This window comes from Electrona antarctica (genome assembly GCF_951216825.1).
Source record: "Electrona antarctica genome assembly, chromosome: 9".
NCBI lineage: Eukaryota > Metazoa > Chordata > Actinopteri > Myctophiformes > Myctophidae > Electrona > Electrona antarctica.
In genome coordinates, this window is record NC_136790.1 from 23,718,148 (window position 1) to 23,862,326 (window position 144,179).

Consider the following 144,179-nt stretch of genomic DNA (forward strand, 5'->3'; position numbering starts at 1 on the left):
CAAAAAATAAAATAACAGGAGATTTGTCTATTGTTTCTTTTGCTGTTGTTTATCTCTAGACGTTTGAATGTTTATGAACCACAATGGAAACAAGTCTCTGGCTCTTCTGTCATTATCTATTCGGCCTTTTAAGAACAGCATGCACAGTGGCTTACTGGGTACAGAGCCTGCCTGGGAATCAGGAGGCTGCAGGTTCAAGTCCTGCCTCTGACACAGTGTCCCAAAATCATGAAAATATGACAAACCATGGACTATAGTATGTGGTTTTTTCATGATTTTCATTTTTTTTTCAAATCCTCCAAAATCATGAAAAACGACATGCTATAGTATGCCGTCCGAAAAAAATTATAACTTTGGCATGCTACTAGTCCTACATACTTACACCTAGAATCCCCATTCAAACCTATTTAGGTTCATCTTACGGTGGACATGTTTGCCTGAAAAGGAATCTTTGAAATGTTTCATGGTTTTAGAAATATAGTGCTTTAAATGTGAGAAATTTATAATGGCAGATAGTGGCACGTCAAAATCACTTTCACCTAGAAACTCCATTCACACGTTTTATAATTCAGCTTACTGTGGAGACACATGCTGGAACTTTTTACTTTGAAATGTTTTGTAGTTTCTGAGTTATTTATGTTAAACGCCCAATGCATTCCCAATGGCAATAGCCCAAACTTTGGCATGCTACTAGTCCTACATACTTACACCTAGAAACCCCATTCAAACCTATTTAGGTTCATCTTACGGTGGACATGTTTGCCTGAAAAGGAATCTTTGAAATGTTTCATCGTTTTAGAAATATAGTGCTTTCAAATTTGAGACATTTACAATGGGGCTCAATGGCAGATATTGGCACGTCAAAAAAGCACTTTCACCTAGAAACTCCATTCACACTTTTTATAATTCAGCTTTCTGTGGAGACACATGCTGGAACTTTTTACTTTAAAATGTTTTGTAGTTTCTGAGTTATTTAACTTAAACGCCCAATGCATTCTCAATGGTAATAGCACAAACTTTGGCATGCTACTAGTCCTACATACTTACACCTAGAAACCCCATTCAAACCTATTTAGGTTCATCTTACGGTGGACATGTTTGCCTGAAAAGGAATCTTTGAAATGTTGAATAGTTTTTGAAATATAGTGCTTTCAAATTTGAGAATTATATAATGGGGCTCAATGGCAGCTCTATGGCACGTCAAAAAATCACTTTCTCCTAGAAACTCCATTCACGTGTTTTATAATTCAGCTTACTGTGGCGACACATGCTGGAACTTTTTACTTTGAAATGTTTTGTAGTTTCTGAGTTATTTAACTTAAACGCCCAATGCATTCTCAATGGTAATAGCACAAACTTTGGCATGTTACTAGTCCTACATACTTACACCTAGAAACCCCATTCAAACCTATTTAGGTTCATCTTACGGTGGACATGTTTGCCTGAAAAGGAATCTTTGAAATGTTGAATAGTTTTAGAAATATAGTGCTTTCAAATTTGAGAATTATATAATGGGGCTCAATGGCAGCTCTATGGCACGTCAAAAAATCACTTTCTCCTAGAAACTCCATTCACGTGTCTTATAATTCAGCTTACTGTGGAGACACATGCTGGAACTTTTTACTTTGAAATGTTTTGTAGTTTCTGAGTTATTTACCTTAAACGCCCAATGCATTCTCAATGGCAATAGCACAAACTTTGGCATGCTACTAGTCCTACATACTTACACCTAGAAACCCCATTCAAACCTATTTAGGTTCATCTTACGGTGGACATGTTTGCCTGAAAAGGAATCTTTGAAATGTTGAATAGTTTTAGAAATATAGTGCTTTCAAATTTGAGAATTTTATAATGGGGCTCAATGGCAGCTCTATGGCACGTCAAAAAATCACTTTCTCCTAGAAACTCCATTCACGTGTTTTATAATTCAGCTTACTGTGGAGACACATGCTGGAACTTTTTACTTTGAAATGTTTTGTAGTTTCTGAGTTATTTATGTTAAACGCCCAATGCATTCCCAATGGCAATAGCCCAAACTTTGGCATGCTACTAGTCCTACATACTTACACCTAGAAACCCCATTCAAACCTATTTAGGTTCATCTTACGGTGGACATGTTTGCCTGAAAAGGAATCTTTGAAATGTTTCATCGTTTTAGAAATATAGTGCTTTCAAATTTGAGACATTTACAATGGGGCTCAATGGCAGATATTGGCACGTCAAAAAAGCACTTTCACCTAGAAACTCCATTCACACTTTTTATAATTCAGCTTTCTGTGGAGACACATGCTGGAACTTTTTACTTTAAAATGTTTTGTAGTTTCTGAGTTATTTAAGTTAAACGCCCAATGCATTCCCAATGGCAATAGCACAAACTTTGGCATGCTACTAGTCCTACTTACTTACACCTAGAAACCCCATTCAAACCTATTTAGGTTCATCTTATGGTGGACATGTTTGCCTGAAAAGGAATCTTTGAAATGTTTCATCGTTTTAGAAATATAGTGCTTTCAAATTTGAGACATTTACAATGGGGCTCAATGGCAGATATTGGCACGTCAAAAAAGCACTTTCACCTAGAAACTCCATTCACACTTTTTATAATTCAGCTTTCTGTGGAGACACATGCTGGAACTTTTTACTTTGAAATGTTTTGTAGTTTCTGAGTTATTTAAGTTAAACGCCCAATGCATTCCCAATGGCAATAGCACAAACTTTGGCATGTTACTAGTCCTACATACTTACACCTAGAAACCCCATTCAAACCTATTTAGGTTCATCTTACGGTGGACATGTTTGCCTGAAAAGGAATCTTTGAAATGTTTCATCGTTTTAGAAATATAGTGCTTTAAAATTTGAGACATTTACAATGGGGCTCAATGACAGATATTGGCACGTCAAAAAAGCACTTTCACCTAGAAACTCCATTCACACGTTTTATAATTCAGCTTACTGTGGAGACACATGCTGGAACTTTTTACTTTGAAATGTTTTGTAGTTTCTGAGTTATTTAAGTTAAACGCCCAATGCATTCCCAATGGCAATAGCACAAACTTTGGCATGCTACTAGTCCTACATACTTACACCTAGAAAACCCATTCAAACCTATTTAGGTTCATCTTACAGTGGACATGTTTGCCTGAAAAGGAATCTTTGAAATGTTTCATCGTTTTAGAAATATAGTGCTTTCAAATTTGAGAATCTTATAATGGGGCTCAATGGCAGCTCTATGGCACGTCAAAAAATCACATTCTCCTAGAAACTCCATTCACGTGTTTTATAATTCAGCTTACTGTGGAGACACATGCTGGAACTTTTTACTTTGAAATGTTTTGTAGTTTCTGAGTTATTTAAGTTAAACGCCCAATGCATTCCCAATGGCAATAGCACAAACCTTGGCATGTTACTAGTCCTACATACTTACACCTAGAAACCCCATTCAAACCTATTTAGGTTCATCTTACAGTGGACATGTTTGCCTGAAAAGGAATCTTTGAAATGTTTCATCGTTTTAGAAATATAGTGCTTTCAAATTTGAGAATCTTATAATGGGGCTCAATGGCAGATATTGGCACGTCAAAAAAGCACTTTCACCTAGAAACTCCATTCACACTTTTTATAATTCAGCTTTCTGTGGAGACACATGCTGGAACTTTTTACTTTGAAATCTTTTGTAGTTTCTGAGTTATTTAAGTTAAAGGCCCAATGCATTCTTAATGGCAATAGCACAAACTTTGGCATGCTACTTCAGAATGGGGGTCAATGGCAGATTTTGGCAGGTAAAGATTTGAGTGGGGTTTGAACCCACAATCTCCAGGTCATGCAGCCAGTGTGCTAGGTCACTGATCTACCTGCTACCTGCCACAACACAGTCTGCTGTTCCCTTTGAGTACAACATTGATACAAAAATAAAATACAAAAAATTAAATAACAGGAGATTTGTCTATTGTTTCTTTTGCTGTTGTTTATCTCTAGACGTTTGAATGTTTATGAACCACAATGGAAACAAGTCTCTGGCTCTTCTGTCATTATCTTTTCGGCCTTTTAAGAACAGCATGCACAGTGGCTTACTGGGTACAGAGCCTGCCTGGGAATCAGGAGGCTGCAGGTTCAAGTCCTGCCTCTGACACAGTGTCCCAAAATCATGAAAAAATGACAAACCATGGACTATAGTATGTGGTTTTTTCATGATTTTCATTTTTTTTTTAAATCCTCCAAAATCATGAAAAACGACATGCTATAGTATGCCGTCCGAAAAAAATTATAATTTTGGCATGCTACTAGTCCTACATACTTACACCTAGAATCCCCATTCAAACCTATTTAGGTTCATCTTACGGTGGACATGTTTGCCTGAAAAGGAATCTTTGAAATGTTTCATGGTTTTAGAAATATAGTGCTTTAAATGTGAGAAATTTATAATGGCAGATAGTGGCACGTCAAAATCACTTTCACCTAGAAACTCCATTCACACGTTTTATAATTCAGCTTACTGTGGAGACACATGCTGGAACTTTTTACTTTGAAATGTTTTGTAGTTTCTGAGTTATTTATGTTAAACGCCCAATGCATTCCCAATGGCAATAGCCCAAACTTTGGCATGCTACTAGTCCTACATACTTACACCTAGAAACCCCATTCAAACCTATTTAGGTTCATCTTACGGTGGACATGTTTGCCTGAAAAGGAATCTTTGAAATGTTTCATCGTTTTAGAAATATAGTGCTTTCAAATTTGAGACATTTACAATGGGGCTCAATGGCAGATTTGGCACGTCAAAAAAGCACTTTCACCTAGAAACTCCATTCACACTTTTTATAATTCAGCTTTCTGTGGAGACACATTCTGGAACTTTTTACTTTAAAATGTTTTGTAGTTTCTGAGTTATTTAAGTTAAACGCCCAATGCATTCCCAATGGCAATAGCACAAACTTTGGCATGCTACTAGTCCTACATACTTACACCTAGAAACCCCATTCAAACCTATTTAGGTTCATCTTATGGTGGACATGTTTGCCTGAAAAGGAATCTTTGAAATGTTTCATCGTTTTAGAAATATAGTGCTTTCAAATTTGAGACATTTACAATGGGGCTCAATGGCAGATATTGGCACGTCAAAAAAGCACTTTCACCGAGAAACTCCATTGACACTTTTTATAATTCAGCTTTCTGTGGAGACACATGCTGGAACTTTTTACTTTGAAATGTTTTGTAGTTTCTGAGTTATTTAAGTTAAACGCCCAATGCATTCCCAATGGCAATAGCACAAACTTTGGCATGTTACTAGTCCTACATACTTACACCTAGAAACCCCATTCAAACCTATTTAGGTTCATCTTACGGTGGACATGTTTGCCTGAAAAGGAATCTTTGAAATGTTTCATCGTTTTAGAAATATAGTGCTTTCAAATTTGAGAATCTTATAATGGGGCTCAATGGCAGCTCTATGGCACGTCAAAAAATCACTTTCTCCTAGAAACTCCATTCACGTGTTTTATAATTCAGCTTACTGTGGAGACACATGCTGGAACTTTTTACTTTGAAATGTTTTGTAGTTTCTGAGTTATTTAACTTAAACGCCCAATGCATTCTCAATGGTAATAGCACAAACTTTGGCATGCTACTAGTCCTACATACTTACACCTAGAAACCCCATTCAAACCTATTTAGGTTCATCTTACGGTGGACATGTTTGCCTGAAAAGGAATCTTTGAAATGTTGAATAGTTTTAGAAATATAGTGCTTTCAAATTTGAGAATTATATAATGGGGCTCAATGGCAGCTCTATGGCACGTCAAAAAATCACTTTCTCCTAGAAACTCCATTCACGTGTTTTATAATTCAGCTTACTGTGGCGACACATGCTGGAACTTTTTACTTTGAAATGTTTTGTAGTTTCTGAGTTATTTAACTTAAACGCCCAATGCATTCTCAATGGTAATAGCACAAACTTTGGCATGCTACTAGTCCTACATACTTACACCTAGAAACCCCATTCAAACCTATTTAGGTTCATCTTACGGTGGACATGTTTGCCTGAAAAGGAATCTTTGAAATGTTGAATAGTTTTAGAAATATAGTGCTTTCAAATTTGAGAATTATATAATGGGGCTCAATGGCAGCTCTATGGCACGTCAAAAAATCACTTTCTCCTAGAAACTCCATTCACGTGTCTTATAATTCAGCTTACTGTGGAGACACATGCTGGAACTTTTTACTTTGAAATGTTTTGTAGTTTCTGAGTCATTTACCTTAAACGCCCAATGCATTCTCAATGGCAATAGCACAAACTTTGGCATGCTACTAGTCCTACATACTTACACCTAGAAACCCCATTCAAACCTATTTAGGTTCATCTTACGGTGGACATGTTTGCCTGAAAAGGAATCTTTGAAATGTTGAATAGTTTTAGAAATATAGTGCTTTCAAATTTGAGAATTTTATAATGGGGCTCAATGGCAGCTCTATGGCACGTCAAAAAATCACTTTCTCCTAGAAACTCCATTCACGTGTTTTATAATTCAGCTTACTGTGGAGACACATGCTGGAACTTTTTACTTTGAAATGTTTTGTAGTTTCTGAGTTATTTATGTTAAACGCCCAATGCATTCCCAATGGCAATAGCCCAAACTTTGGCATGCTACTAGTCCTACATACTTACACCTAGAAACCCCATTCAAACCTATTTAGGTTCATCTTACGGTGGACATGTTTGCCTGAAAAGGAATCTTTGAAATGTTTCATCGTTTTAGAAATATAGTGCTTTCAAATTTGAGACATTTACAATGGGGCTCAATGGCAGATATTGGCACGTCAAAAAAGCACTTTCACCTAGAAACTCCATTCACACTTTTTATAATTCAGCTTTCTGTGGAGACACATGCTGGAACTTTTTACTTTAAAATGTTTTGTAGTTTCTGAGTTATCTAAGTTAAACGCCCAATGCATTCCCAATGGCAATAGCACAAACTTTGGCATGCTACTAGTCCTACATACTTACACCTAGAAACCCCATTCAAACCTATTTAGGTTCATCTTATGGTGGACATGTTTGCCTGAAAAGGAATCTTTGAAATGTTTCATCGTTTTAGAAATATAGTGCTTTCAAATTTGAGACATTTACAATGGGGCTCAATGGCAGATATTGGCACGTCAAAAAAGCACTTTCACCTAGAAACTCCATTCACACTTTTTATAATTCAGCTTTCTGTGGAGACACATGCTGGAACTTTTTACTTTGAAATGTTTTGTAGTTTCTGAGTTATTTAAGTTAAACGCCCAATGCATTCCCAATGGCGATAGCACAAACTTTGGCATGTTACTAGTCCTACATACTTACACCTAGAAACCCCATTCAAACCTATTTAGGTTCATCTTACGGTGGACATGTTTGCCTGAAAAGGAATCTTTTTTTTTTTTTTATGATTTGTACTTTATTAGATTTCTTTTGTATATGAAACTGACAGACATAGACAGAACACAACAAAATAAATGCATAACAAATCAAACACATAACAAAACAAAACAAAACAATATAACAGAGATGCACAGAAATATCCCGCAGTCCACCCCAGCCCCAATTCCAGACATATTTCTTCAGTGTATTTTCTAAAGTTGCAGCCCGTTCAGAGCTCACTCAGAGCCAGAAACTAATCAGAGTCCTGATACGTGCATATGGTAAAAGCCCCATTTTGAGTCATAGTCGTCCATCCTATTGAGCAGCCTGTATGACAGTCGCTCGTAAGCGGCCAATAGTCCCATCGATGCATCCCAGAGGGATGGAGCAGGTGCAGATGGAGCCTTCCAGTCCTTGACCAACAGCCTCCTACCTGACATAATGGCCGTTTGTATCCATTCAGCTAAAGGAGGAGCAACATGCCTCAATGTGGCAGGATCCCCCAGAATGAACAGACTGGGTGAAAAAGGAATGTGTATGCCCGTTATTCTCTCCAGTCTTTCATGTATAGCAGTCCAATATTCCTGAATTTTGGGACAGCCCCAAAGCATGTGTAAAAGTGTCTGAAAAGGAATCTTTGAAATGTTTCATCGTTTTAGAAATATAGTGCTTTAAAATTTGAGACATTTACAATGGGGCTCAATGGCAGATATTGGCATGTCAAAAAAGCACTTTCACCTAGAAACTCCATTCACACGTTTTATAATTCAGCTTACTGTGGAGACACATGCTGGAACTTTTTACTTTGAAATGTTTTGTAGTTTCTGAGTTATTTAAGTTAAACGCCCAATGCATTCCCAATGGCAATAGCACAAACTTTGGCATGCTACTAGTCCTACATACTTACACCTAGAAAACCCATTCAAACCTATTTAGGTTCATCTTACAGTGGACATGTTTGCCTGAAAAGGAATCTTTGAAATGTTTCATCGTTTTAGAAATATAGTGCTTTCAAATTTGAGAATCTTATAATGGGGCTCAATGGCAGCTCTATGGCACGTCAAAAAATCACTTTCTCCTAGAAACTCCATTCACGTGTTTTATAATTCAGCTTACTGTGGAGACACATGCTGGAACTTTTTACTTTGAAATGTTTTGTAGTTTCTGAGTTATTTAAGTTAAACGCCCAATGCATTCCCAATGGCAATAGCACAAACCTTGGCATGTTACTAGTCCTACATACTTACACCTAGAAACCCCATTCAAACCTATTTAGGTTCATCTTACGGTGGACATGTTTGCCTGAAAAGGAATCTTTGAAATGTTTCATCGTTTTAGAAATATAGTGCTTTAAAATTTGAGACATTTACAATGGGGCTCAATGGCAGATATTGGCACGTCAAAAAAGCACTTTCACCTAGAAACTCCATTCACACGTTTTATAATTCAGCTTACTGTGGAGACACATGCTGGAACTTTTTACTTTGAAATGTTTTGTAGTTTCTGAGTTATTTAAGTTAAACGCCCAATGCATTCCCAATGGCAATAGCACAAACTTTGGCATGCTACTAGTCCTACATACTTACACCTAGAAAACCCATTCAAACCTATTTAGGTTCATCTTACAGTGGACATGTTTGCCTGAAAAGGAATCTTTGAAATGTTTCATCGTTTTAGAAATATAGTGCTTTCAAATTTGAGAATCTTATAATGGGGCTCAATGGCAGATATTGGCACGTCAAAAAAGCACTTTCACCTAGAAACTCCATTCACACGTTTTATAATTCAGCTTACTGTGGAGACACATGCTGGAACTTTTTACTTTGAAATGTTTTGTAGTTTCTGAGTTATTTAAGTTAAACGCCCAATGCATTCCCAATGGCAATAGCACAAACTTTGGCATGCTACTAGTCCTACATACTTACACCTAGAAACCCCATTCAAACCTATTTAGGTTCATCTTACGGTGGACATGTTTGCCTGAAAAGGAATCTTTGAAATGTTGAATAGTTTTAGAAATATAGTGCTTTCAAATTTGAGAATTATATAATGGGGCTCAATGGCAGCTCTATGGCACGTCAAAAAATCACTTTCTCCTAGAAACTCCATTCACGTGTCTTAAAATTCAGCTTACTGTGGAGACACATGCTGGAACTTTTTACTTTGAAATGTTTTGTAGTTTCTGAGTTATTTACCTTAAACGCCCAATGCATTCTCAATGGCAATAGCACAAACTTTGGCATGCTACTAGTCCTACATACTTACACCTAGAAACCCCATTCAAACCTATTTAGGTTCATCTTACGGTGGACATGTTTGCCTGAAAAGGAATCTTTAAAAATGTTGAATAGTTTTAGAAATATAGTGCTTTCAAATTTGAGAATTTTATAATGGGGCTCAATGGCAGCTCTATGGCACGTCAAAAAATCACTTTCTCCTAGAAACTCCATTCACGTGTTTTATAATTCAGCTTACTGTGGAGACACATGCTGGAACTTTTTACTTTGAAATGTTTTGTAGTTTCTGAGTTATTTATGTTAAACGCCCAATGCATTCCCAATGGCAATAGCCCAAACTTTGGCATGCTACTAGTCCTACATACTTACACCTAGAAACGCCATTCAAACCTATTTAGGTTCATCTTACGGTGGACATGTTTGCCTGAAAAGGAATCTTTGAAATGTTTCATCGTTTTAGAAATATAGTGCTTTCAAATTTGAGACATTTACAATGGGGCTCAATGGCAGATATTGGCACGTCAAAAAAGCACTTTCACCTAGAAACTCCATTGACACTTTTTATAATTCAGCTTTCTATGGAGACACATGCTGGAACTTTTTACTTTGAAATGTTTTGTAGTTTCTGAGTTATTTAAGTTAAACGCCCAATGCATTCCCAATGGCAATAGCACAAACTTTGGCATGTTACTAGTCCTACATACTTACACCTAAAAACCCCATTCAAACCTATTTAGGTTCATCTTACGGTGGACATGTTTGCCTGAAAAGGAATCTTTGAAATGTTTCATCGTTTTAGAAATATAGTGCTTTCAAATTTGAGACATTTACAATGGGGCTCAATGGCAGATATTGGCACGTCAAAAAAGCACTTTCACCTAGAAACTCCATTCACACGTTTTATAATTCAGCTTACTGTGGAGACACATGCTGGAACTTTTTACTTTGAAATGTTTTGTAGTTTCTGAGTTATTTAAGTTAAACGCCCAATGCATTCCCAATGGCAATAGCACAAACTTTGGCATGCTACTAGTCCTACATACTTACACCTAGAAACCCCATTCAAACCTATTTAGGTTCATCTTACGGTGGACATGTTTGCCTGAAAAGGAATCTTTGAAATGTTTCATCGTTTTAGAAATATAGTGCTTTAAAATTTGAGACATTTACAATGGGGCTCAATGGCAGATATTGGCACGTCAAAAAAGCACTTTCACCTAGAAACTCCATTCACACGATTTATAATTCAGCTTACTGTGGAGACACATGCTGGAACTTCTTACTTTGAAATGTTTTGTAGTTTCTGAGTTATTTAACTTAAACCCCCAATGCATTCTCAATGGTAATAGCACAAACTTTGGCATGCTACTAGTCCTACATACTTACACCTAGAAACCCCATTCAAACCTATTTAGGTTCATCTTACGGTGGACATGTTTGCCTGAAAAGGAATCTTTGAAATGTTGACTAGTTTTAGAAATATAGTGCTTTCAAATTTGAGAATTATATAATGGGGCTCAATGGCAGCTCTATGGCACGTCAAAAAATCACTTTCTCCTAGAAACTCCATTCACGTGTTTTATAATTCAGCTTACTGTGGAGACACATGCTGGAACTTTTTACTTTGAAATGTTTTGTAGTTTCTGAGTTATTTAACTTAAACGCCCAATGCATTCTCAATGGTAATAGCACAAACTTTGGCATGCTACTAGTCCTACATACTTACACCTAGAAACCCCATTCAAACCTATTTAGGTTCATCTTACGGTGGACATGTTTGCCTGAAAAGGAATCTTTGAAATGTTGAATAGTATTAGAAATATAGTGCTTTCAAATTTGAGAATTATATAATGGGGCTCAATGGCAGCTCTATGGCACGTCAAAAAATCACTTTCTCCTAGAAACTCCATTCACGTGTTTTATAATTCAGCTTACTGTGGAGACACATGCTGGAACTTTTTACTTTGAAATGTTTTGTAGTTTCTGAGTTATTTAACTTAAACGCCCAATGCATTCTCAATAGTAATAGCACAAACTTTGGCATGCTACTAGTCCTACATACTTACACCTAGAAACCCCATTCAAACCTATTTAGGTTCATCTTACGGTGGACATGTTTGCCTGAAAAGGAATCTTTGAAATGTTGAATAGTTTTAGAAATATAGTGCTTTCAAATTTGAGAATTATATAATGGGGCTCAATGGCAGCTCTATGGCACGTCAAAAAATCGCTTTCTCCTAGAAACTCCATTCACGTGTCTTATAATTCAGCTTACTGTGGAGACACATGCTGGAACTTTTTACTTTGAAATGTTTTGTAGTTTCTGAGTTATTTACCTTAAACGCCCAATGCATTCTCATTGGCAATAGCACAAACTTTGGCATGCTACTAGTCCTACATACTTACACCTAGAAACCCCATTCAAACCTATTTAGGTTCATCTTACGGTGGACATGTTTGCCTGAAAAGGAATCTTTGAAATGTTGAATAGTTTTAGAAATATAGTGCTTTCAAATTTGAGAATGTTATAATGGGGCTCAATGGCAGCTCTATGGCACGTCAAAAAATCACTTTCTCCTAGAAACTCCATTCACGTGTTTTATAATTCAGCTTACTGTGGAGACACATGCTGGAACTTTTTACTTTGAAATGTTTTGTAGTTTCTGAGTTATTTACCTTAAACGCCCAATGCATTCTCAATGGCAATAGCACAAACTTTGGCATGCTACTAGTCCTACATACTTACACCTAGAAACCCCATTCAAACCTATTTAGGTTCATCTTACGGTGGACATGTTTGCCTGAAAAGGAATCTTTGAAATGTTTCATCGTTTTAGAAATATAGTGCTTTAAAATTTGAGACATTTACAATGGGGCTCAATGGCAGATATTGGCACGTCAAAAAAGCACTTTCACCTAGAAACTCCATTCACACGTTTTATAATTCAGCTTACTGTGGAGACACATGCTGGAACTTTTTACTTTGAAATGTTTTGTAGTTTCTGAGTTATTTAAGTTAAACGCCCAATGCATTCCCAATGGCAATAGCACAAACTTTGGCATGCTACTAGTCCTACATACTTACACCTAGAAAACCCATTCAAACCTATTTAGGTTCATCTTACAGTGGACATGTTTGCCTGAAAAGGAATCTTTGAAATGTTTCATCGTTTTAGAAATATAGTGCTTTCAAATTTGAGAATCTTATAATGGGGCTCAATGGCAGATATTGGCACGTCAAAAAAGCACTTTCACCTAGAAACTCCATTCACACTTTTTATAATTCAGCTTTCTGTGGAGACACATGCTGGAACTTTTTACTTTGAAATGTTTTGTAGTTTCTGAGTTATTTAAGTTAAACGCCCAATGCATTCCCAATGGCAATAGCACAAACTTTGGCATGCTACTTCAGAATGGGGGTCAATGGCAGATTTTGGCAAGTAAAGATTTGAGTGGGGTTTGAACCCACAATCTCCAGGTCATTCAGCCAGTGTGCTAAGTCACTGATCTACTTGCTACCTGCCACAACACAGTCTGCTGTTCCCTTTGAGTACAACATTGTTACAAAAATAAAATACAAAAAATAAAATAACAGGAGATTTGTCTATTGTTTCTTTTGCTGTTGTTTATCTCTAGACGTTTGAATGTTTATGAACCACAATGGAAACAAGTCTCTGGCTCTTCTGTCATTATCTATTCGGCCTTTTAAGAACAGCATGCACAGTGGCTTACTGGGTACAGAGCCTGCCTGGGAATCAGGAGGCTGCAGGTTCAAGTCCTGCCTCTGACACAGTGTCCCAAAATCATGAAAAAATGACAAACCATGGACTATAGTATGTGGTTTTTTCATGATTTTCATTTTTTTTTTCAAATCCTCCAAAATCATGAAAAACGACATGCTATAGTATGCCGTCCGAAAAAAATTATAATTTTGGCATGCTACTAGTCCTACATACTTACACCTAGAATCCCCATTCAAACCTATTTAGGTTCATCTTACGGTGGACATGTTTGCCTGAAAAGGAATCTTTGAAATGTTTCATGGTTTTAGAAATATAGTGCTTTAAATGTGAGAAATTTATAATGGCAGATAGTGGCACGTCAAAATCACTTTCACCTAGAAACTCCATTCACACGTTTTATAATTCAGCTTACTGTGGAGACACATGCTGGAACTTTTTACTTTGAAATGTTTTGTAGTTTCTGAGTTATTTACCTTAAACGCCCAATGCATTCCCAATGGCAATAGCCCAAACTTTGGCATGCTACTAGTCCTACATACTTACACCTAGAAACCCCATTCAAACCTATTTAGGTTCATCTTACGGTGGACATGTTTGCCTGAAAAGGAATCTTTGAAATGTTTCATCGTTTTAGAAATATAGTGCTTTCAAATTTGAGACATTTACAATGGGGCTCAATGGCAGATATTGGCACGTCAAAAAAGCACTTTCACCTAGAAACTCCATTCACACTTTTTATAATTCAGCTTTCTGTGGAGACACATGCTGGAACTTTTTACTTTAAAATGTTTTGTAGTTTCTGAGTTATTTAAGTTAAACGCCCAATGCATTCCCAATGGCAATAGCACAAACTTTGGCATGCTACTAGTCCTACATACTTACACCTAGAAACCCCATTCAAACCTATTTAGGTTCATCTTATGGTGGACATGTTTGCCTGAAAAGGAATCTTTGAAATGTTTCATCGTTTTAGAAATATAGTGCTTTCAAATTTGAGACATTTACAATGGGGCTCAATGGCAGATATTGGCACGTCAAAAAAGCACTTTCACCTAGAAACTCCATTGACACTTTTTATAATTCAGCTTTCTGTGGAGACACATGCTGGAACTTTTTACTTTGAAATGTTTTGTAGTTTCTGAGTTATTTAAGTTAAACGCCCAATGCATTCCCAATGGCAATAGCACAAACTTTGGCATGCTACTAGTCCTACATACTTACACCTAGAAACCCCATTCAAACCTATTTAGGTTCATCTTATGGTGGACATGTTTGCCTGAAAAGGAATCTTTGAAATGTTTCATCGTTTTAGAAATATAGTGCTTTCAAATTTGAGACATTTACAATGGGGCTCAATGGCAGATATTGGCACATCAAAAAAGCACTTTCACCTAGAAACTCCATTGACACTTTTTATAATTCAGCTTTCTGTGGAGACACATGCTGGAACTTTTTACTTTGAAATGTTTTGTAGTTTCTGAGTTATTTAAGTTAAACGCCCAATGCATTCCCAATGGCAATAGCACAAACTTTGGCATGTTACTAGTCCTACATACTTACACCTAGAAACCCCATTCAAACCTATTTAGGTTCATCTTACGCTGGACATGTTTGCCTGAAAAGGAATCTTTGAAATGTTTCATCGTTTTAGAAATATAGTGCTTTCAAATTTGAGACATTTACAATGGGGCTCAATGGCAGATATTGGCACGTCAAAAAAGCACTTTCACCTAGAAACTCCATTCACACGTTTTATAATTCAGCTTACTGTGGAGACACATGCTGGAACTTTTTACTTTGAAATGTTTTGTAGTTTCTGAGTTATTTAAGTTAAACGCCCAATGCATTCCCAATGGCAATAGCACAAACTTTGGCATGCTACTAGTCCTACATACTTACACCTAGAAAACCCATTCAAACCTATTTAGGTTCATCTTACAGTGGACATGTTTGCCTGAAAAGGAATCTTTGAAATGTTGAATAGTTTTAGAAATATAGTGCTTTCAAATTTGAGAATTATATAATGGGGCTCAATGGCAGCTCTATGGCACGTCAAAAAATCACTTTCTCCTAGAAACTCCATTCACGTGTTTTATAATTCAGCTTACTGTGGAGACACATGCTGGAACTTTTTACTTTGAAATGTTTTGTAGTTTCTGAGTTATTTACCTTAAACGCCCAATGCATTCTCAATGGCAATAGCACAAACTTTGGCATGCTACTAGTCCTACATACTTACACCTAGAAACCCCATTGAAACCTATTTAGGTTCATCTTACGGTGGACATGTTTGCCTGAAAAGGAATCTTTGAAATGTTGAATAGTTTTAGAAATATAGTGCTTTCAAATTTGAGAATTTTATAATGGGGCTCAATGGCAGCTCTATGGCACGTCAAAAAATCACTTTCTCCTAGAAACTCCATTCACGTGTTTTATAATTCAGCTTACTGTGGAGACACATGCTGGAACTTTTTACTTTGAAATGTTTTGTAGTTTCTGAGTTATTTATGTTAAACGCCCAATGCATTCCCAATGGCAATAGCCCAAACTTTGGCATGCTACTAGTCCTACATACTTACACCTAGAAACGCCATTCAAACCTATTTAGGTTCATCTTACGGTGGACATGTTTGCCTGAAAAGGAATCTTTGAAATGTTTCATCGTTTTAGAAATATAGTGCTTTCAAATTTGAGAATTATATAATGGGGCTCAATGGCAGCTCTATGGCACGTCAAAAAATCACTTTCTCCTAGAAACTCCATTCACGTGTTTTATAATTCAGCTTACTGTGGAGACACATGCTGGAACTTTTTACTTTGAAATGTTTTGTAGTTTCTGAGTTATTTAAGTTAAACGCCCAATGCATTCCCAATGGCAATAGCACAAACTTTGGCATGCTACTAGTCCTACATACTTACACCTAGAAACCCCATTCAAACCTATTTAGGTTCATCTTACGGTGGACATGTTTGCCTGAAAAGGAATCTTTGAAATGTTTCATCGTTTTAGAAATATAGTGCTTTAAAATTTGAGACATTTACAATGGGGCTCAATGGCAGATATTGGCACGTCAAAAAAGCACTTTCACCTAGAAACTCCATTCACACGTTTTATAATTCAGCTTACTGTGGAGACACATGCTGGAACTTTTTACTTTGAAATGTTTTGTAGTTTCTGAGTTATTTAAGTTAAACGCCCAATGCATTCCCAATGGCAATAGCACAAACTTTGGCATGCTACTAGTCCTACATACTTACACCTAGAAAACCCATTCAAACCTATTTAGGTTCATCTTACAGTGGACATGTTTGCCTGAAAAGGAATCTTTGAAATGTTTCATCGTTTTAGAAATATAGTGCTTTCAAATTTGAGAATCTTATAATGGGGCTCAATGGCAGCTCTATGGCACGTCAAAAAATCACTTTCTCCTAGAAACTCCATTCACGTGTTTTATAATTCAGCTTACTGTGGAGACACATGCTGGAACTTTTTACTTTGAAATGTTTTGTAGTTTCTGAGTTATTTAACTTAAACGCCCAATGCATTCTCAATGGTAATAGCACAAACTTTGGCATGCTACTAGTCCTACATACTTACACCTAGAAACCCCATTCAAACCTATTTAGGTTCATCTTACGGTGGACATGTTTGCCTGAAAAGGAATCTTTGAAATGTTGAATAGTTTTAGAAATATAGTGCTTTCAAATTTGAGAATTATATAATGGGGCTCAATGGCAGCTCTATGGCACGTCAAAAAATCACTTTCTCCTAGAAACTCCATTCACGTGTTTTATAATTCAGCTTACTGTGGAGACACATGCTGGAACTTTTTACTTTGAAATGTTTTGTAGTTTCTGAGTTATTTAACTTAAACGCCCAATGCATTCTCAATAGTAATAGCACAAACTTTGGCATGCTACTAGTCCTACATACTTACACCTAGAAACCCCATTCAAACCTATTTAGGTTCATCTTACGGTGGACATGTTTGCCTGAAAAGGAATCTTTGAAATGTTGAATAGTTTTAGAAATATAGTGCTTTTAAATTTGAGAATTATATAATGGGGCTCAATGGCAGCTCTATGGCACGTCAAAAAATCACTTTCTCCTAGAAACTCCATTCACGTGTCTTATAATTCAGCTTACTGTGGAGACACATGCTGGAACTTTTTACTTTGAAATGTTTTGTAGTTTCTGAGTTATTTACCTTAAACGCCCAATGCATTCTCATTGGCAATAGCACAAACTTTGGCATGCTACTAGTCCTACATACTTACACCTAGAAACCCCATTCAAACCTATTTAGGTTCATCTTACGGTGGACATGTTTGCCTGAAAAGGAATCTTTGAAATGTTGAATAGTTTTAGAAATATAGTGCTTTCAAATTTGAGAATGTTATAATGGGGCTCAATGGCAGCTCTTTGGCACGTCAAAAAATCACTTTCTCCTAGAAACTCCATTCACGTGTTTTATAATTCAGCTTACTGTGGAGACACATGCTGGAACTTTTTACTTTGAAATGTTTTGTAGTTTCTGAGTTATTTACCTTAAACGCCCAATGCATTCTCAATGGCAATAGCACAAACTTTGGCATGCTACTAGTCCTACATACTTACACCTAGAAACCCCATTCAAACCTATTTAGGTTCATCTTACGGTGGACATGTTTGCCTGAAAAGGAATCTTTGAAATGTTTCATCGTTTTAGAAATATAGTGCTTTCAAATTTGAGACATTTACAATGGGGCTCAATGGCAGATATTGGCACGTCAAAAAAGCACTTTCACCTAGAAACTCCATTCACACGTTTTATAATTCAGCTTACTGTGGAGACACATGCTGGAACTTTTTACTTTGAAATGTTTTGTAGTTTCTGAGTTATTTAAGTTAAACGCCCAATGCATTCCCAATGGCAATAGCACAAACTTTGGCATGCTACTAGTCCTACATACTTACACCTAGAAAACCCATTCAAACCTATTTAGGTTCATCTTACGGTGGACATGTTTGCCTGAAAAGGAATCTTTGAAATGTTGAATAGTTTTAGAAATATAGTGCTTTCAAATTTGAGAATTATATAATGGGGCTCAATGGCAGCTCTATGGCACGTCAAAAAATCACTTTCACCTAGAAACTCCATTCACGTGTCTTATAATTCAGCTTACTGTGGAGACACATGCTGGAACTTTTTACTTTGAAATGTTTTGTAGTTTCTGAGTTATTTACCTTAAACGCCCAATGCATTCTCATTGGCAATAGCACAAACTTTGGCATGCTACTAGTCCTACATACTTACACCTAGAAACCCCATTCAAACCTATTTAGGTTCATCTTACGGTGGACATGTTTGCCTGAAAAGGAATCTTTGAAATGTTGAATAGTTTTAGAAATATAGTGCTTTCAAATTTGAGAATGTTATAATGGGGCTCAATGGCAGCTCTATGGCACGTCAAAAAATCACTTTCTCCTAGAAACTCCATTCACGTGTTTTATAATTCAGCTTACTGTGGAGACACATGCTGGAACTTTTTACTTTGAAATGTTTTGTAGTTTCTGAGTTATTTACCTTAAACGCCCAATGCATTCTCAATGGCAATAGCACAAACTTTGGCATGCTACTAGTCCTACATACTTACACCTAGAAACCCCATTCAAACCTATTTAGGTTCATCTTACGGTGGACATGTTTGCCTGAAAAGGAATCTTTGAAATGTTTCATCGTTTTAGAAATATAGTGCTTTCAAATTTGAGACATTTACAATGGGGCTCAATGGCAGATATTGGCACGTCAAAAAAGCACTTTCACCTAGAAACTCCATTCACACGTTTTATAATTCAGCTTACTGTGGAGACACATGCTGGAACTTTTTACTTTGAAATGTTTTGTAGTTTCTGAGTTATTTAAGTTAAACGCCCAATGCATTCCCAATGGCAATAGCACAAACTTTGGCATGCTACTAGTCCTACATACTTACACCTAGAAAACCCATTCAAACCTATTTAGGTTCATCTTACGGTGGACATGTTTGCCTGAAAAGGAATCTTTGAAATGTTGAATAGTTTTAGAAATATAGTGCTTTCAAATTTGAGAATTATATAATGGGGCTCAATGGCAGCTCTATGGCACGTCAAAAAATCACTTTCTCCTAGAAACTCCATTCACGTGTCTTATAATTCAGCTTACTGTGGAGACACATGCTGGAACTTTTTACTTTGAAATGTTTTGTAGTTTCTGAGTTATTTACCTTAAACGCCCAATGCATTCTCATCGGCAATAGCACAAACTTTGGCATGCTACTAGTCCTACATACTTACACCTAGAAACCCCATTCAAACCTATTTAGGTTCATCTTACGGTGGACATGTTTGCCTGAAAAGGAATCTTTGAAATGTTGAATAGTTTTAGAAATATAGTGCTTTCAAATTTGAGAATGTTATAATGGGGCTCAATGGCAGCTCAATGGCACGTCAAAAAATCACTTTCTCCTAGAAACTCCATTCACGTGTTTTATAATTCAGCTTACTGTGGAGACACATGCTGGAACTTTTTACTTTGAAATGTTTTGTAGTTTCTGAGTTATTTACCTTAAACGCCCAATGCATTCTCAATGGCAATAGCACAAATTTTGGCATGCTACTAGTCCTACATACTTACACCTAGAAACCCCATTCAAACCTATTTAGGTTCATCTTACGGTGGACATGTTTGCCTGAAAAGGAATCTTTGAAATGTTTCATCGTTTTAGAAATATAGTGCTTTAAAATTTGAGACATTTACAATGGGGCTCAATGGCAGATATTGGCACGTCAAAAAAGCACTTTCACCTAGAAACTCCATTCACACGTTTTATAATTCAGCTTACTGTGGAGACACATGCTGGAACTTTTTACTTTGAAATGTTTTGTAGTTTCTGAGTTATTTAAGTTAAACGCCCAATGCATTCCCAATGGCAATAGCACAAACTTTGGCATGCTACTAGTCCTACATACTTACACCTAGAAAACCCATTCAAACCTATTTAGGTTCATCTTACAGTGGACATGTTTGCCTGAAAAGGAATCTTTGAAATGTTTCATCGTTTTAGAAATATAGTGCTTTCAAATTTGAGAATCTTATAATGGGGCTCAATGGCAGATATTGGCACGTCAAAAAAGCACTTTCACCTAGAAACTCCATTCACACTTTTTATAATTCAGCTTTCTGTGGAGACACATGCTGGAACTTTTTACTTTGAAATGTTTTGTAGTTTCTGAGTTATTTACCTTAAACGCCCAATGCATTCTCAATGGCAATAGCACAAACTTTGGCATGCTACTAGTCCTACATACTTACACCTAGAAACCCCATTCAAACCTATTTAGGTTCATCTTACGGTGGACATGTTTGCCTGAAAAGGAATCTTTGAAATGTTTCATCGTTTTAGAAATATAGTGCTTTAAAATTTGAGACATTTACAATGGGGCTCAATGGCAGATATTGGCACGTCAAAAAAGCACTTTCACCTAGAAACTCCATTCACACGTTTTATAATTCAGCTTACTGTGGAGACACATGCTGGAACTTTTTACTTTGAAATGTTTTGTAGTTTCTGAGTTATTTAAGTTAAACGCCCAATGCATTCCCAATGGCAATAGCACAAACTTTGGCATGCTACTAGTCCTACATACTTACACCTAGAAAACCCATTCAAACCTATTTAGGTTCATCTTACAGTGGACATGTTTGCCTGAAAAGGAATCTTTGAAATGTTTCATCGTTTTAGAAATATAGTGCTTTCAAATTTGAGAATCTTATAATGGGGCTCAATGGCAGATATTGGCACGTCAAAAAAGCACTTTCACCTAGAAACTCCATTCACACTTTTTATAATTCAGCTTTCTGTGGAGACACATGCTGGAACTTTTTACTTTGAAATCTTTTGTAGTTTCTGAGTTATTTAAGTTAAACGCCCAATGCATTCCCAATGGCAATAGCACAAACTTTGGCATGCTACTTCAGAATGGGGGTCAATGGCAGATTTTGGCAGGTAAAGATTTGAGTGGGGTTTGAACCCACAATCTCCAGGTCATGCAGCCAGTGTGCTAGGTCACTGATCTACCTGCTACCTGCCACAACACAGTCTGCTGTTCCCTTTGAGTACAACATTGATACAAAAATAAAATACAAAAAATAAAATAACAGGAGATTTGTCTATTGTTTCTTTTGCTGTTGTTTATCTCTAGACGTTTGAATGTTTATGAACCACAATGGAAACAAGTCTCTGGCTCTTCTGTCATTATCTATTCGGCCTTTTAAGAACAGCATGCACAGTGGCTTACTGGGTACAGAGCCTGCCTGGGAATCAGGAGGCTGCAGGTTCAAGTCCTGCCTCTGACACAGTGTCCCAAAATCATGAAAATATGACAAACCAAGGACTATAGTATGTGGTTTTTTCATGATTTTCATTTTTTTTTTCAAATCCTCCAAAATCATGAAAAACGACATGCTATAGTATGCCGTCCGAAAAAAATTATAACTTTGGCATGCTACTAGTCCTACATACTTACACCTAGAATCCCCATTCAAACCTATTTAGGTTCATCTTACGGTGGACATGTTTGCCTGAAAAGGAATCTTTGAAATGTTTCGTGGTTTTAGAAATATAGTGCTTTAAATGTGAGAAATTTATAATGGCAGATAGTGGCACGTCAAAATCACTTTCACCTAGAAACTCCATTCACACGTTTTATAATTCAGCTTACTGTGGAGACACATGCTGGAACTTTTTACTTTGAAATGTTTTGTAGTTTCTGAGTTATTTAAGTTAAACGCCCAATGCATTCCCAATGGCAATAGCCCAAACTTTGGCATGCTACTAGTCCTACATACTTACACCTAGAAACCCCATTCAAACCTATTTAGGTTCATCTTACGGTGGACATGTTTGCCTGAAAAGGAATCTTTGAAATGTTTCATCGTTTTAGAAATATAGTGCTTTCAAATTTGAGACATTTACAATGGGGCTCAATGGCAGATATTGGCACGTCAAAAAAGCACTTTCACCTAGAAACTCCATTCACACTTTTTATAATTCAGCTTTCTGTGGAGACACATGCTGGAACTTTTTACTTTGAAATGTTTTGTAGTTTCTGAGTTATTTAAGTTAAACGCCCAATGCATTCCCAATGGCAATAGCACAAACTTTGGCATGCTACTTCAGAATGGGGGTCAATGGCAGATTTTGGCAAGTAAAGATTTGAGTGGGGTTTGAACCCACAATCTCCAGGTCATTCAGCCAGTGTGCTAAGTCACTGATCTACTTGCTACCTGCCACAACACAGTCTGCTGTTCCCTTTGAGTACAACATTGTTACAAAAATAAAATACAAAAAATAAAATAACAGGAGATTTGTCTATTGTTTCTTTTGCTGTTGTTTATCTCTAGACGTTTGAATGTTTATGAACCACAATGGAAACAAGTCTCTGGCTCTTCTGTCATTATCTATTCGGCCTTTTAAGAACAGCATGCACAGTGGCTTACTGGGTACAGAGCCTGCCTGGGAATCAGGAGGCTGCAGGTTCAAGTCCTGCCTCTGACACAGTGTCCCAAAATCATGAAAAAATGACAAACCATGGACTATAGTATGTGGTTTTTTCATGATTTTCATTTTTTTTTCAAATCCTCCAAAATCATGAAAAACGACATGCTATAGTATGCCGTCCGAAAAAAATTATAATTTTGGCATGCTACTAGTCCTACATACTTACACCTAGAATCCCCATTCAAACCTATTTAGGTTCATCTTACGGTGGACATGTTTGCCTGAAAAGGAATCTTTGAAATGTTTCATGGTTTTAGAAATATAGTGCTTTAAATGTGAGAAATTTATAATGGCAGATAGTGGCACGTCAAAATCACTTTCACCTAGAAACTCCATTCACACGTTTTATAATTCAGCTTACTGTGGAGACACATGCTGGAACTTTTTACTTTGAAATGTTTTGTAGTTTCTGAGTTATTTATGTTAAACGCCCAATGCATTCCCAATGGCAATAGCCCAAACTTTGGCATGCTACTAGTCCTACATACTTACACCTAGAAACCCCATTCAAACCTATTTAGGTTCATCTTACGGTGGACATGTTTGCCTGAAAAGGAATCTTTGAAATGTTTCATCGTTTTAGAAATATAGTGCTTTCAAATTTGAGACATTTACAATGGGGCTCAATGGCAGATATTGGCACGTCAAAAAAGCACTTTCACCTAGAAACTCCATTCACACTTTTTATAATTCAGCTTTCTGTGGAGACACATGCTGGAACTTTTTACTTTTAAATGTTTTGTAGTTTCTGAGTTATTTAAGTTAAACGCCCAATGCATTCCCAATGGCAATAGCACAAACTTTGGCATGCTACTAGTCCTACATACTTACACCTAGAAACCCCATTCAAACCTATTTAGGTTCATCTTATGGTGGACATGTTTGCCTGAAAAGGAATCTTTGAAATGTTTCATCGTTTTAGAAATATAGTGCTTTCAAATTTGAGACATTTACAATGGGGCTCAATGGCAGATATTGGCACGTCAAAAAAGCACTTTCACCTAGAAACTCCATTGACACTTTTTATAATTCAGCTTTCTGTGGAGACACATGCTGGAACTTTTTACTTTGAAATGTTTTGTAGTTTCTGAGTTATTTAAGTTAAACGCCAAATGCATTCCCAATGGCAATAGCACAAACTTTGGCATGTTACTAGTCCTACATACTTACACCTAGAAACCCCATTCAAACCTATTTAGGTTCATCTTACGCTGGACATGTTTGCCTGAAAAGGAATCTTTGAAATGTTTCATCGTTTTAGAAATATAGTGCTTTCAAATTTGAGACATTTACAATGGGGCTCAATGGCAGATATTGGCACGTCAAAAAAGCACTTTCACCTAGAAACTCCATTCACACGTTTTATAATTCAGCTTACTGTGGAGACACATGCTGGAACTTTTTACTTTGAAATGTTTTGTAGTTTCTGAGTTATTTAAGTTAAACGCCCAATGCATTCCCAATGGCAATAGCACAAACTTTGGCATGCTACTAGTCCTACATACTTACACCTAGAAACCCCATTCAAACCTATTTAGGTTCATCTTACGGTGGACATGTTTGCCTGAAAAGGAATCTTTTAAATGTTTCATCGTTTTAGAAATATAGTGCTTTAAAATTTGAGACATTTACAATGGCGCTCAATGGCAGATATTGGCACGTCAAAAAAGCACTTTCACCTAGAAACTCCATTCACACGTTTTATAATTCAGCTTACTGTGGAGACACATGCTGGAACTTTTTACTTTGAAATGTTTTGTAGTTTCTGAGTTATTTAAGTTAAACGCCCAATGCATTCCCAATGGCAATAGCACAAACTTTGGCATGCTACTAGTCCTACATACTTACACCTAGAAAACCCATTCAAACCTATTTAGGTTCATCTTACAGTGGACATGTTTGCCTGAAAAGGAATCTTTGAAATGTTTCATCGTTTTAGAAATATAGTGCTTTCAAATTTGAGAATCTTATAATGGGGCTCAATGGCAGCTCTATGGCACTTCAAAAAATCACTTTCTCCTAGAAACTCCATTCACGTGTCTTATAATTCAGCTTACTGTGGAGACACATGCTGGAACTTTTTACTTTGAAATGTTTTGTAGTTTCTGAGTTATTTAACTTAAACGCCCAATGCATTCTCAATGGTAATAGCACAAACTTTGGCATGCTACTAGTCCTACATACTTACACCTAGAAACCCCATTCAAACCTATTTAGGTTCATCTTACGGTGGACATGTTTGCCTGAAAAGGAATCTTTGAAATGTTGAATAGTTTTAGAAATATAGTGCTTTCAAATTTGAGAATTATATAATGGGGCTCAATGGCAGCTCTATGGCACGTCAAAAAATCACTTTCTCCTAGAAACTCCATTCACGTGTTTTATAATTCAGCTTACTGTGGAGACACATGCTGGAACTTTTTACTTTGAAATGTTTTGTAGTTTCTGAGTTATTTAACTTAAACGCCCAATGCATTCTCAATGGTAATAGCACAAACTTTGGCATGCTACTAGTCCTACATACTTACACCTAGAAACCCCATTCAAACCTATTTAGGTTCATCTTACGGTGGACATGTTTGCCTGAAAAGGAATCTTTGAAATGTTGAATAGTTTTAGAAATATAGTGCTTTCAAATTTGAGAATTATATAATGGGGCTCAATGGCAGCTCTATGGCACGTCAAAAAATCACTTTCTCCTAGAAACTCCATTCACGTGTCTTTCAGCTTACTGTGGAGACACATGCTGGAACTTTTTACTTTGAAATGTTTTGTAGTTTCTGAGTTATTTACCTTAAACGCCCAATGCATTCTCAATGGCAATAGCACAAACTTTGGCATGCTACTAGTCCTACATACTTACACCTAGAAACCCCATTCAAACCTATTTAGGTTCATCTTACGGTGGACATGTTTGCCTGAAAAGGAATCTTTGAAATGTTGAATAGTTTTAGAAATATAGTGCTTTCAAATTTGAGAATTTTATAATGGGGCTCAATGGCAGCTCTATGGCACGTCAAAAAATCACTTTCTCCTAGAAACTCCATTCACGTGTTTTATAATTCAGCTTACTGTGGAGACACATGCTGGAACTTTTTACTTTGAAATGTTTTGTAGTTTCTGAGTTATTTACCTTAAACGCCCAATGCATTCTCAATGGCAATAGCACAAACTTTGGCATGCTACTAGTCCTACATACTTACACCTAGAAACCCCATTCAAACCTATTTAGGTTCATCTTACGGTGGACATGTTTGCCTGAAAAGGAATCTTTGAAATGTTGAATAGGTTTAGAAATATAGTGCTTTCAAATTTGAGAATTTTATAATGGGGCTCAATGGCAGATAGTGGCACTTCAAAAAGTAATTTCTCCTAGAAACTCCATTCATACTTTTTATAATTCAGCTGACTATGGAGACACATGCTGGAACTTTTTACTTTGAATTGTTTTGTAGTTTCAGAGTTATTTCCGTCTTTCTCAAAAATGATAAAAAACGGCGTGCTATAGTATGCCGTCCGAGACCATGGGCTATCGCCCATGGTCAGAAATTATGAAAAACGAGGATTTGAAAAAAAGTCGAGAATCACTCTGAGACCATGGGCTATAGTCCATGGTCTTGGAGTGATTTTTGCCTTTTTTTACAATCCTCAAAAAAGATGAAAAACGGCATGCTATAGTATGCCGTCCTATAGCCCATGGTCTCGGAGTGATTTTCGTCTTTTTTTCAAATCCTCACAAATGCTACCATCTGAGACCATGGGCTGTAGCCCATGGCCCATTTGAACCCATGACCCTCTGCTCCAAAGGCGAGAGCTCTACCAACTGAGCTATGCAGACAAAGTCAGTTGACTCATTCTAAACAGTAACATCATGCAGTATTTTCGGTAACAACTGTGTGTCCTGGTTTTGGGGATGTCTTTATCCATTACTACAGTGTGTTTTCACGTACAAACTTCTCTTTGTACGCTTTCAGTGCTATTTGGCATGACCCTCTACTATACTGTAAAGTGACATAAGCATATGACGCTGCAGGAGATACATTTGAACTGTTTTTCATATAATTCCAAATGGCGGGTGATCTAAAGGTCAGAGGTCAAAAATCAGAACACAAAAGTTGTTCGGCATGAGGAGACACATATGCGTATCAAAGTGTCATTGCCAATGGTCAAACGGTTCCTGAGCTATGCATGTTCAAAGTTTGCATTTTCAATTGAGTGCTATAGCGCCACCATTTGGCCAATCGTCACCGTTTGACATGGCCCTCTACCAGATTACCGCGTTTCGTGAAAACCGACTGCACGGCTCAGTCAGAACAGCTATTTGTGGCGGAAGGAGAAGAAGAAGAAAAAAACCCACAAAAACAATAAGTGACCAAATTCACTTCGTGACTTCTTGGTCCCTTAATAAAAAATCTGTGCCCCCCCTGCTGGGAGAGCCAAAAATCGCCTCCCGGCATCCCACTGTCCCAGTCCCACAGATGTAAGCAGTCTGCGTACAGTATAGGCTACAAGGGAGGTATGTTCTACTTGTGCTGAAAAGAGACCTCTGCTGGCTGTTCAGAAAGAATGAAAGAAAGAATGAAAGAAAGAAAGAAAGAAAGAAAGAAAGAAAGAAAGAAAGAAAGAAAGAAAGAAAGAAAGAAAGAAAGAAAGAAAGAAAAGGGAAGCTGGTTGACATGCTATTGAGTTACTGTAAGTTAAAGTCATGTTCAAATAAAATAAAGTAATTTACGGTACATTTATCAGGGCATTTTCAATTTGATTATGCTTTGAAGAGATACACAAATTGTCAATAAATCATTTTCTATTGTCTCAGATGGCGATCATAATTCTCTTTCTCTGAAATAATGGTTAATGGGAAGACAGGGGGAAGTCAAATGAGAAGGGTTGGGGACGGCTGTCGTGAAAGAGAGAGTGCGACTGATAGAGCTGTGCTTTGATGTACTGTTTCCATTGAATAACTGTGGTCCATGTAGGTCTCTGGTGAACAACAACAGTACTGTCAAATCCTTGTGTCCACATGCACTCCACGGCCCGCCCACTCCCTCCTCCCTTACCACTCCCTCCACACTCACACACATTCTCATCACACTATGAACTATCTCACCATCAAATGAAGACCACACGCTGGTCCATTGCTCTTCAATCAAGAACTCTTTACTATAGACTATAAGAAGTATTTTTTCTCAAAGTTTTGGTTATCTGTCAAATGTTTGTAAACACAAAACAACTGTAAGTACCTTAGCACTGTAAACTGTGACAATTTGGAAATATTCCACAAGTCCATGCAGTGGCCAGCAGCTTGCAGCGATGTCATCTCTACTTTCTCGCAACAAGGATCAGTCAAATACCAGGAAGTCCCTCTCTGACTCCTCCACAGTTTCACCCTCTGCAACCACCAGAAGCCCAAGGGTAAGAGAGCTAATTATGTTTAATCTTTTTCCTTCTATTCATGTGTATAGTTACAGGAAATACCAGGGCTGACATAAGCAAACACTGACTCTGAAGTTCAGTGGCTGTCAAACAAACTGCTCTGTTCTGAGCTACAGGTGTGTTTGTGTGTTTGTGTGCCAGATAACAATAAGCCACAATGGCAATGCATGATCTTGTAGTTTGTGTAGGCTAATTCAATTTAAAGCACTGATTGAAGCAATGAAATGTTCCCATAGTCTCTCTGCTCACACAAACTCTGCTTCCTTTGGTAAACATGTTGACTTGTATAGCTCAAGTCTACTGCTTCCAAAGTTATACGGGTAGCTTCTTGTTGGTACCAGTAGCTTATGAGTTATTTTAACAGTTATTTTTCCTTTTCTTTTCTATTTATTCATTCTCGAATTTTCCTCCATTCAGAATGTTTACAAATACTGTTTCTATAACACCATCTCAGATATGTCTACCACACCATTTGCATACAGATTTAAACTAGGTGTGCCTCTAGTCTCTGTAAGCAAGGATTCCGGAACTTCACAAGTAATGTCTCTCAATGTCAACAGATTACATTGTCTATAGTGATGTATCTCATGCAACTTCAAAACATATACTCCTCTTTTTCAATATCACAATGTGACACAAAATGCACATGCATGAGCCAGGGTAACATCAATACAGGATAATAAAGTTGGAAAGAGCTGCTATATCTGTTTATTAGATAGAGAGAGAGGGGGGGAGAGAGAGAGAGAGAGAGAGAGAGAGAGACAGAGAGAGAGAGAGAGAGAGAGAGAGAGGGGGGGGGGGGGGGGGAGAGAGAGAGAGAGAGAGAGAGAGAACACTGTGGTAGAAAGGCAGAATAGCATGCAAGAGAGATGAAGTGAAAGGAGGGATGTACTGTAGATCTTAGGACTGGTTTGTGGGAACTCCAGTCACAGTATTTATGGATGTTTATTCCTCTGATAGTCCTGAGGGAGAAGCTCACATTTTCCACTTGGAAGAGCTGGTCAGGAGGCAGGAAGTTCCCCCATGAGTTCTAGCAAGGCCAGGGTATAGCTTAGCTTAGTGATGGAGAGACGAATAGACCTGGTCTAGAAGTCACCACAGCCCACTTTTCCATCCTCCTCTCTGTATATACGTATATGTCACGTCCCCTGAGCCAAACCAGAGCTTTGTTGAGTCCACACACGTTATTAATGATCGTTTACCAAGCGGGTTCCATGTGTCCAGTGAGAATGTTGAAGCTGTTGGCACAGACTCTGGTGAAGATCCCATGGTCTTGTAAATGTCTAACGAGAGACACTGCAGTGTGTTTACGCATGGTATCTTCAACTTGAGGCACTGTCTGTTCCACTTTGTACAGTTCTCCTTGCCACAGTATTCAAGCATGATTTATAACTGTTAGCTTTATGTACTGGACATCAGTCTGGTATAGTGCCTTACTTGGTATTGCCGTGCTTACTTTATGTGATTGTTTCTGGGAAAGGTTCCAGCAGGTGGCTGGGTCTGAAAAATAAAATGGCTGCACGTTGTCTCTGAAAAGTTGCTTGACAATGGGAGTAGAAAAAGCTCAAAATTAATATTATGTATTTGATGTTGCATGATTGGTGTGGTGAAAATGGACAAGGAAGGAAATACACTAAATACAGCCATCCAAATCTTTAGCAAATCCTCTTTAACCACTTAAATGTACTTCTGGTCCCCCAGAGATCTTTCTTTTGCCCGCTCCTTTTTCATCTCTATACCATTTTGTGAGCTTGTAAATTGGCTGTATTCGCTGAAAAGAAAGAGTTTGCCTATTATGACATGCAGAGAATAGGGATGCTAGGGATGCAAGTGGTTAACCGTGATGGCGTTAACCTGAGTCATCTTGAATAACACAATGTTTTATTCCATGACGTAGAAAGATAAATATTTGGCAGTTTGGGGGCCAGGTCCTAATTGCCTGACAAAGTGGTTGTCCGTCATGCTTCCCTAGCCACATGGAAAGCCGGCTGGGGTTTGAAAGAGCAATCAGCTGTCCAGCAGTGTGTGAGAGTGTAGGTCAGGGACAGACAATACTGGCCGAGATAGATAGCAAGGTCACACAGAGGATAAATAGAAGCAATAAGAATTGTGTCCACACTTCAACAACTGCCTCTTAGCATGTCAGTAAATCCTCCCTCAAATTATCAAGTCTACTGTATGTTTTCCTTAACACATGCCACACACATGTACAGTATACTTCCTGTAAAGATTATGAAACGTGTTTTAATAAAATACTATACAGTAATAACATACTGTATCACTCAATACAATTCCAAAGACAAGCTGACTTGACTTTGGTCCCACAAGTAAAATGATCCCAGGCATTTGGAAGTTTCTTTTCATTCCCCCCAGTTGTTCACAAACATTAGATGTTGGGATCTAGTGCCAGATTAAATCATTTTTTAGATGAATATTTTAGTCCTGGGGGAGATAGGCATTATTGCTACTAACAATAAGCAAGCTGCACCCCTGCAGCCTTCACAGTCAAATTAGCATTGCTGCATTGTTTGAATTTTACAGATGTTTTATTAGAGGGTCAAATATTGTTATTGTTTGGCTATTGTTGACCCTGAGAACTGATTCACCAATAATAGTCTCCCCCTCTGCTCCCTGTCTCTCACTCCAAAATCTTTCAGCGTACTCATAACCCCTTCCAACTTTAGCAGGCAATAACCGTCAAACTCCCCAGCCGCTGCCAGAGCTATTACCTTTTTTGGATGTGTTTGGTTATCTCTCCTTCTCAGTTTATTCAGGGGACTATTTCCTCTGTCCGTCTTGAAGCTGTCATGATACTCAGTGCTGATATCAACATTCTTTTTTTTCTGAAGACTATTTAAAGACAGGGCCATGGTAACACTGACAATGGCTGCTTTTCCACAATTATTCCACTTTGCACTAAAAAGTATGATTATTTTAACATTTTGTGCATATGTTCCAGTTTATTTTCATGTCTTTTTAGAAGACAGAAAATGCCTTCATATTTATGTTAGACAGACTGTCAGTTCATTTGACAGTATACAGATTTATACGCAGCTTTAATTAGCCTACTGTACAGTACTATGATGAATGAATCTAATGGTGTGAGATCTATCTGATTTTGCACAGCATGTGACCATTAGACTACAACATCCACGCACCCAATGGTCCTACAAATGACACAAGTGTTTCTAATAAGGCATAGAACATGACCGAGCCATCTGTCAAACAATGGATGGAGACAAGCAATATGATTTGCTTTAAGTTCTTGATGTCATCACCCACTCAGCAGTAAACATCCATTGAAATAGAACACCAGGTCAGGATTGTCTTGACCTGCTCATGCCATGTCAGGCTTATGCTTTGGTAAACTATACAAGAAAATCATAATATATTGATATAGACAACCCACTCCTATGGGACATTGAAATTCTGGGAATAGTTAACGTCATAGGAAATAACATTTATCCACCAAAACACCATTACAAATACAAAGTAGACGGTATCAATACTTAATTTGATGTTGACACAAACATATCTGTGTCATCCTTGATGATGTTGAATCTGCTATTCCTTTTACGTGTTATTACTTTAATATGTTTATTATTTAAAACACAGATGTAATGCCAATATAATGTCAACCTTGTCAGTCTATATTTGGCTTGGTCAAAGTGGGGTCTTTGAGGTGCTTAGAAAAACATTTTAGGCTATAGCATCAAAATCAGTTTAACCACTTTCGCCCTATATACATCAGCTATTTGAAAATAACTGATCTACAAGCTCAGAACATGTCACGATGCTATTTTCAAAAAACATTGGAACATTTTACAAACAAAATCTTCTGGGTCCCCCTGGCACAAAATAGTTCCATGGGATGGGGGTCCGCGGCCAAGTAGACGATATCAATTCGTGGGAACCACTGATGGTCTATTGACTCTTCGATAGGTCCATTGCTCACCACCAGCAATTATTTTCCAAGCCACGCCCTCTTCCTGTTTCCCACCAACACACCTGTAACTCATTGAATGTGATAATATTTCAGTTTACATTATCTTTTAACGTACACTGCAAGTTGAGTAAAAGGGTAGGTACTGTATGAGCCATGATCTTAAAGGCATTTTATCATTTGTTGTACCAGAACTCTGAATATACTCTGGTCTCTTCTTATCTGCAGCATGTAAACCTTGACCTTACATTTGTGTGCTCTTTATTTCAGCACGAGAGAGTGTCCAGGTAAGTTGCCTCCAACTCAATTCAGCTGTCATTGTTATCTACAAGCAATTAGAAATACAATTGTAATCTGCTAATTCTAGTGTGTGACTGTGTGTGTGTGTGTGTGTGTGTGTGTGTGTGCGCGCGCGTGTGCGTGTACGTTCTGTTACACAACCAACTCATTTTTCCTCAGGCAGCATTTATTGTATAAATGTGTCTGTGAAAGCGGTGTAATACAGTGTTGAACAGACTCCCCCTCGTTTCAGACTGAGCTCCTCTGGATCTTCTGAGCCTTCCAAAGAGAGAACACCAAGCACTGAGGCTTACTTCGCTCGGAGGGAGAACCGACTCGCGGCACGGAAGAAGGCTGAGGAGGAGGCAGCAGGCAATGACTACAAGAAGGTATTAACTGTCCTTTTCACTCACTTGTTGATGTCATTTCCCCACCAGCCTTTTATTTATTTGGTGTACTGTATACTGTATAGATAAAATATATCAAAAGCTAACTCCCTATACACACCATGGGAGACTAGTGCTTTATGTATGCACAAACATTCAAGGAATTATGGTTTTAAAGTATAGTTGATGTTGAGACGGCAGTGGCTCAGGAGGTAGAGTGGCCGTTGGGAACCGGTTGGATCCCCTGGCTCCCCCAGAGTTACTGTTGAAGTGTCCTTGAGCAAGACACTGAACCCCTAATTGCTCCCGATGAGCAGGTTGGTCCCTTGCATGGTTTCCTCCAGCCATCGGTGTATGAATGTGTGTGTGAATGTAATGCACAATCATTGTAAAGTGCCATGTATAAAGGTGCTATATAAATGCACCTTTTGAGCATTTGCTTGCTGAATTTCAATCACCCTCACATTTGCACAATGTTTTGCAGATGTATGAAGAGGCACTGGCAACAAATGAAAAGCTCAAATCCAGGCTGGAAATAAGTAAACAGGAACAGGTTTTGGTTCAGGCCCAGCTGGAGAAAGTAACCCAGGTACAGTATGGTTATCACATTGAGCCGTAATGAGATTAATTATTCTCATACACCTGGAAAAGTGCTTTAAGTATTATCAGTTGCTATAGCCAAATTCCAATACCCAAAATCTCAGCCACTCGCTCACTCACACTTGGTCACTCCAGCATGGCGGTGTTACAGTGAAATTGGTGACCTGCTGAAATATGTGATAATCGTGTAGACACAACATAAGGTCAGTGCCTGAACGTAAATCACTGCAGTTTGTTTATTAGCAGAGATCAACCTAGCGGCATTTAGGCCACGCATTTAAAAAACCTCCATGTACATTATGTGAACTCCACAAAACGGTCACATATTTCGGCAGGTCACCAATCTCCCTGTAACACCGCCATGCTGGAGTGACAGAGTGTGAGTGAGTGAGTGAGTGGATGAGATTTTGAGTATTGGAATTTGGCTTATGAATTTATTGAAATGTTTGTTTGCTGTCAGTAAGTGAGCGTCTTTTAATCCCATGTGGGCTGGACACTGAAATAAATCAATCAGAAAGTTATGAGAACTATAGTATAACTTCCACGTAACATATATATTTTTCCCTTTAGTGTATACAAGAGGAAGGATAACAATGTGAAGGAAGTGTGACAGGAAAGATAAATAAAAGGGACGGTGGTGTATGAAACAGTTGAATACACAGTATAAGAGTGTAGTCTTTACTCTGTGGTCCATTTTTACAATCTGAGCAAAATTAATTATCAAGGTCTGCCTCTGGTGTTCCTCTGTATCAGTCTGGGTGTGAGATTTAATATCAGAGACATGCACACCTCTAGGAAATATCAATGCCGTAAAATTAGGGTTTCAAGGCTATATGCAATAATGGCAATATTTTTCTTTTATTGCAGAAGAAAGGAAGCGTGGCTGATAATAGCTCCAACATGCTTGAGACAGAAAAAAAGGTACATTATGATGCTTGTGTCTTTTATATTGCTTTGCTTTTTTCTCATAAGAATCTTTTTTACAAGCAACCATGATGCACACATTTAGGCTACAGTACACTTCAATACATTAATTTATGTAATATATTGTAGAGCTAGGGTTTGATTTAAGATGTTTTGACCGATTTGACACTTTAATTTGAATAAACCGTGAACCTTTTAATAAAAAATATAACTTTTTCAAACATGCAAAAAGTTGCATTAAATAAAGTAGGCTATATATTAAACTTCAATATATGAAAAGAACAATTCATTTTACATTATTAAAAGAACAAGCAAACAATATAAAATACACTTTATTTGATTTAACCAGCTCTATTAACATGCACTATACTCCTTAGTTTGAATCATCTACTTTCTTTACATTTTCTTAGGAAAGACAGGTTTTAGAGAAGAAGATAGCAGATATGGAACAGGAAGTGAAGGTAATTAATTAAAATATTACTACCGGTAATTCAATTTGATCAAGTTAGATTTGGGCCAAAAGTGGTGGCCTATGTCTCTGTCTCCTGTACTTTTGATTGTTTGTAGTGTAAACTTTGCAGACCACTTGTAACTAGTCTCACTTCGCAAGTTTATACTGTGCACATGACTTGACATGAAATGTGCCAGTGGAACTTAGTGCCATAGTGTTAGTCATGACTGGGTTGTGCTGTTCACGGTGGACGTCTCAGCTGACATCATTTGTCACCATTATGCTCCATTGGCTGTGGAATGTTTGAGCGCTTTGACATTCAAGTGAGTAAGCTATTGGTATTCATCTACAGCCATACTTTTACAAATGTCTGCTGTGTTCCGCCCAAGAGGATACAAACAACAACCTCTTGTTATCTATGGATGAGAGGGCATGGAACACTGGTCTGGAAATAGATAATACGGTCACTATAGTGTGTGTGTGTGTGTGTGTGTGTGTGTGTGTGTGTGTGTGTGTGTGTGTGTGTGTGTGTGTGTGTGTGTGTGTGTGTGTGTGTGTGTGTGTGTGTGTGTGTGTGTGTGTGTGTGTGTGTGTGTGTGTGTGTGTGTGTGTGTGTGTTCCTTTGGATAGCAGTCAGAAATTCTATGAGAGGATGGAAAATCGGTTTTGTTTTTATTTTACCCTGTTTCATAGGCCACTAATTGTGTTACCTAACACTAACTGTGTTACCTAACACTTGATTGTCTCTAATTTTGGGCATGACATTGTCAAACAAAAAAGGAATAAAAGAGAGAATCAAGAAGACTTCATTTGTATACTGGTAAAGAGACGGATAGAGCGCATGTCACAAATACATAGATATAATATATTTTATATCCTTAGCAGCAGTGTCTGCAAAAGAAGCGGAAGGCACACATTTATAAAAATGTAACTTGTTTTTTGACTTGTCTATGTGGGCAAGTAACATTTTGAGCAGCTGCTCAGGATTCTTAGTTTTATGTTGTTCTATTTTTGCTGGGAAATAAATAGTGAAAATATAGCAGTCCTTCATATTGCTACAGTATCAGAATAGGTTTTCAGAGCAGTGGGAGTAGGTTTGTTAGTGCTGGTTTTCTCCACCGTTCAAACCCATGTACTGAATATAGTAGGCATCGACCTACATATGAGACTGCATATGCTGTACTAGGCACAGACCCACTGCAACATCATGGGTTCCACTGGCTCATGGCTTGGGTATCATGTTATTCTTTCTCTATTTCTGCTGTATTTCTACTGTCTACTGTCTGTATTTCTACGGTCTGTCTCAAATAAAGCCTTAATGCAAGCTTTATGTTTACATTCTTCTCTCCTCAGACAAAAACAGACCTGAAGATGGAGAACCAAAGACTGAAGGATGAGAATGGAGCTTTAATTCGTGTCATCAGTAAGCTGTCCAAGTGAGATGGGTGGCAGGACAGAGAAATTAGGAGAAAAAGGAATGATGCTTTAAGCCAGTGGTTCTTCTGGGTTCAGGGTTCTTTGAGTGTGTTCCAAATGGACTCTTACAGGTCTAACTCTGCGAGAGTGTACGAATTAACCAAATGGACCCGGACCCTTGCGTGTCCATTTGGTTCCAACTGTACACTCTTTAGTTATTGGGGTCCTTGAAATACCAAAAAAAGATTATGAATCAACACTACTTTATGCCATACTGTAGCCTACTATTATTATTTTCCTCTATACAGAGCAAGAGCATACACATAGAGCTTGTTATTTTGTTTCTGCGGTTTCACCTTGATTCGTGAACGGCAGCAGTTCTCTCTCAGAGCTAGAATCAAGCAAGCGTGTTCTACGTTCTACTGATATTAAAGGTGATGATGGAAATACAGTAAATAACATGACAATGTCACAAACATAATCTGCTTTGCTGTTGACTGTAAAGCCAACTATATAGTGTTTCACAGGGATCTTTCTAGACACATAGCTGCTGCATAGCTGTAACCAAATGGTCAAAAGTACATTGTTACGAATGATCAAATCCTAACAGTCCAAAACCTACTGATAATGTGAAGCTGAATTATTGGAAAACAACAATTCGAGAAAGCAATAACTCAGAGTGGGGACACTTAATTATAAGTGTTCTGAGAGACAAAATGTATGATTCTGAGTTTCACAAACTATTCTGTGATTTTGATATCGGGCTGAATATCTTATTGAAAATAAGCTTTTTTTTTTCTTTTTTCTTTTCTTTCTTCAGAATGCAGCCTGCGTAGGAATAGCAAAGTAAACATGACAGAAGAATATAGTGAAGCAGGTTACCATGGAAACTTAACTTCCAGAAACCCTGAATAGTAGTGATAAACTGAGTGTTTCCTTTCAAAATGATTCAGGCAAAAGCCTAGGAAAGTGGTTCCCAAACAATCGCCGGGATCCGTCTTTGGGAACTTTGTCCCATATTTGTATGGGTCACGAGTAATAATTGTTTACAAGCAAACAATGTAAACAATTCCATAATTTAAAGACATATATTTTTTAGAAATAGTGAAAATAGATCTACAAGCTTCTATTTTCACTATTAAATTGTGCTTAAGTGGTTAATTCATAGTGTAGGTTTGGGTCCTGCCCTGCTGTAGGTTATAGTAAACAGAATAGAAGCAGCCACATGAGTACTAATATCCAAAATTGCACTGGGATAGGCTTTATGGTTTTCAAACTGATATTGGCCAGTTCTCTGTTACAGCACTGAGCTGATAGCACAGTTGAGCAATGTAAATGTTATGAAGTCTAATCTTTTACTGTATTGTTACAAATTAAATATTTTTTTTACCTCCATGATAAAGGTCAAGAAATACATGCAGATAAAATATTTGCCATCTTTTTTTCCACATACTGTAACCGCCAATACTACAGCGTTGTCACTTTGAGGTAACCCTAAAGTGACAAAGTCAGTCAGTTCATACATTCATCTATAGAGAAGTGTCTGAAATTAGAATATAAATAATAATGACACACGCATGGCTGAATTATAGAGCTCTGGGAGAGAGTTGCTTGTCATTCTGTCACATGAGTGAATCTATGTTCAGACTAGAAGTGTACTTTTGATAGAAAATCTTTGTTTTCCTTCATGATAGACACTGTGTGTGTGTGTGTGTGTGTGTGTGTGTGTGTGTGTGTGTGTGTGTGTGTGTGTGTGTGACTGTGTGACTGTGTGTGTGTGTGTGTGTGTGTGTGTGTGTGTGTGATATTTATATTCTGGCTTGTCTGAGCTCCACAATGACCACATACACTAATTTGTCTTCTGGTTGCTCCGCCATAGCTTGTAGATCTGCTAAATCGTACGGTAGAGCATAGATTTGGCATACGTTTTTAATTAGTGAAAAGGGTTTCCGGCAGACTCTATTTTTAATACAACGGTTTGTATTCTATGAAATGTCTCCTTTTCATTTGTAAAAGAACACAGCACACAATCGCATCACAGCGATATAAAACCTCAGTATTGTTTGTAGGATTATCATTTCACTGATATATTGTATGTGCGACTTTGTGCGTATGTGTCACATACTCACATTCTATTGTTATTCTATTATCAAGCCAGAGAAAATTGCATGTCAACTTAATGATGTTAATGTTGTAACAGTGCCACCACATGACAATAAGTGGTAAGGCATGTACTGCATTCAACATTGATTTGGTTTCTACTGTACTGTAAAGTGACTGTGTGACCCTGTATAGAGTGTGAAAATGTCTATTTAATTTTGATTAAATTTATTTTATTTCCAGTTTAGGTATTTCACTCATGCTCTATTTTAAGATTGATTTGCATGTTGAATTTCCCTTGTGGATTGGTCACTATACTGATGTGACAATAAAAACCACATGGTTGCATGACTCTGAAGACCATGCAGCCATTTACATAACACAAAAGACACATCTAATTAAAAGGTCTTTATTTTCTATGGTTACTCGATAACATACAGATATGTCTTGAAGACATTCCATATTTTGGCTACATAATAGTGTGTATGATTACAAGTGATTGAGTCTGTTTTTTTCTTTTTTTTCTTTTGTTTCTTTGCTGGAAAACATATTCTTTTGTATGGAAATAAAACATGCAATTCACAAAAAAGGCACAACTATTGACACACATACACACACACACACCTCTACAACAAGACACAAACATTCCTTTGTCCATGTTGCTGGATAAGTGAAGGAATAAGGAGTTGAGGTGGGGAGGGGAGGGGAGGGGAGGGGTGGCTCTTTGGAAGTTCTGTATGATGGTCATGTTCACTTCACTGGTCTATGACAAAAGCCTAATTTATACTTTGTCGTGTTGTTGACACATTATTTATTGTCTGTGAGTGATACAACCATACCACAAAGTATGAATTAGCCTTAAAGAGGAACCATTATTGAAGCAGTAAGTTGAGTAGTATTGCATTGTGAATGCTTTTTTCTGCACTGTTTGGTTCTGCCCCATTGCTCAAGACAGAAAGGAAGACCGGGATTTTGTTGCCTGCATTGCAGTAAGGTGACAAATGACCCACTCAGTGTCACATTGTCTCGTTCACAAAGGAAACAGTAATAATAATAATTACACAGGTTCTATTGGTCCTATTGCAAATACACTTAGTCACATGGAAAGTGAACAGAATGTCATGGCAGCTCATTGTCAGAAAAATATATGCAATATATAGAATGACCTTGAAAAAAAGCCAAATAAAAGCTGCCTCATAGAAAAGAAAACCTTACTCCGTGCTATACATTTGAAACCATACCTGATCTAAATAATACAAAGTATGTACAGGCTATTAGTATGTTTTCTACTGAGCCTGCAAGTTAGAGAGGTTATAATATATAGCATAGACTGACATTATTGACCTTCATATATGTTGCAAATGAACACTTAAAGTAAAGTGAAAGATTAATTACAAAAAAGTAACAAGTATTTCCTTCCGTTACTAACTATAGTCTAACTAACAGTGAACTGAATTTGACTTCCATCAAGTTAAATTCAGCTTGATTAAAGGGCTAGAAGAACTAAAGAAGAATGTCTCCATTTTAACCTTTTTTTATTTGGATCTTTAAACAAATCCTACTGTGAACAGCAGACCTGGCATTTGTAAACAAATGTTGGTTTTGCTTACATTTAATATGTTCACTATGTGATAAATAAAGCTGAAATCTATAAGTGGGGTTGGCCTGGCCGGATTGCAATTACTGTATATAAGAGGGTAGTGTACACAAAGTATCAAGGGCTACAAGTCCATGCTTGGAGAAAATCAAAATGTAGCCTAGTGTAAATAACTTGAAACCCATTTGGCAGGAGTTGATGAAGGAAACACTTACGGTATACATAGATATAAAACCAAAGAGCTAATAAATACTCTCCTTTTTGTAATATACAGTATATATATTTGTACTGGTTTTCAACGACCAACACATTCCAACACAAGTACAAACCCAGACATACTGTATACTGACAGACCTCAATAGACACATACAAATGTTGACAAACATGTTCAAACAAGCGTGCAAGCTAAGTGGAAAGATTAAAAAAAGAAACCCTGACATAATTCCAGGCTTGAAAACAGCCTGTGAAATCAAAATGAGATTATTTAGACATATGGCCATATTAAAGTCTCATACTAGTCATTCAGTGAAAAATACATAAACATTGCAAGTCAGTGCATATTTGTTTTCCTCCATTTTATTATCAAAGTGACAGAGAACACAAACACAAATACACAATTTAATTATGGTTCCTCTTTAAAACATGCTGCTATTTACAGTTTTGTAGTTACATGCGCTATTAACAAATCTGACTGATGTACAAGTTTGAGAGAAGGAAGAGAGAAAGTGAGACGGAGCTCAGAGGCAAAGGTGCCAATCAGTATCCTACCGATCAGCCTATGTGCAAAACCATTTTCAACTCCAGTAACAATACCACAGCCTCTGCACATCAAACTAATACAATGTTTCTGGGTTGAAAGACTGCCATATTGCAGTACTTTGGGGTCAGGTACAAACAGCATTATGGCCAATGAGTGAATGGTAAGCGATCCAAACAACATGAAATACAGCAAAGCATGATACATGCTCGTATTTTTTTAAAGATATATTTTCTTTGTTTTTTGCAGCTCCATTTGTTTCAAGCAAATGGCATTGTAAATATACAGTGCGTCTGTATATATGCCTACTGTACACATTATGTGTGGTGGTCAACAAGATTTCATAGTATGTGTCAAGTCCAGATTATACAAACCCACCTGTTGCATTGATTTAATACACCCTTAGAAAGTGCAAGAACTATACATCTTAACATTTCAAATGATATGCAGTTCTCTATAAAAATCATCCCTTTCACAGAAATCCCCACATTGTTGTTTCACCAGCAAATATCAGCTGATTAAAGTTGTAGTGTGTAAGTGTGTAACAACACAAGTTGATATAATGATATAATCAACTGTCACAATGAGCAGATCGGTTCAATGGATATCAAAATAAAAGTGCCAAAACATAACAAAATTAAAGTTGTAATGATTTTAAAACAACATTGGTAAGCCTTCCATCATCCTTGCAAAGCTCAAGATAGATGTCATACTGTAGAACATTCATAGTGTCCCTGTTAGGATGAGGTTAGCCTCGGAAACCCAGACGTTTTATTTCCTGGAAGAAAGAAAAGGATTAGGTTTACCCAGGTAAAATCTTTCCCTATTAAAGTCTAGTTCAGAGTAGACCACAGATTCACTATGAGACGAGTTTTAAGCCTGATTTATACTTTCTACAAGTTCACAATGGGTCGCATTTGCGACACTTTCTGAGCTTGTAGATTGTACATTTTGTGTGACACGGCAGTACAATGGAGCATTAATTAACACATTGCGTAGAGAAATCGCATTGCTCTGAATTACCAATAAAACTACCGAACTCTGTGCGTACTGTATTTCACAATGTGTCAAATTAGGAAAGGCACCCATACACTGGTCTCAACGTGGGTCTATCAGAAGACATGGAGCAAATATAGACATGCCATGCATGGCATCATGGACTGAGAAACTGATGACAAATAATTGACAATAAAAAACTAAAAGAAAACTGAGAGAACTATGTTTTCCCTGCCATATGCTATTATGCATCTTCTCAAATGGGAATATACTGTAACAGAGTTGGTGAAATGAAGGCAATCTCCTGGACATCTTTAAAAACACTCCAAACTGGATTCCTGCATTAACTTCAATCTCAATTAAACCTTTTACATTAATATATTTAATACAGATTTTATGCAAGAAATAGCCCAATACTACAGCACTTTCTACTGAAAGTTATAGCACACTTATTAGCAAGTTATAATATTGGGCATGGTGTATGGAGAGCAGTGGGACACTATTAGCAAGTTATAATATTGGGCATGGTGTATGGAGAGCAGTGGGACACTAAGTAAAGCATGCATAATGCTCTAAAAACTAAACAAAGCTTGATTTCCTGCATTGCTTCCATTTAGCCTGTCATCACATGTCAGCCACCTGAGAATCTGTTTCTAAAGGCAAGTTCAACTGAAACAAACACTCCAAAGTCTGCCTTCCACAAAGCAGTCACCCAGTCATTCAGTCTTGCTTGCATTATTGTGTGAAATGTGGCGGTGCTTTAAAAAGTACTATTCATGTTTCTCTCTTTTTTCTTCTTTTTTTCACTTATATTCTACAAGTTCTTTTTTGCCGATCAGAGATCCGAGAGGTCACGACCCATAGCCAAGTGGTGGGTTTTCATGCAGTACATGTAAGGGTTGGGGGGTTTGAGTTAGTTAGTCGGTTAGTTAGTTTTGTTGAAGTTAGTTACTTCTTGCCAGAAGCAGCCAGTTTTGCCAGCTCGCCATCGATATCCTCTTCGGGCTGTAATGGATGCCACTGGGCGATGGGGCGGCGTGGGTTGGACGTCATATCAGACCAGTGCTTCAGACCCAAGCCAGACGCCTTGCTGCCCATAAAGACCTTCCCGATGGCGTCATTCTTTCCGATCTTGTCATAGTCAAACACCGTCACCACCACCAAGATTTTCTGAGAGGAGCACAAAAGAGGAATTCAAACATTCTTCCCTTTTCAAAGCATTAGCATATGATTTTCAAGGCCAATGTGTAGAGATTAGAGAAGGTAATAGAAAAAGGTCTGGAACAAAGACACCCAACATAAAAACATAAATTGAAATATGGAGATGCAAGGTTTCTGCCTGACAGTGACGATATGCCATGTCAAAGGCTCTAATGTACCTGCATCTGGTCAATGGGGATTTCAAAGCTGAAGGATTCATTGTAGTATGGATTCAGTGTGTTCTTCTTCACTGTGGTCTTCTTCTTCTTCAGACGCTTACCTCCCTGCAAGAGCTGGATCTTCACGTAAGGATCTGCAGTCAAAGTCAATTATCGTTCAGAGGTTTAATCCATTTAACAATGACCTCAACTTTGTTCACAAATCAACTTATACACAAAATTCATCTCTGTCCTTGGTAAGGAACACAAATCCAAATAGGAACACGTGAAGCATTGGAGAGGAAAGAAAGAAAGAAAGAAAGAAAGAAAGAAAGAAAGAGAGAGAGAAACAAACAAAATCGGGGATTTGAAATACATAAGTATGGTATTTCTGTACCAGACAATCCACAGGCGTCCATTTTCTTTAGGTTCTTGGCCTCCAGAATGCAGACAGTGAGTTTACCAGCAGTTGGCACATAACGAAGGGAGATGCAGATATCTCCAAGCTTCTCTGGCTAAAATATTGAGCAGTTGGATGCAGGTAGTCAGGGACAAACAAGTGAACAAATGTTCATTAGAAAATGGCAATACTAATAGTTCATTAAACTGCTTTGAGATATCAAAAATCATGTTTTTTTTGTTTGTTTTTTAGAAACTCCATTCACACTTTTTATAATTCAGCTTACTGTGGAGACACAAGCTGGTACTTTTTACTTTGAAATGTTTTGTAGTTTCTGAGTTATTTAACTTAAACACCCAATGCATTCTCAAAAATCATGTTTGACCATATCATACTGACAGGTAAATTACAGTATTTTATAAATACTACTTGAGTGCCAGTTAAAAAAATAATAATAATAACACATTTTTAAATATATCAACAAATTGACCACAGGTGTCACATTGCAATGTGTTGTGAGCTTGTAGCTCTGTATATTTTTTGTAATGTTAACAGCACCTCTTCTTGGTCTGCACTGTCCAGATCCTTCCATTCTTCTATGGGTTTTCCTAGGTCAATGCTGTTCATTGGGATCTTCACCTCTCCAATAATGTCGTGTTTGGAGAATCGGTCATAGTCAAAAACAGACATCACCAATACCTTCCCACCCAGTTCCTCATAGGGGACCTATGATGATGTGATAAAAACAGACATTAATAGTTCAGAATCACTTGAAAATGTTGTGTTCTTTTAGCTGTGGAAAGAGGATATTTGATGCATTCTGCATTAAAAGATTACTTATGTCCTAGTCCTTCCATGAATGAGAAAAATAGCTCCATCTAGATATTGTGCTCTTGGTATATAGCCTTTCACTGGAATCACAAAAGAGACATGAAGTACAAAATAACTGAAATGAATGTGGTAAAAAAATGAAAAAGTCATGAAGGCTGTACAAAAGCCGTTACTCTCTCTAGAGTCACTTGGGAGAGAACAGCGAAAAGGACTCATTCTGCTGGTACCAGTTGTCAGATAAACACTGCCTCCATTCTGACCTAAAGCTGCATCTGGAGTCTCAGAGGACCTCATTAGAGAGGATGGGCTAGTGGGTACTGGGTACACAGCAGCCAGAGAAAGCAGACAGGGTGTGGTGGTTCCATCATGTCCACACGCCAAGAGAGACAGGCAGGCAGTAGCTTTTCACAAAACCATCGGAGATGCTAAATATTTACTTAACCACTTATTTATTTGCCTGGGGTACCCCAGAGCTCTATACCTAGGTACCCTCCTTTTTCCCCTTGTAAAAAATAGGTACTATTAACTACTATTTTCACTGAATGTTTGCCCCAGAATAGGGACGCAAGGGTTCATGTGGTTCATGACATACAGTAGTGTGGATTTGCAGCAAAACACAAGACAGGATATAGTAGTATTGGCCCCGATTCATCAAGCGATTTATGCTCATATTTTGAGTGTACCGAGATTTCCGACCATTCCCATGTTAGGTGTGGAATAGTGGAATCATTCTTTTTTCACTGTGACTTTGAGCGCAAACTATGGCCATTCTCAAGTCAAGTCCAAGGCTTACTTATCAGGGTCGGGATCAAAGCATGAATGCATTTAGCATGCTTTAGTCTTCATGTTGAATCAATGAATAGTCACAAACCTCAAAATAATATGTACTGTAGGCTATGCGTGCCCAACATTGGACTCAATACATAAAATATATATATATATATATAACCAAAATCGATGACGGTCTGACAGACTGACAGACATTAGGGCTAATTATATATAAAGTAGAAGTCCACATTATTGAATGGCATCAGCGTCGGTCATCAAGTCGGCCAGTCACTCAGCCAAAGTTTTAATCCAGCTCTCCAGCGCTCTCCTCGAAAGGTAAGATCATGCCTTAATGTCGCTGCCGGCTGCCTCGCTGGGCACAGAATGATGTGCCAAACTTTTTTGTCCTATTAATTTATAATAGGCTACTGTTAGTGCCAGAACGGCATGGCTCGGCACCAAACGGCCAGGTTCGCCTATTGGACCTCCATCATGCCAAGTGGCAACTAACTCCAAATGTCCCGCGAATCATTTGAATACTATTGATGACGACATCATCAAATGAACGCATTCATACTAGTAGGCCTATAGCCAACTCACCTCCAATAAGGAAGGATATACCATATGGTTGAAATAGCTACGTGTCCAGACTCCAGAACAAATCCATTCGCCAGGCAATCCGACAGACGGTGATATGATAGTAGCCTAATCCAAAAGACGGACTTCCCCTCATAAATCAATGCAGCTCTGATAAAAAAAACATCATGTCTTTTTTACCTCTGCAAATTAAGGTGAGTGAGCAACTGTTCAATAGATAGGGGCTTTTATAATATCCTTGCCAATAGCCTGGCTTGGTCTTGAGGTTGAACTTAAAGGAGCATTCAGTGATTTGGGTGATTTGGAAAAACCCACGGTCCGCCCCGGTAACAAGATGTGCACATGCACGCACTACAGTGGGGGGACACGCGACAGGCCAACAGCACGCACACCAAGACCCGCCCCCGCTCGATCATGATTGGCAGAGGGCCCTCTCTATCCTGATTGGATGAAGGCTGAGCCACCTAGCCAAAAACAAAACCTACGTTTTTTTTACCCCCAGGGGTTAACTGGGGACAGGGAGGAACTCCTTATATGGTCAGCACACTCTATAGTAGGGAGGATTATCACAACAAAACAAAAAAACAAGTGATATTTGAATTAAGTGAAATCACTGAATATACCTTTAAATAGATTAACTAGAGTAGCGACTCGAGTCTACTTTATAACGTTCAGTCAGTTCATCCATTGCGAGAGACTTGCTTGCCAAAATATGCTGATCCACAAGTTCATACAGTGCGGAGTACCACGTTCAGCGTTGTAAGCTTCATCACAGATGAAGGCAGGTGCGCCACCTTTGATGAATGGCACGTGAGATTGATCGTACTGAAAATACACCCTCCTTTAGTCACTTTATTTACACCTGGGCGTAAATTTGCTTAGTGAATCAGGCCCATTGTGTTTTTTGTATTGTGTCTCTGTACAGTACAATAAACTAATTGTCCTCCAAATTGCAGGTATACCGTACAAGTCAAAGGGACCTACCTTGAATACAAATGTCTCATTGAAAACAGGGTTCAGCGTTTTCTTGTGGACCTTGGTGTCAAACTTCTTCTTCTTGTCCGGGAGGATGTAGACCTTAACGTAAGGATCAGAGGCTCCGCCTGCATCCATGGAGATTAGTTCTGCCGCTTGAAGGATGCCGACTGTGAGCTATAGTAAAATAAATGGGGAGCAGGTCAGTGGAGAGACACCCATTTCTGGGTTCATTCACCTCACTCGTCCATCTCACTGCTGCCCAAGGAAATCCACACATTGGTTAGGTTATACAATATCATCTGACAACCTCACTCAATCACTTTTTATTTGACTGGAATAAGACCACAATATGAACATACCTCTTCAGACTGTCGTGATTTGCCTTGTATCTTTATACAGTAATATGCACTATGTTGGTTTGCTGACATAATATTGTTTAGAGACACATGTTTGCTTGACCAAAATGCTAAGAATGTTATTTAGATGTTGTTTATAGCAAATAGACAGATGCTAGCTTGATGTCTACCTCCTATTCTCGTTAATTTGTCACTTGCGTAAATATTTTTAAATGATTTACCCTGCCGTTTCTTCAAGGGTTTAGGCCAAATAGTAACATTATACTTTCTAAGTCACTGGATAACAGTGTCTTGTACAGTAGATGCTTAATGTTGCCTGCATATTGTTTGACTGGATTTGCTGTAATATCACCAGCATGTTTCTGAATGCTCTTCTGCTTTTCCCTTCAGGGGTCGCCACAGCGATTCATCTGCCTCCATCTCACCCTTTCCTCTGCCTCCTCTTCTCTCACACCAAATTTCATTTCATATTTCACTACATCCATAAATCTTCTCTTTGGTCTTCCTCTAGGCCTCCTGCCTGGCAGTTCCAACCTCAACATCCTTCTACTGATATACTCACTATCCCTCCTATGTACGTGTCCAAACCAGTGGTGTCATGGTGTTTTTTTTTACTGGTACCACAGCGTTTTAATGACATCACATGCACGCACGCGCATGCATGTGCGCACCGCGGCATGCACACAGAACAGCTGATATAGCCTAAGCCTAATGTTAAATAGTGTGTGAGTTTTAGACACAAACACAAAAGTAGACTTAAAATAGTCAGACAAACATATTTACTGCACACTAGCGAAACAAAAAAGTTTGCTTTGGACGAATGAATCTGTTCTTTGATGGAGGAGGAGGCATTCTTCTTGTGTGCAGAACACCACACAGCAGCAGTAGCCTACTGGAGCCATAGCCTACTGCTGTAAGTGTGCATGCTTACCGTATAGGCTACATGCGCTCAGGTATAAACAGTTAAAGCTGTACTTGACACGGCGTGAAAATAGGGGGGGGGGGGGTTTCTAAACCTACACCACTGGGTACTTGGTGCGTCTTGGAAAGTCTGGTGACGCGAGGTTGATTAGGTGCGTCTTCTCTTGAATCTAGGGGGACGCGTTCCAGCGAGCACGCACATGCACCGTTCCGTCCCGTCCCTGCGTGTGCACGTCAAAAAAGTACTGGTACCACGGCGTGGTACTGCGTTCTACGAGCATGACACCACTGGTCCAAACCATCTCAGTCTGGCCTCTCTGGCTTTATCTCCAAAACATCTGACATGCGCTCTCCCTCTGATGTACTCGTTCCTGATCCTATCCGTCCTTGTTACTCCCAGAGAGAACCTCATTTTAGTCGTTGCTACCTCCAGCTCTGCTTCATGTCTTTTCCTCAGTGCGACTGTCTCTAAACCATACAACATAGCTGGTCTCACCACCGTCTTGTACACCTTCCCTTTCATTCTTGCTGATACTTTACTATCACACATCACACCTTTTCTCCACCCATTCCAACCTGCTTGCACTAGTTTCTTCACCTCTTTTCCACACTCTCCATTGCTCTGAAATGTTGACCCTAAGTACTTAAAGTCCTCCACCTTCTTCACGTCTACTCCCTGTAACCTCACTGTTCCACTTGGGTTCCTCTCATTGACACGCATGTATTCTGTCTTGCTGTGGCTTACCTTCATTCCTCTCCTTTCCAGGGCATATCGCCACCTCTCTAAATTTTCCTGCTAACATCATATATTGCAGGATAATATTCACCTAAATGTGAGAGCACAAGGTAATTCTGCAAGTCTATTAAGTATAGCTTTAATAAGATTATTTTTTATTTTTGGAGCAAGCATGTAACAAACAATCCTCTTGAATGATTCAGCACACCCCAGCCTCATACATCCACTGTAATGATGATAGAGTTACTGAATATTGTAGAGATAAATTACTCCCTGTATAGCTTTTTTTTGTGAGCGGTGCTAACCGCTCCAGTGTGACTGTGTGTGTTTTGGTGTCTATTAATCGGTAGCAGCACCGTTACTGAGACTGAGACTGACCTCATGTTTCCTTCTATGCATGAGGAGTCGAAGCTGCTTCTTTTAACCTGACAGGGGAGAGTTTCCCCGGTCGGACGTAGAGCACGTTATTCCGACCAGTTCCTTCCCTCCCATGGTTGTGATTTTTGAGTGGTGCAACCACTCCTAGAAACAGCAATGTCTGTCCCTCCCTATGTCAGTCTGTCTGTATGTCCATATGTATGTTTAGGGTACCAACAGGGGGCGCTGTTGCACCACTCACTTCAAACAGGTCTTCACACTCATGTGAAGCTCTTATCATCGTAAGTCATCATCATTTCGTTCAGACACGTATGACGTAAATTCTCCATTCATTGTCAATGGCATTATGTTTGTGGGACAAAACACTACATTATAGCCGCCCCTCAAAAATGCTGAGAAGAAACAGAAATATGAAATGACAACTGACAAGTAATGATTCACAGACCTTTGTGTTATCAAAGTCATACTCTATTGAATACTGCAGCTTTCCCAGTTTCTCTTCCTCTTTCTCTTCTTCCTCCTCCTTCTCCTCCTCTGTCAGTCCAGTCTCTCCTTCCTCGTCATCATCTTCCTGGTGTTTCTGTGGTGTGAAGATGACACAACATAGAGAGTGTCAAAGGCAAAGGGGACCAGGTGTCAGAAGATGGGAGTGCCCCATAACAGCATGCCACAGACACTGGGCCTCCAGGAGTTTATGTAGAGCGGCACCTGAGGCACCTGATGGCATACCGTGTAATTCAGTCGGATTGAGCAGTTATAACTTTGCAAACGTCTATGGGCGATTCATTAATAATTGTGTTAGTACACCTCCCGTCTTCACTGTGTGTTCTTTTATTTATTTTTTCCCATTTGGCAGCTCCTTCAACATGCTTGTGCCGTTCAGTGACAGAGTCAGCCAGAGACAGTGGACGTATTGCATGCTAGTTCCACCCAGAGGGAGAAGAAATTTGATCCTTTTTCAATGAAATCTGATAACACCTTGTTTTTGTTTTGTTTTCTCATTTTATTGATATTTTGTTAATACTAATATTGATCATATTAGGTGCAGATTGTTACAATCTTTGATTTCACAGAATGAACATGCGTACATTTACTGAGAACCCTTAAGGAACTAGCTAACAACAGCCAATGCCAATAGAATGATAGGAAAATAAGACATACTTCTCAGGGCAAGACAGGGCTTTCAGATAGTGACCCGACCATGTATTTTATTTATTTGCAACTGGAGTTCAATTTGTGTTTTAATTCACCAGGCATGTTTTTTGCAGTAAGATTATGTCCAGAACTATTTACTGCAAAAAGGGGCCTGTATACCTTGATATGCAATAAGATTTATAACGCCACTCTCTACTCAGCTCACTATTATTACAGTAAATGGTTAATGATTTGGGCACAGCAAGCTTAGTTTTTCTTTTTTTGTTTTGTTTTTTGAATTATTGCAGTCACTATTTCCAAGGTAAAAACGTTGTAGTGTTTGTGTAATTCTTTTCAAGCCAGGTTTTGCTCACTGCTCCTGCTTTATCTAAGGCCAGCCTTGGGTATAACAGTTCTGGTGCAATCAAAAAAAACATTTCCTTTTTCTTTTCATGCAGCTTTATTAGTAGCGTTCCACTGTCTCCCAAACAACCAACCATGCCCTTTTTTCTTTTACCACATGCATAGATTAATCGTGTTAAACGTGTCTTGCATTATCACGTCTTGATCCAATACTTTTAATATTGGTGTGAGTTTACATATACAGATACATTGTCTCAGGAACAATGTGTTAGATGGTTAGACTCTCCTCTCTGGGGTTTATGGAGCACATCATAGCTTTCCAATTGTTACATTCTCAAGCTGTCATAACCAAAATTATAAATAAAAAAATGATAATAAAAAAGATTGGGGGGAAAAAGGTAAAGGAAGCTACAACTTTCATTCCATGAAACCCTTCTCCGCCCAGTGGCAAGAGAGCTAGCTTCAGTGTGAGCTATCCACCTACCGTAGATTATAGGGTCCACCACAGTCAAGAAACACGAGGCACACACAAGACAGACACAAAAGCGGAAAAAGGAGGAGAGCAGAGAGAGGGAGAGGTTCAACTCACAAGACACGAGGACCAAACACGCTACAAAAAAAAGGCAGTCAGCATCACCACCACCAGTAACACCACTTATACCACCACCACCACAAACAGGATGAGAAATGACACACTCATTTTCTGTGCTGAGGAATTACCCTGTCACGTGTCCAGCCAGGGACAGTTATTCACATTGCGGACACAATTAATTGGTTGTTTTAATTAACTGTCATTGGTGTGGAGGAAAATCTCCATGGGCATGCCAATGTATTAAATAAGGAATTAATCATTAGTTTTTCTAAGATTTATCCCCTGTTTTTTTTGTCTGTCTTCATTTCAAAAGTGTCTGTGGGTCTTGCACCTGCAGTATATCTGTTGCCCTAGAGGTTGCAGTATATCTAAGACATCATCACACCAGGGACAAGACTGGTCATTTTCCACATGCCCCTTACCCATTATACCCTGCCACCTTATAACAGTGTGTGTCATTTTTCACCGCCTATACCACAATGGAGTACGTCACACTTTAAAATTTAAATGACCACCAGAACAACATCAAGTAAATGAAGGGGAAGAGAGCTCTCCTTTGTGTCCTTCAAAGTCTGGCCTACAGAAAGAGCTGCTGGTGAAAGACCAAAGAATGTTAGCTAAACACATCTCAAAAAGAAGAACTCGGTAAATCACATTGACATATAGCTCAAATGTACGGAGCCCCTGAGTGACCATGGTAAGAAAAATAAATGATCTCGCCCGGACGAAATATTATCTTGTCCGGACGAGATATTAACTTGTCCGGACGAGATAACATCTTGTCCGGACGAAATAATATCTTGTCCGGACTTACCATGGCCACTTAGGGGCTCCGTACAAATGCACAAACAGGTTGTAGCGTAATAATACAATGGAAAACAATCTGGGTAAAGTTAGAAATCACTGTAACGCCAAAACATCTTGACTGTTACCCTGAGATTCACCCTTAGGTGCTGCGGGTGAGTGTGTATGAAACACAAGGCACTCATACCTCGCCCTGCATGTTCTTCATGTTGAAGCCGTCCTTTCCCTTCTTTCCTTTCTTGTTCTTCTTCTTCTTGCAGCAGCATTTCTTGATTATGCAGAAGCAGCAGGTGAGGATGAGCAAGGCTGCCACCACAGCTATGGCAATAAGAGCCCATGGAGGCACTAGAACATATAAACCACACAGAGAGAACTGAAGTCAAACAACCTACGCTGGAATTTATCGAGGCAAAGCTACATCAAACATTTGATCAATGTCAGAAGAATTTAGCCTCTGTGAGTGTTAAACGAATGGGAGGCAGGATTATCGTTACGCAACTTACGTGGAATTTTATCAATTTCATTCAAGAACTTTGCTTTGATCTCTTCAAACATGTCGTTCTTGCTGATCACCGTGTCGTTGCCAGAGCCAGAGCCAGGAGCAGTGTCGGCCACTATGGTGGAGACGACTGCGGGGGCCCCTGCCATGGTGGCCCCTGTCACGGTGGTGGCCCCGGTGGGCTCTGCAGCCACCATGGCCTCTGGCTTCTTCTTGAACAAGTTAAACTTCATTGTGACAGACTAGGCACTCAGTCCCTGAAGCACACAAGGACAAAATGGGAGAGCGGGAGACATCAGGACTCAGGAGACACCGTTTTAGAATCAGAAAGATTTGAGTATCAAGTTCATTGCCTTTTAATTCATTTCTGCTTTAGTTTATTTATTATTTAATATTTATTTAACCAGGTTTAGTCTCAATGATATTAAAAATCTATTTTTCAAGAGAGAACTGGCCAAAAACATCAGCAAAGGTAGGCACATAAATATTAGTACAGATTAAAAATCACACCTGTGTGAAGTGAGGGGCGCTAATATATTAAAGTCTAACTCATGTTGCTATGATTAGGTGATGTAATGGTGATGTAAAACAAACATGGTCAAAACAAACATTAAATTAGTTTTATTGTTCATGGGATTTAAGGTTTGTGTTAGGGACAAAAAAAAACATTAATTTCTCTTCATTGTCAATGGCGTTTTTAAAACAAACAATGAACTAAAAACAAACATTAAACCTGTATATAGAAGGGGCTAGCGCCCCTCAAAAAAAAATCACACCCGTGTGAACTGAGTGGTGCAAGGTCTTATATAGCCTGATCAGCTGTGGTCTGACGTAATGTCAGTGACCATAGTAACCATGCTCATTTTTTTGGGCACAAACAAACACGGGTACACGGGTACAAAGCCAGTTGGAGTGGTTTGCACCACTCAACAAAAAATCACACCCGTGTGAACTGAGTGGTGTAAGGTATTATATAGCCTGATCAGCTGTGGTCTGACGTAATGTCTGACGTAATGAAATCACACCCGTGTGAACTGAGTGACCATAGCAACCATGCTCATTTTTTTGGTACGAACAAACACGTTGACACGTGGACACGTAAACTAACAAAGCCAGTTGTTGGAGTGGTTTACACCACTCAAAAAACAGTCAGCAGTATACGGTTTTTAAAATGTAGACAATAATTGATATTGTACTGCAGGGTAAAAAGTGCATATACTGTATATGAGGAGCTGTCTCAGTTTGGCTTTATAAATGACGAAGTACAGTACAGTACCAGTGACTGGTGACTCCTGTGCAAAGTTAAGGTTAAAGGAGAATTCCAGGGTAGCAGTTTTCTTATAGGGAAATCTGACGATAATATCCATTAACCGAGAAACCACTGGTAGAGGCAAAAAAGAAAAAGAAACAAATACTCCATGACAAGCGCTCCTCAGCTCCAACCGTGCACGGAGAGTCCATCTCTAAATCGCTTAAATATTTAGATCGCTCGATAAAACCTTTTTTTCCGTTTATATCTGACGTTCATTATGTCTGAAATGCGTTCACAGAGTTTTGTCCCAAATGGGCTTCCATCTACGGCGACCGACTCCCTGCTCAGAGCTACATTGTGCTAGAGAAGGATACAGTATACACCTCTACCAGTGGTTAATGGATATATTATCGTCAGATTACGGTAAGAAAACGGCTACCCCGGGAATTCTCCTTTAAGTTAAGCCTACTCTCCTATTATATACTATATAGAGGGTACGGTACAATGATTATGTTTGTTTGAGATTTGTGTGCATGTACAGGATATTGCCATGATCTAGCAGTAGGAAGTAGCTTGCTACCGCCTAGGTGGCGGCAGACTGCTGGGCGAGCGCTGGCGCTTTGCCATGGGGGGTCAGGTCAACATATGGAATGAATTCTGTACTGGCCATATATGGAGTGTCTTGAGTGTACAGGGTTTGATGAGGTCAGATCAACATATGGAATGTCAGAACAGGTCAGCTCCATATATGGAGATCTAAGGGTGGCAGCTGGGGCAGTGTTTTGAGTGTACAGTGTTTGATGAGGGCCCACGTAGGGCCGGGCCTTTATTTTCGTTGTTGAGAACTCTAGTTTTCACCACCTGCAGGGCCCGCAGGTGGTGTTACACTAATAACTTTGGGGCGGGCCCGTCTAGAGTTTGAATGGACAGGTATCAGTCAAAAGGGAGACATCGAAGAGGAAGGACGGGTGGGGAAGGATGAAAGGATCAACATATGGAATGTCAGAACAAGACAGCTCCATATATGGAGATCTAAGGGTTTGAGCTTTGAAGTCAGTTGTAGAGTTGCTGGCCGGCTCCATATACTGTATGCGGATCTAGGTGATGATCCAGTTTGCTCCATGTATAATTGGCTATCCATGGTTTGATGAGGTCACTGTTGTGATCTTCATATACTGGAGACTGCCATATGGAGACTGCCATATATGGAGCGTGTCACGAGGCATGACGGACTGACGGCCATATATGGTGGCGTGACGTGTCACGAGGTGTGACGGACTGACGGCCATATATGGTGGTGTGACGGACGGACTGACGGATTGACAGGTTTTTCAGGTTTTCATAGTAATCTACGGTCCCAAAAAAACTATCCACGGACAGAGCCCCATGGCACCACTTTCTGGACAGTTAACACAGCAGATGACTTTCGAAAAGGCCCAATTAGACCCAAGGCTGATTCTAAAAAGGCCTTCTAAATCCCAGTTTTCTGAAACACGTATGTTGCTACAGTATATATTATAGCTAAAATCTAGTATAAGACAGATGCTTTCCAGGACATTTTAAGTGTCTGAAAGCATTTGAAAGGTCAGTAAAAGGGGGACACAGAGTTGTTGAGAATCTATTCACTAAGGATGTCATTTAGGAAATGTAATGATTTGTGCAGGACGGGACCACCAGCCAGTACAGTACAAAGGCACAATGAACACACTTAAATAGCGGCAGGCAAACGTTACAGAAAGTATGTGCACAGTACAATGGTCATACACACAAAGTGTATGAGTGTCTGAGTTATGTGAATGCACACCACGTTTTCGCACAATCAAAAGTATGTTGTGCCTTTTGAGACGAGATGTTTTTATGGCTCTGTCTCTGTCCGACATCACCTAGGATACAAGTAAAGAACTCCACCAGGCCAGAACAGCCAGGTGTGAGGATTATGTTTTCACCCCTGTCAATATGTCCCTGTGTATGTCTATATTAATTGACCTCATGGTGGCTCTATAACAGGCTGCTTCATGTTTTGGCTGATAACTCTGATTAGACTACACTTCTGCCAATTGAAGGAGACCTCAATATTTTCTGTGGGCATATTCTTAATAGTGGCATAGTGACAGCATAATGTTCACGTTTGTCCTGCCAAATGAGAGCGACACAGCAAAATCCAGACTGTTAATTGAGCCATGAGTCTGTACACATTCACCCGATTATGTGCAAGTGCAGACAGATACAGAGATCTCCATTATATGGGCACAAAAGGGACACAGACAGATGGTTAAAACGGGTGCTATGACGACAGGTATTCCATAATAGGTTCCCAACTTGCATTGTTCCCAAGTAGGCTGGTGGCAGACGGCCACAGGTCTAGACAGTATAAAAAGAAGAAAATAATATACCGGTAAGTAACATTCTACTGAAACATTCTGCCAGAAAATATGCCACATTTTTGGAGGTTGTCCTGTTTTATATCAATGCCCAAAACCTACATATCATAACAAAACTAAAGTCTAATAGATATGGAGACTTCCAGTCAGTCTGACTGACCACAAACCAAAGTATGATGAAATAACTCTGCAGGATGGATGCCTATGTCTTCCATGCCTCCCATTCTCTCGAAATCCAATACACCGCAAACAGCTGACAAACTCAATTTGACTCTCAGGCCTGCAAGTGAGCATCACATTATCCTGTCCGTTATTTGCATCACCATGAGTGACAACAGCATTTACAGCTGATGGAGGTGGTTGATGTTGATGCTGTAGTCTAAAGGAAAGATTGTAAAATTATCCACACCATTCACTACAACACGCAGCAGAGAGATTTGACAGCCGTCAACCATCAAAGGAATTCTATTCACATTAAATCACTCAAATCTCAATGCAGAATATACAAAACATAAGGGGAATACATGTACAGTATAGTCATTTACAAGATCATGTGCATGCGTGTGTGTGAGCGTGCGTGCGTGCGTGTGTGTGTGTGTGTGTGTGTGTGTGTGTCAGTGTGTCAACTACCATCGTCAATGTATGGTAGTTGTACAGCCGACCCGACGGCCCCTCCCGTGAACAGCTACCGGGGTGCCAGGCACCATGAGAACAAGTACAGAGAGCGCTTCAACACCAAGCAGCAGTGCAAGACTATAAGTTTCCCCTGGTGATCCAGCCTAGGACTGCTTGTTGAAGGGTGTGTGAGGACATATCCATGAGTTTGTGAATGTAACCTTTACTGCAACTCAAATATTTGTGTCCCTGTATGCTTTATCTGTGTGTGGACATTTATAACAAATTGTCACTGCTACTGCAATCTTTTTCAATGCATGTGTGTGGTATAGGCTAGATGTGGAAGTTGTGTTATAGGCAAGTCCACCTAAAGCAAGGCCAATCAAGACCGAGTGTGGGAGGGGTTGAATCAGAGTCGAGACCGACGGGAGGCATGACCCAGTCGATACCAAGACCACATTTATTTTCTTATTCTCATAGGCACAGAAAACAATCTTGATCTGAAACACTGCAAATACATTTTACTGACTTTGGAAAAGCTCAAAATTATAGCTTACTACAGGCTGGCCAGTTCTATGTTATACGCTCCGTTACAAGACAGGTATCTATAAGCGTCAGACAGCTCTCTTATAATGTTAAAGCGACTACAACATGCATTTAAAAACGTTTTAATATTTAACCCTTGAACTTCCGTTGACGGTTTTGATGTAGTGAATTAATTAATCCAGACCTCCTGCAATATTCGGGGCTTCCATCCATTCATCCATCTTCAACCGCTTATCCGTAGTCGGGTCGCGGGGGCAACAGCTCCACCAGAGTGCTCCAGACTTCCCTCTCCACAGCAACATTAGTGACTTCCTCCTGGGGGATTCCGAGACGTTCCAAGGCCAGTGAGTCGATGTATTTCCTCCAACTGCGCCTTGGTCTGCCCCGGGGTCTCCTCCCAGTGGGACGTGCGTCGAGGACCTCCCTAGGGAGGCGCCCGCGAGGCATCCTAACCAGATGCCCGAACCACCTCAACTGACTCCTTTCCAGGCGAAGGAGCAGCGGTTCTACTCCGAGTCTCTCTCGTGTGACTGAACTTCTCACCCTATCTCTAAGGGAGATGCCAGCCACCCGTCGAAGAAAACTCATTTCGGCCGCTTGTATTCGCGACCTTATTCTTTCGGTCATGACCCACACTTCATGACCATAGGTGAGAGTAGGAACGAAGATTGCTCGGTAGACAGAGAGCTTTGCCTTCTGGCTCAACTCTCTTTTCGTCACAACAGTGCAATACAGCGACTGCAATACCGCCCCTGCCGTTCCGATTCTCCGGCTGATCTCCTTCTCCGTCCTCCCCTCACTCGTGAACAAGACCCCGAGATACTTGAACTCCTTCACCTGGGGTAATGCCTCATTCCCTACCCGGACTGCACAATCCACCGGTTTCCTGCTGAGAACCATGGCCTCAGATTTGGAGACGCTGATCCTCATCCCAGCCGCCGTATTCGGGGCTTAATTAGAGCTTAATTTGACTTAGATATGAAAATAAACAATGATCGCACGTAGTGGGGCACAGATCACTTTAACACACACGTGAAGAAAGATAGCGGATGTTTACACCGTTGAACCGGAAATGACGACGGCCAGATTCAGTCAATTCGGTCAAAATCGGCATAATGGTGAAGTTACCGCCACCATCAGGACTGGGTGTCTAATACATTATGCTTGCCGCGTTAAAATGAGATATATTGAGTATATCACAGATTTTTCTATTGGCATTCAAATGATGATCATGAATAGAGCTGGTAGAAGGCACTGAAAAGCTGCTATTGGGGTGGCAGTCCAAGGGTTAATATCATATTGTTTATGTCCCTCAGATGTATCTCTAATGGTTTGAGCCTAAATCACCACTCTGATATAACCAGTTCATGTCATTTCTGTTTGGCTTCTAAAGTAGTCGTCCTGATGTTGTGGAGGCGCTGAAATTTGGAACTGAAGACTGAAGACGGGGAGGAATTATACACGTACAGATGACATCACGCATATGACCAAAACGTGACGTTAGGCCAAGATGTCACGTCACCCTATAAAGTATGGCGCACAGAAGCAGAAGCACATCATTAAGAATATAAGAAAGCATAAGAAAGGAGCAAGGAGGTGTCTAGAGACATCCTTTAGACTCAAACGTGACCAGCTCCGTTCCCTTCCCAGCTCCTAAGAAGAAATATAGATCCGTGGCTAGAAGGCCTCCCCGAATAACGAGCCCTTATAGACTCCTCTGACGGTTCCCTACAGATATAGGGGAATCTCGGTATATGTACATAATATAGCGCTATATTATGAGAAAGCCTGATTGTTCAAAATTGAGTATTTGTGGGCAAAGAAAACACATAGGGGAGTGCAAAAAACACCCCAAAAATTTGGAAAAGTTGAATTGGGCTCCTCATACTGTAATATCGGTATAATAAAAAATATTGAATTGCATTGTAGTGACTCGAGTGGACTCCCGAGTCCCTTGGTCCGAGTAAATGAAAATGTGAACTCAAGACAGAGACCAGACTAGAGTACTTCAACACTATAGTAATTAGGTGAACTAGTATTTTCAAAACAGATCTGAAACGAACTTAATACTGATCAGCCGGTGTGCCTGATGGAGGGGAAAGGAACTGGTTGGAATAACGTGTTCCTTCCATGCGCTACTTCCTACTGGGGAAACTCCCCCATGTCGGGTGATAAGAAGCGGCCTGCTCACTCCTCATGCATTGAAGGAAGCATGAGCTCAGTTCGGGGCTCTCCCCAGGTTGGCAGAGGGAGAGTAGCGCCCAGGACTACAGTTTAGGAAATTGGCACAGTAGAAATGGGTTACAAAGATTGTGGGATAAAAGTCCAGTTATGGAATGAAAATAAGTTAGGGACACATTTGACCATGACATTTGACACGGAGAGTGCCTTTAGCTATCTCCAACTCACACACCCACTCAGTATAGCTAAGAATAATTGACAAAATGTTCCCCCATGGCCACTGTATATCTGTTGCCTTCATTGCGTTGCTTCTTTGTTCATAAGTGTTGTAATACGGCATCAGCTGCCTGACACATATAGCTGCATAAACATATTGATGTCTACTACTGTATCAGAGGGACTGACTGTACGTACAATATGATATGAGATGCAAGCGTGGTCCTGCTCATTCTGTTCTTATCATGGTTTCCATAATCTACTAGGGATGTCATAGATCTATTGTCCTACTGTATATATTACTGTATATATTATTGTGTGTAATAAACTTCAGAATGCATGGTAACCTATCACTGAAGTGTTAGCATGTGTTTTCCGTGCCTGCGACTCGCAATGGATCTTCACCCACCACCCAAAAGGGATTATATGTAGACTTCTAGATGCCTTAGAGATGGTCGGCGGGTCGCCCTTTTAATCATTACAATAAGAAATCTAAAGACAAAACGTCAGTGGCGTGCTCATGTTTGCAGAAGTGGCTGCATAGATCCATTTCTCACACAATCAATGAGACACCAGGCAGTGAGCGGGATGGATTTCCCAGGACCAACAGAGGTACGTTACTGTACACCCAATCTCCCCTTTTCCTTGATTTGATATTACCTCAAATAAATGATTTTAGGTCAACCACATGAACCCTATAGCGTCCCAATTCTGGGCATGTCATAATATGTGAACATTGTGCAAACATAGCAGATCTAAGCTCACAACATGTGACATTGTGTTATGAGCTTGTCGACTTTTCAGCTTTGTCAGTGTCCCCTGTTGGTGTACAGGGGACCAGGTTAGACCACTGGGGATATATGGTTTAAGTGGTTAACATGCATGCACTTATTGAAAAAAAGTGACGAGGAGGTATCAAGACAAGGCAAATATAGTCTGTACGTGTACTGTATATGTGCGATTGTGCGTGCGTGAGTGAGCGAGTGCATGTGTGTATTTCTCCATAGCTCACAAGTGCAGTAAGCTTTGAGGATTTTCATCTCCTGCTAAAACCCCAGACAGAGAGAGAGAGAAACAATCTGTCTCAGTATAGCCGACCATCATATCATTTCTTGTCACCATTTAAACGAGCAAAGACGACAAGTGAGTGCTGGCTTTTTGCAGCTGACTAACACAAACATCTGGTGTATTGGTGTGCCATGTCTGACATATTCTGTATGTTGTGAAACTCTGATTTTTAGGGCTATGTTATGGATCGATATGTCTATCTATGTAGAGCACATACAAGTTTAGCATGCACGCTATATGCTACTAGTACTATATACTGTATGTCTTGTTCTAGAAACAATGATGATGGAACCTCATTCTCAGTGGCTCATAGGCCACAAATGGCTATTCTTTGCATTCTCAACATGTCTATAAAATGTCCAAATTGTCTCAAATCCTGGTCTAGTCTGTGTTACAAACAGAACTCTGTGTTGCACACAGATACATGCATGCAGCAGGCCAAGCGATCCATTGTTGCTAAGCAATTCTCGTAGTGTCAGCGTGCTGTCCAGAGTCACTCTCCACCTGCCTTGAAACAGAATGGCCAACCAATCAAATAACCAATTGGTCCAGGTCTGGACTCACATCACGACTGAGGTTGGCATGGACACAAGGTGTCTGCTCTCTAGCTGTGTTCCAGACTGAGATGAAAGTTTATCTGTAACATGGCTCTCCTTTGCACATGCCCACACACACCCACATACCCTTTTGGCCACATAGTACCCAAAGAAATAATATGATAGTAAAAAGTATTGTCATCTACTTTCCTGAAGAAAACAGGCACATTATCCTCAGCTGTTCACCAGTGAGGAAACACACCCGAAATTCTAATAAAACCAGATTTCTGTTGGAGAAGAACAGCAATATAAATTCCTAACCCTCAGTTACAACATTCCTTCCCTCCCATTGATCCACTTTCACAATGACCCAACAGCGAAACTTCTACAACTTTCAAATGCAAAGCCATTTCAAATGAGAAAGGATGCGTCCTTTCTCATTTAAAGAAGAGTCGATAAAGAACAGGAGAGAATAAAGCGACCACATCTACCGTATGTGCCTCCCCATACGTGTTTGGCGGTTTGCCCCCTGCTCCATTGGCACTCAGCTCTTATCAGCCTTTAGATTTCAGCACTGACTGGCCAGCACCAATCAGCCGCAAACACTGTATATTCACGCTCCATAACGTCCAAGCCACGCTGACATACAGTACAAGGATCTCCAAAGCATCTCCAGACACAGAAGGCTAAGAATAGTTCACTTTAAACAATCAAAAGAGATAAGAATTATTATTAAAGTTAATTTCAGATAGACCGGCGTCTATTCTCTAATGCATTTCTTAATGTTGTATCATTAAATCCCAATTTAATAAAGCATAGACAAAACAAATCTTACCCTTCAAATGTAATTTCCCCTTTGCAGCCGAGCCCATTCAATATGAAGAACTGGTAGGGGCTATGGAGCTTCAGTGATGTGCTAACATACTCTGATCTCCACCATAAGCAGAGACTGCAGTCTCTCCTCTCACTGCTCTCCACTGCAGCACTAGTCCCCCCCCCTCCTGTCTCTCCTGCACACTATCCTCCCACCCGCCTCCTCTCCCCCAACGCACACACGCACAAGCATGCTTGCACGCGTGCGTGCACACGCACAAGCATGCTTGCACGCGTGCGCGCACACACACACCACACATGCACACACGCTTGCACACACCACACACATACGCTTGCACACACACCACACACACACACACACACACCCCTCTCTGTCTCTCCACTCGAAATGCACATGCAAACAGTCATTCTCTCTCTACATAATTTCTCTCTCCCTCTCTCCCCAACCTCATTTAAAATGCTGCTCACACAGCCAAATGCAGCATGCCACTCTTTAGGTCTGGCAATCAGAGAGCCTACCGTAAGAGATCGATACTCAAGCATTGCTTTGGGTGCTTGCTTGGTGAGAGGCTGAGTAAAGCTCCTGTGTGCGCAGAAGGAAAGCAGTGAACAACAGTGATGCAGGGGCGGCTGCAGGTGCTTACCGAGATGCAAGACAGGGAGGTGAACTGCAAGACTCTTTAAGCCGAGCTGACTTTACAAAGTCAACTCCAAGCCGTACACCACTGCGCTCAATGCAGTGAACGTGTTCTCACCCCATTTCATAGGATGAATTTACATAATGACGTGCAAGCCGGCATCTCAGAGTAATCTAGTAAGAGAGTGGCGACACTAGCGTTCACTCCCGTTATAACAATGGAATGCGGAAGTGCTCATTCTATCTCAATGGGATAGTTCCAATGTTTGGAACTATAGCCCATAGCACCCCGCTTTGCGGCGAGATCAAAGTGTGTCGCCACTCTCTTACTAGATTACTCTGCGGCATCTGATCCAATGCCTGCAGTGTCACTACTATCATGAAAATAATTGATTTAGGGTATCTCGCTCAGGGAATCTGGTCAATAATGACCAGACAGACACAGTGGACTGCAGACAGGATCTAGAACTACTCTTAAATGTAAACAAAGTTGAAGGCCATTATTGTGTTATTAAGCCGATATAACACCGGAGCTCCACCGGGCGCGTCAGCGTCGTGTCTGTCACCGTCAGGGAATGTTCCCTTTTTAATCAATGAAGGGTTGCGTTGCGTGACTGCATTAAAATTGCCCCGGTTCGTTTTTTGATGCATGCGACGGAGACGCAACGCGCCCGGTGGAGCCCCGGCGTTAGGTTGCCTTGCATGGTTTCCTCGGTCATCGGTGTATAAATGTGTTTGTGAATGCGTGAATGTAATGCACAATCTATGTAAATGTAACATGATTAATAGTGCTTCCACTTGCCCAGGCATTATATTGTATTGTGATACAGTGTTCTGTGACTTTAAGAGTACAGGCGGTTGCCTTTAAGGAAATGACGTAACCTACCGCACTTCCTATTTCATATGGGCTTTGAAAGCGGTAGGTTGTGTTTATTTTGCGCTGCAGATTATTTTATTATTTTCCTTTACAATTGTGTAATATATTGATACATATATGTACCCAAAGTTGTTAAGACACATACTGTGTTCTCATGGTACTGCATCTGCTTTATTTCCAGCAAATACTATTGTGGAAACGTATACAAGTCAGAGCAGAGCAGTGATTGCCTCGTTGTCTTTTGTACAGGTACATATTGTATTTATTGTCATGCTATTTCCTATTTCATATGGGCTTTGAAAGCGCAAATACTATTGTGGAAACGTATACAAGTCAGAGCAGAGCAGTGATTGCCTCGTTGTCTTTTGTACAGAATAAATCTACTCACTGCTGAGATCCTGGTCTATGGTGCTTCATAACACAACGCAAGATCACGTCTGTTACACTGGTGCCGTGACGGTCTTCTTGTTCTACTGGGCGTTGGAAGGAGACATCTACCGACGCTACGGACGAGAAACACCGGGGCTGTCATTCCACGCGGTACACTGGTAGTCATGTTATGCAACTGCACGTCGCCAATTGCAGTTTCCATTTTGGCCACACGGTGGTAGTAGGACACTGCATTTAATGCTACACTGTGCCGTTTTCTGACGGGGGTTTATTTAGCGTGGAACAGTATTACTATTCTGCCATATTGTCAGTCCAAATGAGATGGGTTCTTTATGTGTGATCATTTAAACTTCTTTACAAGGGAATAACATCACGTTGTGGTGGATTGTACATGTTTTATTTTGTGTATTCTTTTTGTTTTCACTATTTTGTTGGGATATTTTTTGCTGTATAGCACATGGTCAATTGCACATTGATATTTTTGTTTTATTTTTACCAAGTACTTAATTTGTACATTGGTTAATAATGGATAATTCCTTTGGGTTGGGAGGTATTGGCAGAGGGATGGGTTTTTCTATGCTTGGTTTACCTGGCAGGGGGAGGGGCGTTCATACAACTGCTTCTCCTGGCGGAGGCAGGGGTGTTAGTTTTCGGTCCCTTGGGCCAGCAAATAGGGTCCCACTACTCGAGCCCATCACTTCTACGCCAATGCCAAGGTTCAACATTACACATTCTGACACCACTGGTGGGTTTGAATCCCAAAATGTTCCTGAGTCAGCTTTACCTTCGGGGAACGGGGAGGTGTCAGCTAATATATTGGCAGGAATTGTTGAGCGGGTGGGTAAATCCATTGGTGAAAGCATAGCATCATGCTTGGAAGCGACAAAGTCAGTGAGTACTGGGGGTCTTCAGAACAATAGTGGGATGGGGGGACTTACCATTGGTGACATTTCTCATATGGGGCTGGTGTTAAGATCTGATGTAAAAGAACCAAGCTGTTTCAGGGGGGATGGTTCTGAGAAGTGCACAGTACAGGAGTGGGAGGAGGTTATGTTGGGTTACATGCGAAAGAAGGGTTTCAATGCACAAGAACAGTCTGATGAAGTAATGAGTAAGCTTATGGGACGGGCACGAGATGTTGTCCGAGTTGGATTGCGCAGTGATCCCAAAACCGACTTGAGCAAAGGTCCAGACCCCATGTTTCACATCTTGAGACAACATTTTAGTGATGCAGTATACTCTGATATGCCGTTAGCAGATTTTTATGCAACTTTACCCATGACTGGTGAGAGCTCATTCGACTATTGGATCAGACTGAACAGGGCCATTGATGTGGCTGAGGAGGGCATGAAAAGACAAGGCAAAAGGTTGGAAGATCCTACTCGTGAGGTGACTGTCATGTTTATCAGGCACTGCCCTGATCCTGAATTATGTCTGATTTTCAAGTGCAAACCTCTTCATCAGTGGACTGCTGGGGATGTCCACGAGAGGCTGGAGGAACAACAGAGGGAGAGAAAAGCCAGACAGCTCTCACGATCGAGTGTGATGGTCTCCACTTTGAGGCAGGAGGTGTCCTCTCCAGTGCTTTTGCCCATGGCTCAGCCCTCACCAGCAGCTAGGCCAGAGGCCGTTGAACACACATCTGCTTTGTCACCAGCACATGTACTCACCTCGTCAGAACCGCTGGCCCAAGTTATCGCTTTGTTGGAGCGTGTGTTGGAGCAAGGCTCCCTGACAGTGAACAATTCTGGGTTTCGTCCGCAGCAACGGCCCAGGAGAAGGATGGCCCCATGCTCAGTGTGTGGTGATGCTAACCACAATACAGTGGAACACTGTAGAACTGATCGTTTATGCTTCCTCTGCTATGCTCCTGGACATACACGCATGTCGTGCCCTCAAGCCTCGTCACAGGGTCAGGTTCCCCAGCCAGCGGCGCTCCCACAGCAGGGCTCAAGCAACCAGCAGGGAAACTAGATGGCCCACGCGGGGAGGGGGCAAGTGTTGGGCCTGTAAAAGCCCCCCTAATTGACTGTGATGAGGATGTGGAGTCTGTATATTCACATGCCCGTGATTCTGTGGAACCTGGTGTGGAAGTAATCTATCAGAATATACAGAGGCTGGCTTCAACTGACAAATTGTTCTATACAAGTGTTGCTGTAAATGATGTGATGGAATTGAAAGCGTTAGTTGATAGTGGTTCTATGGCATGTTCGCTGAGCTCAGAAATGTTGCCACGTCTGCAGCAAGCAGGAGTGTTATCGGACAGCTCACTCAACCCAGTTAATGTGGTGCTGGTTGGGTGTGGAGGTTTGAAGACCAGACCTGTGGGAATGTGTGAGTTGATGCTCACAGCGTATGGACATAAAGCCTCTGTCCCTGTCTTGGTTGTGGATGGTCAGGTCGACGAACTGATTATTGGCAGCAACTTCATCAAACACCTCCTGCGTTTGATGAGGAAGAGCAATTTCTCTGAGACACAGTCGACAGAGTGTAATGATGATGACGAGCAGCTCTTCTCCCTTCTGGCCAATGTGGAGAGGTGGCGGGGAAGTGATGTGCCGGACAAAGTGGGGACGCTAAGGCTGAAGCAGGCAGTCACTTTGGAGCCAATGCAGGAGCATTTGGTGTGGACGCGACTGAAGAATGCTCAAAACATTTCTGCTGGAAGTGCTGTTGTCATTGAACCCACTAGTGCACGTTCAAGGCCTAGAAACATTCTCATTGGAAGGACCGTGGCACTTCTGAGAAATGATGGATGGCTTCCAGTGAAGATTATAAACCCGCTTCTTCAGTCGGTGACACTGCGACGAAATGCTAAGGTGGCTGATGCATTCCCTTGTATGGCGTTGCAGGACTTTGACATTGATGAGCCGGTGGTGTCAGGCACCCCTCTGACTCTGCAGCAGCAGATGCTGAAGGTGGATGGTGGACCTGAGGCTGACAATAAGAGTGCTGATAGCTTGACCATTGACAGTGCATCCGAGTGCAAAGGCGAGGGTAATGAGGTGCTGCGAAGGCTGGGGCTTGGGGACGTGGATGTTGACTCCCCCCAATTGTCGCCTGAGGGCAGAGCCACGTTGGTGCAACTGATAGCCCGCTATGAGTCCATCTTTTCGAGGCACAAGTTGGACTGTGGAAAGGCAACGGGATTTGTGCATAGAATCAGGCTGAGTGATGACAAACCTTTCAGATTGCCTTATCGGAGGTTGTCTCCAAATCAGTACGACAAACTCAGACAGACATTGGATGAGATGGAGGAGTGCGAGATAATTAGGAAGAGCAACAGCGAGTTTGCCTCTCCGCTTGTTCTCATCTGGAAGAAGTCGGGTGACTTGCGCCTGTGCACGGATTTCAGGTGGCTCAACGCGCGCACGATAAAAGACGCTCATCCTCTGCCACACCAAGCAGATGCTCTGGCAGCTTTGGGCGGGAATGCCTATTTCTCAACAATGGATTTGACATCTGGCTATTACAATGTGGAGGTGCAAGAGGAGGACCGGAAGTTCACGGCTTTCACCTCGCCGTTTGGACTCTATGAGTACAATAGACTTCCTCAAGGCCTATGCAATAGCCCGGCCACGTTTATGAGAATGATGTTGAGCATATTTGGTGACCAGAATTTCCTAAGTCTTCTCTGTTACCTCGATGATATTTTGATTTTCGCTCCCAGTGAGGAGGTGGGGCTGCAACGTCTGGAGATGGTTTTCGGTCGTCTGAAGCAGCACAATCTCAAATTGGCACAGAAGAAATGCCACTTCCTGGAAAAGTCTGTGAGATTCTTGGGCCATGTAATCAGCGAAGCTGGTATTTCCACAGATCCTGAAAAGGTCCGGGCCATCGCCGAAATGACAGAAGAGGATCTCATGGAAGACAATTCAAGTGTGCCCTCTCAGTCCAAAATCAGGTCCTTTCTGGGAATGGTGGTCTACTATCAAGGATTTATAGAAGGCTGCTCAGCCATTGCTAAGCCTTTGTTCATGTTGACCACTGGACCCAAGGCTCCGCGCCATGGAAAAGGGAGAGCGAAGCGAAAAGTTACGAGAAAGCTCTCTGCTTCGGATTGGACGGATGACTGCAAATTGGCCTTCAATCTTCTGAAGCAAGCCCTTCTGGACCAGGTCCTCCTGGCCCACCCGGACTTTGAGAGGCCGTTCTTGTTGTCTGTGGATGCGTCAAGCAATGGTTTGGGTGCCGTTCTCTCTCAGGTGCCTGAAGATGGAGGCAAGGCCAGGCCAGTGGCTTTCGCAAGTAAATCGCTAAACTATGCACAGTCTAAGTATCCTGCTCATAGGCTGGAATTCTTTGCCCTGCGCTGGGCAGTCTGTGATAAGTTTGGCCACTGGCTAAGAGGGCGGCCATTCACAGTCTGGACAGATAATAACCCACTGACTTACATCCTGTCTAAGCCCAAACTCGATGCATGCGAGCAGAGGTGGGTTGCAAAGTTGGCCCCATTTGAGTTCGACATCAAGTACATCCCAGGGCCCAGGAATGTGGTGGCGGATGCATTGAGCAGGCAGCCGTTTGTGAAACCTAGTGCCCTCCACAAGCTCACAAGGGTCCCTTACAAGGAGCTGTTGGAGGAGGCTGCTGGAGTCCAGGCTGAGAAGGTGCAGGACGTGTTCCGCTGGTCCAACCATCCATGTGGGGCAGAGCTGGAGAGATGTTCGACTGCGGTGAGCGAGGAGGTTGTCTTGGGTGTCAATAGCCAATCCGTCTGTGTGTCCTTGTCGGGTGATGAGGTGTCTGCTATTCTGGCTTCCCATTCTTCTGGAGAGTCTGGGATTACGAGTCATGCGTTCCTGCTGCCACAATTGACTCAGTCATTGGTGCCTGCTGAAGTGGCTACAGTTGGTGCGCTGTCACAGGAGGACTTGATGTCAGCGCAAAGGCAAGATGATGCGTTGTCCAGAGTGATCTTCTATGTGGAGAGGGGTCGGAGGCCCTCCAGGAGGGAACGTCTTCATGAGCCATTGGAGACTGTGAGGCTGCTTAAGGCATGGGAGAAGTTGTCTCTGCGAATGGGGGTACTGTATCGTGTATCCAGGAACCCTGTGTCCAAGAAAAAGTCTTATCGATATGTTGTGCCCGCCTCACTCAAGTCAGTGGTCCTGAACGGTGTCCATGATGAGGCTGGACATCAAGGTCAACAAAGGACACTGTGGTTGACAAGGCAGAGGTTCTTCTGGCAAGGACAGGAAACTGATGTTAAGGAGTATGTTAAGTGCTGTAGGAGGTGCGTGTTCAGCAAAGCCCCTGAACCTGAGGCTAGAGCACCGTTGGAGAGCATCATCACCAGCGAACCCCTCGAACTGGTCTGCATTGATTTTCGGTGTGCTGAAGATGCTTCTAACAAGTCACTTGATGTCCTCGTTGTCACAGACCATTTTACCAAGCTGGCACATGCCTTCTTGTGTCCCAATCAGTCAGCAAAAGCTGTTGCCCGCCAACTGTGGAACAACATATTCTGTGTGTATGGCTTTCCCCGTCGCATTCATTCTGACCAGGGGGCCAATTTTGAGAGTAACTTGATTGCGGAACTTCTCAGTGTGGCAGGGGTGAAGAAGTCTCACACAACGCCCTACCACCCCATGGGTAATGGTGGCGTTGAGAGATTCAATAGGACTTTGGGCAATATGATACGTGCCTTGCCAGCTAGGGCTAAACACAGGTGGCCCCAGTCGCTGAAATCTCTGACCTTTGCCTATAATTGTACGATCCATGAGACCACTGGACACGCCCCATTCCACCTGATGTTTGGGAGGACACCTCGCTTGCCTGTTGACATGATGTTCGGGGAAGTGCTGCATGATCCAGAGGTTGTGGACTATGATGTCTTTGTCCAGTCTCTCAGGATGGATCTGAAGGAGGCCATGGTGGCTGCCCAGACGTCGGCTTCTAAGCAGCTGAAGAGACATGCAGACCTGTACAACAGGAAAGTCAGAGGGTCCCCTGTGGAGGTCGGGGATCGTGTGCTGCTTGCAAATAAAGGGGAACGTGGCAAGAGGAAACTCGCGGACAGATGGGAGAATACACTTTATGTTGTTGTGGAGGAGAACACTGACATCCATACATTTAAGATCTGCGATACTACCACTGGCCGTGAGAAGACTGTGCACCGAAATCTCATCATGCCAGTTAACTTCCTGCCGTTGCTTGATACAGCTGAGCAGGCGTTGGATGATGTTACCAGTTCTGATGAAAGCGATGCACCTACTGAGGAGATGGGTGTTGAGGAGAGAACAAGTGTGTGGGTGTCGGAGCTGATGAGCAATCTCTCATATGATGGGGGGACGGCTTCCGTGGAAGAGGAGGACGGACCGAGTGAGGGACAGGAGTTTGAGCCTGATTCCGGCCAGCTGGCTGATGTTCCTGTGGGGAACGGTGTGGACGATGGCTCTGAGACCGTGGATACGACTGCCGCGCACGGTGCCATGACAAGAGCTAGGTCTAAAGCCGTCCAGCTGGCTGATGTTACTGTGGGGAACGGTGTGGACGATGGCTCTGAGACCGTGGATACGACTGCAACGCACGGTGCCATGGCAAGAGCTAGGTCTAGAGCCGGGCGTTTCATAAAACCTGTTCAGAGACTCATTGAAACTATGCAGACACAGAGAGTTTTGGGTGATGAGTTTCGGAGAATAGCTGTATGGGTGTAAAAAAAAAAAAAAAAAAAGAAGCAAGGTTCAGTATTTATTTTTGTTTTATTTTATTTTTCTCCATTGGGGGCCCATTTTCGAAGTGTTGCCAAGTGTACTTAACATGTAATAGGCATGTTTACCTGGGGACTTAGTCCTTCATTCTGGTATGGAATGGTTCTGTAAAACAGGGATGTTTGGTGACACGTAATTGCAAGGCTTTGCACGCCTCAAATGGTATTTTGTTTGATTGTAAGGGCAAGTGGAATTCATTGGGGGAGAGTGTAACATGATTAATAGTGCTTCCACTTGCCCAGGCATTATATTGTATTGTGATACAGTGTTCTGTGACTTTAAGAGTACAGGCGGTTGCCTTTAAGGAAATGACGTAACCTACCGCACTTCCTATTTCATATGGGCTTTGAAAGCGGTAGGTTGTGTTTATTTTGCGCTGCAGATTATTTTATTATTTTCCTTTACAATTGTGTAATATATTGATACATATATGTACCCAAAGTTGTTAAGACACATACTGTGTTCTCATGGTACTGCATCTGCTTTATTTCCAGCAAATACTATTGTGGAAACGTATACAAGTCAGAGCAGAGCAGTGATTGCCTCGTTGTCTTTTGTACAGGTACATATTGTATTTATTGTCATGCTATTTCCTATTTCATATGGGCTTTGAAAGCGCAAATACTATTGTGGAAACGTATACAAGTCAGAGCAGAGCAGTGATTGCCTCGTTGTCTTTTGTACAGAATAAATCTACTCACTGCTGAGATCCTGGTCTATGGTGCTTCATAACACAACGCAAGATCACGTCTGTTACATAAAGCACCTTGGATAAAGGTGCTATATAAATGCACCATTTACCATTTATATTACTTACTGTAGGCCCACGTCAGCATGTGATTTACACTTAGATGAGGAGCTTTGCCCCCTCAGGTTAGACCATAATTATGATAAAATGGTAATTGTAGCCTACTGTAGTCATATTCAAAATCCATCAAAGTAAAACATCTTTCAAATGGTTACCTTACTCTACTTTTGGACACACTACATACTGCAGTGACTGCAACTGTTTCATGGAACACTATTTGTTAGCATCAGTGATATTGTAATGGTGGTTATTGTTTTTCATTATATGTATTGTATTTTATATGCTGCCTGTGATCAGGGAGTCCTTAAAAAAAGAGAGCTTACTCTCAATGGGCTTCCCTGAATAAATGAAGCGAAATGAAAAAGAAGAACCACGTATTCTGTCCTACTGTGACACAGCATCCAAACGCCTTTCGCTGCTTTTCTCAACCCCCGTCTCCTTGGGGGAATACCTCCATGTGTTCCTGTTGAGCCAGCAGCTGTTTTAGAAAGCCATAGTGCGATGGCTCCTGTCATTTGGTATGCCATGACTGCCTTCAACCAAAGGGGGGTGTAAATATACCCGAGTTGCTGCATGACATTGTAATTGACTATTCTATTCAGGGTAGAGAAAGGCTTGCAGAATTTATGCCAGTTTGGAAGTGGCATTATCTTTTTGACCCATTGATCAATCACTGGGCCTTTGATACAGAAACTGAGATGAATGGTCTGCATTTCTATTCAGGTAGTAATCATCTTACTTCAGTTATATGAACTAGACCGGTGCCCGGCTGTAGAGCACTGAGTCGGTAACGATGGAAGTTGGAGATCCATGCCCCACCCGGCTATGGAGTACCCGTTGTACCCGTGTCAGAGTACCCGTTCCACCCATCTGTCTGTGTCCCTTTTATGCCGAATGGAGATTTCTGTATCCGTTTCTCTGTGTCCCTTTATTCCTATATATGGCGTTCTGTGTCAGGCATGCCCAAATATGGAGTGTTGTGATGTCAGAACAGGCCAGCTCCATATATGGAGCCTGGGCAGGGGCCCTGTCCAGAGCCCGGGCAGAGGCCTTTTGTGGCAGTTCTGGACAACTGTGGGTCCGACCGACTCGACACTGCACTCCCTGTGGGGGTGTGGAACACGTGTGTCGATTTTGGAGTCGGCGAGGCGACACACACACACACACACACACACACACACACACACACACACACACACACACACACACACACACACACACACACACACACACACACACACACACACACACACACACACACACACACACACACACACACACACACACACACACACACACACACGGGGGTCAGGGTAGTGTTGCCGCTCTCGGACGCCGAGAGTGGAGCAGCATATTTCATAGTCAGGCAGAATTGACCTTCCATGTGAATAAATATTCTACAATGCATATTCAACTCTTCATTCTCTCACACAGGAAATGTTCAAATTCCACAACAGTAAAGCCATGAAAGGCTTTACTGTTAGGAGACAGTATAGCCATGAAAGGCTATACTGTCTCCTAAGCAACAGCTGCCCTGGACTGCCTTGGAGAGAATTGACCCTACCTTGACCTTTCCTACCATGCTCAGTGGTGTGTTCTAACGTGGAACTACGGCGTAGTACGTTAAGAACAAAATGAAAACTAGCATATTATGGCCTCGATAAACTTCAAAGGAGCGTATCTGATACGCAGGAGGTGGCAAGAAAGACTTCAGAGGCCCCTGCAGGCTGCCGACAAAACATGTATTTGACTGTTTGTTTCTACTGATCGGGATTCGGGCAACAAGTGACCATCAACATCACCATCACATCACCATCACGTTTGTTTTGGGAGTCAGGCAGGAATGTTGTCACTTCACTAGTTGTAGGTGTCAGGGAACATTTATAGCATCATAAAAGCGGCGATCATCCTTCTATTCATGATGTCATCTCAGCGGAGCTAAACAAATCCGTCTCACCAGTCCAGGGTTGCCAGATTTTTGTGAGAGAGAAACAAGCAACCAGGACTATTAAAATAAGTCCAAATACCGGTAAGCAACTAGGGCAGGTCTGTCAAACGTATTTTTGTCTAATGTTGTCGAATGTTGTAGAGCAGTTCTCAAACATTTTCATGTCAAGGACCCCCACTATTTTGAATCAACTTTATGGAAAAACAAGCCTGAATAAGTAGATTATAATAAGCAGACTTGGCAACATTTTTTGTTATTGATTGAGTTGTCTAAAATAAAGGCGGCTTGCTGTGGTTCGCTACTAACAGAAATTTGCATGCACAGGGGGTGAAGGGCCAATATAGCTAGGCTATCTTTGTTGTTTTTTCGCTGCTGTTTTTCAGAAGTTAGACTGGGCCAGCTATAAATAAACTGGTGGCCCAATGAGTATACGCCACTGAGAGAGAGAGACACACACACGCACGCACGCACACGCGGGAATAAGTATAGTATGACCAGAAAAATTATCTAGAACACACCACTGACCATGCTATGGCAGATACATCTAAAAGTAATAATGTTTTAGCTGTGTCAGTTGACCAGCAAGAGCTGGGTAATGTATGTTGTCTCTTGGGGACTAGCTCAATACGCTATTTGTATTTATTCTGGTGTTTTCAATGTGGAATGAACACCCATTTAGAAGGTAACCAACTGCATTGATGAACTAAATATTGCCTTTTTTATGGTGTACTCTAAGGACTATGCCATCTCCTAAAGTAACTAAACCTTGCATCTCTCAGCCACAATGTTACAGCTTCTCACGACATGGCCTCCAGACTGGCCTCCAAATACTGACATCATATTGATGACGCCAGTCTTCCGCCTGACCTGGCCCTCAATTTAGCGTAATTTTCCTGTGTCGACACTTTTTACGGCGTGGCCGAGCCATCTGTCTGCGTTTGTCTGTCTGGGGTTAATAATAGAGCTGTTTAAGTTTAAAACGAGAACGTCTGCAATGCACCGTCCAGTCATAATCTTGAATTTAGATTCAGAACAGAGTAGCAGCCCTGTAGTGTCTCCATAATGAATCAGCTGCGTGTGGAGGGACATTGAGCTATGAATCATACAGGTGAATGAAATCTTTCATAATTCATGTTGCTGTGCATAACTCTAGCAATCGGCCCGTGTTTGGGGAGATAAGCCAGGTGTGGGGAGGGTGATATTCGTCATTTGTTATGCATACTCCTACGCCACGGCCTGGGGCAGCACCTGTCAGTGTTGGGTGAGAGGAGTAGGACGGAGGTGCTACGTCCACCCGGACCGGTGGGGGTTCCTCACTGGGGAGGAGTAGGACGGAGGTGCTACGTCCACCCGGTGGGGGTTCCTCACTGGAGGACGGAGGTGCTACGTCCACCCGGTGGGGGTTCCTCACTGGAGGACGGAGGTGCTACGTCCACCCGGTGGGGGTTCCTCACTGGAGGACGGAGGTGCTACGTCCACCCGGTGGGGGTTCCTCACTGGCAAGTGAGAGAGGGATACAACAGCAGTGACTACACACAGACATGTGTGTGGGGAGGAATCAATTGGCAGAATTAACTTCTAAATTGGGGAGAAAAAGGGGTAAAGAGCACACTTCAACTGAACGGTGTTTCTCATCCTGACCAATTTTATAACAGTGCTGTGATAAGCCACACCACACTCTGTTGTCCTGCACTATACAGATCGGCAGATGTCGACGATACATACTGTACCCTACAGACGGTCAGCTGATGGTGTTGGTTGTGCGCCATGAGTGAGAGGAAATAACTCTCCATGCCAGGAGAAAACCAGAAGGCTGTGTGCAACAACAACAAACCACTGAAACCTGAACCAGATTGGATTATGCTTAATTTGCATGATGTGTCCCACCCACTCTCTGTCTATGTGGTTGCTAGCTTGCTAAATTGCTATAGGAATATACTGTAGCCTTGTGGGCATGTATCACACGCTGCTGCAGACAGACAGACAGACAGACAGACAGACAGACAGACAGACAGACAGACAGACAGACAGATAGACAGACAGACAGACAGACAGACACAACACGCACACACACACACACACAGGGGTGAATGCAAGATCCTCCACCCTATGGCAGACATTTTAGGGCTAGTTTCATTTTTAACAAATTAATGACCAAAGATCTCAATATAAACATCTAGCAAAATCTTCTAAAAATGTAATAACTTCCGACCCATCTCTAAGCTGCCTTTTATTTCCAAAATTTTAGAAAAAGTTGTTTTTAATCCAAGTTTCTGCATTTTTAAATACTTTCAACTCCATTGATACATTTCAATCAGGTTTTAGAACTCTGCACAGTACTGAAAGCGCACTATTAAAAGTACAAAATGACATCCTTTTAACCGTTGATTCTGGCTCCTGTGCAATTTTAATCCTGTTAGATCTTACTGCTGCATTTGACACGATCGACCACAATATTCTTTTAAAACGTCTCGAATATGAGGTTGGTTTTAAGAGCACTGTTTTAAATTGGTTCACCTCTTATTTAAAAAATCAAACTTTTAACGTTACACTTGGTACCTACTCATCGTCCCTGGCCCCTATCACGTGTGGTGTTCAAGGGTCAATCCTGGGGCCTCTCCTCTTCTCCCTATATATGCTTCCCCTTGGCTCTATTTTTAAAAAACACGGCATTCCTTATCACTGCTATGCTGATGATACACAATTTTATCTGCCAGTCACACCGAATGACACATCCTCTCTGAACAACATTTTTAACTGCCTCGATGACATCAAGGGATGGATGGCTGCAAATTTTCTTCAGCTAAACCAAAAGAAAACTGAAGTCATCATATTTGGCCCCCAGAAATCCATAAATGACCTCAAAAGTTCCCTAGACCCCCTTTCTGCAAATTTTCATAACACAGCTGTAAAGAACCTGGGTGTTCACTTTGACTCCAGCTTAAATTTTAATAAACAAGTATCCAGTGTAGTGAGTAGCAGTTTTTATCAGTTAAGAATAATAGCAAAAGGAACCTTGAACCATTGAAACCTATTTTAGCGTACCGTGACCTGGAAACCGTGATCCATGCTTTTATCACCTCTCGACTTGACTATTGTAATTCCCTGTACCATGGCCTGACTTAATCCACTCTGCCCCGCCTACAGATGGTCCAAAATTCAGCTGCAAGGCTTTTAACAGGAACCAAAATGCGCGAGCACATAACCCCGGTTCTGGCCCAACTGCACTGGTTACCAGTGAAACACAGAATCAATTTTAAAATGTTACTGTTCGTTTTTAAAGCCCAAAATGGCCTTGCACCAGAATATATTTGTGACCTGGTCTCTGCACCTCTAGCCTCCAGGGTACTTAGGTCAACCTCCCAAATGCCCCTTGCTGTCCCCTCAGCGAGCCAAAAAACCAAAGGCGACCGGGCCTTTTCGGTAATTGCCCCCAAACTCTGGAATAGCCTCCCATTGCATATCAAATCCAGCCCAACCATCGAAAGCTTCAAATCATCCCTAAAAACTCACCTTTTCTCCATTGCCTTCAGCCTTTTCTTATATGAAGTATTGCTAAACGTTTATTTTAATTTTGTATTTTATGATGTAATTTTTTATATGGAAAGCACTTTGGGTCAACTTCTGTTGTTTTTAAAATGTGCTATATAAATAAAGGTGACTTGACTTGACTTGACTAATAAAAATCCTTGGGTGGCGCAGTGGTAAAGTGCCTGCCCACCACCGCAGAAGTTGTGGATTCAAATCCACTATGGTACAAATAGCTTTGTCGAGTGTATACCATTACCGTCCAGAACACAATTGGCACTACAGTAGACCAGGTTTTAGAACATGTTTCTTCTCCCTGCTTAGAGAGAGACGCACACACACACACACACACAGGCTGCAATTATTAATAATGCGAACCACACCGACCCGAATGAAAAGACACACACAACACACGCACAACAACTGGCAAAGAACTGGAACTTGAACCATGAACTTGTAGTAGGGTACAGACTCATTCTCATCATCTATAATTTTGTAGTTTAAAGATATCACAAAAAAAACTCACAAATGAGGATGGGACTATAGTTTCACATTGTCAGAAACGGATCTAATCTACAGTACAAAGAGAGCCAAAAGTACACAGGTCAGGTCAGGAGGATATGTATAGTAGTGGCGAATGTGAGGTATGCTCAAAATAGCACAGCAGAACTTGATTTGACATTTGGTTCGTTTTTTATTTATTGTAGCGTACGGTGGTTTTTATTGTGCACACTTTATAACATGTTATGACAGGGGTAGGCGGTAGGTAGTGGGTCTCTCTTTGTATCTGTAAATGAGGCTCACTCAACACAGCCGCTCTGGGTTGTTTTCATCTCTGTGTGCCAGCCCATGGGGATAGCAGCCGGAACAATGAGAGAACGACAAAACACCAGCGATATCCAAGTCAAAAAGATAATGAACGCATGCAGGGGACAGCTGGTGCAGTCCAGAGCTGTATAGCTGCAACTATTGTTTATCTTCTTACACGATTAATCTATCAATTACTTTTTCGATTCATCAAATAACCAAGAACTGCATTTTTTAATGCCTTTTTGCATTTGGTTGCAACAAATTGATTAACCACTTAAGCACTATTTTATACTCCATCGCACAACGGTGTAGTGCATCAATAGTGAAATTAGCCCATTTATAAGCGCACAATGCATTGCAAAGCGATGCTTAGAATGACCGATAAATTATTTGTTTTGAAAATCGATCAAATCAATTACTTTGATTAACTGATTAACTGCACCCCTACTGAGCTGGCCAGGGTTGATTGGTCAAGTCAACGGGTGTCCCCTCCTCTGAGGCAGGAAGTAGAGGACTGCACCCTCTCAGCTCACGCAGGGATTGCTGCAATGCAGGGGTTTCCCATATAAATATGAAGCTAGTCACAGACAGACTGTGTCTGACAATCAGCCACTGATTTCACTCCCTTTGCTTTATTCTCTTCTTTACTTCCTTCCATTCCTCTCCCCTAGATACACACAGACATAAGGACACATAGGCCCGCGCATACAAATGCTTGTGTTTGGCTGGGTGGTTATAAGGTCTCCAGTCATATAATAGCAAAGCCAGTAACTTGATACGGTAAATGTAGCTAGCTCTCTCTAACAAATCCCTTTGCTGGGATGATTACATTATGGTGTCATTCTATGAAGGATGGGAGAGGTGTATGAGGTCTATAAAGTCAACATGGACATAGAAGTAACGCCATAACCCCTTAAATACAATGCTGAACGGAGTCACTTATTTTCACTGAATGTTTGCCCTAATAGGGACGCTAGAATACATGCGTTTAGCCGCTTAAGCCTTCGTTGACCAGGGTCCCCCGGGGTCTATACTTGATCCGCTCATATATCCTTTATCTATCTCACCATGTTGTGAGCTTGTAGATCAGCCATTTGTGCCTAATGTTCGCCCCAGCATAGCGAAGCTAGGGTTCATGTAACTGTCTGACTAGCTTACTTTCAAATGAAAGGCATTTGATGATTATTTAATTGCTGAACATTGGGCTATAGGTGTAGGTACTGTGCGAGAGTCTCAGGCCTTTTACCAGAGCTAGTGGCACTGGAGGCAACGGAGCTGTGCTGAGGTGTACAGGTATATGAAAGGAACATTTGATAGATGTTTTAATTAAATCTAGGGATACATTTAGGAGAAACAGCCCCAAGCCGTTTGAAAATGGCTGATAGTTTCTTCACCATGACGTCATCACTCCTTCACACTGTTGCCTCCATTCAATAATTGGTGGTGGTGGGTGTGTGTGTGTGTGTGTGTACGTGCGTGCGTGCGTGCGTGCGTGCGTGCGTGCGTGCGTCTGTTTTTGTTCTTAAAGATCAAAATGAAGCCGAACTACAGTAGGACATTTGATGACATCCCTCTAAAAACGTCCACCTAGTTAGATCTCTTTGATTGGCTAGAGAACCACACAAGGAGCAGCCTCATCGATGTTCTATAGTAAATTACTGTAAAGGCAATGCTGAAAGAAACTGTAAAAAAAAAGCGCTGACCTCTCTTTAGCACAAGTGCTGACCTGTTGTCAAGTTGAGACCATTGCATTAATGCCAACCATTACAGCACAATGACACTTAGGTAGAAACTGATTCCTTATTGATTGTCTTTAACAAACAAGCAAGTAAACAATGCAGATTCTGCCAATGTTCAACTTTAGAAAAACCCAGTTATGCATTTACATTTGTATTATAAAAAGTTAAAAACTAAACCAGTATTATTTACCCGTTGTCAGAGTAGTCTACCTATTCTGTCTGTCAGACAGAATAGGTGGCCTATACTGACAGTCTGTCTGTTTCCCTTTGAGGCCCATAAGTTGTGTCAGGCATGCCCAAAGTCCGGGCCAATCTATTATGTCATATATTGATCAGGTCAGAGTGATCTTGTCATGTTGTCGTTGAAAGCTAGACCAGAACTATGGCATGAGACTGCATGCATAATACTAGACAGAGCTGCCATTACTTCACAGACACCAGGATAGCAGGATACTGACCATGATACTGACACCAGGATACTGACCAGGATACTGACACCAGGATACTGACACCAGGATACTGACCATGATACTGACACCAGGATACTGACCAGGATACTGACCAGGATACTGACACCAGGATACTGACCAGGATACTGACACCAGGATACTGACACCAGGATACTGACCAGGATACTGACACCAGGATACTGACCAGGATACTGACACCAGGATACTGACCATGATACTGACCATTATACCGACACCATGATACTGACCATGATACCAACACCAGGATACTGACCAGGATACTGACACCAGGATACTGACCATGATACCAACAACAGGATACTGACCAGGATACTGACACCAGGATACTGACCAGGATACTGACCATGATACCGACACCAGGATACTGACCAGGATACTGACACCAGGATACTGACCAGGATACTGACCATGATACCGACACCAGGATACTGACCATGATACCGACACCAGGATACTGACCAGGATACTGACACCAGGATACTGACCAGGATACTGACACCAGGATACTGACCATGATACCGACACCAGGATACTGACCAGGATACTGACCAGGATACTGACCAGGATACTGACCATGATACCGACACCAGGATACTGACCAGGATACCGACACCAGGATACTGACACCAGGATACTGACCAGGATACTGACCATGATACCGACACCAGGATACTGACCATGATACCGACACCAGGATACTGACCATGATACCGACACCAGGATACTGACCAGGATACTGACACCAGGATACTGACACCAGGATGCTACCGACACCAGGATACTGAAGAGAATACTGACACGCTTGTCACTTGTCCACCCAGCTCTCATAGACTTCAATGCATTCCATCAAACTTCCAGCTCCTCCAGGTTTCCCTCCCTATGTGTTCTGTGTGATTTCTCCTTCTTCAGTATACTCCTTAGTTATACTTGTAGTGATAGTGTGTACAGTGCAGTATGCCAGTAGGCCAGTTTAAAATTACAGCTAAGTAAGTAAGTGCTCTTTGAGAGCGGTTTTGAAGGAGTCTAGGGATTCACATTTCTTAATGGCTATTGGTAGCGAGTTCCGCATTTTTGTGGCATAGGGGCGAAATTAATTTAGTCCTTTTTTTTGCCGAATCTGGGTTGCATGTGGTTTGTTGAACTCCATCTGGTGTTGTGATTGTGGACTTTGTTGACATTAAGGAAGTATTTTGACAGGTATATATGGGTATCTTAGTGGTGTAGAGAACCTTGTAGACCAGGCCCATTGCAAGTTGCAAATTGCAACCGTTTTTCCGAAGAGGAATAGAAGTATTCATATCAACAACATCCATACTATAATAACGCCATGGTGACCGTGAAACATTGCTGTCCTGCAACAGTGCTTCAGAGGTACCCAGAACGTTTGGGGCACATGTTAATGTTTACAATATGGAGGTGGAGGAAGCGGCGGTGGTCACTCATTCACCCTCCCTGCTACTAAATCATACTATTAACATCAACTTTTACTAAACAATGGTTAAATCAATCATCTAATAAACAACAAACAACTTACCTTGGAGCAAATGGTGTGCTGGTGTAACTTTCTCCACGTTCAGTTGCTTGTGTGGACTGCCACATAACTTCAGCCACAGGCTCCAGTCACGTCTATCCCCCTCCCACTGCGGTTCAGAAAAAAGAACGCTGCTTACCCTTTTCTGCACATTGTATCCAAAAAGTGAAGAAAATCCAAGTTTTCTTTTTTTTTTATGTTTTTTTTGTGGCTTTCGCCTTTATTTTATATATTTTATGGAGGGACAGACAGTAGGCTGACAGGAAATGGGGAGAGAGATGGGGGGAAGACATGCAGTAAAGGCCGTCGGGATCGGGAGTCAAACCCGCGGCACGCTGCCAGACTGGATTACCAGCCAAGGTGCCTGGACCACTGAGCCATGGCCCAGGCCAGAAAATCCAAGTTTAAACGGTTAAACGAGTGTTTAAATAGCTTGTTTAGTGAGCCGCTTCCATGTTTTTCAAGTAAGTTGTGCTTGTGCGTGTGCATCATATAGACCTAAAAGGTTAGAGACAGAACCGGAGCACTAGCCCCGCCCCCAAGCTATTAATTTCAATGGAAGTTGCTCAGTGGCGTTTTGAAGCACCCGGAAGACTGCCGGAAGTACAATTATAACTCAATGGCCTCAAATTTGAGGTCCTGGGCTGACGCACATCCTCCACACCTCCATGAAAGTGCTGCAGTTCCACTTTTCGCCAGTAGGTAGTGGCAGCTTCAACATTGGATAGCCTTACTGGGGGCTTGGTGTGCATGTCGACTGAACTGAAGTCAGTTGGAAAATCTAATTCCACATTCGACCAGGGGAGGCGCAAAAGCATTTAAACTTCCTTGAAAAAATGGAAGCGGCTGACTAAACAAGCTACCGGTATGTAAACCCCATGATTTAAACGCTCGTTTAACCGTTTAAACTTGGATTTTCTTTGCCGTTCCCAAATTCAAATTAGTGGACCTTCACTTTTTGGATACAATGTGCAGAAAAGGGTCTGTGGGTGAAGTTATGTGGCCGTCCACACAAGCAACTGAACGTGGAGAAAGTTACAAAGCACACCATTTGCTCCAAGGTAAGTTGTTTGTTGTTTATTAGACGATTGATTTAACCATTGTTTAGTAAAAGTTGACGTTAATAGTATGATTTAGTAGCAGGGCGGGTGAATGAGTGACCGCCACCGCCGTCTCCTCCACCTCCATATTGTAAACATTGACATGTGCATGTGTGCACCCACGGGAAAAGGAATAAAAGCACACCTGTGTGAAGTGAGTGGTGCAACTCTGTGGGGGTCCCCGGAAGTTCCAGACCCCCAGGAACGCGCCCAGGGGGGCGGGCTGATTCCGGCGAGCTGCCCCACGTCCGAAACGGTTGAGAAATGACAGAGTTACCGTGTGGGGCTCCCTCTACTGTACCCTCTACTGTACTGTACTGTCACTATACTGTACTGGCACACCCGAAATCATCATATGTACAGTTAATATGTGCGTGTGTGTGTGTGTGTGTGTTAGTTTGCGCACAGGTGTTGAAAAACATCCATGCTATTTTCGTGCTCATACCCACCCAGCCAGCCACCCAGCCAGGCACCCAGCCACACACAGCTCGGGAGTGGTTGCAGCACTCAAAAAAGAAAATGTCCCAAACGTTCTGGGTAGCTATGAAGCACTGTTGCAGGACGCCCAACAGCAACGTTTCACCATGGCGTTATTATAGTATGGATGTTGTTGATATGAATACTTCTATTCCTCTTCGGAAAAACGCTGACATAACACGGTCCTGAGTGTAGGAGCAGCAAGCGTGTCCTACTTAGCAACAGTATAGGGGGAGGGGCGGGAGCAGGGTGGCGCTTACCGTAAGGTCCATTGGTACACCATTATCTCTCATTGAACACACTCTCCCAGTAGGCCAAGGAAGAAACTCCACCCCAAATTATTCAAATCATGGTGCTTCCTATGATCTTCCCTGTCTTCTATGGTGAGGTGCTTGGTCCTGTGCATGGTCCTGCTGGCCTGGTATACATTACTATCTTGATTGGCCTAGTAGTAGCTTACAAAAATAGGTGGTGTCTGAAAGACACACAACCAATCTCAATATCTCTGCCTGCCTGGCAGAGATAATCAAAATAATTATTATTGGAATAGGGCAAGGCTTTAACATTAGTTGTGTTTAGTCCTCACTTTTGCCTCCATCCGTTAGCTTGCCTGAGAGTGTTGGAAACTGATTATTATGAATGATCAACTCATTTGGAAATAGTGAGATTAGTTTTTCTACTGGAACTAGTTTTCACTTATTTGAAACGAGAGAAGGAGATCATGAAGGAAAATTACTGTGAATGTGATTCCAACTGCAATTCCAGAGAATCAGGACAATCAAAGCGATATGAACGCCCCAGTGATGGGTGTCTTTGTGGCATTTGCATAATATTTTCTCATATCTAAACACTCAATGACAAAAGAATCTAACTCACAGGGGTAAGCCCATTAATAAACATAACAGACAGTCCAATGTCCTCTTTCCAAATGACTATTTTCCCATGTGATTTCGCCTCAAATTATATTAGCTTGAAGGCATGGCATGCAATTTGCTATCTCAATTATGAAGCCCACAAATATTACCCTCACAGTGCCTGAAATGAGCCAATCACATGAAACACTGGATCAGATAAGCTTGAAATCTAGATTGTCAGACCTAGTTGTCTTGACTTCTTTTCAACTCAATCATGTCCAAACCTCAGCATAAAAGCACTGAAACTGAAAAAATGTGAATTCCTCTAGACTCACAGCTAAAACACACTACACCGTTAACAGGATTTCATAAGCTCTTGCCTACAGGATATTATTGTCAATTTGTGTTTCCTTCATGCAGGAAATGTGCTAAACGTTTTCTAAATCTATTGTAGAGTATGCTTTTTTATTTTGCCTGCCACGCTGCTAGACCAATGGAAATTTGCACATTGTCAAAATGGATCTATTGATGGCAAAAGATAACGATATTGCCATGCCTCGTCTTCACACTTAGCCTGCCATTGACAGACTGATGACATGGATACACTCACGCGTTCCTCCACCGTGGAGGAACATGTGAGTGCATCCACGTCATCAGTCTAGCCCATTATGTTCTGCGTCATGTGATCAAGATGTATAAGTTTCAGTAGTACACAGCCTTGCAATAGAGAAAGGCCGCCACACACAGACACCGCTCCCAAGGGAAGACAGACAATGCACCCACTGCACACAAAACGTGGTGGAAACAAAGCTGCACTTTCTTTTTTTCTTTTTTTATAATTTTTATCCCACGATTTTGTAACCCATTTTTCACCCCTGTGTCAATTATCTAATGTGATCCTGGGCTCTACACACCCTCCGCCAACCTAGTCCCCATATATGGGGGACATGGGGAGAGCAACGGACTTGAACTCATGCTTCCTTCATGCCTGAGTGTCCAAGTTGCTCCTTTACACCTGACAGGGGGGAGTTTCCCTATTTGGACCTAGCGCGTGGAAGGAACACGTTATTCCAACCAGTTCCTTTCCCCTCCATCAGGCGCCCCGGCTGGCCAGGGGGAGGCAGTTTAGAGACCAGGATTACTGCATGTTTTTTGTGAGGGTACCTACCCTAGGGGACACGGGGAGAACATGCAAACTCCACGCAGAAAGGCCCTTTCGCCAACCCCGCCTCGGGTATGGGCAATGATGACGCGGAGGAGGAAACACGCCGCCAGCACCCACAGCACCCCGAGCTGGAATCGAACCCAGGACCTTCTAGCTGTGAGGCGACAGCACTACCAACTGTGCCACCGAGCCCCTAAAGCTGCACTTTCTAACCACCTGCCCACCCCAGACACATACTGTACAGTACTTCCCACAGATTATACACACCCAAAGTGAGTTTGAAAACATGACCAATGTGCGAACACAGCAGCAAGATTTGTGAACTGCTGCGATAAAAGATTAGCCAATGGAATGTAACCACCCTAAGGACTACTACCTGTATCGAGTAGATCTCTAGACCTACTCACTGTACATAATTCAGAGCTGCTACTTTTACAGACATTTTAAATTTGAGGCTTTTGGCACCATTGCTGTTAAGGCTCATTTAATATATTTAGCTAAATCCAAGACAATAGCCTAAACAACAACCATCAATCATTTAATCATCACCCTGGTCAGAAGCCGTGACTGCATTTATTCCCCTATTGATCACAGTACTGTGTTCGTATGCCACTCCCAAAGCCTGTACAAGGTATCTTCAGTTGACAGTTGATTAAAGTAAAAGGTTATTACAAAAATGTTTTTACAACCAAACATTAAAACATTTTCCACGGGGGACAGGGGACAAGTCGGGGGACAAGTTCCCCTCTATCCCAGCACCCTTTGAATGGAGTCTATTATCTCCACTTCTATTCATCTTGCATTAAGCTGTCCTGTCTAGAGTACAACTCTAGGTCACTTCAAATTAGGTCAAGCAGGCACTTGGTTCATGTTCAGAGGCTTTTTCTTTCCCCCCATGGTGCGCCAGCTAAAATCCTTTTTCCTCACAATCACAACACACATGCGCGCGCACACGTCACATTCATGCACACTGCACACAGGCACACTGCACACACACACACCTCGCTGCGCCCTCAACATGCACATATACGGATACGCAAATGCATTCCTTCAGAACACATGCTCGTACAGTCACACACTCAAATAGTTGCACGCACAGTCTTTTTTTCTCCTGCTGATACCGAAAATAGCATGACCGAGGAGAGCTGCATGTTGGTGCATTTAAGAATGGACAGAGAGAGAGAGTGAGAGAGAGAGAGAGAGAGACACAGACAGACAGACAGACAGACAGACAGACAGACAGACAGACAGACAGACAGACAGACAAATCACAGGAATGAGATAGAGACATACAGCTGATAAACTGCTGAGATACATAGACTGCAATACAGATAAAGAGAGTGAGAAATGAGGGCAAACGAGAGAGAGAGAGAGAGAGAGAGAGAGATGATTCATCACCCCTACAAGAGGTAATGCGTTGCCCCACTCTATAGATCTGGGGCAACATGACAAACTACTGTAGTACTGTGAAAGATGTAAGACAATTGGGACATGAGCTCAGTAACTAATTATCTGAACCTTTTATGTCACAGTTTATACATGTCCTCTCCTTTTTTCCTTTAGCCTCAAAACCAATTCTGAATCTTGTCAATGAAGCGGTGTTCTCCCTGCCTTTGGTGAGATGGTAATTCCACTTTAAGAGTAACATACAGTAGCATGTATGGAGGGGAATACAATTCTAAGCAATTAGTGTGAGATTGTCATACCAAACACTCTAGTTTAAAGGGGGGGGATGTCTAAACAGAGTACCAGAGCCTGACTGCCTGTCAGTGTTGACATCTTCAATTTTCTGCTTCAGTAAATTCACAAATCTCTTATTGGGACAGCGGGAGACATACTGACTTCATTAAGAAGAGCCTTTCTCAGCAGTTCTTCATCAATATATCTGTGTTCTGAATGCCCAAGCAGAGAGAGACTAATACTGATGCTGTTGCAGGTGGAAAGCACTGCATTGGATCAGATTCACACTATCTTCTCTGCATAAATGTTAGCGCACGCGCGCATGCGTGCGTGCGTGCGTGCGTGTGTGTGTGTGTGTGTGTCCGCCTTTCTGTCAGTACCGTGGGTACCGGGGTGTTCCGTTAACACCCCATTAAATCATAGCGCCTGGCGATTTATAGTAGCGGAGCACTGGTACAGGAGTAGACTGCTGGAGATCATGCAATCAAAATGCAGCGAACCATTTTCACGTGTTTTGGGAATGCCCAGTTCTAGATTCATATTGGAAGGAAATTCATGATCATTTAGAAGCAGTGTTTGGGATCAACATCCCCTTTCAGTTTGATACCTTATACCTAGGAAACCTCCCATATGACTTATTTGATAGTAACGATAAAAAATTCATTCTGACCCTCCTGGTGGCTAGCAAGAAGGCTATCACTAGAAAGTGGCTGCAACCACAACCACCCCAGTAGAAGAATGGATCGAGATAACTCATGATATATACAAGATGGAAAAATTGACATACTCACTCAGATCTCAGGAAGAAAAGTTCTTCAGGATTTGGACTAAATGGACTGAATATATCGCACCTGTCCAAGCAGACTTTTGCTGAATAAGGGAAAACAAAGTATTGTGTTGCTATCACTCATCCTATGCCTCTCTACTTTTATTTTTTATTCTCCTTTCCTTTCTTTTATTGTATCTTGCTGAATGTATGACCCTGTATTTGTTTTCAAATAAGTGTAACGTAGGTTTGTGAAAGCGTCTCCATTCCCCCCTTTCCCTTCAGAGCTGCCCAGATGTTCGTCTTTTGTTTTTCTTGTTTGTTTTTTGTTTTTTTCCAGAAAAAAAAAAGAAAATGTTGTAACTTTGATCACCATTGAGAACATGGGAAATATACCTTTATATATACACGATTGTAATGCACTTGATCACATGATGTAAAGTTGTTCATTATGCTTGTACACGAAAATAAAAACATAATTTCAAAAGAATAGTAGCGGAGCACTTTTACCGATGGACCGGATGTTATCCCAGATGTGGCTGTAGCAGCTAGATGTAGCCAAAACACTCTAGAGGCGATCGACAACAACGGGAGGTATGATTAAAACTACCGCGACTAGCGACGGGACCGCCGTGGGCTGTCTCTAATACATGATCTTTGCTTAGAATTAGACGTGATTTAGATGATTTTCGGTCTCGTCGGCTAAACAGGGAGGGGGAACATTTTCGATGACGTCCCACTGTTGCGCAACATCGACTGTTGCGCAACAGGTGCTCCCAGGCTGTGGAGCGATGCGATCGGTTTTGATATCAATAACCTCTGTCTTTTTGATCAATCTTCGTCCTGGGCGCTGGCCCTGGGTGTTACTAATTGAAAGGACGGTGAACTTCGTCCTGGGCGATCGGGGTGTTAACAGCTAATCTCCGGCACCGTTCGTTGGACCGGTCAATGTGAAAGCAGTTGCCCACATTTTTCACATCGGCACCAGCAAGCCACATTTTTGGCTATAACTCTTACAGATGTTGTCCAAACATTACTCAAATCGGTACACATTATCTCTATATAATTTGTTCAAGACGGTCAGATTTTTCATATTCCATCGTGATTGGCTAAGATTGGCACCTAAACTTTACTGCAGGAGTGGCTCATTTTGAACACAATGCCTCATAAATCATGAAAGGCAGAGGAAGAAATGCCAGTCTTTTCACGTTGGCCTATTATAGTGCTACCAGGAAGCCAAATATCACTCACATCGGTAGTACACGTTATGCCCATAGTCATGACTGAATTCCGAACATTGCTAGCCCACAAAAACCTACCCGACCTGTGCTCAGAGAAGCACCTTTTCTGGACATATACTGTTAAAAGATGCTGCCTGACTGGAAAGAGATGGAGGATTCTATGCTAGTACCAGTTTCTCACCAGTAGGGAGCACTATTCTCTCTTATTTTACATCTTATCCTCCTCCATATAGCAATTCTGTGTCTCAGACTCAAACTAGATTTTCTACTACTACTGATTTTGTCAGTACACATTATCTCTGGAACATGTATTAGTCATTTTTTTATATTCCCCAATCCATTGTGATTGACTATGATTGCTTTCCAAAGCATGAACGCATGCGTCTGATCTAACCCAAACACACATTGAGGGGCTGTATACACAGTGTGCAACACTTTTTACTTTTTTTTATATACACATAATCAAATACACACACGCATAGTCACACACACACACACACACACACACACACACACACACACACACACACACACACACACACACACTCATGACTCATCCACACATGCGCACAAATCCATGCTCAGATGAACAAAGTTTCAGCTGACGCTGGCACTCATCAAATGTATTAATTTGCCCCGAAGCGTTCCAAATTGATTTGCTGAAAAATATTGATCCACCGTTGGGGACTGCAGAGGTCAGTCTGTCACACTCACTGGAGCGATTAACACAATTTTCACTGATCTAACTGGCTGACATTAGTGCTAATCAGAACCCCACTAATATATGAAGTGAAAATATTCAGGACAATCTGTTTTCTTAGTGATGGTGTTCAGTAGGTTAAGTAAGCCTTGCAGAGGCCCATCTCCTGTTTCTGTAGCGTGAGGCAGCATGATGTTCAAGTACTGTACACCCCATGGACATGATGTACAAGTACACCCCGTGGACATGACGCTAGTATGTCGCTAGTATGTAGTATGTCGCTCTTTTGTCTTTGGTATGACCCGGCCGAGGATCGAACCCCGGCCTCCCAGTCTCAAGGCGGACACTCTAACCACAAGACCACTGAGGTGGTCGGTTCAATAGGTTAGTAGGCCAGAAATATCTGCATTTGTGTTCTCATACAGAGAGTGAGTTGAATGAGTTATAACAGCAGTTAAGCTTGTGGTATCTAGTTGGACTTATCTGAGCTTAAGGCAAGGAGACGAGAGAGGTCCCAAGCAATGCATAAACACTGTCATTCTCCTACTACCCTCTCGTATTCGATCCACTATACACCAAAACATTATTTTCTCAGGCAGAGAACAGTTGTGTATTTGAGGATGACTGATGGATTTTTTTTTACCAGCTTGACTGTCCCCAGGTCAAACTATTAAATACACAGTAAATATATTCAGTGTCACTACCAACCTCAATTCTCCAAAACACGATAAAACACATGATTGTAAATTGGTTCCATAAACGTGGCATGTTGTGTATACACATGGATGCGCTTGACAAGCTGTAATAGAGGATCTCCACTTCCAATTTAGCTAGGAGATTGCAGGGGGCCTACAAAATCCTATTTCATGAGCCATCAAGCAGATGTGCTTCAGGCATGTATCTTGAAGAGAAGGACACATTCTATTGTCGCCTGAAAGTCTTACCGTTACAACACATCCAACATGACTCATATTTAGAAGTCATGTATCTGTGACTTTGAAGAATAGCTTGATGAAATGTGATATCTTGTGAATGTAAGAGTTAGCTCATTACCATTCACAGAGCATATCAAGGTCTATTGCACCTTACAGAGAGACTACTTTACCTTGGAAGATGACAATTTGTCTGCTCAGCATGGTCCAATCCAATCCAATCAAATATATATATTTGATATATTTATTTATATTGAACATAAAAACAACTCTCATCGTACCAAAGTGCTTTACAGATCAATGTAAACAGCAAAACAATCAACAATAAAACAACACAAAGTCATAGTAGTAATTTTGTTACCTTTTACACAACAGAAAGGTGAGGCAATGACAGTAATAACTGATTTATAATGTGTCATATCACATAGGCCTTATATATTTGATATATATTTGATACCGTTTAATATAATAGGTAGGAGTAGGTCTATTTCAGTTTACTGCAATATACATTACAGCACCAAAACCACCAAGGCATGTTCCTTGTAGAATGTGTGTATATAGTGTATACACAGTACACATTTCTGCCCTGAACTGTTCTGTGCCAAAAGGAAGTCATTTGCCAGTATGTACAGAGGAGTATCCCAGTCATGTAGTCTACACATAATACCCCTCGGGACTACACAAACTACGCATCACTTTTGCCCTTCAGTGTCACACATGGCCCTGGAAACCAGCATGCAGCTGCTTTCTATTCTATCCCACATTGCTTTCTATCCCACATTCTGCTGCGTATTTCCATAAGACTATGGTAAATAGGGCACTACTGTAGCTACTAGGAAGGCGCATGGCAAAAGCAGTGAATGCACCACATTTTACCAACTGAGGTCCAGTTAACCAGGTAATGTGTGACCTTTAATTGCCACAATGCAGAAGATTTAAATGCGCAAGGACAAGAAGTCTTTATATACAGCAACAACTCATCATTATAGTAAATACTAAATACACTAATATATTTCTAATAAATATTTTCAATATACTGCAATTTAAGGGAAACGGTGGTGACGCACTTCATTTTTATGAGCTTGGTTTTAACTGGTAATAGGATGACTCAATTCCATTAAATCTACAGAGTGCGCTCTGCGGACTCAGAAGGCCTGCTCCATTCTTGCTGAGCTCAGCAGATCTGACCTTGCATGCACCCCATCAGAGCATTTACTGTATTCCAGTGAACTGGTGCTTACGCCATCCTAATCTAAATAATGCATTAAAAGGCTGTTCTACCTTTCATAACGCACACAACTAAAATGCATGGGAAAAATGTTGGATCCAATTGATGTCCATTTGTGAAAAGACAATCCTATTTTATGAAGTATAATCATTTAGATTTGCGCCCTCGCCCCCCCCCCCCCCCCCCCCCCCCCACACACCTTCTCCCAACTCTTTTGTGTTTTTTTGTGAGAGCAAGAGGCATTCAAAATAGCCTTAATACTTTGCTTAGTGTTTAATCAATATACACCACTATTCTTCAGACCTACTATAGATTGTATTCGGTCAATGGTATGTTCTCATACCATGACTACAGTCAGAGCAATCCTGTCTCAAGTTCTACACTCAGGCACAGTTGCTACTATTATGTAACACAATGCCGCAGCAATGCATGACGCTACACACTGGGACCTGCTCTCCCCTGAATGATGAAAAAGTTCCAGTCCGTACCTCTGCAGCATAACTAAATGAGAAATGGCAAATAACAACAACAACAACAACAACAACAACAACAACGTCTTTGTCTTGTGGCTGACCTCTTGCCACTTACATACTGTATCTGTGTAATGAGGCTTGTTACCTTTGTGCCATCCGGTGACAATTGAGCTATGGCAAGGAAAAGAAAGCCGCTTACCTCACACAGAGATGAACTGACTCCTATAAGAAACTGAGTTGAAGTATAGAACAGAGAAAGATAACGCTCTCGACGGGGGGAGGAAGAAAAAGTACAATCTTAGTAAAAATATGCATATATTTTTGCTGGCAGCTCCCAGTTGCACCCCTTGGGGGTCTCTCTCTTTTGTGAAAGACCACACACTCACACACGCTCACACACACACTCAGGAAAAAGAGTTGTCTCCCGACCCGAGATGCTGAGATAATCAGATTGGGTAGAGAGGAGAAGAGTAGACGCGCACTTTATCATTCAAAAACACACTGGTAACCAGCGGAAGGCATCAGACTTCGGCTGCAGTTGCACTGCTGTATTTTCCCGGCACTGTTTCGTCATTGGTTGAGGAGCTACTCCATAAAAACCTTCCTTGTCATCAATTGAGCAAAGGAGGGAGGGATGGGAGGAAGGGAGGGATGGGATGGGGGCATTTTCTGTGGCGCATTAAGAACTGCACGTTCCTCCTCTTTTTTGTGCTTCAGGCTCTCTCTATCTCTCTCTCTCTCCCTCACTCTCTCCTTTCCTACAGACAGGGGAATGCTGAGCTTTGAAATATTTACATGCAGGGGAGGGAGGTGGTGGTGGTGGTGGTAGTGTACAGTATGTGTGCGTGCATGTGTGCATGTGTGCATGTGTGTGTGTGTGTGTGTGTGTGTGTGTGTGTGTGTGTGTGTGTGTGTGTGTGTGTGTGTGTGTGTGTGTGCGCGCGCGCGGGGGAATCGATGAGTGCTGAAAGGGGCGGTGCAGACTGACAAGTCCAGCACTATGCAGAGACTCCCATAACGTCTGTTTTGGGTCCTCTGCACCCCCTGCTCCACCACACACACACATACACAGACCCCACCACCAGTGTAACATCTATGTGGGACCAGAGTACAGTGAGGTGTCAGAGGCAGAGTGGGTAGCGGAGAGGGGGAGGGGAGAGGAGAGGAGAGAGAGAGGACCGGTTCTCACACACTCGCACGCACGCACACACACACACACACACACAGCAACATTTATACACGTTACACATTGCATGTTAATGCAGTACAAACGTCGTGGATGCAAGGCACCAACCTGCTCATCAGGATCAGTTAGTGTCTTGCTCAAGGACACTTGATACGCAGGCAGGAGGAGCCAGGGATCGAACCGGGAACCTTCTGTTTCCCAGACAGGCGCTCTACCTCCTGAGCTACTTCTGCCAGGATGCGAGACTGAGAGAGGAAGGGAAAGAGAAGAGAGCAGAGGAGAGGAGATGATGGGTGTTACCATTCTGTATGGTGTTGCTTTGCTGCAGTGTAGGTGCAGGCTGGCTGCACACGAGAGACCAAGTTTCTCCAGCAAGTCGACAGACGGTTGCTGTGACGCTCGAGCGGACTCAGCAGCAAAATAAAAAAGGCATCCAGTTCTCCTTTCATTTTAAAGCGTGCACCTGGTGAATAATGTAAACCAGCAGAAGGTGGAGTGAGATGAACAGGAAAACACTGCTCACTGCTGTCTCATTAGCAACTTAGCAAGGATCAGCCTACAATATGTGGAAGGATCTGGTAGGGGCAGTATAATGCAATGTATTTTAGCTATGCTGATTCTATAGCGGTAGCCAAGAACACAAGATTTTTCATGAGGATTAATTTTTATACTGCACAATTATTTAAAGTTATAAGATAGATACCGGTATGCAGAAAAGGGCAACATAACTGCAACGAGACTTTTCTTGATTTAGTTTAATCTCCTGTCTGCTTTCCACAGTTCACTGCAATGGTTTTAATTAAATTGACTTAATGAGTCCCATTCTGCTATCTGAAATCAATTGATTACTTGAGTTCCCACTGTGGACAGTTGGGGAGAGTTACGTCACACAGCCGCTGCAGGCTTTCTGAAGGGTCGTCTGAAAGGATTCCCTGTAAGTGGCTCGTATTTGTGCATTACCCTCAACCTCACCCACTGTTAATCATAATGAAGCAGACCATTCTACCGACAAAAAATACATTTGAATGTTATCTTAGCACCCAGCTGATTGAGGCGAGTTCAACAATAGCATCAAGTCAAAACAGGGTTTCATAAAGAAGAGCGAGCGAGTTGTGAAAATGAGTCAGACGAACAGAAAAGAATATGCAAATCCAATGTTGGAGCTAGGACGGTGATTTACAGTAGCACTGCTAAAGCATTTTGATGGAGAATAACAGGACATTGGTTGACTGCCAGTTATACCATTAGGCAGATTACGTCTCCTTGGAGTCACGCCAGAACCTTTAAAGCAAATGCCAAGCAGGCTCGATCCTGGAGGGATGAAGCATTTCATTGCCATCAGAGGTACAGTGGCCTGCCGCCTATACCCTTGACGCAGTAGCGAAGCGACCAGCCATTTCTCAGTCCATTATCAATGATTAGAAAACACCACCATGTGACTCAGAGGTACTGCATTGCCTCACCTCTCTGTATCCTTTTAACTTTCCTTTAACATTCCCACATTGTGCATAAAGTCTATAGGCCTACTCTTCACACTGTGGCACTACCACAGAACTATTGACCTGGTCATTCAGACAATAGCCTATTTTGTCAGATTTACTGATCCTTCTTCTTTGTGGGGTATTATGGCAGTTAGCATCCTTTAGTTGCACCCCCTTCTGTATATCTCAGTATCTTTACTAATCTATTCCACAGACTTACTATGAGGACTTAGGACTTAATAATGAAATCATCATAAAAAATATAACAGAATTGTTAATAATGTAAGCATAATGATATTGTAGCGTTGTGATATTTGGCCATAACTCCCTCCTCTGAGGGAGGTAGGTACCTTTGGGGAAAGGGGTTGTTGCCCAGACTGGGTTCGATCTTGGCTTGGGGCGATGCACTTCTTGGCCGTTGGTGTGTGAAATGTTACAATGGTAATATGTTGTATAACATGTATAATGGTAACATTTAGTAATGTTTTCACTTTTATTTATTTTCTATTTTTTTAAATAATGGGATGTAGGCCTATTTGATTCTTCTTAACAACTTGCACCACAGCAAACCTATTCTAGGGGAACATTCACCAAAAGTAGCTGATCTACAAGCTCACAAACTGTCATGATGAGGTTGTGCAGCCTATATATTTGCGTTCTTTGATTTTGTATGGCTTGTGTACCTATATGATGTTTTAATGCAGACTAATACAAATAAGGCATAATTGAATATGTGTGGAAAAAATCATTGGTTTGTGATCAGATTGACTGTGGAGCAGGATAAATCCACAGCATTAGTTTCATGGTAACTAATGTGGCATTGCATTCGTGAAACCAAATCAAGCCTCAACATATCCAGGCTAACTGGCTAAATGAATCTAGCAAGATTAACCAGTTTTATGAAAATGTATCCAGGATATCTGTTAAATCTCTGCAGTTTAATCACTAATCCAAGTTTCGTGAAATAGGCCCCTGGTTTTCTAACCTATCATTTAGCTCAGTGGTTCTCAACCTTTACAGTTTGTGATATCTAGCTCGAACCAAAAGTAAATAGCAAATTAATTCATAGGATTATTGAAGTGATCAAGAGCCATGCAACAACTCGCATACCTTCAACGGTATACTGTCACAACATAGAAAACTAGATTCATATCAGCATTCCATTCCAGAGCCAGAAACAGTACTTTCATTGCCACTCAGTCCCAAAATAACAGCAATAGTACACCAGCTTGAATCACACTAGTATAGCAAGAATAAAACAAAGTTCCTACCTTGAGCCGTCTTTTATTTCACTTCATCAGTTGTGTAAGTGATGCCAGGGTCAAACTTCAGATAGAGCATCCGGCTCTCTCTGTAGTTCACGATGAGCCATCCAGTGGCGTCTCCATCCCCCATACATCTGGCTATAGCTGGCCACTTAGCCGCAATTTGCAACTCTAGATTTGTTTACAATGGGATGAATCTAGAGTTGCAATACCCTCCATTGACTCCCCACTCATCCAATTTGGTTTGTGATCTGCTTGTCTTAAACAACGTTAAACTCACCAACATTGCAGCTGTAGTCCAAGCTTGAATTATCCTCTTTCAATCTGCCGAGCTTGTTTTTCATAAAAATCCCCCATAGACATGTTATGAGCTACTTTCTGTCAGGAAATTCTGTGCAGGTGATTCTTTTTCACGTGCTGGAGTTTGGAAGCACTCGTCATAAATCACTGAACGGCCCTGCCATTATCCCATTATAAAAAAATCTAGAGTTGCAAATTGCGGCTACTGGCCACTGTGGCCAGTACTTTCCTCCCAGTATCAATGGCACCGACAAGGCTGCATCTTCTCACTCAGCCTTGGATGTTTACTATATTGTTTAGTACATAACATTCTACAGTGGTCAGGGACTTAGGGCAGGCTCTAGGGTCCAGGCCAGCATTCACAGCATGATCCATTCTCCTGTGGCGTCACAGACTCAGGGTTGAAAAGAAGCTGAGCTTGGGGGTCTGGGGTCATCACTGTGGCTCGTGTACCTGTGGAGCAGGTTGAGAGAGACACCATAAGCTTTGAGTAGAAGTAAGTATTAGCTAGAAAGAATGAAAGTGAGCTGACCAAGGAAGGGCCACATACTGTACAGTAGGCTATGTGCACAGTATGCGGGTACAGTGTAACAGTGTACACTGTACTGTCTGTACCCTGTCACAACTCAAGCAACAGCAGACAAACAGCCTGAGTGTATGTAGGCTACACTATACTCATACTGCATCCTTCAGTTTACAACATATACAGCCTAGTAGTATACAGTACATATAGCCTATATCCTGTCACAACATACACAGCCTAGCTACATACAGTACATATAGGGGTACATAAATACACTAAGTTCGTTTTAAATCGGACAATGGATACTGTGGGTACTTGACTATTGTATGCATTGAAATAAATTGAGAGAGTCAAATCTAGATGTGCAATTCAGGTTGTAACAGGATTTGGTGCTGTGACACCCAAAACAAAACATTGTGTCTGTAGGCCTATATTTATTCTATTTTCTATGCACACAGCACTTCAAGCACCTTTATTTTGTTCAATTCACCCTCCCTCCCTCCCTCCCACTCACTCACACGCACGAACGTTAAGCATAGCATGTGGTAGATAGATAACTCACCTGCATAATAAAAATAAAACGAATCAGTGTGTCATGAAGACAAATTCACTTCACTTTCAAACTGTCACAAAAGTTGTGACTGAGCAGTTTTCACTTCCTAACAACCCAGCTTCCTTGAGGTGTAGAGTTACATTGTGTTGTTTATTTCACTAGTTTTTTACTACAAAACAAGCTCGTGTCGTGTGTCTCTCTCTCTCTCTCTCGTGACAGTCTGACTTTGTTTGAAGAAATTGCAGCGTGTGGGTGGAGGGGGGCGTAGCTACCGGAGGATTTTAAAGAGCGCGCTGCTCAGGTGGTTTTACATTTAAACCCTTTTCATGTCAAGATCAAGATGGATCGTTATCGGTACTCGGTAGCTCTGGTCCATAGCTCTAATGCCGATGCCGTAACCGTTGCATCTAAATGTAACGGCATTCGAGCTATATGGACCAGAGCTACGTTATCGGTATTTATTCTGCATTTAAGCCGGACCACATTTTTATGTCATTTAGCCTCTCAGACCCAAAAATCATGAAATGAAAGTCTGCTGACGCAATGAAGACAAGGTACTAGATAACAGGCAAATAACAATTATTGGTTACCAACTCTCCATCATTTAGCTATCCTCGCATCATCAGTTTTTCCACCTAGGAGGAAAATCATTTAGCTGGTGGTCTCCGACTCGATCCGTCCACTGGAGAACCATAGTAGCCTAATAGTTAATTTAACTCGATCATTCAACCAACTTCTTAAAGCACAGCGCCTTTATTGTGGAATATCTTGTCAGTCTTTATTTAGTTCTTGATAGTTAAAATAACATTTTAACAGGAGGACTAATTTCCTGTGGAACAAATGGCGGGTATGCATAGATGTTATTACTTGAGAGTAACACTAGAGGGTGCAATGGCCAAAGACGTCATTCACACAATGGCCTAAATAAACTGTTGAAAGTAGGCGAGATAGAAACAGGTGGGTCTTTATTGATTGTAATGTTTGATCCCTGGATTATAAAGGTTTTCATTGAACATGGAATAAGAAAAAGGAAATCATGTTTTCATTCTGGATATGAACAGCTTTTGACATTTGAAAAGGTCGGCATCTTACCCAGCTATCATTGAAACAATTTCATTTTTGGGCAGGTCAAAGTGTGCCGTACTGCAGTTGGAAGTTGGGCCTAAAATAACTCGAGGGAAGGCTTGAGCAGTGAGGCTAATTTTGTCAACCACTTTGTGAACTGAGCCTCTATCTCTGGCAGCAACCTAGATATCTCTGGCACCATGGCCTATATCACTATGCCTGTAACTTCACGGCAGCATGATTAGAAGATCAGGATTTAAGTATGGTAGTATTATTGTGGCAGTCCTAACATACTGTTATGCACATTTGCACTTGTCCGAGTATGAGCCAGATGAAGAGACACTGTGTTCACATTCTCATAGATCCACTGCAAGTGTACCATCCACAGGGTCAAATAGTAGGCCCTAGATCATTTTTCATACACTTTTTTCTTCCAGTTTAATGCTGCGTGGTGTTATCAAGACAGTGTATAAGATGTCAGTTTTAGAAACCAATTTAAATTCAGATGCTCCATGTTCTTCTAACACCTATTTTAGTATCATATGTGGCAAACTCCAGAAAGCTGGTAAGGAATGTCACAGACTGACATTTGACACAATGCTGTAACACGGCAATAGGCCTACGTATGTCATTCAAATACTCGTCTCTGCTATATTCTCCTGTGTCATGAGACTTGTACAGGCATGAATGAACACAAAGTAAATTAGGTTACTGCAAAGGGTTGGACATTTGTACAATATGATACCCTTTAATTTTATCAATTTACAGAACACAATATATAGCAAAAAAATAATAAAATAAACCAGAAATGAAAAGATTTATTGATACAAACACTTACACGTTACATATTGTGAGTAACAGTAAATTTATGCAACATAATTATTGGTGGACACGACTTACAATAGAGGGTATGCGCATGACATCATCATCATTCCCGGAAGTTAGCGGGAATGCCTACTGAGTGGCAAAAAACTACTTTCTGGCCTTGACAGCCCATACATCCAAACAGAAAAGTCCCATTTGATTGCATTAAATTACTTTAAACAACATTAAATTCACTTTGTCACTCACTTTGCCACTCGATTTGCCACTCGATCTGCCATTCACTTTATGCATGCGCATACCCTCAATACTAACATGACAATTGTAATAGTAGACAATTATTGGGAACTGAGCTGAGAGTGGACATGGATGTGTGAGTAGTGTTGCTTGTGAGGAAGTATGTTAGTAAATAAATAGGAACAAAAATGGCTCAGCTTGATAAACATTCAGGATAGAATTCAGTCAACAACCATTTGATGTGTTCACCAGCCATACTATGTACATGTTCTTTCAGGAATCCAGCACACGCCTAAAATGACACAGAGATTGCACAAAGGAATTAAAATAAATAAACCAAGGTTATAATTATTACAGTATATACAATCAGGAAGCTGTAAAACATTTCATTACAGGGAGGCCAGTTTTAGAGGTGCTAAAGGAGTACTTGCCTTTTGCTGGAAGGGCTCCTTCTGCTCCTAATTTGGGACTGCAGCAGGTGAGAAAATAACAAGAAAACAGGTGTGAAGTGTCTTTGGAGGCAGTGACTAACAGTTACAACAATAAACACATGAGGAATTTGATGAAAATCTAAGAACAGAACACCAACAAGACTATTTTTAACAGGCGTGTGACCAGGGAATACTTCCTGCTGGTCTGTGATAATGTTTCAGCAGCTCATTTAAAATACTTTAAAGAACCAGATCGTGCAAACATTATTTCAAAAACAATTAGGGTCAATCGGATGTACTCGTCTAGCGCAACAGACTATAACAGTAGAGCCTAGCAATAAATGGCTGTGTCTCACTAGTCCCTAATTATGGTTACAGCTGCTGACTGGAGGAAATGTGATTAAGCTCCCTCTGCTGAGTACCAATGAGGAGTCATTACATGTTTAATTTATGGGTGGTGCTGCTGCCCCTGTTTCAGTGGCAGGGGCCACCTAGTCCAAGTATAGCGCCTTCCATGTATGGACAGCAAGGCATGGAGGAGGCAGATGTCACCTCAGGACTCAAATAGATCCATATGGAAAAAGAAAAGCTTTCTATCACTGGGCTGTGGGCGTTGGAGGGGAGATCATATAGCTACTTGTCAAATATAGTGTAAAACAATTAGGACATTTATGGACAAAGATGACTAAAATCTTCGTATTAACTAGCACATTACTATAGTAATAAAATGTATATAAAAACAGTGCCTAACCTGTAAGAATTACGATATTGGCTTATGACTCCTCTTCTACATCTGCATCTGGACCAGTAGGCTCTGTTGAAGAGAAGAACAAGCTAGTATGAGATTGAGAACTTGGACTTAAATAACAATACATTCAAAGTGAAGGAGAATTATGTACGGTAGTATTACAAGAAGCTTACAGTATATTGTATATAATATCATAATATCATAATATCAAATGCAAAAAAATTGATATTACTCCTCCAGATTCTGTCCAAAAATCCCGCAAATCGTTACACACTATCTCTATAGTCATGTGTTCAAGACGGATCTGTCCGATATTTTTTATTCCATCCTAATTGGCCAACATTGGCTTTCAAAGTTTGCAGGATTTGCCCGTTTTGTACAAAAAGCCTCAAATCATGAACGCAGCGTGCAATTTACCTGGAATCTTTCACAGACTTTCCTACTAGGTTGAGGAATATATCCCACCCTTTTCACATTGGCCTGTTATAGCGCCACCAACAGGTGGACTCTTGAAAAACACATTTTTGGAACATAATGCCTCAAATCATCCAATTGCCATCCAAGGCGTAAGAAGAAATGGCACCCTTTTCACATTGGCCTATTATAGAGACCTGTGCCCCGAGGGGCACTTTTTCTAGTTCAAACCTTTACTTACTTTTGACCTCCAGCTTGCACTCGACCGTGGTTTCTCCGTGTTCGTTCACAGCCTTGCAGACGTACACACCGCCATCATAGTTACCAGGCTTACGGATCTCCAGAGTGCAGATACCCTGCACACACATCTGCCTGAACTTGGGGTCGTTTGAAATGGGAATCTTGTTCTTTATCCACTGAATCTTAGGCTGCAGGAAGAAGAAGGGCCTTATGTGATTCACGTCACCCAGAGAACACGTTCAATTCACATTCATCCAATTTCACACCTAGATCTTTTTCACACGTTGACTAAAAAGTGCTTCTCTACATGTAACCACCATGCCCAGTAGTATGATGATTATAGCAAAATGTCTTATTACCTCGTAAACATCCAAATCAAATAAACAACTTCACAGTGCGTTCTTTCTAAAGAGCGTTACTCTTGATAATACAACCATCTGGGAGCAGATAGCTCAAACACACTGGAGGTTCCAATGGCAGTGCCACCACATTATTGAGAGTAGGTATTTTGCACATCGGACCCTCGACTAGCTGTCACCCTCCCACCCTATTCCCTCCACAGAGCTTAAAGGCAAAGAATATCATCCGTAGTCGTAGTACCAAAGATACCTCATGTCCCTTAGTGTAAAACGCCTTCTGTGCCAGTTGTCGGTCTTTCGATGACCCAGAGGCATGTACAGTAGAACGTATTGTAGAAAGCAATGAGCAATGACTAAACCACAGGCTAACAAGGGCAGGATACAATATAATCGTTTTGTGGCTCAGGGGTAAACACGTTGACAGGGATGGATTGAACAGTAGAGTAAGGTTAACTGTACAAAGCATTTCATACAATCTATCACCACAAGATCATGAAGGTGGTTAGCCACCAGCTGGCATCAGGCCCAAACAGTGTCAGGTAACTGATGCCTCTGGTGTTCCAGTGTCACAGAACAAAAAATGTATGAAAAAAGGTATGATGGCTCACTGTGACTTAACCTCCACATGTCCCCTAATTAAAGAGTTTAGCCCATTTGCTCAGCACCAGCATGATAGTTTATTAAACATAATTGCTATATAAATAAAGTTTATATATGTAATATTTATAATTGACTCTGTAGTTTTGTCATTTGAAATAACGTAAGGACAAGACGTTGGTGATGTATTGTCAGGCTGTGTATCAATGGAATGAGCAACTGTACCTGGTTAAATGCTTTATCTGGTTAAATGCTTAATCAGTGACAGGGTGGACGCTAGGGAGTTTGATTTAGGACAACCAGAAATGTGCTGCCGTACCTTAGGGAATCCCCTGACAGAGCACAACAGCCTGGTGCTATAGCCAACAGTGGTGGCTCTGTCAGTGAGAGCGGTGGTGAACTTGGGAGGCTCACTGTGATCAGCATCCGTGTAACTGGGAGGCTTGTACTCGATGGCTGAAGAAAGAGACAGACACAAAATATGCAAAATTGAATTTAGCATATGTCATCAGAGACTGCCTTTCATAAAGCACCTCAGTCACATTCTCACCACTACTTGGAAGGACAGCTGATAAGGGTGCTATTTAGTCAGCTAACAATTGTGTTAGTTAACATGCTTCACAGATTACTATGAGGACAATATATGTGTATTAGGATTTGTTGAAATGAAAAAGTTCTGACATAAAACCCACAACAGAAGAACAGATATGACTTATAACTATGCAATGAATGGATGAATGAATTAATATGTAATATATATCAGCAATTCAATTAATGAGAAAATCCGGTATGTACTGTATGCCAATGTTACTAAAGCCAAAAGCAAGTAGTGAAATATACCTGTCTTCAAAATGCTAGCTTCAGTCTCAGTAACAATAGCCTCCTCACTGATTCCAACTTTGTTCTCAGCATACACTCTGAACTTGTAGGTGTTTCCCATGATGAGGTCAGAGATGGTAGCAGTAAGTCTATGGTAATGCTCCAAAACAGTGAACCAGTCCTGTAGACAGACAGATGGATGGAGAGAGGGGGGGGGGGGGGGGTAGGGAGAGGGAGACAGAGAGAGAGAGACAGAGAGACAATTTGTGTCAATTAGTGATGTCAATTAGTGACAATTAGTGATGACAATTTGGAATCAATTTGGTATATCAAATATACAATGATAAATTAGTCAATTTGTATTATTTAAGTGTTTATGCATATGAGTATTTTACCACCAAAAATCATCACAAATAACCTGGACACTGTTTACTGTAATCTAAGACAGGCAGCTGGCAGCTACTTACTCCGGTCTTTTTGTCGGCCTTCTGTATGGTGTAACCGGTGATTACTGTGTTTCCCTTGTCAGAGGGTTCTGTCCATTCCAGGGCAACATTGAAGCCCCAAGTATCAACAATCTTTATGGTTGCAGGGGGCCCTGGCAGCTCTGTGGAAAACCAAGTATTGAATAGCACATATTATGGCGAGAATCTATGGCGACTAGAATCACAATGGTCAAGAAAACTGGAGAAAAAATAATCTATCACTATCTATAACTAGATGTTTTTGTTCTGGTGAGAGTAGGATGAGTTTGTTAACATAACAAACAAAAATGCTACAACTGACACTTCTATAGTGATTCATAGTATACAATCTACAAGCTCACAACGAATTGCAATGCGACACGTTGTGAGCTAGTAGAATAGATGGTCTATTTTCCCTACTTAAAAAAAATAAAGAAAAAAAAGGAAAAACAAACCCACTAATAATGATATGTCAAAACAATAAATAGCTATACAAAGTGTTTGTACTATACTACTACACAGAAACCAAATGGTGAACATCAGGTAATGATTTGAAAGGATTATAAGTACAATTTCAGGAAAAAAAAGAATCATCCTAGTAGCTTTACTAACCAACAATTTGAAGGATGAATGGACATTTGTCCTCAAAGTCGTCCACTTTCACACTCATCTCATAGACTCCAGAGTCATCTCTCGCAGAAGTACGGATGAACAGGATGCTGTTCGCGTCGGTGCTACGGATATTGACCCTCTTGGTGTCAACGGGCAGACCGTCCTTAGTCCAGGAAACAACTGGTTTGGGTTTGCCCTGGGAAAGACAAGACCATATATACTCACTAATTTATATTTCACAATGGCGTTGCTAGCTGAAAATCATTTAGTAATCAGCAAGTAGATTACTGATCATGCATTTATAAGTCGATTCCGGTGATCTTTTCAGGTGTATACTCACAGTGAAGGGGATGGTCAGGTTGATCTTGGCACCAACATTGGCAACGTATCTCTGTCTCAGGAAACGTGGCATGCGAACTTTGGGGCGGTCTAGAGAAAATGGGAAATTCAAGTCGTTGATATTGAGTTGTGAACACAGGATTGTATGAAGAGAGTTACACGTATTAGTAATATTAAAGAATATTATATACAGTATGTACAATGCACTCCTAGATTCATCATTGAGGGGAAACATGGGAGGATTGTTGGGAACATCCACCTGCTAAGTTCAGCAAAGCAAGAAACGCCAGGATTCTAAATAAAGCAGGACTAATATTAGACCACTGCAGGCAGACTACCCATAAAATATCATTTGGAGATAAAGTTACTAACATATAACCGTCATACACTGAAATAAAGATCATATTTTTCTGTCCCAACTTGACACTCAAAAGTAAAAGTCTAAAGAAAACGCCTGTAAAGTCTATGGCATGTTTCAAAATAAACAGTGAATCCGTGTCAGTCCGAAGGAACTTAGGCGACACTTGAGAAACTATAACCTCCCCCACACCCCCTTCGACGCAAAGAGAACACACTGGAATGCACTGCGCTAGCCACTCCCCTGACAAACCCCACCTGCTTGCAAGCCGATCAGTTGTCACCATCGATCTTACGGAGAGTAGTTTGTCACCTCTCCAGCTATTTACTGTTACAGTGGGTACAGAGCCACCACATTTGCGTTAATGACACACACATCCTAGCTATTTTTCCACGGCTGCGGGAGAATGTGGCCCGGCCGTTCTTTTGCAATAGCATTTAATGAGGTATCTCTAATCTCTATTATGTGGAACCACCTTCTGTCCTGGCTGGCAGGTGAACATGGAACATTGGTAGTAAGATATTGCCAGGATCATATTTCCTTCCATGCCTGTTCAACTCTCCATTACATGAAAGATGGTATCTGACTTGACAAAGTCACATTTCCAGCTTTTAAAGCAACTATCAAGAGAAGACCAATGTCCTACAACTTTTAACTCTTCAATGATCTATCGCCACTGCAGGAAACATTTTGTTGGCCTCTCTCAATAGTGACTTCTGCACTTTACAAACCCTAACATATACTATCCTTGCACAGTCCTTGCACAGCTGCACAGTGTCAGCCATTCCTAATTTAACGTGACAAACATATTTACATGAAATCCCCCCCTCTAATTAACTTGCTAAATGGGTGGCCTTTGTTCACAAGGAATGAATAGAGCATAATGTTAAACATCCATTGCTAACACATCTGAATTATACTAACATGAGTGCACGACACGTTCCTAATAACTATTTGCAAATGCTCTTTGACTCCGGTCTATTTAGGACCTTTCTGCAGGGGCCTGGTGATGTAATACTGTTCAAGTCAGTAGATGGTCAGAACAACCGTGCAGCCTGTGTTGAAAGGGCAGAGATGTACTCATGCACATTTTGGCCTATCCTATAGTTTGGGAAATGGAACCCCCACTGTAAAATCTGTTAATTTAACTCTGACAGTGTACAAATGTAACCATGATATTGGTAAATGAACACTGATGATTTTACTGTGGAACACCACTGCAAGAAAATGGAACTTTCACGCATAAGAAAGAGGATTTCTACAGCCATTGATGCTGTGTTGGAATATAGCTAAATATACACATACTTTGGACAAAAGCGTCCATCAAAGGGCGTGTCGAGTTTAACATCTACAGGTAAATCTCACTATTTCTGTGTGAGACCACTTCTTAGTTCTTACCAGCAACTTCCTTCACCAGGACGGCCTCGGGAAGGGCGACAGGGGGGCTGCGGCCCCCAGCATTCACAGCCACCACACGGATCTTCAGGCGATCACCGGTGGTCTGGTTCTTGATGACGAAGCGGGTGGACTTCTGGAGCTCCTCATTGACTGCTACCCAGTCATCAGCTGTGGAAAACAATGTGCCGTTAGTGAAGAACAATTGACACAGCTGTGTTACTGTAATACTAAAACACAATACTAAAAGCACATGGAATGAGCAAGCTGGCTTCAGTAGCAGGTGGATATCAGATTTGTGCTGATCAAGAAATTGAGTCAGATGCAGGTTTGTAGTATACAGGTAATTGTAATAACAATATGAAATGTTTCCATTTTCCTTAATGCCATACATTTATGAATGTAGCAAGGTAAGAGCAGGACATTAGTGTGGTAATAGTTTTTATTTATGTTTTCCACATAATGTTTTCATTTCAACACAGTTGATTGCGAGATGCTAACTATGTCTGTGGCTAACTAAGTCTAGCTCAAGCTTACATTTAGCTGGTGCTGACTTTAGCTTTGTGCTTGGGATCTAAAAGCAGGAGCTCTGGTGAGACCACAGCAGCTCTCTTGGAATGACTCCTTCCTTGTAGGGAGAGGTTAGGTAGCCTATGATATAAATCTACGAGTGACACTTCAGGGACAGGTGCAACCGATAGGGGTGACCCGCATTAAAGTGCCATTTACCACGTTCACGGGTATATTTAAAAAGCACTTCAGCATGTGAAGAGGCTGTCGAGATATCAAAATATGACTGAAGATTTACAATGGAAATAAAATATATATTTGAAATTAACTACAGATGCCAGCTGGTGTAACTGCTGTGACCCTTTCTGAAGTAGAGAATAAATAGCCTCACACTCTATGAATACCGCCATCTAACATGTTGAATTCCGGTGCCAGTACAGTGAGAATGTGGGGTCAAATTGAATGCAAAATGCACGTGTGAGAGAGCAACCGCTAATGGACTTACTTCCGTCCTTGCAGACTTCAATAGTGTAGCCATCTAGACCAGAGTCTCCAATGGTCTCCGGCTGACTCCAGATGATACTGACGGAGGTGTCGTTCTTATCCTCCAAAAACAGTTCCACGGGGGCACTTGTGGGCTCTACAGATGTCATAAAGGAACACAGAATACTACAATAAACATTTTGAAATGCAAAAAAAAACAACAGACAAAAGAAGAACTTCAAATGGTTCGAGGTCATTCGGGGTTGTCATACCAGTGTTTATCGTAAACACAGTAACGACAGACACGTGACGTGAAGAGCGTGAAGACCATAGAAGTCGGTGATGACGGATTTCTCAGTCTGACAGTTTACCTTTGGGTGGTGGTGGTGGAGGTGTTGGTGGTTTAGGCTCTTCTGGCGCGGCTGGCTCGGCACCTTCAGCTGCTTTTAAATAGGCATTAATGTCAGCATTAGCTTAGCAAGCAGCATGAAATTAGCACCACAATGTTAAGCAGTCAAATCTAATCCAAATGGTATCTCACAACTCTCTGTCTGTTTGCTTGACTGTGATTACCCGTAAAGCTAATTTATACTTTGTCAAGTGACCGTGTCGTATGACAAACACAATGTAAATTCAAGGGGTTGATGGAAGCTAGTGTTTGCATAGGCAAATATATTTTTCAGTTTAAACGATGTATGTGTTTAAACTATTTTGGCACACAACATGGTCATTTGACAAAATAGAAAGGCTTATTTTTTTTTCAAGGGACTATATCCAATAATTGTTCTCGAAAGAAAAGATAGGTAAATGCACAGAGAGGAGTGGACAAGAACACGTTTCTGCATGTTTGTTATTGTTTACCATCAGCAGGTGCTTCACCATCAGCAGGTGCAGCGGCACCGTCCTCTGCAGCGGGGGCAGCGTCAGCTACAGTTAAATGTTAGATATTAATGCCAAAGCCAAAGTCTATCAGCAGACCTAATATATCGTTGCTGTTGGGCAGAAACCTCATATCTCCATATTCTTTCAATGATTTGTTTTTTCGTATATTAATGCCCTATTTCATCAAGTGTGTCGCACTATAGTGAGGAAGAAAAATAAGGAAACAGATGTATAAGCTCACGAGTCGCAATGCCACGCACTTATATATGAGCTTATATATCCGCTATTCTCACTATTTTAATTTGTTTTTAAAAATAAATTAAAAAAGGAATGGTTTTGGACAAACAAGGTTTCCACCCAACAGTAACAATATGTTGCATCAGATAATATAGGTAGGATATGATGGGTCTTCATTAAACTGTATGCCAAAGCTTCAAAGCGTTTGGCAGGAACCTCTTAGTGCCATTAAATTAGCATTAGCAGCATTGCATTGATACAGTGGTGGTTTGAATAACTCAATGTGTCGTCTGTTGTCTCTTTGCATACTGTAGATAGTGGTTTACCAGCAACAGCGGCTTCAACTTCAGCAGGTGCGACAGCTTCGTCTGCAGCTGGGGCAGCATCAGCTACAGTTAAATGTTAGATATTAATGCCAAAGTCGATCAGCAGACCTGATATAATATTATGTTTCAGCATCTAGCATACGCTGGATCTCCAGCAACTCGTATGCCAACCATTATACCTTCGTAGTGTTTTACCATTACTCCATTAGCGTTACAGTGAGATGACGGTGGTCTAAAAGTTTAATTAGACTGGATATAGACTATTTGTTGTATCTCCTTTGATACAGTATAGTGGTTTACCATCAGCGGGCGCAGGTTCAGCAGGAGCAGCGGCAGCGTCCTCTGCAGCTGGGGCAGCTTCAGCTATATAGTTAAATGTTAGATATTAATGCCAAAGTCGATCAGCAGACCTCACCTGATATATGTTTCAGAATATAGCATGCTGAAACATTATGCACCCGTTTACTCTTTATTATCATTATTACTACTATTATTACTCTTAGCTGTATCGCCTTTTCGTATCTGTTCTGTGGTTCATAACTGTGGTAACGCCATGAAAACAGAATTTCCCCAGTGGGATCAATAAAGGTCCATATATGGATCTCCAGTAAACTGTATTATGCCATAGCTTCAAAGTGTATTAACAGGAAGGACCCAGTTAGTTAGCCATTACAGTAGCATTACAGTGAGACCATGGCGGGTTTAAAAGTGGAATTAAACGGAGGGATAGGTCATCTGTCCCCTTTCGTACTGTAGATAGTGGTTTACCATCAACGGGAGCTTCAGGTTCAGCAGGAGCAGCGACAGCTTCTTCTACGGCTGGGGCAGCGTCAGCTATAGTTAAATGCTAGATATTAATGCCAAGGTTCGATCAGCAGACGTGATGCAGTATGTGTTGCATCAGATGATGTAGCATTATGCTGGATCTCCAGCAAACTGTATGCAAGAGCTTCAAAGTGTTTGAACAGGAACCAGTGCCGTTAGCCTTACAGTGAGACTATGGTGGTGGTTTAACGTTGAATTAAGACTGAAGGATAGGGTTATCTGTTGTCTACTGTAGAGTCGATAGTGGTTTACCAGCAACAGGGGCTTCAGGTTCAGCAGGAGCAGCGACAGCTTCTTCTACGGCTGGGGCAGCGTCAGCTATAGTTAAATGCTAGATATTAATGCCAAGGTTCGATCAGCAGACGTGATGCAGTATGTGTTGCATCAGATGATGTAGCATTATGCTGGATCTCCAGCAAACTGTATGCAAGAGCTTCAAAGTGTTTGAACAGGAACCAGTGCCGTTAGCCTTACAGTGAGACTATGGTGGTGGTTTAACGTTGAATTAAGACTGAAGGATAGGGTTATCTGTTGTCTACTGTAGAGTCGATAGTGGTTTACCAGCAACAGGGGCTTCGGGTTCAGCAGGAGCAGCGGCAGCAGCCTCGTCTGCAGCTGGGGCAGCTTCAGCTATTGTTAAATGTTAGATATTAATGCCAAAGTCGATCAGCAGACCGGATATATGTTACAGAATATAGCCAGTGGTGTAAAGTAACTAAATACATTTACTTAAGTACTGTACTTAAGTACAATTTTGAGGTATTTTTTACTTTACTTGAGTATTTCCAATTTCCAGTCCTTTGGGTAGTTTAAGTACATTTTGATACCAATACTTTTGTACTTTTACTCAAGTACATTTTGAATTCCAGACTTTTACTTGTAACTTCTATATTGCAGTATTGGTACTTTTTAATACTTAAGTAAAGAATGTGAGTACTTTTTCCACCACTGCATATAGCATATATATGCTGGATCTCCAGCAACTTGTATGTCAAGCATAGCTTCAAAGTGTTTTAACAGTTAGTGCTGCTATTAGCATTACACAGTGAGACTATGGTGGTTTAAACTTTGAATTAGATTGAAGGATAGGCTATCTGTTGTCTCCTTTCAGATTGTACATAGTGGTTTACCAGCAACAGGGGCTTCGGCTTCAGCAGGAGCAGCAACAGCTTCCTCTGCAGCTGGGGCAGCTTCAGCTATATTTAAATGTTAGATATTAATTCCAAAGACCGGGTGTATGTTTCAGCAAATAGCATAATTATGCTGGATCTCCAGCAACTTGCATGCCAACCATAGCTTCAAAGTGTTTTACCAGAAACCAGTTATGCTATGCTATTAGCATTACGGTGTGGTTTAACGTTGACTGAATTATAGGTTATCTGGTGTCTCCTTTTATACTGTAGTTAGTGTTTTACCATCAGCAGGGGCCTCAATAGGGACCTCAGCAGGGGCCTCAGCAGGGACCTCCACTGGGGCCACAGCAGGGGCCTCCACTGGGTCCTCAGCAGGGACCTCAGCAGGGGCCTCTACTGGGGCCACAGCAGGGGCCTCGACAGGGACTTCAGTGGCAGCAGGTGCGGGTTCCTCTGTTGCAGGAGCAGGTTAGAACATATCAGATTAAAAACAAAAACATGTTTTAAAAATCCTTAGCCTCATAATATAATAGCCTATGTAATTTTTTTGGCCAAATTGACATTTCTACCGTGACTACCTACTCTCCTAACACTACGTCTCATTCATTGTGCCTAATTGCCTACGTCTTCAGAATGCTTGTTACATTCCAAAAAATATGCAATTTATTTTCTTTCTTTCTTTTTGCATTCTGATAGGCTGAGAACATAAGCAATAAGACGGGATGAATCAACGGTGTTAGGAGTAGTGTTGGCTTGTTAGGCAGATATAAATAAAGACAGATACACATGATCATGACAAACATGACAATCAAGTGTGTTGACATTTTCAATAGTCCAAAAGTAATTTTTTTCTTTTAAAATTTTGCCTAAGTATATTTTTTCATTTATTCAATTATAATTATGCTATGAGGCAAAGGAAATGTTAGATTTGTTTCTCATTAACCACTTAAATCCTATTAGTTGGACAAGGTCTCCCAGGTCCCTATATTTACAATTTACAATTTAGGCATTTAGCTCCCTTGAAACCAAATGTCTTTGTCAAAGATAGCAGAGACTGTACAAATATTTTTTGCAGAATGTTCGCCCCCAGATTAGCACACTGGGGTTCAAGTGGTTAACTGAAATCCATAAAATCAAGTCAAAGTTTATATGCCGAATTGGTAGATTAGGTTAAATTACCATATACTCCTACTACTGGCAGCTTTTTTTTTGTCAGACTTTGGTACAGATACATTTAACTTAAAGTGAGAAATATGTCATTAATATTGACTGTATTCCTCTGAGCACACTCAGCAGGAGGAGTGGGGTAATGTTAAAGGTTAAACTTAAAACTGTAGTTGTAATAGTAAAGCAATTTGTGATATCATTGTTGCTAATATGCGTTATGAATCAATGGAAGCAATGCAAACCAAGCATTACCCTGTCTCAGTGAGCGGACACTTCTGGGCCAGGGAGATGACGCCTAGAACCCTTCAGAAGAAGCTCAGAGCGTACATCACTGTTCCACTTTGCAGACAATGGACATACCGTACATGCATACAGTAGCACTAAGCACCGCATAGTAGCAACTTAAGACGAGTTCTCAGAAACAGGAAATATTTTTCGCAAGAACCTTTCAGTTAATTAGACTGGGCAAACAACGCAAAAATGATGCAGTTTGATTTCGTTGACCAGCATGCTTTGCCTTTAGCCTTACCACCAAAGAGCGCTCAAACGCGCATTATGCGTAAAGGGTCTCCAAGATGTCAAGAAGTGCTATTTTTAACCATCTCCTTACCATAAGAGGTCTTGAACAACCCATAGGAACAACCGACTACTTGACTTACTTAGACTTACAAGCGGAATACGCAAATTCACCAACGTAGGTCTACATCCAAATGCGCAAAAACGCGCATTATGCGTAAAGGGTCTCCAAGATGTCAAGAAGTGCTATTTTTAACCATCTCCTTACCATAAGAGGTCTTGAACAACCGACTACTTTAGACTTACAAGCGGAATACGCAAATTCTCCAACGTAGGCCTACATCCACCTTCAAATTAGGTCAGTGTAGACAGCTATTGCATTTTACGCAGAATAACAAGGTGGCTCGCGTCTTTGAGCGCGTGCATTACCGGGTGGGGGTGGGGGTGGAGGGGCAGCCTCCTCCACTACTGGCTCAGGGGCGGCCTCCTCGGCGGGGGCAGCTTCTCCCTCTGCGGGGGCAGCTTCTGCCTCGGCCGGTGCAGCTTCGGCCTCAACTGGAGCTTCAACTGGAGCAGGCTCAGCAACAGGCTCTGGGACGGGTTCCGGCACGGGCTCCGGCTCGGCTGGCTTTTCCTTGGCCGCTGGCTTCTTCTTGATTGGTGCTGGCTTGGCTGGCATGTTGGCGGTTCTCAGCTAATTCCCAAAGTAGTAGTAAGTCCTCAAAGTTCACCCCTTATCCAATGCCATCATTCCTCTGGGAGTGCAGAGTTTATATAGCAGCCGCTGGGTTTGGGCTCCACCCCCTAACGAACTCTATGTAACAGATACTTGACAGAAATATGGACCACAGATACTCTACGTGCCTGGTGGTTGTCCTTAGTCCTCTGTGTTCATGATTGAGTGTCATATATTCACATCATCATATATTCATATATCATGATTCATATTCCCACTAGAAACTTGACATCTTAATAAAATAAGTATAGGTGAATTGACTTGAGGTGTGAGCAGTGTGACAGAAACACCATAATCACCAGCATAATGACATGTTTTTATTGACTCCAACAAACAGTGAGAGGATGAATATGTCTCCAGAAGCATGCCATCTCCTTGTATTGGACCCAATTCATTCTGAAGAAATATAGGTCTCTGAATTAATCTTTTACTCATTAATGATTGTTGCCGCGTCCACAATGCTGACATATTTACAGTCTATACAATTATGATGTCCTGTACAAAATAGAGAAATGAGGGTTTACAAAGGGTTCTTTAGAAAAGGAAAAAGAAATATCAAATACCATCGTATTAAAAAGGAAAACCTTATTTAGAATAATCCCCTATAATAATAGTTAAACTGTTGTTTTTTGTCACAAAGCAAGTTTACATGCATTTACAACACTTAGAAACCCATCACACTTGCACGTCAGTGTCATTAGAGAACGCATTACAGTTTTAAATTAATTTTGTCAACAGCAAGCTTTGCCAAAAAAAATATGACTATTCAGCAACCTGTATTGGTCAATATTCTATTCTTTTTGTTTTAAGTTTTCAAACTGTAGTGCTTATTCCTGTCATCTTAAAGACACAAATCCTTTCATTTTTTGTATTTTTTTTCTTCCAAGAAGGAATTTATTAAAATAAAATGACCTGCTTTTCGACCATTCACTATAGGCCTTGTGCAATTACAGTACACTTTACTGCATCCACCTGCCTTGTCATTCTGCAGTCAAAACACATCATATGGGCTTAACTTCACAAACCACCCTAGAAACCCTGTCGCAATACAAACCCCACCGAAGGCCCCCCTCATTAAGGTTCTATTTGGTCCAACCTACAATAAGAACTCGAAGTCAGAGCTGATGAAAATGTACTGCATTTGCTAGTTACGACATTTGCTGTTTGCTAACACCAGTAGAAGTTGCTGCATATAGTCCTGATACGCTAGTTAGCAAATACACATCACAGTTACACAGCAACAGGTACAACAACCAGTTAATGAGATGAGAAGGCCGACATAATGGTGTCCACTGTCTGCATACAAAGATGAGGGTAGAATAGAGGTGGGGGTGGGGCACTGTCTGAGTTGTTTTATATTTTATATTTATTTACAATAAATAAAATAATTATCAGTTGGCGTGGTGCCAGTGTCATCACTGGCCATTTGGCATCTTTTCCTAAAGAAGTCGTCATCAGCTTTAATTTTTGCTCACGTGACCGATCAAAGCAGCAAATTAGCCATTGGCTTCAAGTTACGTATTTGACAGTCAAACAGCTTCATGTAAAAGAAGTGCAAAAATAAAGCAACAAAAAGCCCAAGACAGAAGACATATTTTAAACTTAGGTTGGCTGCACTTTTCTTATCAAATAATTCCTTTGATGTCTTGTGATAACCATACACAGAAAGTGGCCTGACATTCATTACAGTTTATGTTCACATGGGGGAGGTTAATGCATTTTAAATGCAAAGGCCTGAACAATTGACAGATGACTCAACACTAACATACACTACAGTCCCACTTTACACATCATCTTTCGTCTCCATTTACCCCAGCATAACTAGCTTATAACAATAAACACACACCAAGCACATCGACAAGAGGTTTCATGTTGTCATCGGTCTTGCCTTTTGAGCAACTATGTTGTAAGTATTTTAGTTTGCTGTGTGCCAGTCTCCTATGCACTGACCAGTTTTCAAATATGAATACTGTACGTCAACATCAACATGAGAATACATTACACAGTGTCTCACATTACTCCACTGTCTGCACTGAATGTCTTGAACGAGTACACTTCTTAAAAGTGACCAAGATCTCTCAAATAAATTTCACACAATCCAGTTTCACAAGACACCTAACAGTTCTATGGTCTACTAACCTCACGCTAGCCTACCCTGTACTTCTACACTGATCCTTATGCAACATTAAACACAGTTCATGACACTTTTGAACTTTATTCAACTTAAAAGCAAAGAGCACCATAAGTAATTAAATGACCAATGTTATGTTAGCATTATTCATCCCCCCCCCCTGGGGCCGTGTGAATTGTATTAACCTTGTTTATACTCCATCACACGATGGTGTCGCTTGTCGACAAGAACTGATTTAAGTTCTCGTCGGGGTGACAAGCGACAACGTAATACTACAGAGTAGAAATGTGGCTTTAGACACTTGAAATGGGAATAGGTAGCTTCAAAGTCACTGTGCTCACCCACATGAACACATGGATGTTATGGATGGTTAAGTTGCAGCCCGTCTCTGTGGTAAGGCTAATTCTAAAGCACCTATAGTGTAGATGACCGCCATAGTTATGTAGTTGTGTGTTTTCTAAGTGAAATCTATACATTCATATATAAAGCAATTGAACTTAGATCCCTAGCTTGACAGTCAATATGCAAGATTACAGTTTAAGTACAGTATTTGGTTCAGCATATTAGATATTTGCACCATGCACTAGTGTAGATAAAATAACTGGCATGTAGCGTTTATATGTACATAGAATATACAGTAGCTACTTTGAATTCTGAGGGATAGACTTGATGCTATTTTATCACTTTTAAATCAACTGTAATGAAAACAAAATGTTTAAAGAGGATTTTCTAAAATGCATCTTTCACCAGGCGGTGCTATGTTGTCGTACCTGTGTAATACGTATCTAATACCTGATTTTTATGGCAATAATGGCAACAATGCTTTATTTTATAAAGCTCATAATAAAACCGAAAGAAAGTGGTAATAACACTAAAAGAGCAACTTCCAGATGTCATGAATTTGCTGCCAGCAACAAAGTGATGAACTTGCATCACAAATAAAAGGTCAAGTGTCTGCAAAAGAGTATAACAGCAATTGAAAATATTCAACTAAGGAATCAAATGCACAATAGCAATTAAAGGAATAATGTGCATCTGGTCACCAATCATCAAAACATGAATGCCTGAAGTGTTACTCATCTATACAGTCATTCCTTATTTCATGCTCCTCTCTCACATTGAGACAACACAGTGGTGGTAATATTAATGAAAGCACCAATGCACCGCTAAAGTTGAGAGATGACAATGAAGTCTTTGTTTTTAAGGCATTCTGTCTGTTTGATGAGATTTAAACGAGTTGTCACCTGCTGGTGTGGTGAGATTTCAGGATTGCATACGGTATGTCAACATTTAACTCAACCTGTTATGCTGTCATACTCTTTTCCAAAAGGACTCACAAATTAACCTGGACTAAATTTATTTCAGAACCTGCCAGAGCCCGTAGTACAGTTGAGGACAAAGCAGAGACTGTACTGTGCTGTTCCGAGGAAATACCTGACTGAACAACTGAGACGATTAGTTAAGTGTATGGATCTATTAGCACCAGTGTGTGTGTGTGTGTGTGTGTGTGTGTGTGTGTGTGTGTGTGTGTGTGTGTGTGTGTGTGTGTGTGTGTGTGTGTGTGTGTGTGTGTGTGTGTGTGTGTGTGTGTGTGTGTGTGTGTGTGTGTGAGAGTGTACTGGGGGATAATAAGATTTGCACATATTTGTATAGATGTGTATGTCTTCAAATAAAAATAGAGAAAACGTTTCATACCTCTTACGAGTTGAAATACACATTCCTAGAATGACTAACACTTGCAACATCATGGAGTGATGATGATATTTTAAACTCAAAAATTATTTCTTTCTGAATATGAACTAATAAATGTTATATTTTGAAGTGCTATGGCTAAGATTAAAATACAAGAAGGGAATGGTTAAATTAAAGTCTGGGCAGGCTGGGGTCTTCCTTGTCAGGAGATTCAATGTAGTTGGCCGCCTCTTGGAGCTTCAAAAGCATCGCCATCTAAAACAGAAGAGTAACGTAGTCCAAAATTAACTGGACATCGCTGTACAATAACAAAGAAACCGTTTGTTTTACATACTTAGATTAATATGTGGTTAATTGCTGTTGATGGCTATTGCCACTATGACACCTGGAGTTTCCACCAGGGATCAATAAGGTTTATCTTATAGCTTGATTTACTCATTTACTCATTTTATTATATACTTATTGTCATTGTTCTCAAATATCTCAAATTTGTTTATTTATAACCAAGATTGTTGACTTTCCTTTGGCATTAAGCAATGTTGAATTTAGTGCCAATAAAAACAATTATTGAGAGCCCTGTGACATACTGTAACTGACATGGGATAAAGCTAAGTTTGTCTCCTACCAGAGGATCAGTCTCCATGGAGCTGGGTGGTGTCTGCCTGTGAGGCATTTCTCCAAAGGGTTGCCCAGGGCTACCAGATACTACACTGGGTGGAGGCAAATGGAATAGCTTGGCCTGATCTTGCTGGGCAGAGGGCCAAGGAAGGGTACCCCTCACCCACTCCACTGGGTCCTCCCATACTGCCTTCTGACCACGGGCCTGAGGGCAACACACAATAACAGAGACAACTCATTTACACCAAATATTTCCTGAGAAAGGAACAAGACTGGCACTTCCTGACGAATCCTGAGGAATAAGTACAGCAAGATGTTAAACTGGCATTATCATCCAGCAACACGGCCTTGTAACAAAGACAAAAAACAAAAGAGTAAAGCTGAGGTTTCCAACCTTGATGCCATCCTTGGCGCCTTCCTGAAGGTATGGGATAATGGAATGGTTCCAAAGGTCAATAAACCAGGATCGAAAATCGTCTATTGTGACCGGGCAGGAAAGGAAAAAGCAAGGGCCTATAGGAAAAGTAGAAAAAAGAAGATAAAACGGTATGTTAATCTAACAAAACAAAAACAATGCACATGCTCTTTTTACAATCAGTGCATCTCAGAAACTCATTCTTCATGTGTTAACAGCCTTCTGTACCAATGAGGAAGTCAGATGTGCTGTGCTTCTCCAGGAAGGTGTGCAAGTGGTACCACAGTTTGGGCACCCAGTCCAACACCCTGATCAGGTCCTCATTTGTCAGGCTCCTTTCGTCCTCAGCTTCCATTAGCTTCCTGTGCAAGTAACGCACCAGGAAGCCATTGGCTGGCTCCACATTGTTGGAGAAGGTCACCATCCTATACAGGTAGGCAGGGGGGAAATAATATAAAGGGTCTACAAGCTGTGTGCCCTTACAGATGTAAACTGGAAAACCAGCTAATTATCTTCATATTGTACAGTATATCTGACAAAGAGTGATGTTAGATCCAGAAATGTAACAGTTTTCAGTCATACAACTAGTGTATTTCGCATTTGACTCGTCTCTCACCTAAAGCTCAGATGTAGGCTGTGGTTAGCGTTCATCTTCACCGGTTGATTGCTTGTCCCAATAATATAAGGGCTAAAGAAACAAGTGAATTGACAAGCTTAGTATGATTTTATGCACTTCTGCATTAAACCAATGCTTACAACCAAGAAAGAAGCAACTCACCATTTGTGATATTTGCAGGTGAGTGCACCGTTGACAAGCTCACTGATAGTGGCTGGATCATGAATGTCATCCAATATAATTATTAATGGAATTTCTGATGTGCTTGTTTCCCGGTCTATTTGATTGGCAAGGTTGGAAAGATAGAGTTGCAAATCCTGTTAAGAGACAAAAAGGTGATGAGGAGAAAGATAAGAAGATCATGATGATGAATAGAAGCGAATCAGAACGAGTCAATGACAAACGATAAAGAAAAGAATCAATAGTACATGATTCAGCAGCTAATCTTTTTCTCTTGTGACATTTAAAGTTCCTTCTAACCTTGCATGACTGTCTGTGCATATTGAATGTGACCACGATGCCCTCTGTGATTTCACGAGCACTGCGGTCCACCAGGTACTCTGCCAGTCGAGAGGTGAGGTGGGTCTTCCCCGTGCCACTGGGACCGGACAGAATGATGCGGCGGTGCTTGAGAAGCAGGCTGATGTAGTGTTGCATCATGGGCTTTGGGATAAGCGTCTCAAATACCAGGCTGTCTACGCACTTCTCCTTCAAGCCTGTAAAGGTGGAATAGATTCATTATTGTGTTGTAAAAAAAAATATATATGTTGAATTAACCACTTATTTTGTACGACGTAACGCACAGCAATTATTATTATTTTATTTTAGAGAAAATATAGGAGACCAGGCATCATGTTTAAAGTGGTTAAAAATAGGTATTGAACAAGTATTCAGCAACTGGTATTTGATTGATTAATTACTTTACTATTTACAGTTTGCAAAAAGTACAGTTATACAATAATGCTAAAAGAATAACACAAAAAGCCCTGAGGGCTTGTTTGCATTGTGGTCCTATGTATTCAATTCATCAAGACATATAAAGACATACAATACTATACAAGAAACCTTAGGAGCAGTACAAATATATTTACAGGAAAACAGTGGGGGGCTAACAATTTATTTTGGCAAGCTGCTAGAAGACTTGCAGAGAAAAACACAGAGGCGAACCGGGTGCTTACAGGAGATTAACAGCTCAGGAATAGACTTGGAGGAGAGGAAGTGAATATTACAAGTTTATTAATTTAAATGTCACTTCCTCTCCTCCACATTTGTTTTTATATCATCCGGAGAGGACAGATCAAATCTGTACATTAAAAAACACTTAACACATGTGGGACGACCGTATACTATAACAATACAGTTAAGAAAGCTAGAGCCTTTGGCAGAAATTAGTTCAGGAAGGGCCACCTTGCATGTCCTTCATAAACAACTTGGAGCTCCAACAGTCTGTTCTGAAAATAGCTCCACATCAAGCGTAGAGGAGGTGCTTCCCCCCACCAGCCTTCAGGACGAGTGTAATATATATCACCTCACCCACCCCCATGCATCTAGGCCGGGGGTCTGAGTGTCTGAGGGTACTGGACCAGCTGGGCCTGCCTGTGACACCAGGCTGCATGGGGATCATGTTACCCAGAGCCAAGTCTGCCTCTCCCAGTTCAGTCAGTGCTGGCATTCTTTCCTCGCAAAGGCGGAGAGGGGTCGACTACCAAGCAAGCACTGTCTTCATAATCAGTGATGGTACCTCTTTGGTATAGAGTCACTAATGGGGTCTACATATGTGCTACCGTCCCGTGGAATCCCAGTATAAGACTGCATTACCCTTCCCTTCCCCTCTTGAGTCGCAACCTTAGTCGCACCTTCTTACCCTCAGAATTCTCTGATCAAGGTTTAAGAAAACAAAGACAGGCTTTTTCTATTTCCTCGTAATTCTACATCCTTTTTTGTTACTTCTATTATCAGTGGGCTGTGACTTTGACCCTGATGTACTTAATACTGGTTCTCTTTTTAGTATGATATTAGACCATAAACAGTAAGAGTTGAAAACATTGCAATGTAGCAACATCACTCTCTATAATACACTCCCAACAAAGCAAATATATACGGTTGTGTTTATCTATTCAAACAGGGTTACATTTCACGCCGCAATCAGGTCAGCTGAGTTTATGTTTCAGTTTAGGGAGATGACTGCCAGGCAATTTCCAAAGTAAATACATCCATGTTGAACTTTGCAAGACCTTAGAAGCAGACAAAGCGTCAGTCTTAAGCATGGCCGACGGAGCTGTGCTTACTCACCAACAGAGACGGGCAGGCACAAATGCAGTTGCTTTGATAAGGATTTGCTCTCATACGAGTTTAGAATTCTACTCGCTGAACACTTGATAGCCACCTAAGGTAATCAGGGAATCCCAGTCATAAATCATTGTAAGTATTCCTGTGGAGGAGTATACAGTATACTATGCTAGTGTTCAGTCAACAGATCCCCGCTTTCTAAAATTAACAGCTGACATTCAAAATGCAAGCTGCAGGCTTCTTCCAACAAAAACATCATCTGGCTCATTAGCCCAGACACTGACTTGTCTTATTCGCACGAAAAGTAGCTCTTGCAGTGTAGCAATCAACATATTCAGTTGATTAAGTTTCAGTATGAGCTTAACCGTTTCCGTCCTTAGGACGGCTCCACACTTCCTAGGGAACCCAAGGAAGGCTTCAGAGTAAAAGCGGCCATGTTTTTCCGGCACCCCAGAGCTCCTATTTTGAAGGCATCCCGGCACCGATTGTGTTAATGGTACATATATATATATATAGTATATATATATATATACTTCCCCACTACTACAGACCTTTGAGTGCCACTGTGATGCTGCTGGGGCCTCTAGACATGCAGCGAGATGGCTGGCTCTCTGGTGCCTCTCCTCCCAACAGCCTTTTAATGTGCCCCATGCTGTAGCTGTAGATGGAGTCAGTGGACAGACCGAGGCTGGAGGTCGGGTCCACCTTGGCTATATACACCTACATTAGAGACAAGAGACAATATCACTGTACCAATATGGAATAAACCTGGCTATATTCCATCAAATCGTTTGTATTACAAGGACAGAATCAAACATGCAATCACGAGGATGGGTTTTGCTAACAACTGTCCTTTGTATCTGTAGCTAATGACAGCTGCTGTTTCCAATGCATGTCCTTGAAGCAGGCCATGGGGATTAGATGGCCTCTTCTTTGTCATGACTCATGCTTATACAGTATTGAGGATGGAGATGACAGTCCAACAACAACAAACTACATTAGATCACATATTACACGACAAGCTTTGGATCCTTTTCAGGGTAATTCAAGTTCAAACTAAACAAAGTTAATAGCGCATTCTGAATGAATGACATGATCACTAAATGTGTCAATCTCAAGAGTTAAATTAACACTAATGATTTTGTTGCACAGTATACACTGCCACAATGTGTACATCTAGTTCATAGAAATTAAGGTAAACCATCTTTGGCGAACCATGTCATCTGAGGACATTATCTCACCTTAAAAGCCTGGCTGACAGCTGAATCCAGCATGGACCAATCCATCCTGCCATTCACCCTGACTGTACCAATGAAGAAGTCCTGTTGTTTCACCTCCTATCCAATGAACAATGGGAGTGATAGGTAATAAAACGTACAGTACAGTACAGTACAGTACAGTACAGTACAGTACAGTACAGTACAGTACAGTACAGTACAGTACAGTACAGTACAGTACAGTACAGTACAGTACAGTACAGTACAGTACAGCAGGGGTAACCAAAAGTTTCAGCCTGAAACCCCAAAGATAAACTTGGAGATCCCCCAGGACCCAGACAGGAGGCCTACAAAATTACATTATGAATTAATAACGTGGCGATCTACAAAGTCCACAATGTGTCACCTTGTGACATAATATTGTGAACTTAAACAGTATTGATCTGCTATTTTCACAATTTCTCAATTGTTCGTTTGTTATATTTCTGGATTTCCTTTAAAAAAATAAAAAAAGATTTCTTATTTATATGTATCATTATTTTTTACTTTTTTTAGTCAAACCCCATGAAAATGGGTGAGCAACTCCAAAATGGGTCCTGACTCATTGTTTGGGAAACCCTGGAAGTACAGTACAAATATTTGATTATATCGCTGCTGGAAGCAATACAGTAAATGGTCCATGGGAGATTAACCACAGCGTGTGAAAATACTTACGTCTTTGAAGACATGTAAATCGGCAATGGAGACAACAACCCTGACACGGTGGTCGTCTCTCTGTAAGGACAGACTGATGGAATCTGTGAAGACATCTGTCGGAAGAAAAACAAAAACAAAGATTAAGCACCTGTAGTGCCACATGTCATGAAGTAAGCTACCCAGCAACATCCAGTGTTCATTTAACTCATAGTGTAAACATTACAGTTAAATGAATCTGGGTTTTGCTCCGTAGGCACTAGATGAATTGCACAGAATAAAGTACATACTTTTACACATCATATAGCCTAAAGGAAATGAGTTGCATTGGTGTGGTTGACCTTAAAACGGTTTTGTACCAAGGAGTCCCTACCGGTGTGGTTTGGGCTTAACGTACGTGGATGTCCCTGGTTCTCTTAATACACTTAATCTTAATTAAGCTCATTTTGAATCAATGAAAGACCCCATGATTAAGACACTAATTGAGCACTGACATTGATGGAGATACTGTAAGATGTATGTCTACCACTAGACCTGGGTTAAACAGGTAGTCTGAAAACGTACCTCTTCAGACTTCACCTTAACCCGCAGCACTTGCCGTAGCACTTGCCCTAGCCTTGACGACCTTGCAGGCGTATGCAAAGGCTAAACGTATGTAATTTAGAAAGCATATAATGTAGACTTAGCACTCTATAGTGTATACTCAGTTTCATTCTACAGATATTCTACTGTTAGACGGATGTTAGATTCATAGCTTGCTTATGACTATTTGTCTATATGTATTCGATGTATTGTTGTTCTTGCTTATTGTAAATCGCCCTGGATTAGGAGCGTCTACTAAATGCCTAACTAAAAGTAGATTGTAAGCAATAATACAAGGCTTGTCGTATGTGGCAAACCCAACTTTTATGGGAGCCCAGACGTCCTTGTGGGGGATTCAATGAATTCTAGGTCAGTGTTGGGGAGGAGTGTCACCTGAGTTGCTCCCGTCACTCAGCCCCCTGCTGTAGCTTTTGGGCATGTGCATGGCAACAGATTGGCGCGGTGATGAACCCCCGAGGGCTGTGAGACCTGAAGACTGCGAGACAGAGTTAGAAGGGCCCAGAGAGGGGGAGGGGCCGCCTGTCTTCAGCTTGTCATTCTCAGTCTTCAAGCTCTCCACTGTCATCTACAGACAAAACCAGCAGTATTACAATTAGTCAACTCCACTTCAGGATGTATTGTAATACACAATTAAAATGGTGTACTTGCAATGTAATTACCATAATTGTAATACATTTTTACTAAATTAATTCACAAAATGTTATATATTGATTTTGATTAAATAAACAAATCAAATTGATTACTCAACAAATTCCAATGGATATTCATTGACTAAAGAAATTTGTGGCTCCATTTTTGTCACCGTTAAAACCCTTATCCCTAAACTTCTTTGCCTTTTGTTTACTATTTTGAAAAGCATTTTTAGACAATCTACATTGACACGTTGTGAGCTTGTAGACTGGCCATTTTAACTATTCAAAAATGTTTTGCAAAATAGTAAAAAATGGAAGTTTAGGGATAAGGAGTTTAGCGGTGACGAAAATGGAGCCCTTGGTGTAAAGGGAAAAAGGAGGGGGCCCTGGAGCACCCTGTTTAATCTAACACATTGATCACACGTTACCTCCATGCTCGTCATGGCGTCCTGCAGCTGTTCCAACTGACTGGCGGAACTGAGGGCCTCCAAGCGGATGTCCGTAAGTTTCCTTTCCTTCTCCCAGAGTTTTGAACGAAGGTTCGATACCATCTTGTCATCCTCGTCAGCGTCTCCGCAGTGTCTGCCGATGTTATATAATATTTTGGAAGGATAACATGTGTTTAAAAAGTAGAATAACAGGAAATGAGTCTTGGCAACATCAAAATTGTGGTTGTAATTCCAATGTGGACATGTACAGTATTTATCTGTCATTAGACAATTGAAATGTATGTGTGCCATATGTTGCAGTGATTATCTGGGCGTGCTCTGTGATCTCACCCGGAGGAAGATGCAGATGTAGAGGACTTTATCGTTGCGGAACGGTTGTCCTCATCATGGTGGACTTTGGGGGATGAGGGTGCAGAGGTTTCTGGGGTGGTTATCTCCTCAATGTCAGCATACGAGGCTGAGAGCTTGGAACCCTTCTTATTGAAGGCTTTGTTGAAGGAGCTCCGTAGCTGTTCAGAGAGGAAATAAGCTTACTGTCAGCAAAGGTCTGACGACCAGACCCAGGCCAAGTAACATTTATTTTAAACGTCTTGGAATGCCAGATGGCTATAGTTTGTAGTTTACATTATAACAACACCTCTGATAGTGTTGGGCAAGATGTTGATCGCATGAACAGGTGACTTTCCCAAGCTGTCATGTGATTGTCCAAACAATCTGATCCACTTGGTTTTCAGTAACCACCTGGTTCATGCTATACTGTAGGTTTGAATCTATAAATTAACAATGTACCCAGTGAGTAATAATAATAAATACTCAAATCACTTCCATTTCCAACTCTGGTTATGTCCACTTTTCTGAGGCAGAACAGGATGGACAGGAATACCCTGAACTAATCTGGCAGAATGGTGAATTACTGGTCAGTTGGATGCATGTATAATGACAATATTGACTCAGCTTAGTCAGCAATGAGTAGAGAACACACAAATTAAACAGTGCAGCTCATAAACCCTGGGTTTTAACTTTTAATGACCATTCAGGGAATAGAGTACTGTGAGATGGAAAAAGCAGACCACATGGCTTTGGCTCAGTGCACAGTTAGCCAAGCCATATAAAATAACTGTATACTGGGTGCCTGGTGGCTCAGATTGGCGCAGATTGACCAGATTATTCAAAGACCGAAGCGCTCCTTACATACTGTACGCTCCTTGTGAGCATGAGGACCCAGGTTCAAATCCAAGCCATGTGTCTCCTCTCTCTCTGTCCTTGGTTTCCTGTCTCTCTACATTGACCTATCTGCAATAAAGCCCATTTCCCAAAGCAAATCTTTTTTATTTTAATATAATCTTTATCCCACGATTTTGGAACTAATTTTTATGCTCCCAGTGTCAATTATCTAATGTAATGATGGGCGCTACACTTCCTCTGCCAACCTGGGGGGGCAGCGGACTGACCTCATGATTCCTTCTATGCATGAGGAGTCCAAGCTGCTTCTTTTCACCTGACAGGGGGGAATTCCCCCGGCTGGACGTAGCGGGTGGACCAGTTCCTTTCCCCTCCATCAGGCCTCCCAAAGCAAATCTTAAGTAGCCTATAGCAAATTTTACAACTGTAAAGTATTGTATGTGGGCTCAATTTTTTTCTTAATCATGCTGCTGTATGAGTGTACTGTAGTTTTACCCTGTTTATGGATATCATTGTATGTATTTATGTATAATACCACAACAACAAATTAATGGTTAAGATGAAAACACACCCGAAATTATGCTGTGATATATATCACAGCTGTTACCAAAGATGATTATCACCCAACAATTGTAACTAAACAGTACTCAACAGTAATCAAAACCTAGTATAGTCTAGAGTTTTTGTCTGTGTACAACAGAGAACTTAAATACGCTCTAACAGGGAATTCTAATTTCACAGCACGTTAACACTTCTGAAATTATTACTTTTATAGTTACTCTGTCAGAGAAGAATTTCATTATGTGGAATATCTACTGTAGCTAATTCAAATCATACTTAAAATATCAGCATGACGTTTAAATTGATCAAATATGGCCACAGCACAGCGAGTCAGAAAATTAACTGTAAGATTTCTATATCACAAGAGACTTATCTTCCAAATATTTCACTAGTACGACTCATAAAGGGGGCTGCAAGCTGGAAAGGGAAAAGTGGTCAGGGGATTTGGGTTTGGGACTCTGTAAATTACTCACCTCGTAGACCTGAAAGAAAAAGCATGGAAGCATGGGAGAGAGATCAGAGTCATACATTAACAGTCTATTGTAACAGGGAAAGCAGAGAATCACATACTGTACACACATGCAGAAGGACAAACAGAAAGAGAGGTCAAGCAGAACACTGGTTATGTGTGAGTGTGTTGTCAGCACAAAGGCGTTCAGTATGTGACTAATGACTACAAAAATAATAGGTTTCAATGCCACTTATATCGTTGCTGTACGGCAGAAACCATGTATCTCCAGTCCATATTTTAACTTTTTATGTTTTTTTCCCCACATAAAAGTGTCATTAGGCTCAAATCGTGTATGTTGCAGCATGTTTTGAGCTTGTAGATCTGCTATTTTTGCTTTGAATAGAAAGAAGAAGCGCTGCCGTGGTCCGTGCGGTGTTCGTTGGCGAGGGTTCGATAATGAGAATACAAAGCCGAAACGCGTAGGTCTTTCTTTTTAATGCTCTTTGCCGAGATGCCGCTTCAATAAAGGCTTTTTTACTTGACTGTAGCAGAGTGCCTTGGACCTCTTTCTGTATTCCCTGCTGTTTTTGCTATTGAATTTGACTCCTGAAAAGTAACAGTTTTGGATATCTGGTGGTTATTGACAACATATCTGATGCTCTTTGAATCATCCAAGCACCTGGTATGCATCTGACCTTTATGGAAACATTGAGAACTGTTTTGTGAGCATTATATGACACAGGGACAGCACCATGCACAGATTCATGCACCATTCAGCGCTCACCCAGCTCTTCTTCTTCTTCTTCTTGGCTTCCTGCTCCTTCAGACTACCCAGACTGGAGTGGCTGGTGGTGCTGTTGAGGCTGGAGAGGCTCTCTGACGAGTTCTGACGGTTGATCAGCAGTTCTGTTCGCCAGATGAAAATAATACATACGTAAGTTGAATGGGAGTGCTACTGTGCACACTGCAAAACAGTCTCATGAAGATGCTGGAAGCAAATTAGTCCAATTTAGGAAGGAAAAAAAGGTTCTGTACGCTTTCTCCATTGCAGATTTCAGATACCCTGACCGAATACCCTGACCCGACCGTGTGTGTGTGTGTGTGTGTGTGTGCGCGCGCATGCATGCGTGTGTGCATGTATCTCTCGGTATGTCTTGTCTGTGAACCCGAGAACAAATGTGCATGTTTTATATTTATTGCATACAAATGTGCATGTTAAGGTCACAATCAAGGTCAAGGTACCAAGACCAAATGGGTGGAAGTTCAGGGAAACTCGCTGGGAATGATCAGTAGGCTTGGACAAAGAAAGAAAAGAAAAGAGGCCGCACAGCTCGTAGTCACGATGCTAGAAACTTTTATTGAACCGACGTTTCGGCAAACAGGATGCCTTCTTCAGGGTATCCCTTCTTCATACCCTGAAGAAGGCATCCTGTTTGCCACATCTCAGGAACGTTTTTCCTTCCAGTCTACTTATAAAAATGATTTACAGAATGATACAGCGTTTGACCCCTACCTGTTGGTGTGACCTCTGGTTCTGGAACTTCTGGGTTACTCAAAGCCACCTGGATGATTTCCTGCGCTTCAGTGTTTTTGACCTTCAGAATCTCAATGGTATCTTTCAGCTCAGACAACTCAGATTCCTGTAGAAGTGACGGTGAATGAGTTTAAATAAAAACTTAGTTCAGTCAGACAACTCACGAATAGATTTACCAATATTTATTACAGAATGAGTAATGAGTGTGCATATGATATTTGAATTGGCGTTCGGCTCTGCTGGATTTCTCCCTGCTCGGCAAGATTAAGCAACAACATAAAACATTAAGAGCAGGGAGATAGATATACAATAACCCCCCCATGGGGAGCATAAATAGCAGAGCCCACCGGTGGTGCTGGGGTGGTGGTGGGAGCAAACATCACATAACAACCAGGAACCATAGCAGAAGGAAGGCAGGAAGAGCATGCAGACTAGTGAGCTTAAGTAGCCCGCCCAATTGGTCAGCTGACTGCCACATCAGCGAATGACATGAGGGTCTTGCACACACTGAATACACCCACATAGTAATGCAGCATGTTAACCCCTTGAGTATAGTATGCGCCTTTGAGCACGGCATGAACTCCCTTGAGTGTGACTGACTGAACTAACTCCGCAAGCTACGTCTCATTTATCATGTTTGCCAGGCCGACAGGCCAGAAGATGAAGACGATGTTTTTGCCCCGTGTGTCAGACAGTGAGTTTACAACTAATCTCACTGGACCAATCAGTGTGAAACTTTGCATTCATGCTCCAATAGGCCAAGGAAGAACCTCCACCACAATTATTTTCAAATCGGCCTGACGGCCTCATGGTGGCACTATAACAGCCCGCATTATGTTTTGGTGATTGTAGATTAAATTGTCCCTGGATTCATTAGATCATGATGCAACTCCCTATTTAGGCCACATGTCCGACTATTTCACATTCTCCTAAATAAAAAACTCCAGCTATTACTCCTACTGATTTGTCCTAACCTCACACAAATGATACACATAATCTGTGGAGTTATGATGAGCATTTATTATTAAGCTTTGTCATATTCCACTCTGATTGGCTTCATTGGTGTCTACAGTTTTACTAAGGGCCTGTTTTACAAAGGATTGCTAAATAATGAGTGTGATCTAATCCCAAATGGATGCCACACTGAGGTGCCTCTAAACACAGAGCAGAATGTGTGTGTGTGTGTGTGTGTGTGTGTGTGTGTGTGTGTGTGTGTGTGTGTGTGTGTGTGTGTGTGTGTGTGTGTGTGTGTGTGTGTGTGTGTGTGTGTGTGTGTGTGTGTGTGTGTGTGTGTGTGTGTGTGTGTGTGTGTGTGTGTGTCAAAGCCACCTGGATGATTTCCTGCGCTTCAGTGTTTTTGACCTTCAGAATCTCAATGGTATCTTTCAGCTCAGACAACTCAGATTCCTGTAGAAGTGACGGTGAATGAGTTTAAATAAACTTAGTTATCATGTTTGCCAGGCCGATAGGCCAGAAGATGAAGACAATGTTTTTGCCCCGAGGTGCCTCTAAACACAGAACCAAAGTGATTTAACCCATTTTGGGCGGGAACCCCTTTTGGTGTTAGCATTATGTTATGCTTTAGCTATTGAAAAATAGCAGATCTACAAGCTCATAGCGTGCCACCGAGTGGTGCGCTACGAGCTTGTAGGTCTGCTATTTTTGGAAAATCAAAGAACGACTGACATAGAAACATAGCTTTTTCAGAAAACTGTCAGGATGTAGAAGACATTTTTAGAATCTGATCTCAGGTCAGACCTAGTACATAATGGAATAAAACCTGAGCAGGAAAAAAAAAATCTGCCTGTGTTTTCTTTTCAAGACTGTTCCAACTTCTATTTCCATCAATTAGTCCACAACTGGAAGTTTTCCTTGGGCCGTTTTCAAGGTTATTCCCTGTAAGGGTATTGGTGTTTTGGGGTATTCATTCTAAAGAGCTAGGATAATGTATGCTGGGTACGGTCAATGCAACAACGCATACAGGTATGTTGGGAGACTTTTAGTTTCTTAGATAAATCCAAATAAAATGCTAAAATAATACAAAATGCTCCAACTTTCCAATTAAATGAAATAACATCATTATAATAAAATAAAATAAAACAGCCTGATTTCTGTGTGATACCTTCTGTTCTGAGGATGCAGACAGTGTCTGTAGGCGTGCTGTCATCAGCGCCAGGCTCTGCTCAAATGCCGCTACCAGGTTAGCCTTTTAAGATACAGAGAGAGAGAGAGAGAGAGAGAGAGAGAGAGAGAGAGAGAGAGAGCATAGACAAACACACAAGACAGGAGAGACATATAAGTCACAGGCTGCAACAGAAAGGTCTGCTGTCTCACAGGTTCAGCATCAAGCGAATGGCTCTCTCCTTCTGCAGGGAAGACATGGGAGGGAGGGAGCAATGACCAGCTAGATGAAAGAAGGGGTTAGGTGCCAGATGTGAGGGATGACAGCGATGTGACGCCTGGGCACAGACCTCTTCAACCAAATTTAGCATGTTTAGAGTTTAGTACTGAATGTGATGTGTATTTGTGTATAATGCAATGTGGATCCTTATTGAACTCTGTGTTTCATGACTGCAGCATTAGATGTTATGTTATGATGTTATGATCTTTCTATTTCCTTTGGTGATGGAATGTCAAGGTCAGTGTGTGGTTTACTGTAATGATAATGGACAACATGCTTCGAGGTGAAGTGTCAGTTGCAGGCAGTCTCTCGATATCTCTGACGGCCACCGCCCAGCCTGGGCTTCACTCAAAAGGAATCATGCGGCACCGTACAGACGGAGAGAAGGTTCTGGAAGTGACAGTGGAACAAACCTGGCCAAGCTGATACACCCAACATCCAATGGCGTGGGTCAATGGGAGCCAAGCAGGGGGCAGCGGTCAGTCCAAAAGTACAAGGAGGAAAGAGGGACAGCGGCATTAGGCCTGGGTTCGAAGTAGGACTGCCCAATTCATCGAAAGTAAAATTGTGATTTTATGTTTCACTGAAACTTGCCAACTATTTCATACACCATATTTGGTTAGACTCTGTACCTTTTAAAAAGTATACAGAGTTTAATAGAAACAGAACCCTGTGCAACCCATCTTCTCCATCCATCAGCCTCATAGAGGAGCAATAAAATCACAGAGGCTGATATGCACAATGAGCAACAGACACATTAAGAAAATAGTAAAAACACCCCTTTCCACCAAAAAACATCATGAACAATAAGCGTGTTTAAGAATAACGATTAATTCGCATTTTATTGTCTCTTGTTTTGTTATCTCCGTTTTGTTTGTCGTTTTGTTTGTCTTGTATTTTAAAATGGATAAAAGCAAATCATATATTTGCTTAAAGAATCACTATTGCAATATTAATTAAAGTAACTGATAATGATAATCGGGATCGTGCAGCCCTACAAGTTCATGGTCCTATTATGGACTTTTATTAACTATTATTACACCGACTCAAGCTCACACACAAACACATCTGACAAATTTGCTCTTGTTGATTTGTTGGTTATTTGCAGTGGACATTGCTGTATCACATTAGATCTATTTACTATGAAACTAAGCTCTGGTTATTTCACACACCACATACTGTAACACACACTAGGATTAGGATATCACTAATAGTGTTTATAATAGTTGTAGTTCATGGGTTCCATTAATCATTATAACTATTTCATAACGCATCATGCTGAAAGTATCTATTATTAATTGATACCATAGCCACAGGGAATACTTGATATTTCATAGATTTTAATCAAAATATATTTGTATACAGTCTGTGATTGTGTATTTGGGTGACAGTATTGCTATATATGTTTTTTGTTTTTTTTTACATTATAATTGTTTTGCTATACCGTTACAGTATGATAAAATTTTTAAGCTAATGTTAGCTCAAGGCTATCCTTAAAACCCAACATGGAGGCCCGGACGGTTAGCTCAACTGTCTGGGCACCTAGGCTGCTGAGCCAGCCTGATGTGTGTTGCGGGTTCGACTCCCGATCCCGACGGCCTTTGCCGCGTGTCTTCCCCCCCATCTCTCTACCCATTTCCTGTCAAATTACTTTCCAATCTATCAATAAAGGCAGAACAAGCCAAAATATCTTTAAAAACCCAACATGGATTTCAATACAACTTTGGACCTTTTGGGAGAACATAAAACATGTCTGACATTGTGAAAATAAGACAACTGACTGACTCAATAGGGGACAGGGAACTCTGCTACCACTCCAAGACGCTTCTGATTCTTTCTGATTATCTTTCTTCTTTAATGCCCATTGGACATCCAAATAATTTTGGAGCTAAAAAAGTATGATTGTAAACAGTATGGTAAATCCACATCAAATTCTCTAAAATAAAGCTCCAATATTCACCAATAATTTTAGATTTTCACATCATGATAGATACAAAACATTTAATTTTGAAAGAATTTTGAATTATATCCTCAAATATCCAAGTGCAGTTGTTGATACAATGCAAATAGAGTTATAATTCTGAGCCGTACGGTTATTTAAAAATAATGCATTCTGTGGAACATATTATGTGGAATTAGCCTCCATATCCTGCATAATTCTTCGATAATCACACAGCTCATTGTTGAATGTTGATTGATCATCTTTACTTGGAGTATGGTGACTAATAGACTAAACAACGTTAGCTGAAGGAAGGTGAAAAGTGAGAACAGTAGGGGAAAGGAGTGGACAGACGTAATAGAATGTGGAACATGACATAGTTATGCACGTGGTGCATCATGTTTATAAATCACTCTTAACCCATTTAGGCCTGAGTTAAAAACATTCACTTTGAAAGATTTGCGCCACATTTTTACGATTTTTCAAAAATAGCAGACCTACAAGCTCGTAGCGCGCCACTCGGTGGCGCGCTATGAGCTTGTAGATCTGCTATTTTTCAATAGCTAAATTATAACATAATGTTTAAAACACCAAAAGGGGTTCCCGCCCAAAATGGGTAAAGATGCGTGGGAGTGGTTGTAATCAAACCCCTGGGGGTGTGCCACAAACACATGAACTTGCACTTGTTTTCTTTTTCGTCTGTATAGATTATGCCTCAACAACAATGTTCAGAAATCTATTCAGGATGCACTTCTCTCACACTTCACTCCCTTTAGTACTGTGGTTTTTCCATCATCGATGCCTAATGCATATATTTTAATATGGCTTGGGTGGTGAAACCTCAGTTACAAGTAATGGATCAACATAATCTCTCCTGTCCAGCGGCAGTACAATTTACATGATGCATTCTCACTCAGACCAAACACTTGTAATGGATGCATCCAACACAGACATTACAAGATTGGTTTGCCAAAGGGGAGCTAGAAAATATTCCTTTGACAAATCTACTGTCTGTACTACTGTCAATTACAAGGGGGAACTACAGTAAACTGAAACTGGTGGTATACAGGCAGATTTTAGTATACATACATTGGCACTGAGCTGGGTGGTCAAGGTGGCAACCTTCTCCTGGGAAGACTCCAGCTCTCGTCTCAATTTGCGGATTTGCTGTGAAAAGAGTGAACAGTAAGACCAAGCAGTGTGGAGACTGCACTTTACAGACAAATTGACACTGATCACACAAGTACTGTATGGTGGATGTTAAGTCTGGCTTTTACCATGATAATGAAATGCTGTACAGCCATGAAATGTCACAACAGTGCACCAACATGTTTTTATACATATTGATCAGAATGATTCTTAATAGGCCTACAGTCAAATCTGGGTCAATCGTTACTGTTAAATCTGCTACTGGCACTGACATTATTCATGAAATTTGTTATAATGTGTGTGGACAGACATTGCGGATGATATTAATGGAAATGACGCTGGCTGTGAACTCGTTCAAGAGTCAGAGAAACAGAGTGAAAACACAGTTGGATGGATGGACTTGGTGGAATGGAGACATGCTTTTGGAGAAATGGACATAGAGTGAGCAGAAGAGGACCAGCCCGTTTGCCTTACCTCTCCTTGTATCCTCTCCTCGTTCTAAAGACAGCATGGTGAAGGTAAATAAACAAACAGTAGGGGGGAATAGGGTCACAATGTGAGCTTCAGGGGCAGATAAGGGCACTAACTAGTAGACAGAGTAAATATGTTTGACGCTAGAGATAGATAACAGGTGTTAAATTATGTGCTTGGAGTTGGTATCAGGCCAGTGGGAGCGTACAACATGACGGGCATTTGAGGTCACGAATTAGATTAGTGAGAATGAGTTCAAGAGGGGTTAAGAGGTCACTGAATATACTTAAGTATATATACTAAATATACTTAAACCATGGTAACCCAAGAGAGTTAAATGTAGGCAACACTGCTGTATACCAGAACTTCTAGAATAACGTTTTAACCCATTTTGGGGCGGGAACCCCTTTTGGTGTTAGCATTATGTTATGCTTTAGCTATTAAAAAATAGCAGATCTACAAGCTCATAGCGCGCCACCGAGTGCTACGAGCTTGTAGGTCTGCTATTTTTGAAAAATCGAAGAACCACTGACATAGAAACATAGCTTTTTCAGAAAACTGTCAGGATGTAGAAGACATTTTTAGAATCTGATCTCAGGCCTAAGAGTAACCCAGAAGCTGCTATGTCTGTTCCTTGCCAATTGCATTTGTGTCTCAGCCACACTTCAGACTGACATCTGTCTTTTTCTTTGTTTGCAGTTTTGTTACAGATGTTACATATGTTATATTGAATTATAATTACAACAGAATGAGAGTAAGATTGTGAGAAAAAAAATAGTAAAAAAAGAAGCAAAGCAAGGATTCTCATGCAATAGAAATAAAACAAAATGAATTACAACATAATTGTAACTGTTGGATTGTATGTAGCATACAGTATTTACAGTCCATTGCAATTAGAACTGTATTCCAGGGTTAGAACTGTATTTACAGCTGTCATCGAGATTGTTATTGTCTCCACCAGGCCGAAGGCATGGGGAGAGAGTATGTTTTGCACTCCGTCCATGTGTGTGTGTGTGTGTGTGTCCGTCCTTCCGTCCGTCCGTTACCAGCTAATCTCCGGCACCGTTGGCCCGAACCATGCCAAACTTTGCACACACACTCCCTGGATGCCAACGATGAACCTCTGCCCCACATTTTCCAGAACGGCCTGTTATAGCTCCACCAGGTGGCCGACTTTTGTAAAACAATTTTTTTGATATTACTCCTTCATATTTTGTCCAAAAATCCAGCAAATCGTTACACAGTATCTCTATAGTCATGTGATCAAGACAGATCTGTCCGATATTGCATAATTCCATCCTGATTGGCTAACAGTGACTTTCAAAATTTGCAGGATTGGCCCGATTTGAACAAAAAGCCTCAAATCCTGAACGCAGCGTGCAATTTATGTGAAATCTTTCACAGACGTTCCTACTAGGCTGAGGAATATATCCCACCTTTTCACATTGGCCTGTTATAGCGCCACCAACAGGTGGATTTTTGCAAAACACATTTTTGGAACAAAATGCCTCAAATCATCCAATTGCCATCCAAGTCATAAGAAGAAATTGTACCCTTTTCACATTGGCCTATTATAGCACCACCAGGAGGCCACAACCTGACCTGCCCTGGTGGAGACCTGTGCCCCAGGAGGCCACAACCTGACCTGCCCTGGTGGAGACCTGTGCCCCAGGAGGCCACAACCTGACCTGCCCTGGTGGAGACCTGTGCCCCGAGGGGCACTTTTTCTAGTTTCATTGTTATTTCAACAGGCAATATCTAGGGACTAAAATACACCTGCACATTGTCTGCACTTGCTCAATAAAGATGTATCTTTATTGAGCAAGTGCAGACAGTGTGTGTGTGTGTGTGTGTGTGTGTGTGTGTGTGTGTGTGTGTGTGTTTGTGTGCGTGCGTGCGTGCGTGCGTGCGTGCGTGCGTGCGTGCGTGCGTGCGTGCGTGCGTGCGTGCGTGCGTGCGTGCGTGCGTGCGTGCGTGCGTGCGCGTGTGCGTGCGTGCGTGTGTGCGTGCTTTGTCTTCCCCTTAATGCACTCTTAAATTATCTTAAATGATCACTTGGTAAAGTGAACAAAAAGCAGTTTAGCTCATAAATACACTTGGTATTTCACAAACAACAAAAGCAAGAAATAACTATCTACTCACCGAGGAATAGGTTGATGAGGCATTCGATGCCAGAGAGAGGACAGAACCATGTACTGGAAAATAATAAATGAGAAAGTGGAACACTTTATTGGCTACCCAATCTCTGCTGTACGATGCATATTTACTACATATACACAGCACAATGTACAGGATCAGTACGACATTGTTGTGTGCGTGACACAGTGAGAGGAAATGATGAACTCTAGTATCAAATAGAATGCTGACAATACTAAAGAGATGAAGTACATCCAAGCAAAGATGGAGAGCAAGTCTTAGAAATGGGACTAATAAGCTGACCCAGTTTTCTTTCAGCTCATTAGGCCCTTATATAACTCATCCCTAATACTTGCTCTTTATCTCTCTGTTCAGAAAAACAAGACAGATTTTGTACAGAATGAACAGACTCTCTTTAAGCCTGATTTATACTGCACACCCGTGTCCTATGCCGAAAATAGCCGATCTACAAGCTCACAATGCGTTGTTTTCAGTGCGGGACACCTTTGTGTGACTATGTATATGTCAGGCTTTAGGTCATGTTGCGTGGCTCCCTAGAAGGGGGCTTCTCTGAGCATGCTCACCATCTTCGCCAGGCTCACGGAACGACCCAGATCGCATCATGCTCTTGGGTCTGTCAGCCAGCGACATACTGCTGCCGAGGGGAGATGAACCATAGAGGTCGTAAGCTGATTCGCTGGGGGGGCCTATGCTGTTAGAGCGGGTAATCCTGTGGGAGCCACTCGAAATCGGGGCAACTACGATGAAAGAAAGGTTGAGAGAGTGAGGTTGTGATGGAGAGTGACAGACATTAAACTGTATGGGTAAACACAGTATCCAAAAGTTTGAATCTTTCTCAGTCACACGCGCGCGCACACGCACACGCACACATACACACACACACACCATCTAGGGATGCCGCCCCATTTCTGATGACACAGTGTAAGACGACACTGATGGTCCACAACAGTCAAACAGATAAATATAGATTAAGTGACACCCCACACACACACACACACACACACACACACACACACACACACACACACACACACACACACACACACACACACACACACACACACACACACACACACACACACACACACGCGCGCACGCACACACACACGTGAAACTACCTTTCCTCTCTATTTTGTATAGTAAGTATATTGTAGCCAAAATGAAATGACTCCACATGTGGCATAGTCATTTTCCACTTGGTTTAATAGCATAACGTGATATCCCCTCAGAACACAAAAGTGTGTATTAACTACGGTATGTCAACATGGTGTTTCTTAGTAGTTAAGTAGTTAACTGGTCATTCAACATGTGAGTTGACATGGAATGCACTTTGTCCTTCTTTCGCAAAGCTTAAACAGCCAATAAGCAACGGTATTTTGACAGCTTAACGAGTCTCTGCAGTCTTATCAGGTTCAACGCTCATAGCAGGAGAACTTTTTGGAACTTGGCAGGAAAGCTGATGAAGTGGAGACTCACCGACGTTGGTGAGAGGGGCTTTGCCAGAGGAGGGGTGCAGCGCACGGGTGGGGGAGGGCAGCTGAGGTGGGCTGTCGCTCTCCGTCATGCTGACAATGTTGTGGGAGTGACGCCTCCCATGTTTCCCTGCTCCGTCACTATCTGATAGGCTAGAGCTGTAGCGTCTGACATGAGGGGGGGGGGGGGGGGGGGGGGGGGGGGAGAGAGAGAGAGAGAGAGAGAGCATTAATTGTGATGGAGCATAAGCCTTCAGATACATATGTTCTTGTAATTATTGAGAAGTTATTATTGAGACATACTCTAAGCCTTTCTTCGGTAGGGTGTTCCTGTCAGTTTGCAAACTGTAAAAGAAGACAAGTTGCCATAAATATATAGAAAATAATAAATAGACATAATGAGAGACAGTTCATCAAACAGTACAGGTACTGGGGTCAACCTATGCAGTAGAAAGATCAGTGTTACGCCGAAGCTCCACTGCAGCCAGCAGGCGTCCGTCAGCGGCACGTACTCGTCAACGCAAGGAATGTTCCCTTTAAGGTCAATGAAGGGTGCTCCACTGCCGACGGTTGCGTTTGGACAGTGTCACCCATTTGCCCTGGTTAATTTTTTTTACACCGTCCAAACGCAACACGATGCAACACACTCAGGGCTCCGTTTTCGTCACCGCTAAACCCCTTATCCCTAAACTTCTTTGCCTTTTTTACTATTTCGCAAAACATTTTTGAATAGTTAAAATGGCCAGTCTACAAGCTCACAACATGTCAATGTAGATTGGCTAGTTGAACTATTCAAAAATGTTTTTCAAAATAGTAAAAAAGGCAAATAAGTTTAGGGATAAGGGGTTTAGCGGTGACGAAAATGGAGCCCTCAGTCTTACAAGCGCTATACTAGCTACAAGATCTACATGCTCTCAACACGTCACACTGATAGGGGATTCACACTGAGACGGACTGAGTCCATTTCATTCGAACCGTTTCCGAATACGGTTGCCTGGTCCCCGCTGGCCATGATTCACATTGCCAGAGATTCAACAGCACACCCGGGTACACTTGCATAACACACATTGATCCTCCAGGTGGCGGTGTGCTTGATGGCTGGCACGCACGGACACTGACCATCAACTCTGCGACATTGTCTCCAATAAATCCAGACACACTGCATTGCATTGCCTCTTTGGCTCTTTGCCGTTATATTACTTCACTGTCAGCCTGCCTGCTATTCACTGTGTCAGTCAGTTCTGTGCTCCAGTGTCGTGTTTGATTAGTTTGCTATCGATTCTACTTTAGCATCATTATTATTTTGTTTAGCTCGGCCCGAGACTATACGCCAAGCAAAGCCCAAGAGCCACATAATTGGCAGAATAAGATCAGCGCGTACTGCGCCAGTCTGCGCATATACGCAGATTCAACAGGAGACGGGCGGCGTTGAGAAATGCGCTGGTGTTACGCGTCGTGCAGCGTGTGTGTGTGTTTTTTTGTTGACGCTTGGCTCGTCGACTAGAGATTATGTCACGTTCTTAAAAAAAACAGTCCACTTCCTTCTTTAGGTACGCATGCATTCACATTGGAACGATCCGTATCTGAATACACTTCAACGGTCCAGAGACCCGCCCCCCATGCGGTCCCGGGGACGGTTGGGCGATCCGCTCCCGGGAACGGTACGCATCATTCACACTACCACAACATCTGCCAAGTGGTCCCGAGTGCGCACCCGGGACCATAGTGTGAATCGGCCCTGAGATGCGTTGTGAGCTTGTAGATTGGCTATTCTCGGTGTGCAACACCTGCTGCACGCAGCTAAGAGTAACTCAGGCTTTTAATTTGGAAAGGGAAGCCAATGGAATCCACAGGATTAACACTGTTCCTCCCTTTGGAACGGCACAGGTACAGGGAGTAAGTGTCAACACCACTGAGTGCCAAAACTCTCCAGCCTTGACCCACCTGTCAGGGAGGTTTAGGGATGTTCTGCTCCCTGCCCCCCAGGTTCCCGTGCCCCTTGTCTCCTCTTTGTAATGTGCCTCTGTCCTGACAAACCTCCCACAGGGCGGGACACTCATCTGGAGTGGCAGGGACTCCATGCTGCGGTGCATGCCCGACAGCTTGGGGTACAGCAGGGGAGAGCTGCGGCCGCTCAGACACTCGCTGGTGTAAGACCCAGGGGAGTCGATGTGAAGGACAGGGGCCGGGCTGGGAGTGAGGCGAGGGCCAACGCGAGACCCAGCCAGGTCCTGGAGCTTGGAGTAAGGGGGAACTTTGGGTGGCAGGTCCTGGATGATCACACAAGAGTCCAGGCTGTTGTAGTTGACCTTGTCTAGGTGAGCCAAGCTAGGAGGACGCCCCAGAGACTTGCAGTTGAGCATCCTATGAATTAGACATGAGGAGACAGAACAGTCAACAGGTGGCGCAGAAAACAAGGGTGAGTCCTGACACATGCTGTTCAGAGATCCTGCATAAGGCATGAGTACACAATACAATACATACTGAAGCACGCAGTTGCTTTTTCCCTTGCTTATATAAACAGTTGTATTACGTCATTTTAAAAAGTTTTATTGTTGTTTAAAAGTAGATCTCATCACCTCCATAATCCAACTTGACAAGTGACAACAATGACTGCTATACTGTAAACAACATGTTGTGACATGATCTTTTCTGGTTCTGTATAGTGTATTTATTTTTGTCAACGTCAAATACAGTAAAGAAACATCAATGTTGACAGACCTTGGTGTAGTGGGCGAGGACAGCTCAGGGTATTTACTACTGCTGGTCCGTCTCAGACCATGCAATTTAAGAGTGGATTCTCCTGTGCACTCGGATTGGCTGATGTCTCCTTTTAGAGAACAGCAGTCCATGTCGGAGGCCACAGCCTTGGCTTTGGCTCTCTCCTTCTCCTTCTCCCTGTCTGTCTGGTTGACAGGGCCTGTGCTGCTGCTCCGGTTGGCCATCTTACTGCTGCCAGTTGCAGGCTCCTTCGCCCGTGGACTCGTGGAGGAAAGGGGCATGGGTTTCAGGCTAAGCAGACTGGCGTCAATTGTGCCACAGGTGGGCCGGGACGTCGCCGGGCGGCCAATCACGCTGAGAGGGCTCGATTTGGCCGGTCGCGGCAAGCTGCGGTACTGAAGGCTGTTTCGGGCATTAGGCCCGAGGAAGCCAAGCTCGCTGCTGGCATCGAAGCTGTTCTTGCGTCCTGTAGGTGTTCCCCCGCCCACGGGTTTCACGGGGATGCCAGAGGACCTGGGGATCTTGCCCACGGTGGCTGAGCCACTGGAGATGGTGATGCCCCCTGCTGTCATAACCGTGGCAGTGCCAGTGGCCGGGGGTGGCTTCTTGTAGCCGAAGGAGGCTCCGACACTGGGCTTCACTAAGCCTGACGGGGGCTTGCGGTAGTCTCCGTGGTGGTCCCTTCCTGCATCAGAGCGAGAACGCTGCAGGCCCGATGACTTGACGGACATCTTGGATTTGTCCAGTGGCTTCTCACTTTTAGGTGCTGCGAGAAGGAAAGAAAGAAAGAAAGAAAGAAAGAAAGAAAGAAAGAAAGAAAGAAAGAAAGAAGTATAAAATGTCTCACTCAATATTTCAGTATCATTTTCACATTGAGGTCCAGTTGTGCCTGGAGAGCACTGACAGACGGTGATCTAAAGGTGAAAACGCCAGCAGGAAGGTGGCCTGATGACAGCATTGTGAGTCACATTGGAATGGATAAATCAGGTTGGTCACACATCATTATTCTCTAACTGGGTGGAGACACATAAAAGGATCTACTGTATATCATTCAAGCTATTAGAGCACTGTCAGCACACACAAACACATAAGCACCAAGCAGGGAACATCTGTATTTACTTTCAGATGTTTTTATGTGCCCATGACGAGATCTACTGTACTGTATGACTCACCTACTGACATAAATCTTGGATGGACTGTAAGGCTGCATGAACAGAAAACACAGTGCTTTTCAAAGTGGGGGTTGTGGCACCCAGGGGGCGCCAGAGGGGGGGGGGGATTGGAAAGGAGAGGAAAATGAAAAAATGAAAAGAAGCTCACAATACCTTGACACTTTTTCTTTTTTTAAAGCAATTTTGCAATATGGGCAGAGACTATGGCCATTTGGGGGTCCTTGGCATAGAAAGGTTAAGGACTCTCTTGTAACATATTGCACACTATCTTGATGATATAGTCTTTCAGGATATTATTTGTGCTTAATCATCGATATTGGTAGTGAAGTTTTCAGCGCAGATAACACACAACTCCATAGATGGGGAGGTTGATGTAAAAAAGAAGAGGGTAAATTTAGGTTTCGTTTCAGGTTTGATATACATTTTGGGTTTAAGGTTTACTTAAACTAATGAGTCAAACAAACCCTATACTGGTCACTGGAATCATTCCCGTCTAGCAGTCACGCAAGACGGGATTGCATCAGATTTCTGCCAAAACACATACAATCAGACACTGTATATTAATCATCACTCATATTAGCTGAAATGAAAGACAAACATGTTGAAGGCGTTGTACTGAATTGCATCAGCGAGGAAATGGAACTCCATCTATGACTTAATTACAACATTACAACAACAGATTAAACGACAGCAAAAGATGATGATGGTTTGCAGCAGGCAATGAAATAAGCTTTCCTCTGAGACAAACGAGAAGCATGCCTTCAGTTATTATATTTGAAACTAATACTCGAGTAAAATAAAAGACAGGTCTTTTCAATTAAGTGCATCGTTCATTGCATTTTCCCCCCGACATACTGTGCAGTGCTACCAATCAAATCTGGGCAACAGCGCAAGCTTCTACATTTCATTTGATACCGAGCAGATATCCGCCTTGGCTTCTCTACAAACCAGCTTGCATTTGGATTCCATTTACCAGAGGTTATGGATGACATACATTTCTTGCTAAAACCGGTCAGCAAATCACAAAAATAAACCCTCCCACCCACTTAAGGGATTCCAGGGGGAGAGAGAGACCAAGAGAGTGAGAAACTGAGGGGAAGTAAAGCAGCGAGCCATAACAGCAGACAGACAAGAATACAGCAGACAGACAAATAGCTGTGTCCAGTCAGATAGGCTGATAGGAGCATAATTGACTGTCAAAACTCACACAGGGGCCATTTATCTCTTATGTCATACTCAGGGGTTGGGAAACACCATGTGTTGTGAACATGGTCAATACAGTATGTTAACCGATCTTACCAGCAACTTTCAGCATGCTCTGAGAGGTGTGGGTGATGGGGGAGGTCACGCCAACAGGAGGATTGCGTCCTTTTCTGAAGTTTCCCGACTGACCCAGGCTATGAGGTTTCCTCGGCTCCCCTTTGCACCCCGTGTCTTCACCCATGCCCTGCGTCGGAGGCTTCTTTCTCCATTTGCTCGGAGCCTCGGTCTTGAGGCTGCCCGTGTCGTAGACTCCGCCGTCGAGCTTGTGGACGGCCTTGCCGTCCTCGCTGTACCAAGACAGTCCGCTTTCCACCAGGGATCGCTTTTCCGCATCGGTGCGGAGCTGGATGGGACGGGCAGGGAGGACAAGGGTGAGAAGAGTATGAGTAACAACTCAGGACGGTCTCAGACAGTGTCTGTGTTATCTGAGGAGCAGCAGACTCTGTATGGATGTAATCTTTCCGCTCTCTGTAATCTTTGCTCAATCTCTATGTCTGCATTCCAGTTGTGAGGGGATGAGGGGAAGGATGACAATCTTGGATAACAATGTAAAAAATACAAAATACATAAAATAAAAGCAGTCACAAAAAGGTAGTTTATTTTAGTTGCATGAAGATACATGATACGAGCTAAGTGATTACAATTGATCTTCGATACTCCTTGCAACTCAAGGAGTAGCATTGGTGTGGTGACCTTAAAACTGTTTTGTTGCGAGGAGTTGCAACTGGTGTGGTTTATGCTTAAGAGAACATACTTTGATTGTAAAGCCAATAATATAATTACCCATGAGCTGAGATAAGGGGTACATAATATATAAGATGAGGCTTCAGCCTTTAATTTGCACAGGAGAATGCATTTATCATTGTTTAGAGTAGACTATTATTCCATCTCTAAACTGGACTTAAAAAGAATACCGTTTTTATGTAGCTGATATTTTGGTGTTTTTGAGGGGCGGTCCCTCCTATGCCCAGATTTCCGGGTTTGTGTAAACACAAACATTGAAGACAAAAGTGAAGACAGAAAAGTGCAAACGCACATTGTGATTGGCCAGAATGA

The 144,179-nt window shown here is 41.4% G+C and overlaps 5 protein-coding genes across 10 annotated transcripts in view; 1 reads left to right on the forward strand and 4 right to left on the reverse strand.

Moving 5' to 3' along the window:
* Window positions 1-28,067: 28,067 nt before the first annotated feature.
* On the forward strand, window positions 28,068-39,821 carry LOC306929474 (protein phosphatase 1 regulatory subunit 12B-like). 2 transcript variants are annotated; one of them, XM_079510014.1, is made up of 7 exons: window positions 28,068-28,370; window positions 32,563-32,621; window positions 32,867-33,002; window positions 33,484-33,588; window positions 34,467-34,520; window positions 34,934-34,984; window positions 36,328-39,821. In XM_079510014.1, the coding sequence occupies exons 1-7, from the start codon at window positions 28,269-28,271 to the stop codon at window positions 36,412-36,414; spliced, it is 594 nt and encodes a 197-aa protein (XP_079366140.1). In that variant the 5' UTR covers window positions 28,068-28,268; the 3' UTR covers window positions 36,415-39,821. The 2 variants fall into 2 exon arrangements, with proteins under 2 accessions (XP_079366140.1, XP_079366141.1); XM_079510015.1 differs by having other exon boundaries at window positions 32,605-32,621.
* An 835-nt stretch (window positions 39,822-40,656) lies between these two features.
* On the reverse strand, window positions 40,657-96,524 carry LOC306930373 (synaptotagmin-2-like). 4 transcript variants are annotated; one of them, XM_079511309.1, is made up of 11 exons: window positions 96,211-96,524; window positions 93,567-93,703; window positions 52,560-52,812; window positions 52,244-52,401; window positions 49,609-49,734; window positions 46,779-46,946; window positions 44,157-44,324; window positions 43,596-43,713; window positions 43,220-43,353; window positions 42,793-43,010; window positions 40,657-41,622 (listed from the first exon to the last, which is right to left on the reverse strand). In XM_079511309.1, exons 3-11 carry the CDS (start codon window positions 52,786-52,788, stop codon window positions 41,616-41,618), a joined length of 1,326 nt encoding a protein of 441 aa, XP_079367435.1. In that variant the 5' UTR covers window positions 52,789-52,812; window positions 93,567-93,703; window positions 96,211-96,524; the 3' UTR covers window positions 40,657-41,615. The 4 variants fall into 4 exon arrangements, with proteins under 4 accessions (XP_079367435.1, XP_079367432.1, XP_079367433.1 ...); XM_079511306.1 differs by having other exon boundaries at window positions 49,609-49,743; window positions 96,211-96,522; XM_079511307.1 differs by lacking the exon at window positions 93,567-93,703 and having other exon boundaries at window positions 49,609-49,743; window positions 96,211-96,523.
* Window positions 96,525-99,847: 3,323 nt separating this feature from the next.
* mybphb (myosin binding protein Hb) lies at window positions 99,848-113,321 on the reverse strand. Its single transcript, XM_079511369.1, has 12 exons — window positions 112,989-113,321; window positions 107,496-107,630; window positions 106,484-106,651; window positions 104,729-104,817; window positions 104,389-104,584; window positions 103,780-103,919; window positions 103,334-103,493; window positions 102,813-102,949; window positions 101,539-101,725; window positions 100,887-100,949; window positions 100,136-100,173; window positions 99,848-99,996 (listed from the first exon to the last, which is right to left on the reverse strand). Exons 1-10 carry the CDS (start codon window positions 113,236-113,238, stop codon window positions 100,909-100,911), a joined length of 1,503 nt encoding a protein of 500 aa, XP_079367495.1. The 5' UTR covers window positions 113,239-113,321; the 3' UTR covers window positions 99,848-99,996; window positions 100,136-100,173; window positions 100,887-100,908.
* LOC306930411 (uncharacterized protein) lies at window positions 107,638-112,258 on the reverse strand. Of its 2 annotated transcripts, none has more exons than XM_079511371.1 (6): window positions 111,256-112,258; window positions 109,687-111,195; window positions 109,219-109,281; window positions 108,919-108,981; window positions 108,335-108,400; window positions 107,638-107,913 (listed from the first exon to the last, which is right to left on the reverse strand). In XM_079511371.1, the coding sequence occupies exons 2-6, from the start codon at window positions 109,687-109,689 to the stop codon at window positions 107,752-107,754; spliced, it is 357 nt and encodes a 118-aa protein (XP_079367497.1). In that variant the 5' UTR covers window positions 109,690-111,195; window positions 111,256-112,258; the 3' UTR covers window positions 107,638-107,751. The 2 variants fall into 2 exon arrangements, with proteins under 2 accessions (XP_079367497.1, XP_079367496.1); XM_079511370.1 differs by having other exon boundaries at window positions 107,638-107,916.
* Window positions 113,322-113,602: 281 nt separating the features above from the next.
* The window catches only part of nav1b (neuron navigator 1b), a 71,110-nt gene continuing 40,533 nt past the window's right edge, over window positions 113,603-144,179 (reverse strand). Inside the window, exons 5-30 of the mRNA XM_079510440.1 lie at window positions 143,160-143,466; window positions 140,689-141,454; window positions 139,912-140,331; window positions 138,271-138,312; window positions 137,972-138,135; window positions 137,059-137,232; window positions 136,481-136,533; window positions 134,342-134,365; window positions 133,808-133,885; window positions 130,501-130,584; window positions 129,708-129,785; window positions 128,358-128,484; window positions 127,629-127,750; window positions 124,981-125,159; window positions 124,630-124,783; window positions 123,942-124,134; window positions 122,988-123,082; window positions 122,298-122,393; window positions 121,608-121,776; window positions 119,248-119,483; window positions 118,930-119,084; window positions 118,768-118,839; window positions 118,380-118,576; window positions 118,131-118,249; window positions 117,744-117,941; window positions 113,603-117,373 (exon numbers count right to left, since the gene is read on the reverse strand). Coding sequence (XP_079366566.1) covers window positions 117,290-117,373; window positions 117,744-117,941; window positions 118,131-118,249; window positions 118,380-118,576; window positions 118,768-118,839; window positions 118,930-119,084; window positions 119,248-119,483; window positions 121,608-121,776; window positions 122,298-122,393; window positions 122,988-123,082; window positions 123,942-124,134; window positions 124,630-124,783; window positions 124,981-125,159; window positions 127,629-127,750; window positions 128,358-128,484; window positions 129,708-129,785; window positions 130,501-130,584; window positions 133,808-133,885; window positions 134,342-134,365; window positions 136,481-136,533; window positions 137,059-137,232; window positions 137,972-138,135; window positions 138,271-138,312; window positions 139,912-140,331; window positions 140,689-141,454; window positions 143,160-143,466 — 4,386 coding nt within the window. The 3' untranslated portion in view covers window positions 113,603-117,289. The remainder of the gene's footprint in view (window positions 117,374-117,743; window positions 117,942-118,130; window positions 118,250-118,379; window positions 118,577-118,767; window positions 118,840-118,929; window positions 119,085-119,247; window positions 119,484-121,607; window positions 121,777-122,297; window positions 122,394-122,987; window positions 123,083-123,941; window positions 124,135-124,629; window positions 124,784-124,980; window positions 125,160-127,628; window positions 127,751-128,357; window positions 128,485-129,707; window positions 129,786-130,500; window positions 130,585-133,807; window positions 133,886-134,341; window positions 134,366-136,480; window positions 136,534-137,058; window positions 137,233-137,971; window positions 138,136-138,270; window positions 138,313-139,911; window positions 140,332-140,688; window positions 141,455-143,159; window positions 143,467-144,179) is intronic.

Excerpts from the sequence above, each read along its gene's own strand:
- LOC306929474 (XM_079510014.1), top strand. The coding sequence starts at position 28,269 with ATGTCATCTCTACTTTCTCGCAACAAGGATCAGTCAAATACCAGGAAG. Across the intron at positions 32,622-32,866 it reads CAGCACGAGAGAGTGTCCAG|ACTGAGCTCCTCTGGATCTT; the intron begins GTAAGTTGCCTC and ends CCCTCGTTTCAG. Across the intron at positions 34,521-34,933 it reads TGCTTGAGACAGAAAAAAAG|GAAAGACAGGTTTTAGAGAA; the intron begins GTACATTATGAT and ends ACATTTTCTTAG.
- LOC306930373 (XM_079511307.1), bottom strand. The coding sequence starts at position 52,788 with ATGAAGTTTAACTTGTTCAAGAAGAAGCCAGAGGCCATGGTGGCTGCA. Across the intron at positions 46,947-49,608 it reads ATGACTTTGATAACACAAAG|CTCACAGTCGGCATCCTTCA; the intron begins GTCTGTGAATCA and ends ATTTTACTATAG. Across the intron at positions 44,325-46,778 it reads ATGAGACATTTGTATTCAAG|GTCCCCTATGAGGAACTGGG; the intron begins GTAGGTCCCTTT and ends ACATCATCATAG.
- LOC306930411 (XM_079511370.1), bottom strand. Across the intron at positions 108,401-108,918 it reads AGTTGAAGCCGCTGTTGCTG|CTGACGCTGCCCCCGCTGCA; the intron begins GTAAACCACTAT and ends ATTTAACTGTAG. Across the intron at positions 107,917-108,334 it reads TGGTGAAGCACCTGCTGATG|CAGCTGAAGGTGCCGAGCCA; the intron begins GTAAACAATAAC and ends CCTATTTAAAAG.
- mybphb (XM_079511369.1), bottom strand. The coding sequence starts at position 113,238 with ATGCCAGCCAAGCCAGCACCAATCAAGAAGAAGCCAGCGGCCAAGGAA. Across the intron at positions 104,585-104,728 it reads ACCTGACCATCCCCTTCACT|GGCAAACCCAAACCAGTTGT; the intron begins GTGAGTATACAC and ends TGTCTTTCCCAG. Across the intron at positions 103,494-103,779 it reads AGGCCGACAAAAAGACCGGA|GACTGGTTCACTGTTTTGGA; the intron begins GTAAGTAGCTGC and ends GTCTGTCTACAG.